The 142,853-nt window shown below is 41.2% G+C and overlaps 11 protein-coding genes across 16 annotated transcripts in view; 7 read left to right on the plus strand and 4 right to left on the minus strand.

Annotated features, from left to right (window-relative positions):
* gcl (germ cell-less) overlaps positions 1-2,871 on the plus strand; it is a 6,561-nt gene extending 3,690 nt beyond the window's left edge. Inside the window, exons 7-11 of the mRNA XM_080279527.1 lie at positions 512-602; positions 870-1,068; positions 1,316-1,525; positions 2,258-2,348; positions 2,546-2,871. Of these exons, the coding sequence (XP_080135653.1) occupies positions 512-602; positions 870-1,068; positions 1,316-1,525; positions 2,258-2,348; positions 2,546-2,776 (822 nt within the window). The 3' untranslated portion in view covers positions 2,777-2,871. The remainder of the gene's footprint in view (positions 1-511; positions 603-869; positions 1,069-1,315; positions 1,526-2,257; positions 2,349-2,545) is intronic.
* A 4,588-nt stretch (positions 2,872-7,459) lies between these two features.
* LOC145409082 (uncharacterized) lies at positions 7,460-15,140 on the minus strand. Its single transcript, XM_080279629.1, has 6 exons — positions 14,331-15,140; positions 13,005-13,085; positions 11,793-12,713; positions 11,377-11,530; positions 8,983-9,081; positions 7,460-8,250 (listed from the first exon to the last, which is right to left on the minus strand). The coding sequence occupies exons 1-6, from the start codon at positions 15,138-15,140 to the stop codon at positions 7,460-7,462; spliced, it is 2,856 nt and encodes a 951-aa protein (XP_080135755.1).
* A 5,256-nt stretch (positions 15,141-20,396) lies between these two features.
* Positions 20,397-29,436, plus strand: LOC145408929 (uncharacterized). The gene is made up of 9 exons (XM_080279509.1): positions 20,397-20,501; positions 22,500-22,589; positions 23,180-23,250; positions 24,883-25,144; positions 25,438-25,595; positions 25,857-26,087; positions 26,525-26,719; positions 27,248-27,432; positions 27,990-29,436. The coding sequence occupies exons 1-9, from the start codon at positions 20,435-20,437 to the stop codon at positions 28,075-28,077; spliced, it is 1,347 nt and encodes a 448-aa protein (XP_080135635.1). The 5' UTR covers positions 20,397-20,434; the 3' UTR covers positions 28,078-29,436.
* An 11,471-nt stretch (positions 29,437-40,907) lies between these two features.
* On the plus strand, positions 40,908-50,941 carry mRpL43 (mitochondrial ribosomal protein L43). Of its 2 annotated transcripts, none has more exons than XM_080279575.1 (4): positions 40,908-41,084; positions 41,951-42,057; positions 47,064-47,266; positions 49,686-50,941. In XM_080279575.1, exons 1-4 carry the CDS (start codon positions 40,942-40,944, stop codon positions 49,788-49,790), a joined length of 558 nt encoding a protein of 185 aa, XP_080135701.1. In that variant the 5' UTR covers positions 40,908-40,941; the 3' UTR covers positions 49,791-50,941. The 2 variants fall into 2 exon arrangements, with proteins under 2 accessions (XP_080135701.1, XP_080135702.1); XM_080279576.1 differs by having other exon boundaries at positions 50,396-50,941.
* Positions 50,942-52,050: 1,109 nt separating this feature from the next.
* pix (ATP-binding cassette sub-family E member 1 pix) lies at positions 52,051-57,486 on the plus strand. Its single transcript, XM_080279582.1, has 2 exons — positions 52,051-52,092; positions 53,517-57,486. The coding sequence occupies exon 2, from the start codon at positions 53,536-53,538 to the stop codon at positions 55,387-55,389; it is 1,854 nt and encodes a 617-aa protein (XP_080135708.1). The 5' UTR covers positions 52,051-52,092; positions 53,517-53,535; the 3' UTR covers positions 55,390-57,486.
* A 455-nt stretch (positions 57,487-57,941) lies between these two features.
* Positions 57,942-62,390, minus strand: mRpL13 (mitochondrial ribosomal protein L13). Its single transcript, XM_080279514.1, has 5 exons — positions 62,268-62,390; positions 61,364-61,487; positions 61,025-61,179; positions 59,369-59,458; positions 57,942-58,676 (listed from the first exon to the last, which is right to left on the minus strand). Exons 1-5 carry the CDS (start codon positions 62,289-62,291, stop codon positions 58,533-58,535), a joined length of 537 nt encoding a protein of 178 aa, XP_080135640.1. The 5' UTR covers positions 62,292-62,390; the 3' UTR covers positions 57,942-58,532.
* Positions 62,391-62,843: 453 nt separating this feature from the next.
* LOC145408951 (uncharacterized) lies at positions 62,844-84,584 on the plus strand. 2 transcript variants are annotated; one of them, XM_080279531.1, is made up of 15 exons: positions 62,844-62,913; positions 65,481-65,719; positions 66,335-66,471; positions 67,030-67,271; positions 68,033-68,236; positions 68,472-68,587; positions 68,820-68,948; positions 69,719-69,837; positions 70,958-71,075; positions 74,306-74,389; positions 78,668-78,840; positions 79,356-79,555; positions 81,179-81,217; positions 81,401-81,522; positions 84,415-84,584. In XM_080279531.1, the coding sequence occupies exons 2-15, from the start codon at positions 65,492-65,494 to the stop codon at positions 84,490-84,492; spliced, it is 1,989 nt and encodes a 662-aa protein (XP_080135657.1). In that variant the 5' UTR covers positions 62,844-62,913; positions 65,481-65,491; the 3' UTR covers positions 84,493-84,584. The 2 variants fall into 2 exon arrangements, with proteins under 2 accessions (XP_080135657.1, XP_080135658.1); XM_080279532.1 differs by having other exon boundaries at positions 81,404-81,522.
* Positions 84,585-91,720: 7,136 nt separating this feature from the next.
* Positions 91,721-95,161, minus strand: LOC145408944 (rRNA-processing protein UTP23 homolog). 2 transcript variants are annotated; one of them, XM_080279525.1, is made up of 6 exons: positions 95,083-95,161; positions 94,061-94,198; positions 93,497-93,602; positions 92,711-92,837; positions 92,428-92,574; positions 91,721-91,983 (listed from the first exon to the last, which is right to left on the minus strand). In XM_080279525.1, exons 2-6 carry the CDS (start codon positions 94,178-94,180, stop codon positions 91,740-91,742), a joined length of 744 nt encoding a protein of 247 aa, XP_080135651.1. In that variant the 5' UTR covers positions 94,181-94,198; positions 95,083-95,161; the 3' UTR covers positions 91,721-91,739. The 2 variants fall into 2 exon arrangements, with proteins under 2 accessions (XP_080135651.1, XP_080135650.1); XM_080279524.1 differs by having other exon boundaries at positions 95,011-95,152.
* A 653-nt stretch (positions 95,162-95,814) lies between these two features.
* Tbp (TATA binding protein) lies at positions 95,815-106,401 on the plus strand. The gene is made up of 7 exons (XM_080279510.1): positions 95,815-95,832; positions 97,477-97,793; positions 102,326-102,468; positions 103,073-103,316; positions 104,164-104,267; positions 105,051-105,145; positions 106,289-106,401. Exons 2-7 carry the CDS (start codon positions 97,557-97,559, stop codon positions 106,363-106,365), a joined length of 900 nt encoding a protein of 299 aa, XP_080135636.1. The 5' UTR covers positions 95,815-95,832; positions 97,477-97,556; the 3' UTR covers positions 106,366-106,401.
* Positions 106,402-114,873: 8,472 nt separating this feature from the next.
* LOC145409015 (endoplasmic reticulum lectin 1-like) lies at positions 114,874-123,494 on the minus strand. 3 transcript variants are annotated; one of them, XM_080279584.1, is made up of 12 exons: positions 123,296-123,494; positions 122,476-122,565; positions 122,267-122,347; positions 121,663-121,798; positions 121,026-121,293; positions 120,203-120,323; positions 119,099-119,317; positions 118,472-118,606; positions 117,779-117,909; positions 117,085-117,232; positions 116,362-116,542; positions 114,874-116,314 (listed from the first exon to the last, which is right to left on the minus strand). In XM_080279584.1, the coding sequence occupies exons 1-12, from the start codon at positions 123,431-123,433 to the stop codon at positions 116,289-116,291; spliced, it is 1,674 nt and encodes a 557-aa protein (XP_080135710.1). In that variant the 5' UTR covers positions 123,434-123,494; the 3' UTR covers positions 114,874-116,288. The 3 variants fall into 3 exon arrangements, with proteins under 3 accessions (XP_080135710.1, XP_080135709.1, XP_080135711.1); XM_080279583.1 differs by having other exon boundaries at positions 119,099-119,332; XM_080279585.1 differs by having other exon boundaries at positions 114,874-116,542; positions 119,099-119,332.
* A 229-nt stretch (positions 123,495-123,723) lies between these two features.
* The window catches only part of LOC145409084 (uncharacterized), a 79,038-nt gene continuing 59,908 nt past the window's right edge, over positions 123,724-142,853 (plus strand). The window contains exon 1 of the mRNA XM_080279630.1: positions 123,724-123,753. Coding sequence (XP_080135756.1) covers positions 123,724-123,753 — 30 coding nt within the window. The remainder of the gene's footprint in view (positions 123,754-142,853) is intronic.

Here is a 142,853-nt window from a genome sequence, read left to right on the forward strand (position 1 = left end):
CCCTGAGTGGCATTATGTGAGCAACAGACCTCAGCCTCCCCATGGATATAAATCTGCACCGGCTCAATCTGAATGGAGCGCCTTAATTACCCACTAAACCACCAGGCGCCATAATTTCGTTATATGGTTACCATCCAGCATGACAAATGGTTTCTAGTTGTACAGGAAACCATTTGGCTTGTCACTCAGTGTAGAGTCACCCATAGACGGAAGAAAGAGGAAAGAAAGACAGAAGTGGAAGGAATGAAGGAAAGAAAGATTGAAGAGGAAGGAATGGAGGAAGAGAGGAAAGGGCAGGGACCTGAGAACAACACTACATCGAGTGAGTGGATGGTGAGATCCCCCACCCACCACCTAACATAATAATAATACATAAAAATAAAAACACATGACCATAAATTGTTTCCTGGTAAGCATAATGTAATAATTATAATAAACCCCATGAGACCATAAATTATCTAATTATAATAATAATAAAAGTATCCCGCCATAATTTGTATTCTCATGGCAGGCCTGGGTGTTCCTGCGTCTAAATCCATCGTGGGAGGGATCACACGAGTCCGCATTCCTTGAAGCCCACAAGTTCTTTAGGAGTCGCACAGGTCAGACTTGGAAACCACTTTGACCCTTATTATTCCTTGAGGCTTATAGGTTTGTGGACTTACACAGGTTAAACAATAATTCCCTGAGGCTCATAAGTTCGTGGGAACTTGCACAGGTGAAACTATAATACCTTAGGTTCATATGTTCTTGAGAAGTCACCCGAGTGAGACTGTAATTTCTTGACCAGTCGCCCAGATGATACTATAATTCCGTGAGGCTTGTAGGTTCTTGAGTTGCACCTAACATAAAATAACTTTTACCATCAGAGAGTGGATGGTTCTTAGAAGAGGAGGGACGAGAATTCAGCACAGTGTTCTCGTCTCTACGTATCATCTACCTGATCTACCACCACCTTGATGTGGAGATGCTGTACTCAGACCGCATCCTGCCCCCATCCTGGCTCACCCCTGCCAGTATGCACCAGTGGTACAACATGCTGAGAGTTGACCAGGACAAGGATAGGGGGTTAGTATCTCTCTCTCTCTCTCTCCTCCCCAGTATGTTCTCCTCCTGTAGTCCAGCATCCTCTGTTTGGGGAATAGTGGGAGAACTGAGGTCCATTTGTTTAACCAGGCTGTGGAGTCACCCTGTGATATCAGTGCCACCACATGAAGGCATCCATTTCCAGCCCCAGCCCCAGCCTCCATTATTAAAACTCCAAAACAGACAGACATACAAAATAGATCACTCACACTCAGACATTACTCCCCAGACCCGTGGACATCTCTGAGGAGGAGTTTGACCGGTCGTGTACACGTTGTGGTCGGGTTTTGGCCAACGCGGGACAACACATATGGCGGTGGACTGGGTACAACTTTGGCCTGGACCTGGTGATGACACATGATGGTTCACTTCTCAGTCTCAAGCGAAATCACCGATCCGACAGCATCTCACAACCACCACGAAGGAATATTATGTATAGGTGAGTGTATTCTTAGATTTTGTTACAATGATGATAATGACAGTGATGATGATGGAAGGTGGTTAAGGAACATTACGTATAAATCAGTATTCATATTTATAAAATATATAAGAATATCCTACCTGTCCAAGTTATAAGGGAAATGGGGTTATGATAATGATGATGATGATGATGATTATGGAACATTATGTGTAGGTGTTGTTATTCAGACATCTTCTGTTTTTGAATCCATTGGCGTGGCCTTGGGGCTGGGACTTGAATCTGTGCCAAAGGGAACAGAGCATTGCAGTTCCCAGCCTGCAAATTCCACCCAATAGAGAGGGGGCTCAGACCTGTGAGTAGTGTCCCAGAAGGCTGCCTTGTCATTGAGTGCACAATGACAAGTCAGTTAAAGGAAGATGACAACCGGGTGCATAGGGTTAGAGGTGTGAAAGGTGATGGTAGGGTTCCAAGAGTCAGACCGAAAAAGACCTGGGACAAGGTCACAGAGTGTGACTTCAGGGATAAGGGACTGTATAGGGAGGTTGCTAGAGGTCAGGCAGCATGAAGAGCTGCCATTAGGTGACCAAGGCCAACGTATGCAAGCATGGTGGAGTCTATAAACAATATCAAACGAATGAGATAAAGGTGACGATAATAGTAATGACAATGAAGATGATGATGGATTTTAATATGCTATGGTACTGTAATACTAAAAAGTACAAATGGTGATAGTTATGCTGGTGTTTGCAGAGTGACAGTGGCATCGCTGGATGAGCAGAAACAAGTTGTGTACACCAAGACAACTGGAATACAGACTGTCTCACTTGTTAAGAATGATGAGGTGAGTTGCTGTCTGTTTTTTCTATTGTCTTTTATTTTCTTCTCTTTCTGTTCTTGTTCTTCTCTTCTGATGTCTCCTCTGTTTTCTTTTTTATATTATATTATTATTACTGACTTCTGTAAATGACTACATATTCTTTCAACAAAAAAAAAAAATGCATGCTGTCAATCCCACCCTAACTGGTCCTTCGCCCACAGACACGAGTGATGCTGTTGGACCAGGGGATAAAGTACCCTCTTCTACTCAGTGCAAACTTCCTCATCACCACCAACCAGACACTGCAGCCCCAAGGAGGACCTGGAGGAGGAGAAGGATCGGGAGGAGGAGGGGGAAGAAATGGACCCCCTTCCCCCTCTCCATCACCCTCACACCATCTTGCACCATCCCACAATCTATCATTGTCACAATGTTCACCCAACTACCTCTGACTCTCCTGTAACTACCTTCAACAAGCATTTTAAACCACTGCATTTATTTACTGTTGTAGTGTCAAATGATGCTAGGGAACTGAAAGCAGTTTGAGCTAGCTAGAAGAATATTGTAAGAGGTGCATGACAAGGGTTTGGCACCCCTTATTGTCCCCGGTGATGCAATAGTCACCAGACTGGCTTAGCTGATAGGCGGTATGAAGCATGTAAGTGTGTGTGTGTGTGTGTGTGTGTGTGTGCGTGACTCTTGGGTAGAGTCAGAATTCTGGGAACTTGAATGGTGAGTGTATGAGTGTGGCCAATCTGATTAAGCAGATGTTTGGGTCAATTTTTCCTTCTGTTGCAATCTTTCTTGCTCTCTGAATCCTACCTCACCCCATCCTGAGGTGGGAAAAAGAGTTGTGGAGGAGGATGTATGTGGTAGGTGTTGCACGTGTTAAGTTTGTCCAAATTTTTGTTATATTTTCACTTAGATATATGGATCCTACACGCTGCTTTGCAGTACAGGGAAGTTTGGTTAGAGTAATGATATCTTTGCAGCAGCAGCATTAGTGTCATCACCAGTATAATCTACTTCCCAGCTATTTCAAAGCTGGTGAAAGAATTCAAGGCAAGGAGGAGGAGAGTTGATGAGCTAAAGAGCCATTGACTCACACCCATTTTAGAAGAGGTGTATGTTGTGAACCCTACAGTACTTGAGATAATTAAGTCCCGTGTACAGTACAAAGTCAAGAACTGAGTGGGGTTAAGGAATGCATGGAGTCAGGTCAGCAGTCCTGACCTCTGCAAAATTGACTGTGGAAGGAGTCAGTAATGGGAAAAACAATAGTAGGAGAAGCTGTCAACAGAGTGGCCAGTGAAATGAGCCATGTTTAACTCTCACTCATGTCCCATATCATCCATCACCCAATTATTTCTTGCCCCAGTAGGAGTGTAAGGGCCTGAGGCTGGGTTACACAGTCCAGGAACTGAAGGTGAGGATAACCAGTGGCATTATGTGAGGAAATTAATCCTAACCACCCAGAGGACTTAGTTCCACAAGGGTCACATCTGGCTGAAGCTTCTTAACCCCCTGCAGTACACCTCTGGGTGTCTATTTGTTAGTTATATGGTCAACATCCAGTGTGTTTGTCTGTGCATCTGCATTTAAGCTATTCATTATCTGATGTTTCCTTAACCCACATAAAATCAAGTGGCTTCAGTCAGATTAATGTGACTCAATCACTCCACTGAATGGGTTAACAAATATTTGCCTCAGTGTTCAGTTACTAATGTACAGTAAATATAAGTAACATTTTTAAAAAACCTGTGATCATCAAAATTAGATGCCAGGATAATATTCTTAGTAATTTATAATAATTTGAGTAAGTGACATAGGTAGTATTTTATCATCACATATATTGAAGTTGCCAAAGCCTTTGATTAAGCCCACAACAACAAAAACCTTTATAAAATATTATTTGAGCTATCTAAAGTACTTTATTAAGCTCAGGATACTTTTCAACCAGAGGGGTTATATGTAGCCTTTAATTAATTTATTACTAGAGAATTTTCTTAAGTTTGATGTCCTCTGATAGTTGCCTTGTTAAAAAGACAAAGCCATGCTAGTGAAACAGTTGGCTCCTTCATTCTGATGACATGGTAATCTACAGGTAAATCTTGCTGTCTCCAGGACAGAGTTGCTGGAATAGAATACATGAGTTGAGAGAGTTAACAAAAAGGAAAAAATATTTGACAAGTGAAAATACCAGTAAATGGATAATAAGACAAACTGTGTTACCATTAATATCATGTCCCTGATTAAAAAGACAGGTATTAAAATGACTCCTTCTGTACACATAACAAAACTTAAACATTTACTGTAGCAACATATTATCGTCTCATAATAGATGTTTGTAATCACTAACAGAGTCTAATACATATATTCCATCCTGAACTGGGTTGCTAGGCCAGTGAAATACTAGACTGATAAGAATATTCAGAACATCATCATCAGCATTATCCCAACTCTAATTCCTGACTAAGAGATGGGGTCAGATAGGATCCATGAATGAAGAGAGGACACAGATATACTGTACATTTGTCAAAGAACATTGTTGCTAGAATGGGCCATACAATTATTTACATTACTTTCAAGTAAGGATTCCTGACTCCGACTCACAAGGCAAAGACCCATTTAACAGGGAATGCTGTTGATCCATTTTCCCATTGTTATATTCTTTCCCATTCTGTACTTTCTGGACCCTACCTCACCTGATGTGCAGGTGGGAAGAGGCAGGATGATGATATACACCAGTATATAAAAGACCTATATACTGATGCGATACCATATGCATGGCCATCACTCCAAATGGGATAATCAAACCTCTGGACCACCAGGCTGAGTACATTATCTAATGTCATACTACAACATTCCTTCATAGCACCAGCTACCTTCCTTATTTGTCTCTCTACTGTCAACTTCTTTTGCACATTTTCCTCTCTTTTCTATCACTGTGCCCAGGTATTTGAACCCTTGCACCAATTCCAGTCTCTCTCCATTCACTGTAACATCGCACTGGGAATCAACTTCTCTCTCGATTACAATCACTTTACTTTTTTCTACATTTACGCTCAAGGCATAATGCACACAGACATCAACAAAACTCTGCACTAGTCTACCAAGTTTTTGTCCGGCATTTGTAAGTAGTACTGCATCATCAGCATCAGCATAGAACATTTTTGAGATATTCCATCGATCACCATTCATAACCAATGCCATACCCTTCTCCATTACTCGTGTTTTTTCTTCTCTCATCACCCCATCCATGTTTATATTGAACAACCATGGGAACATCACACAATCTTGTTGCACACCCACACTGATAAGTGAACCATTCACTTAGATGCCCATTTACCCTTACACATGCCTCACTACCATCATAAAAACTCGATGGCACCTATAGTAGGACTCGCGTACGTTTGCGGCTGTGGTGTGGCCCGCACCTGTGTACAGTGTTGCCACGTTTTCTATACCGTTATCTCTCTCTCTCTCTCCTGGCGGGAAATGTGAGCCACCCTGAGTACTTTTGATTCTTTTATAAGTTATTTATAATTGTCCTTTCATTTGTTAATTTGGTTTTGTTATATTTAGTGATGCCGACAATGCATTCAATGCATGCCCCTCTCCTGCCTCTCTCTCTCTCTCTCTGAACTTCTAAGCTCCTTCATTTCTTTCAAGAAAATGCACCGTGCATAAGTTATATCATCTCTTTCCATTAGGAATCTCCGTCCATCAACATTTGAATAACGAAAACCGATTTTCTTCAGAACTCTTCTTAATGTCTCACGGCTGCCAGGATACGAAAGACTGATCTTAATTTCTGCATAAATTTTTTAAAAGTGTTGGGATTTCCTTCCTCTCATAAAAACTCAGAACTGTTCTTCATAGCACGCCTTCATTAAAGTTATCAAAGAAATCGGTCATTGGTGCTACACGTTACCTTTTCTTGGGGGACTTAAACTTGGGACATTGAATCTCCTCATTCTCTCTTGCATCTTTAGAGATTTTTTCAACTGATCTCGCTAATCTTTGTTGCTGCAGCTGTACGAGAGACGACCTTTGATAGGCCATGAAGAACTACTCCCTTCTCCCTCTCCTCCTGAAAATACTGCCTTACATTGAAGACAATTTCTTTAGCCTGGCTGTGTAGAGGCGAGGAATGGGCTGATTGAGCTGCCATGCTGTCTGTGCAGAGGACATAAAGGAAGTGACACGAGGTCACCACCAGGAAGCTATGCTGTCAAGGCCACCGACTGGGTGTGGAAGTGTTGCCGCTCGCGAGTGAATATTTTTTTTTTTTTTTTTTTTTTACTTCGGTATTGGCATATGCCTACTATTTTGTCCTACATATTAGCTTATGATTATAAATGTGATTATTCCTCGCCCTTAAAATTATGGTAGAAGCCAGTAAATGTGAGCATTTTTCCCTAGCAACACCTGTACAAGCTATGGTTGGGTCTACGGAGGTACGTACTTTACCTTAGGCCAGACTGGGTGTGTAAGTGTTGCCACTCACAAGAATTACATGAATTATTTCTTTTACTTTGGATATTGGCATATTTCTTCTTTTTTCAGGCTCATTATCTTATATCCATAACTGTGATATTATTACCCACCCTAAAACTACGCTAAAAACCATTAAAAGTGACTACAATTTCTTTTAGCAACACTGTACAATATGTATGCCATGTTTCTGTGTTACTGTATAAATATTTTATGCATAATAAGATTACTGTTGATTCATCCATCAAAATACACAAGTGTAAGTTTTATTCATCTGAATTTATCGAATTTGTGATGCCTTGTACATAAATAGCTTCCATTTCACATCGCAAGTTGGGGAAACGTGGCACCATTGTACACAGGTGCGGGCCACACCACGGCCGCAAACGTACACGAGTCCTACTATAGCAGCTTACCATCCACACCGTACATTCACAAAACCTTCCACAATCCTTCTCTGTCTACTTTGTCATATGCTTTTTCAAGACCCATGAATGCCATAAACACCTTATAGTCCTTCTCACACGCCTTCTCCACACATAAAAAAAAATAAACCACTACAGACATCCAGAAGCACCAGCCAAACAGCATCTTCCATTCAGACTCAGCTTCAGACTTTTCCTCAGACTTATTCTAATTTATCTTTTATTCTTTTTCTTAGATTTTCCTTTCTTAGACTCTACCTCAGACTCTGATTCTGACTCTGATTTTTTCTTTTTCCTAGACTTTGTTCTTTCAGTTTCCTCAGAATCACTCCCAGATCTTGAGGTGGATTCAGACTTTTTCTCCAGTTCTGATTCAGACTCAGACCCAGATTCAAAATTTTCCTCAGATTCTGAATCTGACTTAGCCTTTTTCTTTCTCCTAAGCTTTACTTTTTTAGATGCTACTGCTGATGCTGATTTTTTCTTTTTCCTAGACTTTATTCTTTCATTCACTTCAGAATCACTCCCAGATCTTGAGGTGGATTCAGATTTTTTCTCCGATTCTGATCCAGTCGTAAACCCAGATTCAGAATTTTCCTCAGACTCTGATTTTTTCTTTTTCCTAGACTTTGTTTTTTCATCCGACTCTGATTCGCTCCCAGATCTTGAGGTGGATTTTGATTTCTCCCCCGATATTGATTCTGGCTCGTATTCACTCTCTGATTCAGTCTTTTTCTCCGATTCTGATTCAGACTCGGAGCCAGACAGCACCTTGACCTCAGCCTTAGTCTTCTTTTTTCTCTGTGGGGCTGATTCATCCTCAGAGTCCGACCCCAACACTCGCTTAGACGGTGCCTCATCCTCACTTTCCGATCCCTCCGACTTCTCTTCCTCAGGCTCTGAATCGGCCCTGATCCGAGACCTACGGGTAGCAGGACGCTGTGCAGCTTTGGGTGGGGTCTGGGTGGCATACAGGCTGACTACATTTCTTCTTCGTCCACGTCCTGCGGGAGAGACAGTGGAATAATTTGAGGAAAACCAAGAATTGTGAGAGAAAAATGAATGATCAGAAAATAAGATGACTGCAGATAGGGTGGAGAGAGTAATAATAAAAAAAATAAATAAATAAAAAAAAAATAAAAAAAATGAGAGGGAGAGAGTATTCATAATAAAAATGACCATGAGATGGAGAGTGTCAACAGCAATGAGAACAACAACAATAGTAATAGTAATAATGAAATCCTGTATTACTCTGAGTGAGTGTAAGGGATCTGAGGCTAAGATACTGCAGTTCAGTATAAAGTATCTAAGGGAAGCTGACCAACCTACTTGCCAAGGTGGCATTATACGATCAAAAACCATCCTGACACATCTCATGCATCAAAACTGCACAAGGCTGTCACTTTGGCTTGGGTGTTCTAACTGCTACACAACATTTCTCTTACAGTTGTCTTACTACAAGTAGCATTTCAATGGCACACATCCTGGACTTAATGAGAGGACAGTGACAGAGACAAAATGGCAGATACATCAATAAACAAAATGACAGACACAAATAAAATGGCAGGCAGACACACAAAATGGCAGGTACAGATAGAGGAACAAAATGACAGACAGACAGACAAAATGAAAGACTGAGACACAGTAAGACACAGACTCAGACAAACCAACAGACAAACATACTCAGACAAATGGACAGATAGAGAGACAAAATGACAGATAAACAGACACAGTACCTGATTCTGAGATGATGTTATCCAAATCAAGAGATGCCAGTTCCTTTTTCCTCTCCATCTTCTTCTTTATCTTCTTACATTTCTGAATTGTTGGGTTCCCTGTGGTGGAAATGTCTTAATTTAATAGCGCTTAAATGCAGGTTAGAGTAGAGGGTGAGTTAAAAGTGCAGCAAAATAGGGGTAAAGGAGGCATCAGTGGAGGGGAAAGGGGGGCATCATTGGATATCCTAGAAGTAAAAATGGCTTATGGTCAGTTTGTTTTTATCCACTTCCACAAACTGTATACCATGTTGTGGTTGCATGAACTTTGATGAGCTGTACTTACAAGGCAGAAGTGATTCTTCTTGGTTACTAGTCAAATCAATCCTCCACTCTGACTAGACCAACTTTAGTGAGTGCTATACTGTATTTATCCTCCCTAGTTCAAATATTCTATCCTTTGCTGAATAAAATCATATAAAAATGACAAGAGTAAGAAAGAGCCATCACAGTGTACAAGTCAAGCTCATGACAGAACATTATATTCTTCCCCTGTGTTTCCACACTATACTGTACTATACTCTCTTCACTGTAACCCTTCCAATCCAAGGGTGTAATTTTTTGTTTATTTTTAATAGCTTTAAATGATGCTAGAGAGGCATGCCTTCGTGTGGTGGAACAATATAACCAGGCAGTGGAACTGCAAGTATCCCTCAAGTCCCTCCCTTCTTCTCCACTGAAAGGAGGATGGTAAACAACAGAAAGAGTAACTTTTGCATACAGTCCACTGGGTTCACACTTAGATGAGTCAATGGTAATAGTCATAGTAGTAGTAGTTGTTCCCTAGGCAGTCTGACTGAACAGCCTCAAGTTCCTAAGGAAGGCCACGGCTGAGGCCGGGCTTTCCCACAGAGCTCTCAAGGGGTGTATGCTGTGTTGTTGGCACAGGTGATTATGTGCAATGCAGTCTAAATGCAGCCTACAACCATGTTGTGATAGGGCTTGGGGGATGTAAGATGAAACTAATTGCAATACCAGACATTCAGTGACTTTGAAGGGGGTGCAGAGGAGTGTGATGGGATGATGTGAGGAAGGCTACATGGGGCTGCGTTGGGTATGGGGACAGTGATGATAGTACTGTACCATGCTTCCAGATGTTAGGTATTATGTTGTGTGAGTAGATGTAGTTTGATATGTTGGTGAGTGCTTGTATGCCTTGTGGTCTAAGGTGTTTAATGTGTATGTTGCTTATGTTGTCTGGTCCACAGGCAGATGAGTGCTTAAGGTTGCTAATGTTGTGCTTTGTCTTGCTGTAATTGGGTGCAAAGTCTGGGTCTGTGGGGAACTGTCTCTTGCATCGGATGACATGTCAGTCGTTGCGATGGGGGTTTAGATGGCTGACGTGTGAAAAGTGATTGATGAGAGTGTTTGCTTGATGTTTGTTTGAGGGTATGGTGTCTGTTGTTGTGATGGCAGCATGTGATCGTGTAGTGCTACTGCTGAAGAGTGTGATGCTGTTTAGTGTTTTGTAGTGTTTGCTGGTGTTTGTTTTGTGATCAAGTGTTTGGAGATAATTATTCCAGTTTAGTGTTTGCTGTTGATATATTACTGTTTATTTGAATGTTGAGTTCTTGTATTTGTTGTATGGTGTCTTGTGTATGGGGTGTTGGGGAATGTCGTTGTGTGTCAGATTTGACTGATGAGGACTTGAATTTCTGGTGTGAAGTTGGGGTTGTGTCTCTTTCTGTTCCCTCTAGGGATGTGTCTTATGTCTGCATTTTGAATAATTAATTGTACTGAAAGTGTGCACAGCGGTGTTAATGTTTGTGATGGATGTACTGTTTAATGTTTCAAAGTGTTGTTCTGTTTCAGTTGTGATGACCTCCCAGTTGGCTCTCTTATATGTACTGTATGGAGAGGTATATGAGAGAGGGGGGTGTGAGTTGGGAGCAGGGGAGTGAAATGGCGGGGGACAGGGCGACTTGGAGGCGATTTGTTTGTGGCCACCCCAAACGGGATTGAGGCGTCTGGCAATAGATAGATAGTGTCTGTGGCGAGCTGGGGTGATTCCAGTTTTGGCAGTGGGAGATGGTCAAAGCCAAGCAGTTTTGACCACTCTCCAGGATGTTGTGGGGGCGAGATTTGAGGAGCAAAAGGTAATGTCTGGGGATGATGGGGGGGAGGGGGGGGGAGAAGGCTTGGTGTGGGATGTGGGTATGTTGATGGAGATTGTTGAGGATAAAAAGATTGTCTGTTTGGGATTGTAGTACCAGCCCTCTGTCTGTGTCAGTGTCTGGGCTGCTGACATACTACCAGTACTACTATTTCTACTACCACCAGTTCAAAAAGTTTGTCATAATGCAAAACACAATGGCCACTGCAACAAGGGCGTTCCAACCATTACACCACAAATACCTTTCATTCCATGTTCCTGCATAAGGTCAAGCAGTTTTTGCTTCCTGGCTTTCATGGTCTTGCATCCCTTCAGCAGTACATCATAGCTACGAACAGTTATGCCACACAGATAGATGTATTTGCGTAGCCGTGCTAACTGGGCCTCATTCTGGCTCTGTATGCATAGGGATAGTTATCAGCATTATCATCATTTTATCAGTCATTATAAATATCATTATTAGTGTATTATCATTATGAAAATCATTATCATCATTATTCTCACCCTCACCTTAGATATAAACCTTTATCAGCCACATGCATCCGCTGCACGAGACCCACCTGCACCCACCAGACCCACCTGCACCCACCAGACCCACCTGCACCCACCAGGCATTCATCTGGTTACATGGCTACAAGCATACACAATATATGCTTACCATTTTCTTTTTCCCTTGGCCTTTCTTTGGAACCTCAGACTTCTTCTTTTCTTCTTTTCTTTTCTGTCCTTTCTTCTCTTCCTTCAGTACTGTCTCATCTACTGAGGAAATACTTGACACTTCAGAATCGGAGTCTTCTTCCTTCTTTGCTTTTGCCATTGTCTTCTTTTCATCAGACTCAGACTCAGAGATGGAGCTGTCTGTGTCTTCCTTTTTCTTTGCTGGAGCTTTCTTGTTTGTTTTTGTGGCCATTTTCTTCCCCTTAGCTCTAATGGAGCTGGAATTAAGGCTATTTTTCTTTTGTTTCTGCGTCGCTGCAGTTTTCTTCAGTTTCCCCTTCGCCCCGGCTTTCCCCACTGGCCCGGAAGTCTCAGTGCCTGATTCATCTTCTGACAGCATCTCCCCCTTCCCTGTGCCAGCTTCATCTGAACTGTCACTCTCAGGCGCTTTTTTCTTTGGCTGCGATTTAGCTGGAGATTTCTTCTTGGTAGCTAAAGGCTCTGTATCACTATCCTCTGAATCGTCACTCTCAGGCGCCTTCTTCTGTGTGGATTTTCTCTGAGGTCGTGAGGGCGTTTGTTTCTTAGTGGATGGTGGTTTGGCATCACTATCACTATCATCATCATCTTCACCCTCATCTTTAACTTTCTTTTTCTGAGGTTTAGCTAGGGTTCTTCTCTTAGACAATGGCTTAGCATCACTATCATCATCATCTTCACTGTCATCTTCAACCTTCTTCTTCTTCTGAGATTGAGTTGGTGTTTTTTTCTTAGCAGATAGTGGTTTAGCATCACTATCATCATCACTGTCATCTTCATCTTTCATTTTCTTCTGAGATTTAGCTGGTGTTCTCTTAGCAGACAAAGGCTTAGCATCACTATTATCATCATCACTGTCATCTTCAAACTTCTTCTTCTGAGACTGAGTTGGTGTTCTTTTTGCATTGCTACTATCATCATCATCATCATCATCACTATCATCATCTTCACTGCTGTCTTCATCTTTTTTCTTCTGAGTTTTAGCTGGTGTCTTCTTCTTAGCCAGTAAAGGTCTAGCATCATTATCATGAACATCATCTTCAACCTTCTTCTTCTTCCGAGATCGAGTTGGTGTTTTTTTATTAACAGGCAGTGGTTTAGCATCACTATCATCATCATCATCACTGTCATCTTCATCTTTCATTTTCTTCTTCATTTTCTTTTGAGATTTAACTGTTCTTTCCTTAGCAGACAATAGTTTGGTATCACTGTCATCATCATCATCCTCACTGTCATCTTCATCTTTCTTTTTCTTCTGTGATCGAGGTGATGTTCGTTTCTTAGCAGATAAAGGCTTAGCATCACTATCATCATCATCATCATCCTCACTGTCATCTTCATCTTTCTTTTTCTTCTGTGATCGAGGTGATGTTCGTTTCTTAGCAGATAAAGGCTTAGCATCACTATCATCATCATCATCATCTTCACTGTCATTTTCATCTTTCTTTTTCTTTTGTGATCGAGGTGATGTTCGTTTCTTAGCAGATAAAGGCTTAGCATCACTATCATCATCATCATCATCATCTTCACTGTCATCTTCATCTTTCTTTTTCTTTTGTGATCGAGGTGATGTTCGTTTCTTAGCAGATAAAGGCTTAGCATCACTATCATCATCATCATCATCTTCACTGTCATCTTCATCTTTCTTTTTCTTTTGTGATCGAGGTGATGTTCGTTTCTTAGCAGATAAAGGCTTAGCATCACTATCATCATCATCATCATCATCTTCACTGTCATCTTCATCTTTCTTTTTCTTTTGTGATCGAGGTGATGTTCGTTTCTTAGCAGATAAAGGCTTAGCATCACTATCATCATCTTCACTGTCATCTTCATCTTTCTTTTTCTTCTGTGATCGAGGTGATGTTCGTTTCTTAGCAGACAAAGGCTTAGCATCACTATCATCATCATCAACATCTTCACTGTCATCTCCCACCTTCTTCTGAGGTCGAGCCTGTGTTTTTTTCTTACCGGATACAGGTTTAGCATCACTACTGTCATAATCATCATCATCATCATCATCATCATCATCATCACTACGGTTTTCCACCTTCTTTTTATCTGGAGCTTGTCTAGCCATTCTCTTCTTCCTGGACAGTGGTTTGGCATCACTATCATCATCATCACTGTCATTATCATTTTTAACATTCCTTTTCTTCTTTCTCTTCTTTGTAAATGGGGGCTCATCATCATCATCATCATCCTTTTTTCTACCAATGCCTTTCTTCAGTGTGACTTTTTCCCCCTCGGAAAGTTCCCAGTCTGAGTCACTCTCTTTGCCTTTTCCTTTCTTCTTCTGTGTGGACTTCTTAGGTACATCATCATCATCATCATCGCTTTCTTCATATTTTCCTTTTCTCTTCCTTGGTGTGATGAACTCCCCTATTATTTCCAAATCATCATCATCACCACTATTTGTTGATGCCCCCTTTTTCATGGACCCTCTTGGTGGGTTTTTTGCTTTCTTCACTTTATCATCATCATCATCATCATCACTTTCTACATCACTGCCTTTCTCAGTCTTCTTGTGCAACTCCTTCATCAAATTTCGCTTAGCTCTGATTGGCTTGTCAATCTCTGAGTCACTCCCATCACTATTCTTTGACTTCCCACTGGGTTTTGTGGTTTCTTTTGAATTCCTTGGCTTCTTTGTACTCACCGGCTCATTGTCCGAGTCGCTGTCATCCTTACGGCCACGTTTCTTTTTGGATTCTTTTACTCTAACATCTGACTCAGCAGAATCCTCTTCATCACCTTCCTTGTCAGAACTGTTCACTTCAACACCACCATTGCCTTCACTTTGTTTGCTCTTTTTATATGACAGCAATGCTGTATCAGAATCACTAGCAGAACCCAATCTTTGCCTCTTCCTAACTGAGTTTTGTGTTTTTTCAGGGCTGTGTTTGTCAGGGCTTTGTTTGTCAGGGCTATGTTTGTCCATGTCTGACCCAACATCCATGTCAACAGGTGTTTTCCTGGGGCTTCTCCGTGATCTATTTACCTTAGAATCACACATTCTTTCCCCCACATCCTCATTCCTATCCAAGCCCCTGTCCTCAGACTCTGCGTTGCTGTCACTCTCTTTTTCTGAATCCTCATTCAAGATCTTCCTCAGTGTGGATTCAATTTCTTCCATGGACAGGGAGGTTGGTTTCACCTTCGGGTTACCACTTTTCCCTGTTTCCTTTCCTCCCTCTGTACTGTCTGAGTGTCTATCCGTTCCTGTCTCTTCCAACCCCACGCTCTCTGTTTCTCCCTCTGCAGTGCTTATTCCATTCTCTGTGTCTCTGTCTGAAATTACTCGTACTGGCATCTCTGTCCTAGAAGATTTAATACTGTTTTCTCCCGTCCCTTTTTGTTCCTTGTGATTGTTTTCTCCCTTCACTCCATGTATCTCCTGAACATTTTCTCCCCTCTCTCTAAGTTTCTCCCAGTTGTTTTCTCCTTTCCCCTTAATTTCTTCCTGATTCTTTCCTCCTTTCACTCCAGCTTCCTCTCCATTGTCTTCTCTCTTTTTACACTCCTTCCCAACTCTACTTTCGTCATCAAAGCCTTGTTCTCCCTCAAGCAGCTGATTCTCCTTACATTCCAAATTACTAAGATCAGTTTGGGGGAGCTTCCTTGGGGATTTCTTCTTAACACTCTTGTTGACTTGTATCTGTGGGGAGAGAAAGATATTAACTACACTCTTCATTTTAGCCTGGCCATTACTTTCCACCTGTCCATGTTATCTGCTATACACTGCTCTTCATCTTGGCCAAAATATGTTAACAAGTTATGGTGCTGGTTCAAATGAATGCTATAGATTGGAAGGGATAAAATGCCTTAGTATCTTTATTCTGCCATAGGGCAATGGGAAATAAGCTGCAAAAGGAATTAATACTTGGCTATGATGGTACTGAAAAAGGAGTGCTATAGAAAGACTGTACAGTCATAGTATTTTCTTCTGGCTCAGAGCTACAGGAAATACTGGTAAGCTGCAAATGGACAAAAGTATCTACCAAGTTAAGGTAAATGAATTATACATAAACACACACACCACACAGTCTTTAAAAAATAATCTGATGATAGCAAAGAAAAAAAATCATACTGAAAAGGTTAATGAAGACTGTTTCCTACACGAAACCATGAAAAGGAATGCCTTCACATGGTGGCACTAATATAACTGAGTGGTTCCACTGCCAAGTTATACAAACACCCCTCAACTCCATCTCCATCTCCAGGAAGGGGGATGGTGGGCTGCAGAAGGGCAACTCCAGCCTGCAGTCCACCAGGTTCATGTCCCAATAACTCTGGGGTCACAACAACAACAACGTCTCACCTGTAAAAGGGCACTGCGACCACTAAGAAACAACCTTGATGATTTGGGTATTTTAGGGGACGACTGAGCAGTGTTGTTCATCACTCGCACCTCACATGGGCATCACCTGCCAAGGGATACCGCTGCTTTACCATGGAAGTCTTCTCTATGACCTTTCCATCACATAGGCTTTGTTTTGAACTTGGTAAATAAGGAGTGCTGAAAAGGGGCACCTTCCAGTGGTGGCACTGATATAAGAAAGAGGCAGAGCTGCCTTGTTATACAATAATACAAAGGCCTCTAAACTCCTTTTGTTTACATCAAATTAAGCTATGTTACTTAAATGTCGATGTCATAGTGGATGGAGCTGAGAGATCAATAATCTTCCCCATCTCCTGATTTTCTAAGTGCAGTAAACTCTTGATACACAGAACCCTCTTTTAACAAATTTCAGTTTTGACGACCACGTTGACTTGGCCGAACATTATACTCATTTAATGAATTTTCGTTCAGTAAAAGAATGGACGTGCGGGAAACCTGACCAGTGTGGTGTCCCTACACACACACACACACACACACACACACACACAAGCTCCTCTGCATCCCGCTGAACATCACATCAGTCTCTGGGTGACCGGCATCGTGCAAGAAGTCATAAACAGAGCATTTACTGAGCAAAAAAGGCATTTAGACCTGGCTGTATGCTACTGTGTATAACTGTACAGCCAAATGACGCACTATATTTAAATTCTTTGTTCGGTAAAAGTCACGATGCCAGGGAAATTAATGAACAGCATGGTGTTCGGCTTCAACATCAAGGTCTTGTACCAATTAATTTGTTATATCGAGGTTGTACTGTACTTTAGAAATATTTTTGACGAAAGCCATAGAGAAGTTGTCTCCCAATTTGGTCTTTATAAAAAAAAAAAAAAAATCACTTTTTGCAACTTTATGGGCAGTCTTAATAGAGCATATCTTGTGTCAGTGGTGTGTTCAAGTAGCAATTATACACAAGATTGGACTAAACCAATAAATAAATGATGTAAAAGGAATTTTTCATTCATTCATTCACTGCCAGACGCCATGTATCCCAAACGGGGTGGCCAACGGCTTAGAGTTAATTGTTTTACAGGGAGGGGCACTAATCCTCCACCAACCCCACTTGACATGTAGGAATGCCAACAGCATCTGGTGTTCCCAGGCGGTCACCCATCCAAGTACTAACCAGACCCAACGTTGCTTAACTTCGCTGATCGGATAGGAATAAATGCAGTAAAAGGAAGATGACTCAAGACTGCTCAATTTAAGTCAGGATATGCATAAGAAAATATAATTACTATAAGAGGCATCCATGCAAGTCTGTTCACGGATGGGTCCAGGATATACAGGACCATCAAGACCCGGGAGGACGTGGAGGCACTGCAGAGATATGGACCGGGTGTCAGAAATGGAGCAGGAAGTGGCTACTAACAATTCTATTCTATCGATCTATTGCCAGACACCATAATCCCGTAAAGGGTGGCCATTTGACACTGAGCTAGTTGTTTTACAGGGAGGGGCACCAACCCTCCACCAACCCACTTGTTGACATGTAGGGAGCACGTATGGTTTGGTTATATGGTAACCACCCAATGTTGTAAATGGTTTCTTGGCTTGGAAACCATTTGGCTTGTCACTCAATGTAAAGCCACCTGTAAAGGAAAGAAAAGGAATAAAAAGTGACAGGAAAGATAGGAGAAATAGGAAGAGAGGAGGGCAGGCACAAAAAAAGAATGATAAAAGCTAAGGAAGTTGGCAGCACTACATCAAGTGAGTGGATGATGGTCACCACCACCTACCACATACTAACAATTAATGTGGACAAATACAAAACTATGCACTTCGGCTGTGGGAACCCCAGGACCAACTACAGGCTTGGCACAGGAGAGCTGGAAAAGTCACAGGTGGAGAAGGACTTGGATGTCTTTATTTCAGTGGACCTGAAGTCTTCTATGCACGCAGCAAAGGTGGCAGTCAAGGCTAACAGCAGGTTAGGGATAATTAAAAGGAACTTCTCATACAATGACCGAGAGATCCTGCTGCCCCTGCATACTGCTCTGGTGAGGCCGATATTGGATTATGCATCCCAGTGCTGGTCACCTTACCTAATAAAGGACATAAAGTTGCTGAAGCAACTCTGGCACAAAGCCACTAAGCTAGTGCCAGAGTAGGCAGATCTACCATACGAAGAGAGGTGAAAAGCCCCTTGGCCTGCAGACACTGGAAGACAGAAGGAAAAGAGGGGACATGATCGAGGTGTACAAAATTGTCCACGGCTACGAAGACATCCCCTGGGTATAACTTTAGAAGTAACCAACGTTACCAATTTTCATTATATTACGTCCCTGAACTATTCTAACTAAGACTTACCCTTTAAGCCTAGTTTCAGTTGGGGGAGCAAAATTTTGTAGGGATAGTCATATAGTGACTTAGGTTAGGCTGTCGCTCAGTAACGGATGAATGTTGCGCCATATTGGCTGGTGCAGGCGTGTGCATTCGGTCTATGTCAGGCCCTAGATCAGGCCTAGGTTAGGTTAGGTTAGGTTAGTTTGGGTTAGTTTAATGCAAAATAGTGCATTTTTAATTAATCTTGATCTTGATTTTGGGGGATAAACCCACTTTTGGGAATCTTACTCAAAATTCCAAAAGGGGGATTTTCCCCCCAAAATGAGGGTCAAAACTAATTAAAGCACAGTATTTTGCATTGGAAACCATAAAAAAAATAATAAAAGAAAACGTTGGTTACTTCTAAAAATTTACCATCCCCTGCACCAGGTTCTTCAAATTTAGTGGCACCGGCCTGAGGGGGCACAATTTCAAACTGGCTGTGCCGGACCACTGGAAAACCACACTCAAGGGAAATTGGTTTTCAATACGTACGCTACACGAGTGGAACCAATTACCTGAAGATGTAGTAACAGCACCATCTAGAGTCTATCTATCTATCTATTGCCAGACGCCTCAATCCCTTTTGAGGTGGCCACAAACAAATTGCCTCCACTTTGACCTGTCCCCCGCCATTTCACTGCCCTGCTCCCAACTCACACCCCCCTCTCTCATATACCTCTCCACCCCATCCCTCCATCTAGAGCTGTCTTTAAATCTAGGTACAACAAACATAAAAGGTCATGAGCAAAGGAAGGCCGGCACAATATACTAGAGATGGGGACCCAACAAGGAAATATTCTTATTTCCCACTAACTAATACTAGGTAAGCAGGATATGACAAGGATAATGGCTCTCCCTTGCCCCCCAAACCCTCCAGCCGAAACTGTCACAAATGTGAAAAGGAATACCATGTAGTACAGACAAACTGACATGTGCATTTTACAGAAAGCTGTAACACACTGCTCTTATTATTTCAAACTACCCAAAATATAATTATGGTTACATGGTCATTCAGTAAATCTCTCAGACCAGAACCAATTGGCTTACATTAATCCTAGGCCTGCAGCACTCACTCCAAGTGTATACAAACAGCATTCTCAACCGTCATCATATTCTGGGCACCAATATCTGAAAATACTTGAAACTGAAGTGTTGAGATGATACGTTACCTACGGTTGAATTGCAAACTCTTTTTCCCGCGCAGAAAGGCACAGCACTATAGCCATGAAGAAGGGAGGGGGAGGGTTGGGTGTACACCGGAACCCCCCATAGGGTCGATTTGTTTGTAACTAGTAGGCCGCCATCGTGCACCTCCGATATTATATGTTTACTGTTAAGTATTCTATATACGCCATAGCTAACATTCTTTTTTACCATAATCTGCCAGGATACACCGTAAGTTGTATATTTAAAGGATAATAAATGATTAAGATATCAGTATTCCCCCCCCCAACTCCCCCTATCGCTATCAAATCCTCTCACCTTCGTTAACCACTAATCCGCCATCTTGTACCTCGGCGACTTCGATATTCCTAAAATCTTCATCATTGTTTCATTAAATGGAAAGGATTGATGGAGAAAAGGTCCCAGGAATATTCTAACGTTTTTGTTTTACACTGTATGCACAAATTCGTCCTGACTGTTTGTTGAAGTATGTCATTATCTGTGTGGCAAGATAACATTATCTAAAGATGACATTTGTAATCTTATACGACTGATACTCTAACTTAACCCAACCCAAGGCAGCTCCACTCGTCCATCATGCTGAATAAAATGTTTAGCATTTTTCTAGCAATTACCCGGATTTTTAGAGCAAGTATAGCTACATTCGCTAACCTCGGCATCATATGGATATGTTTACATGAAGCCGTGAGAGCGACATGGTCCCGGGCACCAGGTTACCACTATTAATATTCCAGCAGGCAAAATTACATCTCCACAGGCAACGTAAGAGCCACAGACTCTCCTCAGCAGTATTTTGAATAGAAAGAATTTACACGGCTAGGGAAGTGGGAGTCAGTAGTTTTCAGTCCAATTTTCCAGCGAACTTCAAGGGGGAAGTGCCATAGGGGTTTGTAGTGGTGTGCGGTACCGCTATATGTAATCGTGATTACTGATTACTTTAGGGAAAGTAATTGATTTCCTTTTCGATTACTGGAGTCTGGGGTTATGTGTTTGTTATTCTGGCAAACCAAATGATGTTATAAAGCAGAGGGAGTCTCCTGGTTAAAACCATTCTCAACTTTTTGTGAGTGCAGGGCTTGCCTTAGGAGCTGTGGGACCCTATTGGCAACATTTTTGGTGGGGTCCCCAGGTTCACATATCATAGAGATAAGTCTGTTATGGACTTTATATCCCTAAGTTAGAGTGGAAAGCAATCAAAATGTATGCTTAAAAAGTGCATGTGAGTTAATGGACCAAATAGATCTAAGTGCCATTTTAATATAAAATTGCATACATGTAAGTAAACAAACAAAATGTGTAATCACCTTTGAATAGGCAGGGCCGAATTGGGAGCTGTTGGTCCAGTTGGCTTAAAGCTGGCCCTGAGTGAGTGGTTACAATAATTTCTGACAGCCAGTTTACTGTGGAACAGTATTTTATTCCAGCTAATGCCAGACAGTTTTCTTTCCTTAGGAACTGTAGTCTGTTCACTACCCTTTGTTGAGTGCCTGCCCATTCCCCTCTCTCGGCCCTCTGCTCTGTGACCATTAGCCCATAAAGACCCTGCCCCTATTGTATTGCCTGCCCTGCCTCCCGTCTCTTGATACTAAATCTCTGTGTGAAATAAAGCTAACTCATTACTTGCATACATTATTATATACTGTATGGTACATTAAGTACACACACACACACTAGCCAGCAGCTGATATCATATAGGTTTATCCATATCTACCAAAAGAGGAATTGTTCTCTCATTCATATCTAATGCCAACCGTCGAGGGATATTGAACAGTAATATACTCAGTATCTGACAAATAATACTTTGAAGAACACAAGAAAAATGCATTTTGAAATGGTATACCTGAGAAAGGATGTGATGTGTACATTTCCAAGTTCGTGGCTCACCAACTTGCATAGTGTGCCTGCACTCAGTGGCATGGCTCACAAATTACTGTAAAGAAAACTGGTAACTTTTGTAGTAATCATTTCAACTAATCAGTTATTGAAACAAAAAATTGATTACTGCATTTTTTTTAGTTAGTACCATAATCAAATTAGCTAATCAATCACACTCATCACCAGCAGTTAGTAATTTCAGCCATTTATTCATTCATTCATTCATTGCCAGACGCCATGTATCCTAAACGGGGTGGTCAAGGGTCTTAGAGTTAATTGTTTTACAGGGAGGGGCACTAATCCTCCATCAACCCCACTTCACACGTAGGGATGCCAACAGCATCTGGTGTTCCCAGGCGGTCACCCATCCAAGTACTAACCAGACCCAACGTTGCTTAATATATATATATATATATATATATATATATATATATATATATATATATATATATATATATATCTATTGCCAGACACCTCAATCCCATTTGGGGTGGCCACAAACAAATCGCCTCCAAGTCGCCCTGTCCCCCGCCATTTCACTGCCCTGCTCCCAACTCACACCCCCTTCTCTCATATACCTCTCCACCCCATCCCTCCCTAGTTTTTGTTGTCAGTTTGTTAAGCTAGATGAGAGAGGGTGTGAGCTAGAGAGGGGACAATGTGAGGGTGGTGGACAGCGTGTCATGAAGGTGGTTTATTTGTGGCTGACCCTCCCTGGATTAAGGTGTCTGGCCTTGGATACATAGACCATTCTGCATCCCACATTAACAGTGTAGTTGGCAGTGATACAGAAATGACCATGGTTCCTTCTTCCTTGTGTAAAAAAAAAAAAAAAAAAAAAAAAAAAATCCCATACTCACAAATACAGTACTGTTTATATTTCAGAATGTCGGCACTACCTTTCAGCAGCTTATCGGTGCGAGGAGATGTGGAAGAAACGTTTGGACCATCCACTGTTGAAAGATTTGAAACCTGGTAAGTACAGTAACATATACTGCATCACATCTGTCCATCATTCTCCTTCTGGGGGTTAGGGAGTTGAGGGATGGTTGTATAACCAGGTAGTTGATCTACCTAACAGTGTTAATGCCACTGAATGAAGCATCTCTCTGCTGCTTTGAAAGTTACCATCATCATCAGAACAGCCATTCGTTCAAAATTAAACCATATGCTGTCACTGATGACAAAGGAAAATCTTTCCAGTTCTGTAACTAACCTGAGATTTAATAAATTTTTTGCTAATAAGCAAGAGACTCATTCCAGTCTCATAACTAACCTAAGACATAGCAAATTTCATGCTGGTAACCGAGGAGACTCATTCCAGCCTCAGAACCAACCTAAAACATATCAAATTTCTTGGTAGTAACCAAGGAGACTCATTCCAGGCACATAATTAACCTAAGACATTAAATTTCTCACTAGTAACCAAGGAGACTCATTCCAGCCTCATAACTAACCCAAGACATATCAGATTTCTTGCAACTACAACTTGGTATTCAAGTTGTGTGAGTTCCATCCAGTGAAATCCAATCATCCATTCTAATAAAACTTTTTTGTGTTGGCAGGTGACTACTTCTATGATATGGACCAGAAATATAAACGCGAAGGAAAAGTCACCGCCATTGATGTTGATCTGGTAAGTAAGCAGCAGTAACACAGTAGTGATGATGATGACAGTAGTAGTAGTAGTAGTAGTACCATAGCAATAATAATAATAATAATATCATCATCATCATCATCATCTAATCCTGTGTTGCCCCATAAGGAGCGTAGGAGCCCGGGGCTAAGCAAGTTGGTCCTGACATTTAAGATGAGAGTGACCAGCCTCACTCATCCCTGAGTGGCACTGTGTGAGCAATAAACCCCAACCAATCCCTGTATAAAAACCTGCACCGGCTCCATCCGATTGCAGCGCCGTAATTACCCATTAAGCCACCAGGCTCCATTATTTGGTTATATGGTTACCACCCAGCATTATAAATGGTTTCCTGGTGTACAGGAAACCATTTGGCTTGTCACTTATTGTAGAGTCACTTGTAGACAGAAGTAAGAGGAAAGACTAAAGAAAGACAGAAGAGGAAGGAAGGATGGAAGAGAGAAAAGGGCAGTCACCCGAGAGCAGCAGTACATGAAGTGAGAATACAGTAATAATATAAAAATACTGTATATCGATATTCTGCGTGTCATAGGATATTAACATCTCGTTCTTTGTGGTATACCCAGCATATCCAGCAGAGCACTGTACATGTCTATATTGTCATGTATATTCTTGATGCAAAGTATGTTGATATTAAAACAATACGGATAGCATACAAGAAAATGTTTTAAATTGTAATATGCAAGATAAATCACTCAGGAAGAATTAGGAAATCTAAAGCCACTTGAAACACTGCAGCTTATTGACTTGTATTCTTGCCAGTTAAGGAAACTTCCAAACAGCTCTTCCATAGTGATCTGTGTTTGGATATGTCTGGTTAATATCCCCTGTACATTGTTTATGCAGAGTATGGCTATATTGGAAGAATTAATAGAACACAGAAGAGGTCTGGTTAGTACTTGGATGGGTGGCCGCCTGGGAACACCAGATGCTGTTGGCATCCCTACGTGTCAAGTGGGGTTGGTGGAGGATTAGTGCCCCTCCCTGTAAAACGATTAACTCTAAGCCCTTGACCACCCCTTTTGGGATACATGGCGTCTGGCAATGGATGGAGAAAAGGACAGTAAGGTGTAATTAGCAAAATAAATCACTGAGGTGATAGGGAGCTTCCTTAACCAACAAGAATATTGATCTACATCTCCTTCCCGTAGTGCAGGAGAGGGATGCCATTTTGTGGTGACACAGATATAACCGTTCATCCCCACTACGTGTTAACATATACAAACATCCCTGAACTCCTCCCTATCCCCTGAAAGGAGAATATTGGACTGCAGGAGAAGGGCGACTTAAGCCTGCAGTCCACCAGGCTAACAGTGCAGATGAGCCGTTGACCACAATAAACCAACAAATTCTTTCTATTTTATTAACAGGACAACAGATGCCCTGTCAAATGGTAAATACTCGTAGCAAAGAAGAGAGTGTTTTAAGGTGCAATATGCAGAATGAATTACTAGTGAAAAGGTGTTAGGAAATCAATGCCAGTCAAGTACAGTAATAATTAGCATACAAGAGAATTTTTTTTTTAGGTGCAATATGCAGACTGAATCACAAAGAAGAATGTGTTAGGTAATGTATATAACCACTGTGGGCAAACCCTGTATTTCTTTCCAGTTTGTCAACAGCATAACAGACTCACAATCAAGCAGCACACCCGGGGAAATTGAGGAAATAGTTCACCGCTTACGTCGCTCCCGGGAGAGTATCCGCACCCTGCCCTCCACACACCATGCCACACTTCGCCATCTCCTCCAGGCAGGAAGAACAGATACTATTTTAAAATTCCTCTCTGATCCGATGAACTACGGCATCTTCCCCGACCACTACACCGCCAACATTCTCATGAATGCCTACCTGGAGCAGAAAAATTTCACAGGTTGGTTATATATTTTATTATTCTGTCTGTTTGACTGTTGCCAGATTCCTTCATCCTGGAAGGGGTGACAAGAAATAAATGTTGTCCATGTCACCTTGGGCTGTCCTCTCCAGTCCACACCCCATCCTCTCATCTCATCCTCAGTCTCTCCCTTGCCGTTTGTACCTCCAAGTTGTTCATATAAACTCTCCTAGTCAGTCTCTCATTCTGATAATATTAAGACTAAAATAGCAAAGATTTATGTAATTTTAGAGGTGTAATGGAGATGTAGTGTGCCAGCATCTTTGCCACAGCTGGTGCTCGAGTGGCATCATGCCTGATGCTGCAGGAGGACTTTGGGCCGCCCCTCACCCAGGCCCTGGCACTGGCATCAGCATACTCCTACGCAACATCTGATAATAATCCACCATGGGAGGACTACACGGAGAAACCAGAGGAACCTGTAGAGGAGGTATTTAGTTGCTGTGTAGTGGATACGGTTGTTGGGTCAGTGTTTTATTCCACATACAGATGATGGATATAATGATTAATGAGACGAAAAACTAAGTCAAAATCCAAATGAGATAACTACATAACCCTTTGACCACCACTTTCACCTGACAGAGGTTGGATTAATGATGAGGAGCAGGAGCATGAGGAGAAAAGGGAGAAGGGAGAGGAAAAGAAGGTTGCTGATGCTAATGATGGCAAGTAATAAAGCCAAATATTCCAGGTCAAAATCCGAGTGAAATACCTACGCAACCCGTACTTCGATGACCACTTCGACCTGACGGAGCCTCAGCACTTGGTGGGCAAAACCCTTGCCTGGTTGTCTCCACTGGTGGGTGGGTCAGTGGGGGGCAGCTGTGAGGTGCTGGGATGGGCTATGTATGGGAAGTGGAAGGAGCTGGAAGATGCAATACAAAGGGTTAAGGAAGCAAGTCACCCTGTTGCAAAATCTGTGGTAAGTTTGTGGATAGAGAAAGATTAGGATGATGATGGTAATGATAACAGTGTTGATGATGTTGATGATGATGATGATTATTATGGTGAAGCAGTTCTCATTTAAGGTTAGAGATAGGTTTCAAAATGGTATGTATCTTAACCTCACCACATGTTTATGTCTGTGGGATAGAGTCAGGATGCTGAGGCTGGAATGGAGAGAATTTCAGACTGTGGTCCATGTATGTGGCCATGTTCTCGATAAGTTCTCCCTCTGTCAGTTTTTTTTTTCAGGCTTTCTGGACCTAACAAAGAAGGGTCAGGATTATGTTGACAACAGTAGCACTGATAATGATGATGGTAAGATAAGTAATTAGAGCGATCAGATAAATAGATATAGTAATACTGTCTAATTAGAACAATCGGATAAACAGATACAGTAATATGCTCTCTCAACAGGTACAAAGAGTAAACCAGATCATCGAAAGCTGCAAGGAGGAGGAAGGGGGAGAGTCTCATGAGGGTTTACTGTCGGCCATCGTGGAACTGGAGAATGCATCAGGGAAGGTGGTGGAGATGGACTTGGCTGGTGAAATAGAGGCAATAGTAAGGCGGACTGTCACTCACACACAGGAGCAGGAAATACAGGCACAGGTACTGTTGTGGTGTTGATGTTGATGATCCACATGTAATCAGGCTGTCATGAGATATTTTGTTTGCATATATATGTAGCAATGGACTCGCAGTGTTTATAGATACAAACATAAAAAATGGACTGTCAGAACAGCTATGGTATTCCTTTGGTGTCACTAAAAGCCTTCATCAGAATAGAAGGGTGTATGGAGACATTTCCCAACTCCATCACCATGAAAGGTTTCCTTTTAGACAATAAATCACATGTAGGTAACAAGAATTAGGGAGGGGAGAAAGTGATGGTACCAAAAGAGCTAATAGGAAGCATGGCATGGTTTTGATTATATCCATCCATCATCCAGTCCCACTTTGCCTCATATAAATAGGAGCATAGGTCCTATGCCCCTGTGTAGCATTTACATGATAAACAAGCCTCTGGCCATCTATAGAACTTGAATCATAGTGAGTAGGTTCAAGCATGTTCCGAGCCAAGTGCACCACCACGTCTGTGATAATGCAGGTTAAAATGGATGCGCTTTGCTGTTTCAGGTGGACATGTTCAAATCATGGGAGAAGCGGAGGGAAGAGGAGTTTGAGAACCAGCTGGCGGAATATCGAAAGCAGAAGCTGATGGTAGAGATTGAGGAGAAGAAGAGGGACTTGACAAAGAAGGAACAAGTGATATTCTTCTTTGAAAACCAAGAGAAACTAGAAATGTTAGCTCCAAAGAACTGGTCAGTATAGTTTATTTGTATGTTTATCTGTATTGTGTAACTGTCTGTATGTATATCAATGTCTGTCTGTCTTTATCCATTTGTATATCCATGTATCTGTCATTATTTGTGTGTATGTAACCAGATGCTGTAATCTTGGAGGTGGCGGCCTTGAACAAATAACCTCCATTTTATCTTGTCCTCAGCCAGGAGGCTGCCCCTCTACTGTCACACCCTATCCTCATTCATATACTTCTCATCCTGTCTTTGTGAAGTTATGGCGGCATGAAATTCAGTTAACTTTAATTATAAAGTAGGAATGAGTTTCCATGGATTCCACTGTACTTTATCCTCCAGTAGGACTACACCTAGCAATTAGTAGAGGTGAAATGAAGGTGGTGGGAGGGCAACAACATGGCAGGGGACAGGGTGACATGGAAGCGATTTGTTTGTGGCCACTCCTTACGGGATTAAGACGTCTTTCTATAGATGGACAGATAGAAATGAGGTTAGGGATCTTTGTCAGATGAAAACCAAAGATCATAGATGTGTAAATGAAAACTCATTGTCCTTTGCAGGATCTTCAAGAAGAAGACAACATTTAAATTCCCAAAGAAGAAGGCAAAGAAGGTGGATGAAGGATATATTCCCCCCACCGTCAGATAGACACTGCCTTGCTGATGTTCAACATGCATCTGACTACTTGTTGAACCCTTCTGATGTGGTCTGTGCTTTTAGATATTTTATATTGTTCAAGTCAACCTATTTCAGCTGTGGATATACCTAAGAATCTGTTTAAATTAATGTCACATGATTTATTTATTTTTTTTATTAATGTGTTTATTTATTTATTTATTTTTGATGAGAAATCCTAGCATTCAAAGGGTCAAATCTTAAATCACAAAGGGGAGAGCAAGCTTTTTTTTTTTTTTTTTTTTTTTTTTTTTTTTTTTGAAACATATGATGAAGATGAAACATATCTGACCTCTATGCATCATTCCCAGCAGCACTGTGTAATGTGGGTTGTGGGCTTATCAAACCTAATTACTATCTATAAAAATTTGGGAGCTTTCCTTGGACTGCAATTTAGTTTACAGTCTAGTTTGTGGAGTTTCTTTAGTAGTTTGAGAGCAGTACAGTATATATAAAAAGGGTTTGGACACTTTGCAACTCTTTATTAGTTACTTATTTTGCTTATTTCACCTGGGTAACCTCTTTCTACTGTTTGTTATTGATGCAAGCCTTGTCAGTATTAAACATAGAATAAAAATATAACAAAAGAAAAAAATACAACATGGCAAAAAAAAATTGGTACTGTAGTCAGAAGATATAAAGGGTAATGTTAGGTGTCATCATTATCACCATCCCTATCTCTTCCCAGCCTAGGATGGGCTGAGGTAGGGCAGGTGTAATATGCCAGATAAGTAACTGAAGGAGAGGTGCATCCAAGGCCTGTCTCTTCATCAGTTAAGGAAGCTCCCTAACATATCTTCATAAGTGATTTATTATGCTTATTACACTTTGCTGTCCGCTTGTGTTACTTAAATCATTCTAATATCATCACACGCTCCATAAATAAAATACAAAATTATATTAGCCAGCCATATCTGAAAATAAATTGGTAAGGAAAAGGCATTAGGGAGCTTCCTTAACTGCCAAGAATACCAGCCCAAGCCTCCCAGTTTATTGTAAAATATGACCCAGAATTTTTTTTTACAAGGCAAATGAATTCTTTTGCTGTGTATGGAAAATTAAATACATAACTCTAATGGTATTTTTTAATGGAGAAATTGTTCATACAGGCAGATATTACCAGCATACAGAATAAGATCTAAAGTTTGTACAAAAATATGTTAAAGTTGTATATGACTCTGAAAATATATCACTCCCTGCCAGGTGTATTTTTATGGTATGCAGTCAGTAAATTCATTTATTACAAGTGAGCAAGCAATTATAGCAAAGTGATGTTTATTCTATGTTCAGAGAAATGAGCACCCCAACACGACATGGCTCGACCGCGATGGTTTTCAGAGGCTAATAACTTTTCTACTGTGTGAGATAGAGGAGATTCTTCAGCAGGTAGTAGGTATATTCAATAAATTTTGTTCTTAGTTATACATTTACTCATGAGACCAAAGAAACTCCCTGGAATACCAGTTTTCCAAGGGAATGTACCCAGGGCTTCAACTGACATGCTCCACAATGAAATCAAAGTAAAGCACTATGAAAGTGACACATATGAGGTATGAGTTATTTTTCGCTTTCATGTACTTACTGCTCATGTGCGCGTGTGTGTATGTTTGTACATGTGTGTGAGAGAAAATGTGACTGTGTATATTTAGCTCAATTATTCTTCTGTTGTTGTTCAACTACCTCACCAGAAATATTGAAAGTTTACACCAAGATGAAATTATGGTGACAGGCATATGTACAAATGCTTGCTCGCTTGTCACGTGCTCACAAAGCGCATTTTATTGGTCCAAATACAGTATACTGTACTGCACCAATTCCTTGATATATATTATATTGTACCATTTATAAAGGCTCCAGCCTGCTTGCATGCATTGACCCTGGTCACCTAATGGTGGCTCTGCATGCTGCTTAATCTCTGGCAGTCTCTCTATTCCCTTTATTTATTATTATTTTTGCTATTAGGTTCACAGTATATTACAGAAAAATTGCTTATGAAGGTTTCATTACTTATTTATCCCACTGATATTACCAGTTCCCATAATATACAGTACTTAGTGATGGTGGAGAGGGGCACCTTCAAGTGGTGGCATTAATATGACTGGGCGGCTTCACTCCCTGGTAATATAAACATATCGTCACCCTCGTAAACAAACTGCTTGTCATTTCTTGGTGATTTCTGTTTATTTGCCTAAATCAATTCTTCACCATGTGGCACACCTATTGGTATAGTTGCCTTTGTCATGTCTAGGGTATGAGTGGTTAAAAATTTATAAAGTTATAAAAGGACAAACATTGAATTAATATGAAAATTAAGAAAACATTTTTTTTTTTTTTAAATTCCCGAAAAGTAGAAAATATGACTGGCAGTATGTTTATGAAGGTGACGATATGTCAACTCCCTGTTCCCCAAAAGGACGATAGTGGAATGCAAGAGGAGGGCAACTTCATGCTGCAGTCCACAGGATTTACATTCAGATGTGCATATACTGTATATACATAGCACTGGCATGGAAAAGTGTGTTCCAGTATTTTACAAGTTTCTATCATTATCATCATCATGACTGTTTTTCCCACTCAAGAATGAGGTGAGGTAGGATCCAGAAAACAAGGAAAGAGAACGTACAAACATGGAAGAGCCATCAGCAGGAAGCCCAGTGAAACAGTCCATGAGTGAATGAGTGTCATGACATTTTTCATGGGAGATGCCACTGAGTGTTTCAAGTTCTTCCACTTTCATACTTTATCTTCCCTGGATTCTACCTCATCCCATCTTTCGGCAAGAAAAATTATTAAGATGATGATGGAAAAAGATGTGAAATATTAAATCCATCCTCCTATAATGGGGAATGACGATATCAGGCTATTGTGACAACCTCTTTATCACTCTGAACACCATGATTTCTTGTGGTAGTACTGAGTGGAGCTGCCCAGTTATACAAACATCCTTCAAGTCCATCCTGTCCCCTGGTGAACTATAAAACAACAAACATAACCCTACAACTGATACTGTAAACAAGGGGAGCCTGGCAAATAAGCTTTATATGTAGCATTGGCAATTTACCAGCAACTAACAACTTATCTGCAGTTTACTGTGGACGTAACACATTCAATCATGTCTCTCTCACTGTATTTTGATGACTTTTTTTTTTTTTTTTTTTTTTTTTTTTTTTTTATAATACTGTATACTTTTAGACAAGGTCGAATACAGCCTTTATAAACAGCTTACTATATGAGAAGCCTTTTCTATATGGGGTTAAATCATCTGATAATACCAATAATTAAATAAAAAATAAACCACCTGCATTCAAAGGCTTAATACTGAAAAACTACTGTATACATAACAATAAACGTGATAACATTACTTATTGCATATGAGATTAAACAGGCAATAACAGCATTCAGTCCTATATTACCACTTCATAAATATAGGGATCTAATGCTAAAATAACACAGTCTAGAATATTTATGAGTATGTGATCAGCCAAGGCCCCTGGTGGCGTATAAAAAATAATAAATAAATAAATAATAATCGTATCACCATCGTCCTGACCTCCAGTAATAATAATAGTAATAAATAATAAAAATAACAAAAATACTATCAATGACTTCTTTTTCTCTTGTGAAATCAACTGACAAGAATACTCAGTTTGGGAGGATTTTGAAAATGGAAGGGTCAGACACAGTACAGTCTTCAGTAACTCTTCATCCATCCATCCATCATCCAATTCTGTGTTGTCCTATGAGGAGCGTAGAAGCCTGGGGCTAGGCAAGTTGGTCTTGACTTTTCAGATGAGACTGACCAACCTCACTCATCCCTTAGTGGCATTATGTGAGCAATAAACCCCAACCACCCCTTAGATATAAACCTTCACAGGCTTAATCCGACTGGAGCGCCTCAATTACCCACTAAACCACCAAGCGCCATAATTTGGTTATATGGTTACCACCGAGCGTAGTAAATGGTTTCCTGGTGTACAGGAAACAAGTTGGCATGTCAATCAGTGTAGAGTTACCCATAGGCAGAAAGAAGAGAAAAAAATGAAGGAAAGAAAGACAGAAGAGGGAGTGTAAAGTCACCCATAGGCAGAAGGAAGAGGAATTAATGAAAGAAAGACAGAAGAGGAAGGAGGGAAAATGAGGAAAGGGCAGACACCCAAAGCAGCACTACATCAAGTGAGTGGATGGTTAGAGTCCCAACCTACCACCATCAGAGTTGAATAAAAACACATCACTGTTCACAAACACAACTCCACGAGACATCTGCATACAGCACACCCGCATTTTACAACTGGGATACTCAGGGATGAGTGATGCTGGTCACTCTTATCTTTAATGACAGAACCAACTTGCCTAGCCCAGGCTCCTATGCTCCTCATGAGGCAACACTGGATTAGATGGCAGATGGATGGATACATTTTTGGAAATCAATTGCATATTTTTTTTGCTGTAGTGGCTATAAGCAAAAACAACCGTGAAATGAAAAAAAAAGGGGCTAAATTCTTACTGACTAATAAGCACTTGTATAACGGGTGTATTTATAATATAGGAACACAGCACTGGCCTTTGAACACTTATTTTACTCAAATAATTATCATACATAAATGAAATTTAATATTTATAATATAGGAACATAGCACTGGCCTTTGAACACTTACTTTACTCAAATAATTATCATAAGTAAAGGAAGTTTAATATTTATAATATAGGAACACAGCACTAGGCTTTGAACACTTATTTTACTTGAATAATTATCATAAGTTAATGATCATAAGTTAATGAAGTTTAATTTGACATTGACTTATAATCAAATGAAGCACTTTCTCAATATTAGCCATAATTAAATCAGGCACATAAGTTGACAATAACTAATTAAATAAAATTACTCTATTTCAGTAATGATCATATTCAAATGAACCAATTATCTTGGCAACAACAGCAATCAAATAAAATACTTAATTTTTCAAGTCATCACACTGAAACAAAGAACTAATTTGGGAATAATTATCATCAAATTAAGCACCTATATATGAAAGACATGCCTATTGGATGAAGTTAATAATGATGATTTAAATTATGCAATGGATATGTGGATATTTCACAGTTATCAGAATCACATCCATGTTCAATACTTAATGATAATTCTGCTTTATAAGAGTAAATATAAGGCACAGTGAAGCCTCTTATAATACAGTACTACACTACACTCTGTGCTGTCACTAATTAAATAACAATGTGATATAGCTATACTTAAGATACACATTATTATTTCTTTAGTACACCACTGGCATAAAGGAGAACATGCACTGTGACCTCCAACCCTATTCTAGGAGGTGTACGAGACTTCCTACCACCATGCCTTAGTAATAACCAAGCATACTGCACCCTGATACAATCTTTGGTTACTTATATTGTTTTAATAGTGACACAGTTTGCTTCACCACTCTAGATAATGATAAGAAGGTATAATATGCTTTTCATAAAAGACCAGATTATTATTACGATAAGACCTCACTATAGTGGACTAATTGGGGCTCAAACCATTCTGAAAAAAGCGAAATCCAATAAAAGCGACTTCCAGACTTCCCCCTGCTAATCCGACTTTGTCTGATATATCAGACCTTAGTCCGGATTGCACCAATGGTTTTTAAACTGTTTACACCACCACTGCAGTACTGTATTGTATTATACCTTCACTACAATGATCAAATGGTATAATATATATGATAATACTGTACTGTACACTGATAGACATGTCTTTTATCAACCTTATTGTGGTGAACATAGCTGAAGTGGTCAGGTAGTCCGGACTGCTTCTGGCTTTATGGGACTTTTTCCGATATAAAGGAATTTAGTCCGTTAGCTCCTCGATTTCGATAAAAGCGAATTCCAGTCTATTGAAGTCGGTTATATCGAAGTCTTACTGTACTGTTATTATTATTATTATTATTATTATTAGAGAACTGGGGAAACTTGGGCTGTCAGGACATTGCTACTACTCACCCTGCCCTAGGGTGGGAAAGGAGATCTGGGTGATGATGATGGTTATTATTATTAAAGATGGTACAAAGCCTTTTATGGCACCTTGAATATGGCCTATAGGTATGTTATCCACAGTCTAATCACAGGTACATTATACCAGTAACAAAATACAAAGTGTTGTACAACACAGCAGGTACTAGTTGTCTTAATTTCACAGGATCATGTAGTGTTCAGAGGGAAGAATTATAAACCAGACCCACATTTTTATGAAGAACCGGTATACGATGAATCACTGATACGATACCGACACAGAAGCTTACAGTCATGTGTTTGTTGTGAGATGGCCTCTAAACTCAGTCATTACTGGATGTGTTAGTGTCAGTGATGGGACAGTAGAGTGGTGCTGGAACTAAAGCAGCAGATTAAGTGAAGGGACTACCAACTTGGGTGAGTTGGAAACTAAATTTTAGACTTGTTTTGGGGCAGTAAGCAGCAAATGATGGACAGTGAAGTGAAATAACAACCAGTTCAGGTGAATTGGAAGCTTGTTTTTGGACTTTGCTGGTTAGGTGACTCTTGGCTAAAAATATATCCCCATTCAACCCAAGTTATAACTGATGATGTAAAATGAATTCTTACACAATGGATTTCTTCAAGTGTATCCTAATTGTAAATCAAGGTCATGCTGTATAGTAACCACATACAAACTAAACTACTATATCATCACAAAAACACAATATCAGTTTAACGTGTCATTTTAAGACTGAGATCCATTTTTGAAGACCAATCGTGTAATGAATTTAGCACTGAAATGACTATATAAACTATATATATATATATATATATATTTTCTTCATACTACAGTATATATACAGGTCGTCACTGCTGTAACAATGAGATGTGTCTGGGAAAACCCAATGTTGAGCCGGGGTATTGTTAAATGGGGACATTATAACAGAAAGTGTAGGGATTTGTTTGGGAGGCCTGGGATTCACCCCCCCCCCCCACAACCAAGTCCTAAACTCACCCAAATGAGTCCAGAACCAGATTTCTAGCTCACCTAAACCCTCTTATAACTTTAAAAAATGCTAAACTATGCCTAAAAGCAGTTTATAACTCACCTAAACCCAAAAATAATATCTGAAAATCATCAAAAATGTCTGGAAAAAATAAGAGTAAACAGTACCCCAAAATGACACTGTTCATCCCACCTATTACTAAAACAGTTTATAAATCAGCCTAAACAAAAAATTTAAGTCTGAAATATCATCAAAATTGGGAAAAAAAAAAAAAAAAACATAACAAGGGACTGGCCATCACTAGACAGGGAAGGGTGTTAATTTTTTACATTGCTAATGTGGAGTATCGCATCAAGGGGAATCATATACTAGGGTATACCCGTATATATTATACATTATATATAATATAAAACAAGAAGTCATGCATACGGGGGGAAAACACGATCATATAATGAGAAATCACATACGGCATGTATGCGGGAAAATCATACACAGTACAGTAATAAGACATCAAATATCACAATGACTGCATAAGTGAAAAAAATAAAAAGTAATATGAAAAAAGTCCTAAATTCTTACTGATCACATAAACGAATTATGATAAACCAAGCAACTGTACAACAAGGGTGTACTGTATATTATGTGGGTGTATTTCCTCCCTCTGAACATCAGTTTTGTGGCCCAACCCCACACAGTATTACACTGTGTTAGGTGTGGGGGTGTGAGGATTGGTTACCTTAATTTTCAAAACTAGCATTATATAATCATAAGGCATTCAGGCATTTTAAACAACAGATATAAAACACCAGAAAATAACAGCCAGTCTCATCTTACTTCATCATTGTATATTATCAGCGTAATACTACATGACTTGCAGACGAGATACTTTAGATGACATAGGGTATATTAGTGTTATTTTAGTTAATGCTTTTATCATACAGAAATTACAACTGAGTGACCCCGTATGGGATTAAGGGATCTGGCAATTGATAAATAGATAGATAGACAACAGAATCATCAAAATTATATAAGAGAAATAATGATCAAATAATACAACATTATCAGAAATATACATGGAAAATATGATGGAACAACAGATTCCTACATTAAATACAGTAAATGAAAAGAACAACAGGAAAAAGCACATGTTAACAAAAATTTAGTGAAAAACACTTGGTAAAATCAGTGAACATAATGGTGACTGTTTAAACTAAAACCTGTATTTTGATTAATCTATCTTTCTACAGACAGATGCTTTATTCCCAGAGAGAGAGTGGGTACAAACTGCTTCCATGTTACCCTATCCTCCATGATCAAGCTGCCCTCTCTCTTAACTCACACAACTCTCTTTTAGTTATATATACCCCTCCACTTGCCTATCACCTCCATGTCACCCTGCCCTTTGCCAACAAGCTGCAATCCCCCAACTCACACCACCCTCATCCATATAGCCATCTCTCTGACTCACATCATCCCTCCTTGGCCTCCCCCTCCTACTTTGAAGACTAAAAACTCCAGTGCTGCTTTCGTGGCCTATTAGACTTTGGTGGAATGCACTTGATTATTTAACCCTTGAATCCACTGTTGGTCTTTTGGTTTATCCTTGATGTTTCCAGACAATTTTATTCAGCTTGGGAGAGGCTTGTACTGAAAGGATATACTGTAAAGTATTAAGACTATATCAGGTGAGGCAAAAGGATGCCTTTCAGCAGTGGCATTGATATAACTGGGTTATGCAAATGTCCCTCAAGTACTTCCCTATCCCCCCAAAAAAGGATAGAGGATTGTAGAAGGGCAACTTCAGGCTGCCATCCACTGGATTCAAGTTGAAGATAATCCTGGGTCGCAACAACTTTACTAGTAATGCAGCGCTATATCTGACCCATCCAGTTCAAAAGTCAGTCCTAAGCTGAATAAAATTGCTATACTCTATGTACTGGGTACTCTATTTTGGCTCAAATTTTTGTCCTTTTGCAACTAATTTCAGGTTGTTCATTGGTAGACTAAGACAATACTACCACAGTTTTGTATCCTTTTCAGAGCACTCTTTCATGACCAGCATCATAATTGTTCATCCATTACTGCAACTCAGCATTCAAGATGGAGAGATGGCATTTATTTGGCAAAGTAAGCATAATAAAAGTACAGGTGATGGCAAGAATAAAACAGACGCACCCAGAATTTGAGTTAAATATTGGTTGCATACTCATCAGGGACAGACTCCAGTCCAGCTGTGACAACCGGTTTGAATCTGTCTTCAGTGCTGATCGTTGGTGTAAGAGCTGCAAGTTCTTCATGTGTCAGGCTGGGCATTTTGTTGTGATAGTTACTCAGTGGTTTATCCTGCTCCTTCAGGGACAGGCCTGACATTCTGGCATCTAAACTGTCAAAGCGATTATCCTGACTAACTTGTCTGGCTTGCCCCATCCCGGGTTCTGTGCGTGGAGGGTGCGAGCCACGCTGATTACAACTGCAGTACATGTAAGGCTGAGAGAGTAAATACTTCCATGCACCAACAGTTGCGTATGCTAATGTGTACCCCCACAGGTCTATGCAAGCCTGTGGGATGTTATATTTCCAAGCTTCCATGGCAGGGTTGGTCATGGGCTGTCCAAATGAACATCCCCACCCATTTATGCCTTGCTGTCCAGTATGCATGCTTCTCTGTATAGCTGGGCCTGGCTGTGTGATGTTATTGGGCCACATGTTCCTAAGTGGCTGAGGCTGCCATGTGCTGTAGGGAGTCTGGGGAGACACAAGTTTAGTGTAGGAGTAATACAGGTCTGGTGCAGGTGGAGGGATGAATGGTGGTATGCCGACACCACGAGGGGGACACTGCTGGCCATAACCTTGGTTGTAAAATGTCTCCCCGTTGAAGACTGTTGACTGTGGAGGGACTGGACGCACTGGTAGCTTGAACAGCACCATCACAGAACCCGACACAGGGCAACTGGGGGTGTTGGGGATGCTGCCAATTCCCAGTCCTTTGGCTTGGGGGCTTGAATTACAATTGAGACGTGACTGTTTGACTCTATACACAACTTGCATCTTGGTCAGGCCAAAGAGACCCATTTGGTTGATGGAGGATGTGGCCGTGTATCTGACGCATGTGAGGCCCGAAGCAGCATCCCTGGGTTGAATCCCTGTGCCCCTGAAATACGATGAGGGAACTGAGAAGCCAAAAAGCCCACTGACTACTACATATGAGCTGGTGTTCTCATTGTAGTCAATTACGAGCCCAAAGAACTGTGCCTGGAAGCTGGGGAGATAGGCGTTGCACTCCACCATCCACTCACTGTCACAGCCATTCGTGATTGTGACAGCGTAATCAAAGTTCTGATAAGTGGGGTGGACCCTGGTGGCCGTAAAACCTGAGGCAGCATGGAGGAAGTGTTCAGCCACCTCCCTGGCCATCTCCTGGACGCATATATTGTTGCAAAAGATGTTTGCACGCATGGCAATCAGCGGTTTGCCTCTCTTCTTGTGCTGGAACCAGTGCACTGACACAGGACTGGCACTGCAGCTCAAAGCTCCCATGTACCGATACTCACCCATATCTTCCACTGGTGTCAAAACCTGCACAACATGACAGAAAATAATGATAATAAGCTATTCTGGCAGGGTAGTGTAGATGGGTAAGGTGGTGTGGGTGTGCTGGTTGAGGAGAAATGAGTGGAATGTCATGAATGTAATGAGGGTAATGGAGCCAGGTTTGAATCCCTGCTGAGGCAAGGAACTATTACCATAAAGAATTTGAATTTCACAAAGCAGACTTTGCTGATCTACCAGAAGACCTGACAATGTCATAAAAATACCCCCACTAATACCAATACCAATACACCAGTCTTGTATGAGACACCCTGAGCATGTACTGTATTCAGTATGGATGGTGGGTGTTAGTGCAGTAGGTGGTGGCATGTGATGTATGGTATACCAAACCACTCTCAACTCAAATATAGTATCAAGAAATGGTTACATTAAATTTGATGAGCCTTAATTATAGGGCAGGCATGAGTCTCCTTGATTACTAGTCAAATTTAACCTTGAACCTTACTGCACATGGCCACCAGCTATTAAGTTATGAATCTTTGTCAAATGAAAACCACCAGGTCTTGTTTGATTTCATGCCTATACAAGCCAATTATATTCACCTCAGGCAGCACCACCAGCTCTGGAGGATACATCTAACCCCTGCAGAGTAAAAACTCTCCCATAAGTTAAATCAGGTGAATAAAATAAGGCACGTATCACTGGATTCTGTATAACAGCTGATGAATAATCAAGCCTACCAGTGTTTTCAGTATGTATCAGCATCAAAATCAATCAAAACACACACAAAAAAAAAAACATCAGAAAAACCTGGAATCATTGACAAAATAAAGACCTGTGCTTACAGAGTCCCTGCATTCAAGGGATTAAAAGTGCTAGACTGTTATGAACTTAAAAAACAACAACAACTACATCAAATACTACCATAATTAATAATATGAAACTCAGGAAAAGAATGACAAAAATGTGGCAGCAACCACAACTCAAAATCACTGAGAACTCTGCAGGTCATATTATAAATATCCAAAAACTCAAAGTAAAAACTATGTCTTCTAGAATAGGACATAACTAAAAATAAGACAATGGAAACAAAGCAATAACTGTTACCTGGCACCTGTGGTGAAAAAAATAAAAGAAATATACCTATTGAAGCAGGTAAATTTAGTTACCAGTAGTAGCTACTCACAGTATGAAGGATGCAAGTACAATTACAAATGTTCATTCTCTCCATATTTCTTTTCTCTCGCAGCAGAGGTCAAATGCAAATAACTGTAATGATACATGTGTATGCGGAAATCCATACTCGTCTCCCACAAAAAAATTGCGATAAGGTAGATAAACCCATTCCAGTGAAGGAAGTACGTAATGATTCCCCTTAAATAGTCCAAAATAACGCAAATTGCTTCCTGATCCATAATACTAGTCTTAAAATGTAATAAATGTAAAAAACCCTCACTTACTGAGTAATAAACAGGAATCCTCGATAAATCCACGTGTCTGGTGCTTGTAAACATTGGCGCCTTCTGCGGCCTCCACCGAGATGTGACTAGTTAATGATTTTTTTCTCTATTTTTTTAGGGGAAAGTATGCAAATTCTCCCTTCTTTAGTTAAAGATGACCCCTTGTACCATAGTATTAAGTCAAATTTGAGGAAAATGTAAAAAAAAATTGCCTACGGAGCGATAAATAAAAGGTATAAGCTGTAGATGGCAACATGGGATCTGGTGACTTGCCAGTTAATGTTTTTTCTCAATTTTTGCGATGAAGAATGCTTGATATTCATGTTGATTGCCCACACTAGGGTCATTGAGGCAAGAAATAATTTTCGCAAAGCTCCAATTTACCTTTGAGCAACAATAGGGACAAGAGAGATACACGCGTTGGCCCAAGGAAGCTGAACTGAATGTGCTAAATGGACTAAGGGACGAATGAATATCTTCAGCCAAATAATTACTGGGTAATAAAAAGAATAGATATATTAAATGAATTTCAAGTACTTCCCTTACAGAAACATTTCAATCAATCAGCCAATAATAGTTGCAAAGATAGCATTTCGTTGGCTAGATATTTTAACCTCTGCTTTGCAATAATGTTCAACTTTGCAGCGTTTTAGGGACACTCTAATAAAATGAATTACTGAGTGTTTCAGTGATATCTTAAATATTATAACATTTTCCTGGTGATTTTCTGGATGTTGTTTAGCAAGTTTAGCTATTTTTCGGTTTTTGAATATGGCAACTGTGTCTGAACAGCTGAGTAAGGAATCCTTGGCTTCCCTTTCCTTCAAATTATGTCCAACGTCACATGGAACTTATTTTGGGGTTCGTCTTTCGTGAAGGCACCGCTGCAGAATGGGATTGGCCGCTACGTTCAGCAGTTACAGAGAATAACCTTCAAGTTCTGTAAAACTCATGGAGGCAGCCATGGAATGAGGTACAAATGGATCAACTTTTAGTATTACTTGCAGGGTTATTTAATGATTTTATGGAACCTTTCTCCACTGATACTTTGAAAATTTAGTTTACTTGTAATTATATGAACAACTGTGATAAACAGTTACCGTATTTTTTGGCAAGTACTGGGGATTCTACGGTATATAGCCTCGAAACGTTGCCAGTAGTTTACTTAACAGCCATCAGCTGGCGGTGCTTATTGAAATTTAGTAATGGTGAAGCATTGGCACATTGTACAGTAGTGTAGTGTTTAGCGTGCCCTAGTCAGAGTCAGGTTGGGTTAGACTAGTGAGGAGAGGTTAGGTAAGATCGTTTTAATGTAGAGACAAAGTTTAGGCCATTTTAACATAACTACAGTAGCAGATGGATTTAGGAGCTGAATAATTCCGTCCTCATTTCGAAATTAAATACTAAATTATTTGCAATGAAAAAGTCATGAACCTCCCCCTCCCCCCAGTTGGATGAGGTAACGTGAAAAATGTAAATTAAAAAAAAATAAGAAAAGAGCCCCCCAAAGTAAATATTGTACTGGTGTTGGTGATGGATAGGGATGCCTTCATGTGGTGGCACATATACAGTACCGGTACTGGTATAACTGGCTGACTCAACTGCGTTCAAATACAAATATCCCTCAACCCCATCCTTATCCACACCAAGAGGATGGTGGACTGCAGGAGGAGGGCAGTTTAAGTCTGAAGTCCATCAGGTTCATGTTTGAGATGAACCTGAGGATATAACTAATTAACTAACTGACCAGCTAAGCTGCCGGTAACTCACTCACTCACTCGCTCGCTCTCACGAACTAGCAACCTAACTATCACACTAACTGTCTTTGTTTTATTTCAGGGAGTTCATTGAGAAGGATCTGGTGGATTTTGCCCGAGAGAACCCTGGCGTCGTTGTTTACGTCAAGCCCCGACGACACCGGTCACCGTGCCTTAAGGCTGAGTATTGTACGCAGGACTCTAGGCTGCATCACTAAATTTATCATCATTGTGCTGTATCTCTGGTTCAACTCCTATCCTCCCCTACTTTCTCATTCTCTCTTCTCCCTCCCTTTGCCGTTACTCTTGCTCCCGTCTGTTCCTCTTTTCCTCTCCCTGTCCGCTCCCCAACCCTCATTCACTTTTTCCTTCCTTCTTCACCCTCCCTTCCTTCTTCCCACTCATTTGTCTTCCTCTCTTTCACTCTGCTTCCCCACTGTCATCCCTCCGCCACTCTCACTCCTCTTTCACCACTGTATTCCATCATTCTTACAGTCGTCTCTTTTCTTTCTTTTAAAGAATTTTGAATCATAAGGCTTTTTATGTTAAGAATGTTTAGTCTATAATACTTTCATTATTTTAAAATTGGAAAGATTTCAGGAATTTTGTAGAGGTGTTATTCATTTCACTTCCTAAAAAATATATTCTCTCAGCCAGGTACCGTGAACCGGGGTGAATTCGGACACGGGGTGGCTTCGGACGAAATTTGCATAAAAAGATTAAATGCTACGCAGCTGCTAAACGAAGAAAGATATCGCATATCTTTAAACTGGATAATGTTCCATAGGTTTTGTAAAATGTTATGTATAATTATCTTTTTAAAATATTATTTTCCACTGGTGAATATATTGTAATAAAGGCAATGCTATTTTTTGGTGAAAAAATGAAAACGGGAAAACTTGGTCTGGTGTGAACGAATCATAACAAACCGCACGCTTATACACATTTAGAGGTTTACTTTAACGTCTAACTTGAAGATTGGAACAGAGAAAGGGTTAAAATCTGCAATTTAAATGTATGTAAACATGACATGAGTGAATGTGTACGCATTTTTGGGATTTAAAGGGGTGACTTCGGACAATGGATATTTAAAGGGCTGAGGTCAGACAGCATATCTAATTTGCTTTTTTATATGTAATAAAACATATTTTGTACAATGTACATAGTCTGCATGCTTATCTTTGTTTTTGCATTTATATAACAGATGATGTGTGAGATGAACTAAGCCACAATGCCTCGAAATTACAAGAGAGTGAGTGTATCTACCAGTGATGGTAGAAGACACTATACGGTGGAACGCCGTGGCAGCCTTTTAGAGTGTGCTAGTGCAGACGTACGTGATGGAAAGTTAAGTGTCAGACAGGCTGCTAAGAAATATGATGTTTCTAAAAGTACTTTACATGACTATATGACAAAGAAACATGTAAAAAAACCAGGTGGACAAACTGTCTTTACTCCAGAAGAAGAACTACATATTGTGAACCGAGTCATTACACTGGGAGAATGGGGTCTGCCTATTGACACTTTTGAACTGCGAATGTTAATAAAGTGCTACTTAGACGAACGTGGGATTACTGTGGAACCGCTTCAAGAACAATCTTCCTGGAACTGATTGGAGTTCGTGTTTTCTGTTGCGCCACAAAAACAAACTGGCTCAGAGGGTATCTCAGAATATTAAAGTTGCACGTGCTAAAGTCGGTCCAATTGAAATCAATCAATATTTTGATAATCTTGAAAAAACACTGAAAGATGTGCCTCCTAGTAACATCATTAACTATGATGAAACCAATCTCTCTGATGACCCAGGAAACAAGAAAATCTTAGTTCGCCGAGGTACCAGATATCCAGAGAGGGTAATGAACCACACAAAATCCAACATCTCCATCATGTTCTCTTGTTCCGGATCTGGAAAGATGCTTCCACCATATGTGGTGTACAAGGCAGTAAACTTGTACAACACTTGGACAGAAGGTGGCCCTTCAAATGTGCGATACAACAGGACAGAGAGCGGGTGGTTCGACAGTAATACGTTTGAGGACTGGTTCTTTAAAGTTGGATTACCTCATGCAAAACGTCAGGACGGCAAAGTAGTGTTCATAGGGGATAATTTAGCTAGCCACCTTTCTCTGTCTGTTGTGGAAGCTTGTGAGGAGCACAACATTGATTTTGTTTTATTGCCGCCAATTCTACACATCTCACCCAACCCTTAGATGTTGCTGTCTTCCGTGCAGTGAAAACTCATTGGCGTAAAATTCTAAGTGAATTCAAAACATCAAGTATTGGAAGAAGAAGTGTATCCCTTCCAAAATCAGAGTTCCCAAAGCTTCTAGGACAACTGCTCAATAGAATAAGTGATAATATTATGAAGAATATCATGAATGGCTTTCGCAAGTGTGGGATAACGCCACTTAACCGACAGGAGGTACTAGCTCGTCTACCACAACACACTGATTCCAGTACTGATACCGGTACCACTGTTACTTCAGAGATTAACACTGATACCGGTACCAGTACCAATGCCTCATCTCAAGCATCTACCTCGGGTTATGCAACAACCCCACATGTACCTGCAAGAAATTCAAGTGCCAGTATTACCACCGGTAGTGATTTTGCATCACATTTTGATGAGTCATTGGTCAGTGTTCTATCGGAAATGCGATATGGAAAGAAGCAATCATGCCAGAGGAAGAGGAAACTAAAAGTGCCTGCAGGCAAGAGTGTAACAGCTAAACGACTAAGGAAAATGAGAGAAGAGGGAACTGTAAGCACAGATTCTGAGTCATCCAGTACTGGTACCGGTACTGCTGCAATACTTAGTGAAGTAGAGCTCCCTATCATAGATATGGATGGTGAGGACCTGCAAATACAGCCAGTGAATCAAGCAGAAGAAGATTCTCCTGAAGCAGCAGGGGCAAGTAATGATGGGACACTTGAGACACAAGAATTAGAGGCAAGTACCAGCACTGATGGGACAGCTATGACGCAAGCAACAGTAACAAGTACTGGTACCAGAACTACAACTGAGACAGCAGAGACAGATGTAGGGCCAACACGTAATCCTAAGCTACATGACTGGGTGATTGTACAACTTTCAGATAAGACAGGAAAGAGGAGGAAGTATTTTGTTGCTACTGTCATTGATGTACAAACATTGAAAGTTAGGTTCTTAAAACATGTAAGAGGTACAGATAATGTGTTTGTAACTTCTAATGTTCCAGGTGATGAAATGTGTGCCATAGACGAGTCAGACATAGTAATGTACTTACAGGAGCCAATCCTGGACAAACGAGAACGTATGATTTTTGATCTAGATGTTACCTCATGGCCACAGTAAGTCATTGTGTGATCTCTTAGAATTCCAGTTGTTCACTTTGTTGTAATATTTCTAGTTATTGTGCCTTATTCTTGTCATATTTCTAGTCTGTTCTTGAAAAAGGAGAAGATATGATTTTCAATCTTTATGTTAATTCATGGCCCCAGTAAGTCACTGTGATCTCATAGAATGGCATTCGTTCTGTACCGGTATTTATGTCACATTTCTAGTATGAGAAGAGATATTATTTAGTTTAATTGGTTTTGTGCAATGTGAGAACACATATTATTTAAGTTACCATATGGTACCGGTATGATATCCTTATAGTTTGTCCCCACTCCCTCCTCTTGTTCCTCATCTACTCCCCCCTTCCATTCCTAACTCCTCCTGTTTCTCCTTCCCAAGCTCCTTCTCTCATTCCTTCCGAAGCTCCTTCACTCTTTAGCTCTTTCCTTCCCTATCTTCTGTTCCTCCATTCCAAGTTCCCTTTAATTAGGCATTTAAATAGCCGGCACGCTTTAAACCGTCCGGTCAGTCAGTCACAATCGTGCCTTTAAACCTGCGCATAGCGTGGGAATGTACCGTATTTATGTCACATTTCTAGTCTGAGAAGAGATATTATTTAGTTTAATTGATTTTGTGCAATGTGAGAACACACATTATTTAAGTTACCATATCGTACGGTACCGGTATGATATCCTTATAGTTCGTCTCCACTCCCTCCTCTTATTCCTCATCTACTCCCCCCTTCCATTCCTGACTCCTCCTGTTTCTCCTTCCCAAGCTCCTTCACTCTTTAGCTCTTTCCTTCCCTATCTTATGTTCCTCCATTCCAAGTTCCCTTTAATTAGGCATTTAAATAGCCGGCACGCTTTAAACCGTCTGGTCAGTCAGTCACAATCGTGCCTTTAACCTGCGCATAGCGTGGGAATGTACTCCCTATAATGTATATGTATAATCAACTAAACTGGGGTTGTAAGTCAATGGAAAATTTATTTTTTCATCTATTTTTGCTATATATCACTACTATTTACTTGTAATTGTTCTGTATTTTTTTGTATTTTTTTCAGCAATTTTTTTAAAAGTCGCGCAGTGTCCGAAGACTCCCCAGAACTGTCCAAACATTCATCTGAGCTACTAGGGGCCCATTTCAGTGCATTTCTAATGAGTGTCCGGGGTCACCCCAAGGCAGTCCGAAGTCTCCCCAGTCCGGGGTGACCTCGGACACCTATAAAATATTTTACTACGTCTAGATGGAGATTCTGAGATTATCTAGCTCGTAGATGCTTACAGGTTATTGGCTCACGTACGTATGTAATACTTAACATCAGTATTTTGGCCAAAATAAATTGTGTCAGGATGAAAAAACCTTCAAAATCGTACGAAGTCACCCCGGTTCACGGTAACTGATGTGTGATATTTTCATATACAGTATTTTAAAATAAACTTTATTGATAATGAAAAGTGAACGTGGTTGTGAAACCAAGGATTAGTTGTGGGAGAAGTAAGTAAATAGCCAGGCGTACTGTATTGAAGTGTGGTATAAAAGACTCAGTGTGAAAACCAGGGGTTGTGGTGGTGGTGGTGGTGGTGCCCAGGGTCATCTGGATGCAAAAATGTTGCCTTTTTCCTGCACTCCACCCTTCTCATTTTATGGGAAGGGGAGGGAGAGGAGGGATGATTGTATAGCCTGGCAGCATCCTTAGATTGACCCATATAATCTGTTGATCTGTCTGTCAAGATACTGTATATGTATCAACCATTTTTATCTCGGCCTATCCATCTATCAGTCAGTGTAGCTATCTGTTTTTTTTTTTTTTTTTTTAATCCCTATCTATATCTATATGTATCTGCCTGTCCATCAGTTTAAATGCATTTGCAGTGAATGGAGGCAGTGATTACATATCGACCCACAAGATGTCGCAGGACGACATAAGGCGCTGGGTGGAGTACCTCAGGGGTCGGTCTGGGTACCCAACAGAGCGGCTGCGTAAATACCAACACACAGACCATCCATCCATACAGGGGGTGTGGACCCCGTGGTTACATAGAGATCCAGCCCTAAACCTTGTAGACTATCCAAATGTGAGTATTGGAGTGGGTGGTATTTAGGTTAATGGTATGGTACCTTTAACATATACATCTTTCTGTTTGCCGTTTTATCTGTCTTTCTGTGTTTTTATATCTGTGTCTGTATTTAACTGTGCCAGCATAGTGGTAAAAGGCTGTGATTGTACACCTGTACAAAAATAAGGGTGAATGTAGTGAGTGCAGGAATTATCATGGCATAAGTTTATTGAGTGTTCTAGGGAAGGTATATGGAAGAATTATTATGGAGAAAGTAAGAGAGATATCAGAAGTCCTAGTGAGTGATGAACAGGGTGGCATTTGGAGTGACAGAGGATGCATGGGTCAAATATTTGCAGTGAAACAGATAGTGGAGGAGGCTTGTGAGAAGGACTATAAGGTGTTTATAGCATTTATGGATCTAGAAAAAGCATATGACAAAGTAGATAGAGAAGGATTGTGAAATCTTTTGCGCATGTGTGGTGTAGATGGTAAGCTGCTAGGTGCCATCAAGAGTTTTTATGATGGTAGTGTGCCATGTGTAATGGTAAATGGGCAATTCGTTCATGATTAATGTGGGTGTGCGACAAGGTTGTGTGATGTCCCCATGGTTGTTCAATATATATATATATATATATATATATATATATATATATATATGGATGGAGTGATGAGAGAAGTAAAACACGAGTAATGGAGAGGGTGATGGCATTGGTGATGAATGATGATGGATGGATGGAGTATCTCAAATTTGTTTTATGCTGATGATGCAGTACTATTTGCAAATACGGTACTAGACAAGAACTTGGTTGTGCCATGAGAGTAAATGTAGAAAAGAGTAAAGTGATGGTAATCGAGAGAGGTGACTCCCAGTGTGATGTTACAGCGAGTGGAGAGAGACTAATTGGTGAGAGAGAGTTCAAAATATCTGGGCACAGTGATAGAAAAGAGAGGAAAATTTGCAAAAGAAGTGGAAAGGAGAATGGCACAAGGAAGGAAAGTAGCTGGTGCTATGAAGGCCTTGATAAGAAACAGAGGCTTGAGTGTTGTAGCTGAGCAAGGCTTACATGAAGGATTGTTAGTGCCTTCTTTAACATATAGATGTGAGACTATGGTGTGGCATGGAAATGAAAAGTCAAGAGTGACTGAGTGGAGATGGGACTGCTAAGGAATGTATGTGGAGTACAGAGAGTGGATAGGATATGAAATACTGTAATGTGATTTGTGAAAGATGCAGAGTGAAGAAGTCTGTGGACACCAGAATCAAAGAGAGTGCACTGAGATGGTATGGTCCTGTGGAGAAAATGGATAACAATAGAGTTGTGAAAAAGGTATGTCTGAGCCAATTTGAAGGAGGGAGGAGGTGAGGTAGGCCAAGGAGAAGGTGGAGGGATATGGTGGATGAGTGTGTGAGGAAGAGTAGTTAGGAAGTCGGTGAGGCTAGGGGACTGACTGACAAGAAATCGAGCTGGCTGGATGAACATTATGAGAAGAAGTGCATGATCAGGGATTTGGCACCCCTTTTTAATGTGACAGTGTCCGGATTGACTCTATCGGATACGTTTATGTGAAGCTGCAGAATGTGGTGAAAGTTTTTTAGCATATCAGATAGAGCCAGGATTCCAGGGGTTTGAATGATGAGTGAATGGAAGTGTGGCCTATTGGATTGGGCAAACTTAAGCTGTCTGGATGTTGCTACTCCTCACCCCGCCCTAGGGTGGAAAAGGAGGTCCAGATGATGATGATGTCTGTATTTATTTACATATCAATCCATATGTCTATCTGTGTCTTCATATATTTTTTTACTGGTACTGGTATACTTATTTCATCAGACCTTGATCTCAGAAGAGGTGGCCACAAATGAAGTGCCACCATGTCACCCTATCCCGTTCTATCTGGCTGCTCTTTCTTCAGCTCACACTGCCCTTTTGCACATTCTTCTTCACCCTTTCCTTCTATCTCATCCTTGGTCTCCCCCTCCGCCTCCCCCCCCACAACCTTACTCACGTACACTCCTAGGCAGCCTCTCATTCTTCATCCATACATTTATATATACAGTACACGCACAGTCTGCATGCATATGAAGTGCCAGATACATTGAGGTGCCTTCCATATCCTTGTATAGTATCCAAATGCAAGTGTTACATGTGAAGGTGGGGATGTTGTGGGTGTTATGCTGTTGATCGAGTTATATAGGCTATTATAAGCCATTCTCTCACTCAGGATTTCATGGCCTTGAATGATGAGTGTATGAGAGTGTGGCCAATTTAATTTGACTGATTTTTTATAACTCTCTGTCAGGTTGTTTCTTGCTCTCGGAACCCTACCTTACCCCGTCTGTTGGTGGGAAAAGAGGATGATTATGATGAGAATACTCTTGAATGTTGGGTAGTGGTGATGATAACAGTGATGATGCTGGTGACTTTTTCTTTCTCAGGAGGAACTCTCATGTGCACACAAGACTGAAAAGACGGCAACAGACGAGCTGGTTGAACTGTATGAGAAGCAGAGGTTGGCGAGCGAGGGCAAGGACTCATTGTGATGTGCACTGCCTCACTTGTCTGTCATAAGCTGAACAAAATAACTGAAATAGCTAAAAGACAATGAAAAAGGTGTCCTTAGTCTCAGTGGGTAAAAAGTGAGGTCCTGAAGGACTAGGCAAACCCTTTAATGGTCATTATTTATTTTACAGACTTTTTCCTTTTTTAACATTTTTCTCTTTCACCAGCTTGTATTTGTCGTGTGTGGGTCAGTTTGATGTTGAAGGTTGTTGGAAACGTGTTTTTTTTAAATATTAAACTAGCCTCATCTAACCAAACCAAAAGGGGTAATAGTATATTCAAATGGCATTACTGTACGTCACCATGTGTAACAACAAAGGGCACCTATCTCATACCAAAAACACCTCACCCCCATCATTATGTATCTAATGCAGGGACAGATGTGGTTAGTTTAATTTCTAAAATCACATTTCTAACAAACTGCAGCATCAAATCATCCTATACAGGATAGAAACAAGTCCATAAAGTAAATATTGTCCCCGATATTTTCATTATTGTATTAGCTGTTGTTGTTGTAGTTGTAGCCACAGGAACATCATGCTATGAACCCAGTGGACTGTAGATTGAAGTTGTCTTTCTTTTGCAGTTTGCCATCCTCCATTCAGGGGAAAGGAAGGTAGATGAGGAATGTTTGCATAACCACTGTCAGGGAGAACCACCACATGGTTAAATCAGTACCACCACATGGAGACATCCCTTTGGAGCATCCTGTTATCTGTGAAACACAAAATGTTTTGTATTGCTGCCTTATTGTCCATACTTTCTGATGTTTTGTTGGCTGGGCGAATTTTATTCCCAAGGGTGTTCCACAAATGGTCATCAGAGTTTAGGATCTTGTCAACATCCCTCTCTGTTTTAGAAAGCCATATGTTCCATTTGTGGGTATTGTACGGTAATAGCAAAAGTAATAACAATTGATGTGTTCTTTAAAAATCACACAACTACAAAAAGGACAGCATTTGTTCTCTAAAGCAGAACTCTAACAGCAAGTTCCACGTTATCCCGTTGAAGAGGTGGTCAAGTCCTGCAGTGACCTATTATATTTTGATCGATAGAGAGAGAGGATATGTTATACTTGTGACTTCTGTATATAGTGTAATAGAACTGTCAGTCGTTTCTGTTCACTTGTTTAGGTACTGTATTAAAGTATTTGAAAATTTGTGCTTTGTTTGTATTAGGCCCATTTTCTACATACACTTTTGGAAAAGTGGGCTCCCAGTCCTCAAAAAATTTCTCGGTCCTCAGTCCTTTTGTATATCAGTGAAATATTGTTTGCAATAAAAAAATGAAATCAGAGGCGTCAGAAATCTTTAATTTCATTAATGAAAATAATAATCAATGCAATACATAAAAGATATAAGTAAAATCCAGAAAATAAAAACATAAAAACATTCATTCATTCTTTCATCATCTAATCCTGTGTTGCTCCGTGAGGAGGATGGGAGCCCGGGCCAAGGCAAGTTGGTCCTGACGTTTAAGATGAGAGTGACCGGCCTCACTCATCCCTGAGTGATGTTATGTGAGCAATAAACCCCAACCATTCCTTGGATATAAACCTACACAGGCCGAATCCAATTGGAGTGCCCTAATTAACCCTCCAGTAGACTTGGCCATCAGTTGAGCTGAATGGGGTTAGTGATCTTTATTAGGCCAGAACAAATGTTAATCCCCCCCCACCTTTTCAATAGACAGCTGCACACCTCCATTGCCCTGTCATAGTTAAGGTACTCAGTTGAGATATTAAAAGAATGACCAGTCATTTTTCCTTGAGTGGCATTATGTGGGCATTAAGTACCAAAGTCCCCTCAGATTTAGACCCTTTTTAGGGCTACATGTAGCTGGAATATTTTAATGTGCTACATTATCAGGCATAGGGAAAGGAAGTACCATAATAAAGTCGTGGCACAGGGACAGAGAAGATTGGTGGATTACTTACACGTCATAATGAAATTATATGTGCATTGCATATTGACATCATTAAGTTAATTTTTTTAAAACTGTAACTCATTATATGTATGAATGATGGAAATTAGCATGATCATAAATTCGAATTTCCCGCTCATTTTTTGGCACTTCGAAAATAAAGCAGACGGCAGTTCAGCTTTTTACGCTCTCCAGCCATCTTGAAGTAAATTAATTATGTAAATAGACAGCGTTACAGCGATAAGAAAAAAACAGAATAAAAATTTAGCGTAAAAGTTTTATCGGGGTTCTTTTCATACTTTCCTTTCCCTCGCCGACCAGTGACGAAACCCAGCAGGGCTCTTCAGTATACATATTTAGGTAATTATGACGTTATTTTGTATGGGAAATATGGCTGCTATACTTACGTCTTGACTGGTAAGCCGTATATTATACCCCGAACTTAATTTTAAGGGTGTGGATTCTGGGTAATGGAGGGAATGAGGTCTAATGAGAATTTTGACAGCTGGCCAGGCCCTGCGGGAGGCACACGTGTAAATCCTAATATTACATTCACCCGGCTCACCTGCACAGCTCATGCACATACTCATTAATTAGTTCTATCCCTGAGGCACGTGTATATCGTGCCGCGTGGATTATAGGTTAAAAGTTAGTGGATAAATGAAACCCTCCTGCATTTTGCCCAATGTTCATTCATTTCATTCATTGCCAGACACCATGTATCCCAGACGGGGTGGCCAATGGCTTAGAGTTAATTGTTTTACAGGGAGGGGCAATTTTGGTGTTTAATTTGGCTTTCTTGATTCATTGTGGTATGTCATTAGCTCCCTCCATTGGGTTTGTTTATTTTGTTCTCCCCCATATTTTTTTTTTTTCTTTTTTCAGTTTCAATACTTTTCCAGCGTGGAGAGGGGATAGGTCAGGGTGTAGGTATCATGTTCCCCTACTAGACAGAAACTAGGAGAGCTGTCTTTGTTGTTAAAGAAATGTGGCCCCAAACCAGTCCCCTCTGTTTATTGCCAGGTGCCTTATCCTACGAGTGGCCTCTGTCACTCGGCTGCCCACACTCCAGTTCACTCCCATCTCCTCTCTCCCACTATCCCATCCCACAGTCTATAATAATTAATGTCGGAGTTAAAACATTTCCACAACTTTTAAAATCAGTTATACTGATAACTCAGAAAAACTGAAAAACAAATTTATTTTTATTTATTGAGAGGGAGTTCCCCTAGATTTTAAAGTCTATGATTTCCCCTTGGATTATTCTCTGGCCAAGTGCCATCAGATTGGAGGTTAAATATAACTAGTAACCAAGGAGACTCATTCCTGCTTCATAACAAAGGCTTCTTGAACTTCATGCCATCACAACATATTGTGTGTTGCCCAGTTCCATCAAGTGAAAACAAACTAACTATAGGAGGATGGCATTTATATTTGCTCTTGTTACCCCATATTATCTTGTATAGCCACAGCTAATGATGGGTGTGTGTTAGTGAAAACTGAAAAGCTTAATGTGAATGATGTGGTTAGTGATTTGATGATGGTGCAGGAGAGGGACGCCTTAATGTAGTGTTGTTGATATAGCCAGGCGGTTCAGTTGCCTGGTTATACAAACATTTCTTGACAACTGTATTTCCCAATCTCCCAAAGTCGGATGGTGGCCTCCCTGAGAAGGGCCGTCAAAGCCTGCAGTCTACTGGCATCACATTTCAGATGATGCAGAGGCCACAGCAACAACAGTTTGATGTTAAATTACAGTAGTTACAGTTTGTTGTCATTTCCAGAGACTGCCGGGCCGTCAGGATGCCGCCACGCAAGAAGCAAGATGAGACCGAGAAGCAGACGCGTATCGCCATTGTCAACCTGGAGAAGTGCAAGCCCAAGAGGTGCCGACAGGAGTGCAAGAAGTCGTGCCCGGTGGTGCGCATGGGCAAGCTGTGCATCGAGGTGACTCCCAACGACAAGATGGCGGCCATTAGCGAGGAGCTGTGCATCGGTTGCGGTATCTGCGTCAAGAAGTGTCCCTTCGAGGCCATCATGATCATCAACCTGCCCAGCAACCTTGAAAAGGAGACCGTGCACAGGTACAACAAGAACTCGTTCAAGCTGCACCGACTACCTGTGCCGCGGCGGGGTGAGGTCCTGGGTCTCGTTGGCACCAATGGCATCGGCAAATCCACGGCTCTCAAGATCTTGGCCGGCAAACTCAAGCCCAATTTGGGTCAATTTGCCGACCCCCCGGACTGGACGGACATCTTGACCTACTTCCGTGGCAACGAACTCCAGAATTATTTCACGCGAATCCTGGAGGACGACTTGAAGGCCATCATTAAGCCCCAGTATGTTGACCAAATCCCCAAGGCTGTGAAGGGTGCTGTTAAGGACTTACTAAATAAAAAGAACGACTTGAATAACCTGGAGGAGATGCTGTCGATTCTAGACCTGAAGAATGTATTGGACCGCAACATCGAGGATTTGTCCGGTGGGGAGTTGCAGAGGTTTGCAATTGCCATGGTGTGCATCCAGACAGCCAACATTTACATGTATGATGAGCCGTCCTCCTACCTGGATGTCAAACAGAGATTGAATGCCTCCCGTGCCATTCGGTCAATGGTCAAAGCTGATAACTATGTGGTGGTTGTAGAGCATGACTTGGCTGTCCTGGATTACCTGTCAGACTTCATCTGCTGCCTGTATGGGCAACCCGGTGCTTATGGCGTTGTCACTGTTCCATTCTCCGTACGAGAGGGTATTAATGTTTTCCTGGATGGTTTTGTGCCCACGGAAAACTTGAGGTTTAGAGAAGAGTCCTTAACATTCAAGGTATCGGATCAGCTGAGTGAGGAGGAGATCAAGAGAATGTGTCGTTTCAAGTACCCGAGGATGACCAAGAAGATGGGTGAGTTCCACCTGACTGTGGAGGCTGGTAACTTCACAGACTCAGAGATCATGGTGTTGCTGGGGGAGAATGGGACTGGGAAAACCACATTCATCAGGATGCTGGCTGGCCGGCTGGACCCCGACGAAGGAAAGTCGGAACTGCCAGAGCTGCACATCTCATACAAACCCCAGAAGATCAGCCCCAAGAGCCAGTCGACAGTGCGGCAACTCCTGCATGAGAAGATCCGCGATGCGTACGTCCACCCTCAGTTTGTGACGGACGTGATGAAGCCCATGAAGATTGAGGAACTGTTTGACCAGGAAGTTCAACATCTGTCTGGAGGAGAATTGCAGCGAGTTGCCCTCACTCTGTGTCTTGGTATCCCTGCTGAAGTGTACCTCATCGATGAACCATCAGCTTACCTGGACTCTGAACAGCGTCTGGCTGCAGCCAAGGTTATCAAGCGCTTCATCATGCACGCCAAGAAGACTGCGTTTGTGGTGGAGCATGACTTCATCATGGCCACCTACCTGGCTGACCGCGTCATTGTGTTTGAGGGCTCTCCCTCCGTCAAGACCTTGGCCAATGCCCCCCAGACATTGGTGTCGGGGATGAACAAATTCCTGGAGATGCTGGGCATCACCTTCCGCCGCGACCCCAACAACTTCCGACCACGCATCAACAAGGACCAGAGCCAGAAGGACAACGAGCAGAAGACCTCTGGTAATTACTTCTTCCTTGACACGGAAGGCAAAGGCGAAGGCAAACAGAACTGAGAGTGGCTGTAGTTGTGTTGGTGGATATTCATGTAATGCAGCTCCGGCCCCCGGCCATCAAATTTGAGCCATGCAGTGCTGATGAGGTGTTGCAGTGTGGAGAAACTTGGCATATCACAAGTCATTTTGGAGTGTGTTGGGTTGGAATGGTGGGTCTTAGTGCTGCTGCTGCTGCTCTGCCTGTTGTATTGACTGTATCAACCTATTCATAAGTTCATTCTCTGTTGACCTAAAATTTCATCAGTCTTTTATACCACTGACCATCTGTTGGCTTTAAAACCATTCGCCAGTTCAATCTTTTATTTCCCTAAAGTTTACTCGGTTTTTGTACCACTGATCAACTCTTCCCATAAAAAGAAAAATTATTGAAGTATCCAGTACTTTATACAGTAAGGTAAATGGTGCAAGTTTATTGTTAAGTCATGTAATACCCAGTACAGTAATTATAATGTTTTTCCTTCTGTGGGAAAAGAGGTCTAAGTGATGATTTATTAGAGCATGGTTTTATGCCCCACTACAGGATCCTAACCACCTTAAGTATTTTAGGGAAATAAGGTTCAAACAATGATTATTAATTGTCTTCATTTTCCAAATTAAATCCAATTTGCTTTCTGGATGATGTAAAGGCAGGCAGGGTGGCAGTTAGTGACCACCACCCACCCTCCTTGTCCCGACCCTCTCTAGACCACATAGTAAGAAGACAGCACAACTTCTGTCACTATTGTGGTGTTTGTTTCACCCACCAATCCGTTGTATCATAAGCGTGATTTGTATGACCAAATCAAAGCACAATGATATTCTAGTGATACTTATGGTGAATGGGCTTACAAAACAGCTGTTGATATCACTACATAGTTATTCCTTACCATTCCTCCCCCCTCTTTTATTTATACAGATGATCAGTAAATATCTATACTGGGTATGTATTGCTTCACTGATTATTTTTGGCCCCCCAAGTAGAGGAATCTATAGAAAGGAAGTGAGGACTTTTTGTCAAAGGATAGTTCTAAATATTATCCTTGAATGTGATAAGGTGCAAATTTGTTGTGTGCATTAGTGAATGCCTTGGAAAGAACTGGTGCTTCTGACAGACAAAGACCAATTGTTATCATTATTATTGTTGTAATACATCTGAGTGTTTTATACATACATACAGTAATAACATTCATCGTACCATGTTCGGAGTCATGAAATTATTTCACAATTTACCTGTGCGAAAGCAGTTAACGCCTGAAAAACTCCAACTCGGCAACATAGCATTAATGTTGTCTGTCATGTGTTCATCTGTGATGCCTTTTTTTTTTTTTTTTTTTTTTTTTTTTTTTTTTAAATAAACAAATGAAACTTTGGCATAATATACTGTACTTTATAGTTGGTGAACAGGTGAGACAGACCCCACAGTGGTTTAGGTTATGTTGTGTGTTTACTATATGGTCTCTACCTCATGTCTCATGAACCACGGCTTTACCCCTGTTACCCCTCCACCTGCCGCCCCCCCCCCCCTTCCACACACACACACACAGTACATAGTTAGGTTCATCATACTCAATTTTGTGGTCCTTGCCAGTCCAGTTACCCAGTATATCCATACTGGATGTCACTGTTTAACCCATTCATTGTGGTGGTATCATTATTATTCTTACTGCTGCCAGATTATTTTTTCCAGCTTAGGTTACACTTTGAACTGGATGAATTAGGGTTTTTCAGTCTGTCTGTAGCTAGATGCCATAATCCCGTAAGGGGTGACCATATGTCTTTTGAGCCAATTGTTTTACAGGGAGGGGCACTAACCTTGTTAAACCCCTTCACTACGAGACACATTTCCCAGACGAAAATCATATGCTGGTAGCAATAATAAACTAAAAAGGATGTCATCTGGATTCAGAGGTTAAAAATACTGGATTGCAGTAGCCCAACCTGGGACCCGTACACTTTGGAGGGGGTAGTATGGGACTGGCATTTACTGAGGTGGTGGCAAATTGTGCAGGAGGGAGCCAAGAGAGTTGCATCATTTCAGTGTTCATATTTCATTGTATAATGTTCATTATTAGTGGTCCAAACTGTTATATTTATACAGATCAATATTAAAAAGGCAGAACTGGGTTGGAGTATTTATTTACCGTTAATCCTAAGGTATGTGGCTCGGTTGGTATGCAAGAGTTATGTGGTTTTCTTGTTCATGTATGAAATTCTTCACCTCCAGAACTTTTCTTCTGTCTGTACTTGCTGGTGCCTATGACCTACAGTCTTTTCAGTGAAGTGTGTCTTGGCATCATACTGTACATGCATCTTGTTTTTGGCTGATAATTTAAAAGTCCCTCAACTCCATCCTTATCCCCTGAAAGGATGATGGTGTGCTACAGAGGGGCAGCATTATCCTACAATCCAGCAGTTTCACACTGAGAACCTGGGACCATGACAATGACAAAAATATAACTATGGAAGTATCAACATTCCGGAGGGGATTTTTAAAAAATAAATAAATCACTAACGATGATGGTTTAAGTAAAACAATGATCTAGTTAAAAGTTTATTTACAACAACAACTGGTATATGTATTATTATTTAAGATTAACACTTTTGCTGCTATACTCTATTAGCTGATGAGTCTTGCAGCTGGTCCAAAGTGTTCTACCATAGACTTGATCATCTTTACTTGTCTTCTTGGTACAAATGTGCATCACCTCTTAGTCACTCTCTTGGCATCTCATCATTCTCTTCTGGGTTGTCTAGGTATGTTGTTTTAATGCATTTTACTTTAATTATTTTTTGGCATTTCAAGTCTCTTGACAGCACTACTATTTTTTTTTCTTTACACCACAGTATTAGTCTTGTCTAGTGCATATTCAAAGCTACACTGGCATATCCAGTACCTGCTGTAAGGAGTGGGGGACTGAATGAGATGACAAACAAAAGAGGAATGGTGTAATTGGGGATGTTTTACCTCTGCACAGCTAAGGCCCTACAGCTACTCTGATAACCTTCCACTTGACTCTTGGTCACTCTCTTCTGTTTTTTCTAGTCAATTCAGACCCTTACAGTCTCTTACAAAGTGTACTTTACTCTGGTTCAACAATTCCTTATTTTTTCTAACCTATTTATTTTACTCTGGTTTACTGTATATGTGCCTCAAATTTTTGTGGCTATTTAATGACGTGCTCCTGTGGCCAGTCGAATACCTTTGGAAACTTTGCCACCTCCTCCTCAGTGTAGTGGTCGAGGCGGCGCGGCACCAGCCTCAGTTGACGCATCTGGCCTGACACATTCTCAAGGATGCTATCTGGCACCTGTGGATAAAGGCACTGGGTTAGGCTAAGTTCTGATGGTTTATGGGTTAAGTAAGGGTCAGGACAACAAAACCATCACTCTTGCGGCATGTGCAAAAAGGGATGTAATAATTGTCATGTACATCTTCATGCATATTAATTCCACCCCTCCATTCTTTATGCCTCCTCTGTTTCCATAACTTGCTTTCTTACACACACAGTTGTCAAAATAATGTCACCCTTGCAACTTCTGAGTGAAAAGGTGTGTGCAAAAACTATCGTGAGGATATTCCTAAATACATATTCCATCCATCCATCTTTAGCCTATTCCCATGCCTCCTCAACTTCCATATTTTGCTTTTTCACACATACAATTGTCAGTCATCATATTCATCCCTCTTTTAGGCCATCCATACATTCTACCACTCTCAAGCTCATTCGCATATACCCCTTTCATCATCTTATTTGTTACTGGAGAGAGGCCTTCTCATGATGGCACTGATATAACCATGCAGCTCCAACAACTGATTATACAAACATCCCTAACTCCTTCCCTATTCACCAAAAGGAGGACAGTGGATTGCAGGAGGAGGACAACTTCAGCCTGAAATCCACCGCATTCATATCTAGATGAGCCTGGGGTTGCAAATACCACCCAGTACCTTTACTACTATAAACCCACCCTGTTCAAACCCATTTTCTAAGTAACCAACCTTATCATCGGGAAATATGTGGAGTCGCGCCATCCTCCCTCGTCTCAGCAGATCTGAATTCAGTTTACTGTATACAGCTTTTCTGACAATCTGTTGGGAATAACATACATTAACTCTCAGCGATATGGATGTACCGGTACCGTACCATGACAAAGATCACAGTGATGATGACAATACAGTACAGTTAACCCCTTCTGTCCAGGACAATCTGTTTTGTAATACCACATGGTAGTTTTATTCATGGATTTTATTCAACTCTGGTACTGAAAGAGTTTATTATGGCCTTACCTAACCCTCCAGCTCAGAAAGTCTTCCCTGAGCTGAGTAAAATCATCTGGTCACAAGAAGTACCATAAATATTAAATGTCACTGAACTGAAAGGGTCAATAATGTGTATGGTGACTAACAACAGTGATATACTGTACAAAACAGCAATACAGATTTTTTTTTTTTTTTTTTTGTCCAACTCCAGGCAAAGGCTTCAAGGCCTATCCCCAGGGCATATCTCCAAGGTCCAGTAATCCTCCTCCACCTCCACATGTCGTCCATTCAGTGCTAACACCCACAGTCCATACCTAATACATGCTAGAGTTGTCTCATACAGGACTGGTGTATTGGTATTAGCAGGGGTATTTTTATGACATGTCGGCGGGTCTTCTGGTAGATCAGTAAAGTCTACCTTTTATGAAATTCAAATCCATAAACTGTTCCCTGTCCCGGCGGGGATTTGAACTGGGTTGCATTAGAACTGCAGGCCACCTCTCTACCGTTTGAGCCACTGCCTCTCCTGAATGGTCTATTTATTGCATAAACCAGTTTCAAGTGTTGCACAGATGGCTCAGTTGGGCTTACCAGAATCTACATCATCTTTTACACTGCATAACCTCATCAAGCTGAACATTACCTGTTTCTTTTTTTATATCCACTGATTGTCTATCTACATTCAGAAGCCTTAGTCCCATAAGGGGTGGCCACAAACAAATTGCCTCCGTGTCACCCTGTCCCCTGCCATTTCACTGCCCTGCTCCCAGCTCACATCCCCCTCTCTCATACTGTATACTTCATCCCATCCCTCCATCTCATCCTTGGCCTCCTTCTCCCTCTCCCCTTTCCCCCTTCCACTTCACTCACATACACTCTCCTTGTCAGTCTCTTGCTCTCCATCCTCTCCACATGGCCAAACCACCTCAATGTGTTTCTCCTAATGCTTCCTATCACATCCACACCACAACGCTCCTTCACTTCCTCATTTGTCAGCCTGTCTCTCCATGCGACCACATGCTCCTCTCAAATAACTCATTTCCACCGCTCTATTGATTTGTGTCCACTGATTGCATAGCTGATTATGGTCGGTTTTCTATCTTAGGGAACTCGGCCACTCGTACAGGTTTAAGAAATTTACATGAAGTTTTATGAGCTTTACTTACAGGGTGGGGTTGAATCTTGATTAGTTACCAGCTAACTGATCCTTTAACTTCACTTCGCCATCAACTGAGCTGAGGGGGATTAGGGACCCCCGGCAGGTTAATGAGCTATAGTAATTTCATGAAGCAGCCAAAATGTCAACAATCTTTACACCAACAGCCTGAACTGTCTCTGCAGCACATGACAGGAGAGCAGCACTGAACACCCTGTATAATCCCACACCCATCTTACCATAGTTGGGTCCTTCTGGTGTAACTGCCATGCCAGGGTCCAGGACGCACCCTTAGCATAGCCTGTGTGGTGGAAATAAACCCGCCTCTCCCACTCCATCCCAGGTAACGCTATCTCCTTTGAGTTGACCACAACCACGTGATCACCACAGTCATCTGGAAATAAAAGTAAATGGGAGTGTCTCTCTATTTACCATTCTCTTACCCGGCCCTTATCCATCTCACTCTATTGATCTGCCTGCATCCGTCTATCAGCTTATCAGAATCCAACTTTCTATTAGTGTCATGCCTGAGGCCTGTACCGAAGTGGAAAGCAAGAGAGAGAGAGAGAGTAACTTACTGAGGGGGTGGTATATAGGTTTGTGAGATCCTGAGAGGTAGATTTTGATCCTGTCTGCTGAGTCGAATGGATTCTGCCACTTTGCATCATACAGGTACCACATCCGCCCAAACGTTGCCCATTGCTGTGGAGAAATTGTCCATTATCATCATCATCAACCAATAACCAGCCACAATGATCATAACCATCATCTAATACTGTATTCCAAATTGTTCATCACCATCATCTTATACTGTACCGTATTCCAAATTATTCATCACCACCATCATCATCAATAACCAGTTACAATCATCATCATCACCATATAATACAGTATTCCACTCTAATAACAAAGCAGTTTCCCTTCCCTCCTTTGGTTTCATTTTCAATTAATTTATAGAGGCTCAAACATGCATGCACCCAACCTGGTCACCTAATAGCAGCTGTCCATGCTGCTTGATCTCTAGTAGCCTCTCTCTTCAGTTGCTTATCCCTGATATCACACTCAATGACCTCATCCCAGGCATTTTTGTTTACCTCCTGTATCCCTACCCTCAACACTCAAACCTCACCTTACACACCCACCTGTCAGTTTTGAGGATTTCTGATAATGCTAATACAATGACACAAATTGTGTCCAACCATAAGAAAAAAAAAAAAAAAAAAAAAAATCATGCACAGGGGCCCTGGGCTAGGCTACTGTCCTGATATTTAAAGCATAGGTGACCAGTCTTACTTTCCTCCAAGCGGTATTACGTGAGAAATAAACCCCAACCTTCCCTCGGCCCCCACCCGGCTGGAGACCATTATTCAGGTTCCTGATTTCCGAAGTTTCCTGGATGTGATGGAGTAATGTAAAGGTGGGGGTGACTTACAGTAGCAGTACTTCAGCTTTCGTCAGTCTGAATCAAGTATTGAAGCTTACCTGAACTCTTTTCACTGACGACATTTTGGTCGCCACCTCCCCTCCCCGTCTGGCGAATATTCAGGCTTATCTAGTTCTATATTCCTTCTTGTAAACTTTATAATGAGATACTCCACATTTCCCACCTCGTATGTTTACATATTAGTATAAGGGAGGCGAGGCTGGGGAGGAGGAGGATTATGAGCACTATAAATGTGAAAAAAAGGAATTTGATTCGACAGTAATTGGTTGAAGAGGATTAAGCTTATAGTTTACCTGTTCGGTTGAAGTAATATAACGGGCAGTGGTACATTAACGTAGTAAATGAGGAAAAAATGAAGCAAATTAATCCAATGACTGAATGCTGGAATTAACAAGAAATTCCCTCATAATAGCTACACCTGAACCAACATGGAATCACTCTATTTTTCAAATAACCAGTTTCATTGTAAATAGTCACTCCAATTTCAAGTGGAAAAAATCTAACTATTAAATTCATAACACTACGTTCTGACTGAAATTATTCCTTACTCAACCGAATATTCAAAGATACGGATTATCTTTCAGACTGGGACAGCTGAGGAGGGTGTTTGGTGGAGGTGGAGAAAAGTTAATTGACGTGGAAAACCTTTTTGCTTTGTTTAATTTGTCGTTTTAGCGTGATTAGGTGAGTAAGCGATCGCCTAATATCGGAGGGGTTATTTTAAGCATGCCACTAGTGTTTTATTATTAGTGTTTTAAACCATACAGTAGAAACTTGGCTTTTTCTCTGTTTACAAACTCGCTGGGCACCACCATTTATTGTAATCACACCATATTTTCTTGAATAAGTCTCACATCTGCAGTTTTATTGTAATCAAAGAAGTATAGGCCTTGGATTACTTAGTTTTATTATTTTTAAGAAGGTATTTAAAAATACATTACGTGGAAAAGGAAAGCTGCTTGCCTCATCAAAATACTATCTATCTGTCTATCTATTGCCAGACGCCTCAATCCCGTTTGGGGTGGCCTCAAACAAATCGCCTCCAAGTCGCCCTGTCCCCTGCCATTTCACTGCCCTGCTCCCAACTCACACCCTCCTCTCTCATATACCTCTTCACCCCATCCCTCCATCTCATCCTCGGCCTCCCCCTCCCTCTTCCCCCCTCCACCTTACTCATCAAAATACAATGATATATATTTGTTACATGAAATCGTATCGTATTGTATATAAAAGCACTTATGCTTGCATGTGTCAGCCTTGGTTGCCTCATGGCGACTCGCCACACAGCCCGTTCATAGAAATAAGGTTATTGAAATCCAGTACATAAATTTGCTTTTTTTTTTTTTTTTTTTTTTTTTAGTGGGGGGACTTCCCTATGACTGTCCCCATTCCAAATGCATTGTTTATTTGATGAGGGATTGAATTCTCCAGCTCTTCAAGTCTAAGATCACATTTACATTGTTAGTGTGGCATAGGTTTGTTTTGATTTGATAAGTTTTTGTTTTTGAGATGGCTTTTCTGTTTTTGGACAAACTGTATGGGAGCTACCAATAATAACTTATGAAAATTTTTATGGCAGGGATTATCTTGTAATTTTAAATTCATTAATGACACCCAGGTTCTGTAGAAATATTTATACTACTAAAGCTTGTATAATTGATTCATGACACCCAAATTATGGGAAAATAACGTTGTTTAAATGCATGAAGTTAGGTTTGGTGGTGTCAAATGTGACGTCCTGCAGAAAGGAGTGAGTCAGTTCGGACCTAAAACTCATTCAGGTTAGTTAGGTTAAGTTTGGTTGAGTTAGATTAGGTTGCACATGGTTGTGTTTGGTGAGGTTAGGTCATATTAGGTTAGGTTAGGAGGAGCAAATGCCAAGTGATGGATTGACTTTGGATCCAAAATACAGTATTGCCATCTCTCCATCTTGAATGTACTGTGTTGTAGCAAGATTATCGTGGAATTTGGTCCTACTCATGAAAAAGTACCAAATAAAGAATGTAGAGTCCTAGTAGCATCTTTTCTTGGGCTGTGTGAAAAAACTGCAAAAAGACCAAAATCTGGATCACATTAAGGTGAAATAGGTATACCCTCCTCCACTCCTTCTCTGTCTATCTGTCTATCTATCTATCTGTACTGGTAAACACCTGAATCCCATAAAGGGTGGCCAGAAACAAATTACCTCCATGTCACTCTGTCCACTGTCATTATGACACACTCCCCCCATCTTACATCCTCCCCTGTCGTATACCTCTCTTCTCCATCGCTCCGTGTCATCCTCGGTCTCTCCCTCCCTGATGTGGGTACATGCATGTTTGGATGTTAAGATGTGTAATTGTAGGTGCATGTTGTGCCTAGCATCTCATATTAATTATATGTTATTCCCTGTGAATTTTGGTGATACAGTATAAATGAAGTACCATACGGTAGCTACATGGTAATCGTACTTAATTCCTAATACTGTATCTTCATTGTTCATGGGAACTAGTATTTCAAAAGAATGTGGATTCTCTCTCTCTCTGTCTCTCTCTCTCTCTTTCCAGTAGGCAATGGTGTATTAATCATTAAAATTCAGTATTTACAAGTTAATTATAGCTAAGGGAAATAACCAGAGTAATACAGTAGCTGTTTTTGGTACCGTACTTGGTTATGTCACTGCCACCACTTGAGTGTGTCCCTCTCCTACACCTCTCCATAGTTCTTAAATGGTCCATTAAACCTGCAGGAGGTGTAGCAACAATGATAGACTCCATTGATTATGCAGATTACAGAGCCATGTTATCAGGCTTTCCCCCTTTCAACTCACATCCTCTCATTCTCTGTTCCTCTCCTCCCATGGGCCTAAATTCTCTGTAGGTCTAAAAAGAACAGTATTAATTTCAGTATGTGTAGTGGCAATGATGTACATTACTTAGAACTAGCATCATGCAATGGTTACAGTGCCCTGTCCAGTGACAGGAGAATTTGCACACTTCACATGTTTTGTCTCCCAGTCCACCTCACTCAGGTGCATTCTTCTAGTCAGTCTCATTCTCTTTACCTTACCTTACAGCTGTGCCTGTCATGTGACATCAATTGCTGTGAAGCACCACCATTTTCTGTACTGTCATTTAATTAATTTTTTGTTGCTGATTTTTTTATTCAGATCTCTCAGACAGTCCAGAAACTTGCTTCTCTGTCTTCTTCTTGCCTCCTACCTTTAGTCTTTCCAAGCCTAGATCTAAAACAGTCATTGTACCTTTCAGAAGGTGTAGCGGCCATGATGTACTCAGACCCCGCAGCAGTTGTGGATTATGGCGCCTCAAGCAGTGACAGAAGAAGACATGGGCGGCGGCGAGGGAGGCGGCGGGGCAGAGGCCAGGGCAGGGAGGGGGCCGAGGCGGTGGAAGTCTTGTCCAATGCTGTGGCCAACATAAACATCAACGACGACATTCCAGAGGAGCTTATTGACCCTTGCAAGGTCTTTGTGGGAAACCTTCGACCAAGTGTAAGTACTGAAGTGTATGTCAATGAAGTGAAGGGGGGGGGAGAGAGGGGGAAGCTGAGGATGAGATGGAGGGATGGAGTAGGGAGGTATATGAGAGAGGGAGGGTGTGAGTTGGAGGGAGGGCAGCAAAATGGCAGGGGACAGGGTGACATGGAGGCAGTTTGCTTATGGCCACCCTTATGGGATTAAGGCGTCTGGCTATGGATAAGTATGTAGATGTGCAAAAACTTCCACTTCCCAGTATATTTTTCATGGAATAGAGGAAGGTTGAGATACATCCTCACACAATCAATGTATATTTGAAGACAGAGTTTGTAGACAAGTATTGCAGCAAATTACTGTATAGGTTACCAGTACAGTACAAGGTTCTGGTACTTCATTGCAGTTACTTTTCATCATACTGTAGGCTGTTCTTTTTACATGGTTTTATCATAGTTTTTGTTGTGGTTATACAGCACAGTGCTTTCTAAAATATTCCATTTCCCACGCATCCTTTCGACCTAACTATTTCAGACATGAGAGTTTGTACTATAGCAGTAGTAGTAGTAGTAAAAGTGGTACCAGTAATGTAGTGATGATGATGATGATTGTTTGTTTATTTCACGTTTTTTGCAGGTGAGTGAGAGAGCGCTACATGATGCAATGTCATACTATGCCAAAGTGGAGCGTGCCATCATCATCAAAGACAAACACACACACCGCAGCCGTGGCTACGGATTTGTCACTGTTGCCAAGGCAGAGGATGTAGACAAGTAAGCAGCAGTAGTAGTTATGTGTTCAGTATAGTAGTAGTAGTAGTAGAAGTAGTCATAATTGTAGTACAGTAGTAGGAGGAGGTGGTGGTGTTGTTGCAATCTTAGGCTCATCTGAATGTGAACCTGGTGGATAACAGGCTGAAGTTGAATTTGGCTCTCTCTTGTATTTTGTTTTTCTGTTGGAAGGAACAGTTTTGCGGGCTCGTTGCCTCTGGTTCCTTCTTCCTCACATTAAAAAAAAAAAAAAAAATATGTAAGTAGGAGGCTTGATGAGATGTTTAGTACAGTACGGTATGCTCTCATTATATCCCATTCACTTTGCTCCTGAGGTTGACATGAGTAAGAAAAGATCTGATAGTTTCTCCCTCTGTCAGTTTTTTCTTAGTCTCTTCTGGACCCTGCCTCACCCAATCCTTTGGTGAGGAAAGGGTCTTGGTGATGATGATATTATGATGATTTGATGATAATGGTGATGGTTGATGATGATGATGACGGTTGATGATAATGATGACAGTGATTGTGATGAGGACGTACTCTTATTATACACTCTTTCAGACTACTGAACCTACGCCACAGTGACAAATATCTGTGTGGGCAGGAGCTGGTGATCAAACGTGCTCGGAAGCGCATATGCCTCCCGGGCCACCACGACTATGTCCGGCGCCCATTGCCCGAGAGAGACTTTGACCTGTCCCTGCCTGACCCCACAGCGCCATCCATGCACATGCTGGTGGATGACGTCATGTACAAGATACTCGAGTTTCTGCCCATCAAGGATATGGTTCGGTCAGAGCGAGGTGAGGAGGATTGGTTGGGTTCTGTGTGTGTGTGGCTGTCTGTCTTTCTCTAGGCCTCCATACCATAGTGGAGAAACCTATTTTATTTCATCAGTTCTTTCTTTGTTTCAGTCACACAGTTCTGTTTGCTGCCATTCCTTTATTTTTTCACTAGGTTGCTTCAGAGTTGGCACATTAGGCTAATTCCTTAGGCGAATACCCCCTTTTGTTATTTTCTTGTTTTATTTCTGTTTATTAGCAAGTTTTACAGGGTCAGAGGTAAAAAAAAAAGAGGGGGGGGTGGTCCTGTGCTCCTGTGTAATTATTCATCATGGTATGGTACTTTGCATAGAAGTAATCCTGCATTCCCTTGGTAGTGTTGTCATTCTTTAAATCTACTTTATTTTTCTGCTTCATTTTGCAGTTTGTTGATGTTGATGTTGGCCCACAGTACTTTTTTTAACATCCTCCCTCCCCCCCACTTTTTTTATTTTTTTATAATAAGGGCTAAGGCATTGTCCTTTGGAAGAGGACTTTGGTTTGGAGCGTGTAGCACTTTAGGACCGGATGCCGTTCCTGATGTCTGCCATGACCCTTGGGTGGATTTGCACCTCCAGCCCTCCGGCCAGAACAGAGCACTCTAAGCCACTGAGCCACGGCTGCTGCCAGTGTGTTTGCCATAGATTATCAACTGGAGATAGTTCCTGGTGACCTTGAAATAAGTGTCCCCATCTCACTGTCTGTCTATGTAATCATCTGTCTATTGCATTTTGTGTTTTCAGTGTGTCGTCGCTGGCAGATGCTGGTACATGGTATGTTTACCAAAGTGTACAAACTGGAGATAGCGCCTGGTAACCTTGGCATCAGCGCACCCATCACACGTTCCATTATATCAAAGCTTCTCATTCTGTCTGGACCCACACTGCGAGAACTCAAGCTCCTCAGCATAGACCACGCCACAAGGGGAAACATTATGAAGATTGTCGGTGAGTTGTTATTATGTTACTGTAATATAAGTATATAAGTTACTTTAAAAATATTAAGAGTGTAATCACCAAGAAGTAATATCCAAATTCAAATCAGGTGATCAGGTGTTGATGATGATGCTGAAGGAGAATGATGAGTGTGACATAAATGGTAGCAGTAGTGTTGATGGTGATAGTCATAAATTGTGAATGTTTTGTAGATATGTAATGCCCATTCTTCTCCCTCCACCCCCAGGCCAGCTGTGCCCAGTTCTGGAGTGCCTAGATGTGTCACTAGCATACGGGATCAACTTCACCAACATCAGTGAACTGGCTACCAAGTGCAGGAACCTTAAGGCATTTGTGGCTATGGTGGGTGATAAGAGAGTACATGCATGGATATGTGCTTTAAAAGAGATAGGATTGGAGAGAGAGAGAGAGAATGCTACCAGTGATGACAGTGACAGTATAGTGGGGATAATAATGAAAATGATGATGGTGATGATTAAGGAAGGGAAGAAGAAGAACAGGAAAAGAGAGAGAGAGAGAGAGGTGCCTGCTATTGATGATGTTGATGATAATGGTACTGATTATGGTATTTCAGAACTGCTCAGACTTCAACGAGAGGGCGCTGAAGCAGTTATTAGTGAGCTACCCTGAGTTGGAGCGACTACACATCTCCGGCTGCTCTATCACTGGACGCAGCTTCACCCTCCTGCCCAATACTCTTAAGGTGTGTTTGTAGTAAGTTAGAACATAAGAAGATAACTGCAGTAGGCCTGCTGGCCCAAGCTAGGCAGCGCCTAGAAGAGTAACTGAACTACTAGAATGAGATAAGGATAGCAAAGATGAAGGCTCTCCCCTGCCTTCCAAACCCTCCAGCCAAAGCTGGCAGGAAAAATTCAGAAAAAGCACCACGCATTTTAGAATATCTGACATGGACATTTTATAGGAAAGTGTGAAAGGAGAAAAAGAGGCTGTCATAGTGTAACCTGCAAAGGAAAAAGAATGAATTGGAAATGGTTATGAGATTTTTTTTTATTTTTATTATTTATTTTTTTTTTTTACCCACCCCTTTTTTGTCATATGCTTATCTAGCCTATGCCTGAAACTCTCATTGGAAGGGGCAGCAGTTGCATCACTAGGTGGCTTGTTCGTCTTCTACTCTATTGCCAAACCAGTTTCTACCTGCTTCCCTATTAAAACCAAATTTATCTAGTTTGAAACCATTACTGTATGAGAATGGTGAGTATACTGCAGCCCACTGGATACATGTTCAGACGAACTTGGGATTTCAACTACTGCTGCTGTATAGATGTTGATTTTCTCTCTCCCACTATATGGTAATGTTCCCTCTGCCACAATACTGTATAGTAATTTTCTCTCTTTTCACACTAGAGTAATTTTCTCTCTGTCACACTGGAGTAATTTTCTTTATACCTTAAGTTAGATGTTAATTTTCTTTCTCCCTCTTGGTGTTAATTCTTTTCCCCCCACTGGCAGGAACTAAACATATCGTTCTGCCTAAATCTCAACGACAGGGCCTCCAACAGCAAAGGAGCGTTGTATCATATTGGTGAGAGGTGTCCAAACCTGGAGTCACTGGAGATGGAGAAGTGCAGGTGAGAGTAATGAAGAAGAGATGAAAGAGACTGAAGAGAAAATGGAAAAAATGCAAAATAGGGAGAGAGAGAGAGAGAGACTTACTGACATCCTCCTTTTGTGCAACTCTTATTTTAATCTCTTACAACCCTGATCATAAAGAAATCATTAGGACACACACACACACACACACACACACACACACACACACACACACACACACACACACACACACACACACACACACACACACACACACACACACACACACACACACACACACACACACACACACACACACACACACACACACACACACACACACACACACACACACACACACACACACACACACACACACACACACACACACACACACACACACACACACACACACACACACACACACACACACACACACACACACACACACACACACACACACACACACACACACACACACACACACACACACACACACACACACACACACACACACACACACACACACACACACACACACACACACACACACACACACACACACACACACACACACACACACACACACACACACACACACACACACACACACACACACACACACACACACACACACACACACACACACACACACACACACACACACACACACACACACACACACACACACACTCTAGTGTTGATACTGAAACCCTCACACCTCAGTAGGCTGTCCTGTGACTCCAGTGTATGTGCAGATAAAGTGTTAACCTTGGCTGCCAGGCATCTGAAGCTGTCATACAAAATCCATATCTCTTTATAAAAATATAATGGGTTTATATGCAGGATTTTTTTTATCTTTTTTTATTTTTATTTATTTATTTTATTTTTATGGAGCCAGGATTCTGGGGTCTTAATTATTGGGTGAATGGGAGTGTGGCACATTCATGTGGGCAAATTTTGGTAACAATCTTATTCTGTCAAGTTCTTTTTCTGACTCGACCCTGCCTCACCTCATCTCAAGGTTAGGAAGAAGGTCTGGATGATAATGTGATTATATATATACAGTATATATATATATATATATATATATATATATATATTTGATCAGCATAAGTGTTGTAATGTGCTAATATAAAAATGTGTTGTTTTTCCCAGGGTGAACAAAGAGGTGCTGGAACATATTGGAACCAAGTGCCCCAACTTGACAAAGCTGTCTGTATTCATGGTGGAGCCAGAAGCATCTGAAGCACTCAGGACTTTCAAAAACTTAAAGGTGTGTGTTGTAGTGCACGTACCCTAACCTGGGTGCTGGAGGGGGATGCCTTCATGTGGTGGCACTGATGTAAACAAGTGACTCCACTGCCCTGTTATACAAATGCCCCTTAACTCCCTCCCTGTCACTAAGAAGGAGGATAAATTGCAGAAGGGCAGCCTTGACATGCAATCCATTGGGTTTGTGTTCACATGAGCCTGGGGACACAACAACAACAACAACCCTTTGGCTACCATGGGTTCCTCTGAGGAAAAAAAAAAAATTGTTGTTGGCTGTGGTAAGATAAGAGGTTGTTGATTCTGAGCCAGGCTGTTTGTGTGAACATTTGTAACACTTGCTGAGATGGGCTTCCCTATGCCCATTAGGTGACCAAGGCTGACATGCGAGCATGTTGGGGCCATTATAAACAATATGATACAGTGTTTATTAACTATTGACCATGCTAGCAGAGTTTGTAGTTCATGGTGGGGGGAGGGAGGGGGACATCCACCATCTGCTCAGAGTAGTGCTGCCACTAGGTGACACTGCATTGAGCGACCAGCCATATCGTATACTGAAGTCCAAGAAACCTGATGGGTGGTAACCATAGCACCAAGTGACATTTGGTGGTCTAGTAGGTTAAGACACACTAACTGGATGTTGTGTGTGTTGGTTTACATGTGAGGGTTGGTGTGGGTTTATTACCAACATAATGGCACACACACACAAGTATGGCTGGTCATCCTCACTTTAAATGTTGGCACTGAGTAGCCCAGCCTTAGGCCCCTACACTGCTGAGGGAGCAGAAAGGGATTGGACGATAGAGGAATAGGTGAATCTTCTAATTTCATCTGTGCTCATCTGCTCAGTATATCTAAGCATAACTGTATATCTATCCATTATTGATGAGGTGTATGCAGAGATGCTTAAGTGCAGTGGGGAGAGTGGAATGAAGTGCTTGTTGGAGATATGTAAGAAGGCATGGATGAGTGAAACTGTGCCTGCAGAATGGAAAAAGGCTGTGATTGTACCCCTGTACAAAAATAAAGGTGAGCGAAGTGAGTGCAAGAATTATCGTGGCGTAAGTTTATTGACCGTGGTAGGGAAGGTATATGGAAGAATTATTATAGAGAAAGTAAGAGAGATATCAGAAGTCCTAATGAGTGATGAACAGGGTGGTTTTAGGAGTGGCAGAGGATGTGTGGATCAAGTATTTGCAGTGAGACAGATAGCAGAGAAGGCTTGTGAGAAGGACCATAATGTGGATCTGGAAAAAGCATATGACAAAGTAGACAGAGAAGGATTGTGGAAAGTTTTGCGCATGTGTGGTGTAGTTGGTAAGCTGCTAGGTGCTGTCAAGAGTTTTTATGATGGTAGTGAAGCATGTGTAAGGGTTAATGAGCATCTAAGTGAATGGTTCACAATTGGTGTGGGCGTGCGACAAGGTTGTGTGATGTCCCCATGGTTGTTCAATGTATATGGATGGGATGATGAGAGAAGTGAAAACACGAGTAATGGAGAGAGGGATGGCGTTGGTAATGAATGGTGATGGGTGGAATATCAAATTTGTTGTATGCTGATGATGCAGTACTGCTTGCAAGTACTGGACAGGAACTTGGTAGGTTAGTGCAGAGTTTTGTTGATGTCTGTGAGCGTCGTGCCTTGAGAGTAAATGTAGAGAAGAGTAAAGTGATGGTTATTGAGAGAGAAGGCGACTCCCAGTGTGATGTCACAGTGAATGGAGAGAGACTGGAATTGGTGAGAGAGTTCAAATACTTGGGTACAGTGATAGAAAAAGAAGAAAATGTGCAAAAGAAGTTGAAAGTAGAGTGACACAAGGAAGAAAAGTAGCTGGTGCAATGAAGGTCTTGATGAGAAACAGAGGCTTGAGTGTTGCAGCTGCACGAGGCTTACATGAGGGAGTGTTAGTGCCAACTCTGACGTACGGGTGTGAGACTATGGTGTGGCACGAAAATGAAAAGTCAAGAGTAAGAGCAGTGGAGATGGAACTGTTGAGGAATGTATGTGGAGTACAGATACGAGATACTGTGATTTGTGAAAGGTGTGGAGTGAGGAAGTCTGTGTACACCAGAATCGAAGAGAGTGTCCTGAGATGGTATGGTCATGTGGAAAGAATAGAGAACAATAGAGTGGTGAAAAAGGTTTACCTGAGCAAATTTAAAGGAGGCAGGAGATGAGTTAGGCCAAGGAGAAGGTGGAGAAATATGGTGGATGAGTGTTTGAGGAAGAGAGGTTTGGAAGTCGATGAGGCTAGGGAACTGACAAGAGATCGAGCTGGCTGGATGAATGTTGTGAGGAGAAGTGTTTGATCAGGGATTTTGGCACCACTTGTGAGCATGACAGCGTCCAGATTAACTCAACCGGATACATTTGTGTGAAGCTGCAGAATGTGGTGAATGTTTTTTTGGCGTATCTGGTAGAGCCAGGATTCCGGGGGCTTGAATGATGAGTGAATGGAAGTGTGGCCTATTTGGATTGGGCAAATTTGTGCTGTCTGGACATTGCTACTCCTCACCCTGCCCTTGGGCGGGAAAGGAGGTCCGGATGATGATGACGATATATATATATAGGTAGGTGGGGGCACTCACCATCCACTCACTGAATGTAGTGCTGCTCTCAGGTGTATACCCTTTCCTCTCCTCCATCCTTCTTTCCTTCCATCTTCTTCTATCTTTCCTTCATTATTTCTTCGTCCTTCTGCCTACGGTTGACTTTACACTCCCTCTTCTGTCTTTCATTCCTTCATTCTTTTCTCTTCCTTCTGCCTGTGGGTGACTCTACACTGAGTGACAAGCCAAATGTTTCCTGTACACCAGGAAACTATTTACTATGCTGGGTGGTAACCATATAACCAAATTTTTGCGCCTGGTGCTTTAGTGGGTAATTATTGTGCTCCAATCGGATTGAGCCGGTGAAGGTTTATATCCAAGGGGTGGTTGGGGTTTATTGCTCACGTAATGCCACTCAGGGATGAGTGAGGCTGGTCACTCTCATCTTAAATGTCAGGACCAACTGCCTAGCCCCTGGCTCCTACGCTCCTCATGGGGCAACGTAGGATTGGATGATGGATGAATGGATATATATACTGTATATATATATATATAGGCTATATATCATCATCATCATCATCATCATCATCATCATCATCATCTGGACCTCCTTTTCCACCCTAGGGCAGGGTGAGGAGTAGCAGTATTTATATATTTATTTATATACATTTATTTTTTCAGGATCTGACAGTGGATTCTGTGTTATTAGATCTTGATATGCTGGTGGAGAGCATGCCCTCACTTCAGAGACTCTCTGTTGACTCGGTGAGTGGAGAGAGAGAGAGAGAGAGAGAGAGAGAGAGAGTGTCCCTTTATTTAGTAATTCCAGTGATTTCTTTGTAAGGATTAGCGCATACTACAGTATCATCTTGCATGTCAAAATTTGGTTGGGTATATTTTTATTGCCTTAATACTTGGGTCTGGTTAGTACTTGGATGGGTGACCGCCTGGGAACACCAGATGCTGTTGGCATAACGTTCTCCCTACTTGTCGAGTGGGGTTGGTGGAGGATTAGTGCCCCTCCCTGTAAAACAATTAACTCTAAGCCCTTGGCCACCCCGTTTGGGATACATGGCGTCTGGCAATGATGATGATGAATGAATACTTATAATTATAGCCATCTCAGTATAACTGTTTGAAGAGTAAGAATACAAGGTGGACCATATAAATTAAAATGCACTACTGCCACTCTGCTGGGCAGTTATTTGTTTGTTGTGGGGCCGGCTTAGTCAGTGTTATCAGTAACTGCTGTGCATCAGGTATTCATTCCCTACTCCAGTTGCCAGAAGCGCATTCACACTAACCAGTGGGCTGTCTCTGCAACACTGCCATGTGAGATGCCAGTGTAATGCCATTTTATGAGCCACGCTGTATGTGAATAATAATAATGAGAGTAAAAGATTGAATGCACAGTCAACACAAAAAATATCGCACGCCTGGGTATGATGGATGTCAATATGAGCAAGCTCTGCAAATATACATGAATGTCTTAAGCTAATGCCTTAAAAAACACAGCACCCAGAATGTAAAGTTTTATGCAATTTTGAGTCCTAATAATTACCAGACATGGGGTAATCGTAATCTGTAATCGTAATCGATTGTAATCGATTACAGATTTGTATAATCATAATTGATTACCGTACTTAGGCATTTTTTTCAAAGTAATCACAATCGTGATCGATTACTCTCATATTGTAATCGTAATCATGGTTACTTTTACAATTACAAGGCCCCAGATAAGTCATTCTTCCACAAATACTCGTCAGGAATAAAATACTGTAGTTCAGTGTCAAACAGTCAAATATACACCATAAAAGTCCATACTTAATATGAAAACAAGAGTGAATTGTAGGTTATCACTTAGAAGCTTCCATATAATATCCTACCTAAGCTAGAATAATATCACCTGGGAAGATCTCAGTTGGTAGAAAAGTTAATAGAATGAAAGGGTCAAAGGACAAAGTGAAGAAAAGTCTCGGTGCTAGAATTATTGAAGCACTTTTGTATTTGCAAACTGGCAACAAAATAAAGGAACAACTTACTGAACATAGCACTGTACAGTATATTTTTATCCAGAGTAACAGTTGCCATAGGTTCTGCAGAGCTTAACCCATGTTCTTCCTTACGCAGGCAATTATTATTAAAATGATTTGCATATAAAATATATATCCCTAGAAAATATCAGTTTTATATTACTGGATGATGTTTGTGCTTTTAAAAACTAACCAGCTATTTACTTGATCAATGTTAAGTATACAGTAAAAGGAATGTGCTTATAATAATGTAGTGCATAACAGTACATGTAATCATGATTGTAATCACGATTACTTCTTATGTAATCGTAATCGATTACTCTTACATTTACTATAATCATAATTGTAATTATAATCTGAATTTTGCAAAGTAATCGTAATCATAATCGATTACAATACCCCTACAATCGCCCCATGCCTGATAATTACCAAGGATGATATTTGCATTTATAATCAGAGGCTGTTCTATACATCACAGTGCTTCATCCCTGTTTCAGAGTGATGCGCACAGTAAGAGGACCAGTACTTTTTTGGTTGACTGTGCAGTGGATCAAAAAGTATTGCACAGGAGGGGTTGTGTGGTGCTGTATCTGAACTTACTAACATGACTTGCAGTCTCAAGATTACAGATGGGTCCTGTTGCACAAGTGGGATGTGTTGATGGAGGTCTGCATGGGCAGTGGATACTTGTAACGTATCTGATTGAAAGGGGGGGGGGGGAATGTGAAAACTCTTATAATGGAGTAATTAACGTATGAGAGAAATAGGGTCAGGTTAACTGACCCTGCTCACATCACCAAATTTAGATCTGGGTTGCCCATTCTCGTATCATTGGTTTCTCATATAGCAAATGGTTGTATAAGAGGACCCACTGGTACCTGATATAATATGGATGTACATATAGTAACCAGATGTCACAAACAGGTGACGTATGGCATTCCTATCAAAGCAGGTTTACTGACATTGGGTATAATCCATATCCAGCATTTATCAGTACTATTAGCACACCAGACCCTTGTTTTATGATGAACCAGTATGCACGGAATTGCTTATGCCATGACTAAAATGTTTGAATCATATTTTCAATATACAGTTGCATTCTTGCTTACACAAGCAGTACGATCTTGTACGAAGCCAAACTGATCAGTGCATGATTGCTATTTTTGTTGATATGTTCCAAGGTGACCCTTTTGAACTTGGTTACTATTGACTGTGTTACTGTTAGTGATGGAATAGTAGTGTGGTACTGGACCTCAGACAGCAAGTGGAGTGCAGTGAAGTGAAATAAGTATCAGCTTAGCCAAGTTGGAGTGTAATTTTTAGACTTATGTTTGGTGATAAGCAAGAAGTGGAGTGCAGTGAAGTGAAATAACTACCACTGTAGGTGAGTTGCAAACTTGTTTTTTAATGTTGTTCTTTAGGTGACTTGGCCAAAAGCATATCCCATTGAGCTCAAGTTATAAATGACTTGATATATGATATATTGATATGTGATGGATTGCTTCAAATGCCTCCTGACTGTTAACAAGTACGTGCTGTACTTATCATCCCAGGTGTCAGATTGTTGTATGCTAACTGTGCACCAATAGTTGTTACTCATCGGTACAGTGTACATGTAGTGGGTCACCAGAAACCCTGTTTCAAAATGTGTTAGAGCCATAAGAACACTGACATCCAAGTTTATTAGTCATTATCAGTGTAGTGAAGGCCATTAGTGTAGTGGTGCCAGGGTAGCAGAATGGTTGGACCCTCTCACTCCTATGATGTTGACTTGTATTCATGTTGGTTGAGGAAGCTCCCTAACACCTCTTCCTTGTAGATTTATTTTTGGATATGGCTGACTAATAAAGTTTTGTACATTATATATGCAGAATATGGTGATTGTAGAATGATTTAAGTAACACAAAAGAGGATGACAAGGTGTAATAAGCAAAATAAATAGCTTAGGAAAAGATGTTAGGGAGGTGTATGGCATGTAGGAGGACCACAGGGCATTGGGAGCAGGCTGTGGAGCCCATGCGCAGAGTCGGACACTTAAAAACAAATAATAATAAAGAGTGCTGGCCACTGTATTTTGATTACAGTAAATTCTCCATTATCTGTCGTTACAATATCCAGCCCAACGCAGTATCCAGCACAGCCATCCTGGCTCTATTTAAGGAATATCTGACTAAATTATGCAACATTTGGCGCTGAAACAGGATGTAAGCAGCAGTCCAATGCAAAATCCAGCATTGAGGCATCTCGCCTGGCTCATAAGTGGTAACCTACCGGCACCAGGGGAAATCCCAAAACGTGGGAGCCAGTGAGTACGCCCACTGTGCGTCAGCCAATCAGAATCTCATGGCTGTGGCACGTCTGGCGTGCCAAGAATACCACCGTTCTCTCATTCTTGCCCGTGGATGTCATAGAAGCAAGATGTGCCTGTGGGCTCGTTCTCTTCTGGCCATGCGATTGCAAAACTCTGGTGCATTTACTAACTCTGTGGCATCCCATGTTTGAGCTATTTTACTGTATTGTATTGCAAAGCTTTCCCCCCTCCACCTCTATCACATACACTCCTAGTCAGTCACTCACTCTCCATCCTTACCACATGGCCAAACCATCTCAATATATTTCTCCTAATGCTTTTTATAATTCTGAAAAATTCTACTTATCAATCTTTGTGGTTAATCTTCCCTCTGCCTATTGTCTTTATTTATGCAGGTCAGTGCTGGTGCTTCTGTCTGGTTAATCTTGCTCTCATGATATCGTATTTACAGTGTTTATTTATATCTGGTGGCTGCTTTTATTTGTGTGCTTAATATTGGTCGCTGGATTACAAGTCTTGTCTGCATTTAATTCTGGTGAATGGCAGTACTCCAATCTGGTTAATTTTGTTCTCTGGATATTGAATTTATTTGTAACTGGTGCATGCTAGTTCTAATTCGCATTGTTTTATTCTTTCCCTCTGGACCCTGCCTTACCCCATGCTAAGGGGCAACAGGGCTGGATGATGATTATATTTCAGAGACTGTCATCGGGCGGGCAGTCAGACTTCTCCCCCATGAAGGAGCTTAGATACGTCAAGCTGTGCCACATCGACATGAGTCCGCAGTCCTTATTTAGCTTAGCCAAGTGCCCAAAGCTGGAGGAGGTGTATCTGCAGAGTTGTGGAGACGTGCCACAGGAGGTGCTGCTAGAGTAAGTATGTGGGTGTGAGGGGAAGGGAAGGGAGAGAGGAGAGGAGAGGAAGGGAAGGAGGTGAGGAGAGGAAGGGAGGGGAGAGGAGAGGAAAGGGAAGAGAGGAGGGTAAGGGAATGATATGAGGAGAGGAAGGAAAGGAGATGAGGAGAGGAAGGAAAGGAGAGGTGTAGAGAGTAATGGGGAGAGAGTAAGGAAAGAAGAATGGCTAGGAAAGGGAAGAGAGGAGAGTAAAGAATGGAAAGGAGAGGGCAGGAAAGGAAAAAGAGCAGAGGAGAGGGGAGGAAAGGGAAAAGAGAAGAGTAAGGAAAGAAGAGTGGAGAGGAAAGTAAGGAAAGAAGGAGAATGGAGAATGGGTGTGTGTCGTCCTGTCTCAGTATAGATAGATATAGATGAGGGTTCACCGGCCCCAGAAAAATATATTGCCCCCGTGTCCAGCCTTTCTATCTGTTTGTCTATATCTATCCACCTGTCTATCTGTTTATCTATCTAATCTCTACTCTGCCCCATTTCAGTATCCTACGAGGGTGCACCGGCCTCAAAAGAATATACTGCCCTAACATCAACCTGAATCTGGACGTTGTTAAATCTGTGGACAAGATCATGAAGAGCAGATCAGGCAAGGTGGTGATAGAGGTTAGCATGGACTACCTTTTACCCAAGGAACTATTGGAGGTGCAGTATGACACCAGCAAGATTGAATTTGACCCCATTAGTGAGTATTTTGACTCTCTCTCTCTCTCTCTCTCTCTCTCTGTGGTACAGTGGTAAAGTGTGCGTTTTCGTACACTGAAGAACGAGGGTTCGCACCCCGCCAGGGTAATAAACTTTGGGAGCGTTCTTCTGGCCATGTACTGCATTGGCGGACATAAGGGGTGCTGTGGTTGAACCAGTTGCATACCGGTACTATAAAGTATGCTTGCACCCAGTCGGCTTGTGCGTGCCGATTACACTTGGTTCACAGACTACACACATCCAAAGCCAACTACACACATCCAAAGCCACTCCAACACTACAATTACACTTACAAGCACTTCACACCCTACATACAATCTCTACCAGACAGCCTAAGCCACTTGGTAGAGATACATTGGCTGTATCGTCCCCACTTCAGTCGGGATAGGCCGGTCCTGCAGTGGATACTCAAAACGGCTGATGAGATGAGATGAGATGTATATATACAGTATATATATATATATATATATATAGCATGATGATGAGATATATATATATATATATATATATATATATATATATATATATATATATATATATATATATATACAGTATATATATATATATATATATATATATAGCATGATGATGAGATATATATATATATAGGCTACTTCATTACAGTTTTAGGTGGGGAAGCATTTCAGGATGATCAGGAGGATGGTGATGAAAATGGTGATGGTGTTGATGGTGGTGTTGGTGATGATGAAGTGGTTTAACATATTGAGATGCAGCATTATATGGTAGGTTAGCAAAACTGAATAAATAATAATAATAACTAATAATTTTTTTTTTTTTTTTGGGCAACTCCAGTAGAACTTTGTGAACATCCTGTACATCTGTCTGTTTATCTACATGTATCCCTCTGTATGTGCCTGTGTCTGTCTGTCTTTTTATCTATTTGTAGCCAGATGCCCTTTTTTTTTTTTTTTTTTTTTTTTTTTTTTTTTTGACTCTGGGCATAGGCTTCACAGCCTGCTCCCAAGGCCCAGTAGTCTTCCACATATCATACACCTCTACATGGCACCACTTTGGTGTTAACACCCACCGTCCATATTGAATACATGTTAGGGCTGTCTCATACAGGACTGGTGTATTGATATTAGCAGGGGTATTTTTATGACATGTCGGCAGGTCTTCTGGTAGATCAGTAAAGTCTGCTCTACATGAAATTCAAATCCTTAAACTGTTCCCTGCCCCAGCGGGGATTTGAACCCGAGTCCGGTAGGACTGCAGGCCACCTCTCTACCGATTGAGCCACCGCTTTATCCTGGAAGGGGTAGCAGCCATAAACAAATCACCTCCACATCACCCTATCCTCCACCATCAGGCTTCCCTTTCTCCAACTCACATCCCCTCCCCCACACAACTTCTCCTTTCCCTCCCTTCATCACATCCTCAATTCCCCCTCCCCTCTCCACCATACTCACATACACTTTCCTAGTCAGTCTCTCTTCCTACATTCCCTAAACATCAGCAAATAAGAACATAAAAAAGGTATATTACAAGGTAGATATAGTATATATAATTTAGACTTTTCTGTATATATAATTTAAACTTTTATATATATATATAAATATATAATTTATTTATTTTTTTCCAGGTGGGTATCCATTTCTGTATGATCCGGATGATTTTGATGGTGAGTAGGAACAAAAGGAAAATAGTTTCTCATGGGCTGTAGTTGGGATGATGATGATGATTAACAACAATAATCTTCCCTCTTTAGCCAAAATGATGATTCTGGTAGACATGAATTTTGCTGATAAGATGAACTACAACAATGATCATTTCTTGTTAAGCCAATCCCAACCACTCGTTCCAGCAGATGATGATGATTCCCTGTATTCTGGAGGCAGCCTGGAAGATTACTGGATGAATAATGGCTTTGATGGGTTTGACAGTGATCACAGCCTACCAGACGCTATTTTATATGGGGACCATTTGGTGAGTCATTGTGGGTTTTGTTTAGCCAGGATTCCATAGGCATGAATGGTAAGCGGATAACTCATATTCTTGTTGGTTAAAGTAGTTCCCTAACACCTCATTTCAGCAGCTTTGAAGATCATGAATAAACAAAATTTCCAACTGACATGCTATTCTTCTGTGCTATGTTGCCGGTTATATTTTACAGATGGTTAACACTTATTACTCTGTTATACTCCTCATTCATTTATTAATTACTATAGTATTCTTTATAAATTGTTTCCTACCACTTATTAATCTTCATTTATGTACAATATGATGAAAATATTTGCTTCACCACCACTCAAAAGTTCAGCCAATCATGTTCCACCTGACACAGGCTCTGGCTTCCGAGTGATTAATTCATAACAGTATGTGGACTTACTACAAGCAATTGCCAGATGTCTCCATATACTCCAGTGTTTTTCTCACACTTTCTACTTGCCCAGCTGTACCTCTATTGATGTGTCCAGACCATCTCAGTGTCCTCACTTTTACTTTCTCGCTGATATTTTCCACTCTTACCCTGAGAGTATTCTGTCAGGTTTTACTCCACATGTTCATTGGATTGTGCTCCTGTCATTTTGTTCCAGTCTTACGATATCCGCCTCCTTCATACTGCATGTTTCACTGCCATACAACATAACACTGCTAACACAGGTGCCAAACACCTTCCTGCTTGTAGACAATGAGAACACTGGAGATGTAAGGATGGGTAACATGTCTCTGAACTTTTTCCAACAGCTTTACACCCTTGCAGTGCCACTGTACTTGGCATCACCCCTGCACTGATGATATCACCAGGGTAACAAAATTTGTTCAGTCTCCGTTGGCATTATCTCCAGTCACCAAGGGTCTACTGATCCACCACCAGAAGTACACTATAGTCTCACCAATCTAAAATCAAGGTTTGGGTGGGGTCTGACGCTGGGTGCAGCCATGCCATACTTCCTAAACGAGCGATGAGTAGATTCTGTTATATATGTAATAGGCATCACAGATAGGTACACACATACTAATACAATATAAACGTAAGTATTCTAGCATATGAAAGGAAGGTAAACTTGTAATGCATATGGCTCTTGTACATCAATAAAGAAATGTGGCATACATATTTTACAGTGGTGCTGAAAAAAATGTAGTTACTTTTAACGACTTTCACGGTAGTTCTAAGTTGGGTAAGTAATGTAACAATTACGTTTATAATATAATTTGAAGGAATCAGTAGAACATACGCTATTTTCTTAATAGAAATAAATAAGTTAAAACACTTACGAGCAGCAACATCCAGGCCCATACTAGGAATCATAAATTATATGAGAAAGAGAGAGAATGCGATTTTTAAGTTCATTATTTTGGTTATATTTATAACTTAAATTAGTTTGTCTTTACACACACACACATACACAAACACACACACACACACAGAAGTGGGTGAAGTCATGTCAGGCCAGGTGGCGAGATGTGAGCGGCGAGCTCTAACGGTGTCAGGTCAGCCTCTAGGCAATCAGAGTATAGGAAACAAGGCAACGCTGTACACCGGGAAATCCCCGGCTGGACTCCACCCAAACCTTGGTTTTAGATTGGTGAGACTATACCAAATGCAAGCTGCCGTGCATTTCACTACTGTGCATATCTTTTGTACCCAGTGTTTGTATCCAGTTTAGAAAATGTTACCATAGCTGTTTACTCTGACCAGACACAAACTATTGCCTTTCCATATTTGATGCTCAGAGATGGCTAGTAAATAGCTATGAAATTGAATGTATGTAGTCTTGTTCTGTCATTAAATAACAGGTAAGTGGCTAAAAGGGATACAAATCTCTGTCAGCTATAAACAGTCTGACCATACGTGCACCCTTCCTATATGCAGCACATGGCCGGCTACTCAAATCCATAACCAGTCCAATGCTGCATTCAGAGATTATATACTGTCTTCCAGATAGTTCCTTGGAGATATTTTAACTCCATACCCTCTCCTCTTTTGTAAATTTTCAACCAGTTCACCCGTACTCTGTCATTAATGCAACACTGGGCCAGCCTTGCTTAACATTTCTACCATTCCTGGGCTAGGAGTGTTTCCAGCAAAATACTTGTGCATATCTGGCTTGTTCACCAAATTGTTGTGCCACGTATTTGAGCTATGAAAAATCGCTAAAAAAGTGACTCGCCACCACGTCATCAGCTCAGAATCAGTTGGCCAACAAATGACGCGTCGATGTGACGGCGGACCAGAATAGTGTTAACTTGAGATGATCAGCTGTTGAGATCCCATGGCAACCCTCTTAGGGCTCAAGATAATGTTTGCAGTATGTATGTTTTCAGAATCCTGGTGACCTTTCCATGCATGCCACTACATTTATGGTGGGAAGTGGCACATAATACCAGCTGAATACAGTATAAAGTTTGTGAAGTCTTCCGTGTTCCTCAGCTCACTTAATCCTCACAACGATAGCAGTATAGTTTGTTAATGGTGATTGTTGATGGACCCCCTGGCAGTTGGGTGGGTAGTATGTGCATCTTCCAGCTCTCCTGCCCTAGTTTACTCCTGCCAAGGGACATTTCAGGAGGGTGCAGTAGTGTGTCCTTTCTTGTGTTCTCACATGTTTATATCCTGATGACATAGAGACTCTTAACGACAACTCAGCAACACACTTCCCCGTACACTTCTCACCCTACGCTCCAAAAGCCTTCCCCACTTGTGCACATGTACGAAGCATTGGGTGGAGGTGAGTTACTTCTCCAGGGGTACTAATTCTTATCCCTATGGATCAGCTGCCCTTCAGGACCTGCAGAACATGGCTTGAACATGTACAGTAAAAGCTGCATTCAATATCTATATACAGTACGTGACGGTGACCATTTATCTTGCAGGACTTTCTTCGTGACCCATTCCTGATGTATGGGATTGGCTACTATGGCTCGGAGGAAGACTCGGACTTCAGCAATTGAGGAGGATGGTGGGTTTTGGGAACACCCATGCCATGGAGGAAAGAGTGGGAAGGAATAGAAAGGAAGGAGAGAGAGGGAGACTTACAAGAGGAAGAGAGAGAGAAAAAAAGAAGTGGAAGAAGCAAGAGAAGCAACAGAAGAGAAGACTGAGGAGGGAGAGCGGGAAAGAGAGAAAGGGAGTGCAAAGGGAAGAAAGGGTGAGTGGGTAAAGTTGAAGAAGAAAGTGGGGGGAGGGAATAGAGGGACAGAGGAGGAAGGGAGAAGGGGAGAATTGCAGGGGAACAAGAGGGGAGGAAAGAAATGGAAGAAACAAGTGGAGGAACAGAAGACATGGGAGAAGGAGTAATGAAAGGAGGAAATGGAGAGAAGGAACTGAGAAAGGGAGAATTGGAAGCTGTAGAGAGAGAGAAGTGGAAAGGGAATGCACAGAATTGGTGGAAGGAAATGTAGAGAGTTGTAATGAGACAAAGTGAGACAGTAATTGATAAGCAGAAAGAAAATGCAGACAACTGAGAGGACAGTAGGGCTGCCTTAGATACCCAAGCATATTATATCTATTAATTCCGCATATGACATGCCACATTAAGCCAGCCAGTTGTGTGTATGACAATATTAAACCTACCAGGTGTTCATACAAGTGCCAGTGCTTCCGTAAGATGTCGGACCGTATATATTCTTGGGCTATGAGTCTTCCCAGCTCCTCATCCTTACCAGTATTTATCTGCTTGTAGCATGTTAATTTTCTCCCTTATGTTATGAAGCCACTGATCTCGGAGATTTGTTTTTTATTGAATTCTTGCTATTACCTTATGATTTAATTCAGCCTGGGAGAGATTGTGTGAACTGGAGGGGTTAGATGCAGGCTTCGTAAACCCTCCAGAGTGAAAGACACTTCCTAAGTCGAATAAAGTTGTCTGATAACAGCAAGAGTAAAGTAAAGAGGTTAATGTAAAAAAGGCTAAATGATTACACAAGAAGTATTCCCATTTAAGTTCAGAATTAATACTTTGAAAATTGGCAGTGCATGATTAATATTGTGTTTTGAAGTAAAAAAAAAAGCTTAGTGTATTATTTACCTTTGAGTCATTAATCAAATGTTTCAGAGTTTCACAAGTCATTCATATCAGAATTAAGATTTAAGTTGCAGATTGGCAGTGCACAATATGTTAGAATGTTTTGAAATCAGATTTTTTTTTTTTCTTTTAATTATTTTTTTTCTAGTCATTAACCTGATGCATATTTCACCAAGAGTTTTCATGCACTTCAGAATTGACTTTGTGTTGAAGTTGGGTGTGACTGATGAATTTTGAATGTAATAAGTCAGAAATGATTTTTTTCATATACCTGAACAGTATACAGTACCAATTAGTCATTAGCCACAAGGATGGTCCACCTCAAGATTTTCATTTAAAGTAAGGAAGATGTGCTGTGAACCCTCATATACCACTGGGAATATGAACCAGAGACTCATCACCAGAAATAAGTGTTATTCGTCAGTTGGCAACAAAGATGAAAAAAATATATCATCATATTACAGAAAGATGTAATCATTTCAGAAGTTTGGTTGTGAAGTGAGGAACAGGAACCGATCTGGTGATTTTTTTTTCCTTTGCTGTTGTTTTTTATTTTGTAAAACTAAATATATATATATTCTTGTTTATTATGATGTAATGCTCTAAATACTTTATATATTTTTTGTGGCTGGGTGAGAGGAAGTGCACAAACAAAGGGAAAATCATTTGTGTTTCCTCCGCAGCTTCTCCCGACAATTATAATGTGTCTGCATTTTCTGAACAGTTCTGAAGGCCATTTGTTTATGAATTAAGAAAACAATTGGTTACTAGGAAAGATTATTCTTCTGCAATTGTCCCACAATATTGTCTTTTTTTTCTTTTTTTTCTTTTTTTCATATATTAAAGGTTATTAAGGAAAATTTTGTCATGAATTAAAGAACAAAAATAATATATTAATTTTGGGAAGTTGTGTTTTATATGAATTAAAAAACAAAAATAATATGTTTATTTTGGAATTTTATGTTTTATTGAACAGAAGAGTGAGAATATTAATAATTTGCTAATTTTGGCAAATTATGAATTGAAGAGCACAAATAATAATGTTCAATTTGGAAAATGGTTTTATGAATTCAAGAGCAAAAATAATGGTAATATATTTATTTTGGAAAATTCTGTTTTACTAATTGAAAAGCAAAAATAGTACTTTGTTTACTTTGGAAAATTGTTGAGTTGAAGAGCAAAAATAATAACTGTTTTGATTTTGGAAAATTGTTTTATGAATTAAGGAACAAAAATAATAAAGTGTTTTATTGTGTTTTTTCCATGGTATACACTGGCACAGATCTTATAACCATCCATCCATCCATCATCCAATCCTGTGTTGCCCCATGAGGAGCACAGGAGCCCAGGGCTTGTCAAGTTGTTCATGACATTTAAGATGCGAGTGACCAGCCTTACTCATCCCTGGGTGGCGTTACATGAGCAGTAAACCCCTACCATCGCTTGGATATAAACCTACACAGGCTCGATCCAATTGGAGTACCTTAATTACCCACTAAACCACCAGGCATCGTAATCTAGTTATATAATTACTACCAAGCATCATAAATGGTTTCCTGGTGTACAGGAAACCATTTGGCTAGTCACTCAGTGTAGTCACCCATGGGCAGAAGGAAGAGGAAAGAGTGAAGGAAGGAAAGACAAGAGGAAGAAAGGAAGAGAGGAAAGGGCAGACCCAAAGCAGCACTACATTGAATAAGTGGATGGTGAGCACCCCCACCTACCACCAAGATCTTATAACACATCTTGAATTTCTTTCCACAGTTTTGAACAAGTTTTGTGAAGTAATTAGCTGGCTTTGGCATGTGGTTTTACTTTTGTGACTGACTTCAAAATGAGGATTCATCAAGAGGAGACAAGGATGTCATTTAATTTGATTTCTTTTGTGGTTTTTGGCATTTGGTTAAGGCTCCAGTCTGTGGAAAACATCAGTTTTACCATGGCCAGTCTCATTGTGCGGATTTCTGAAGAGGAGGCATTGAGTAGTTTGTTTTGATTTGTAGTTTGTTTAATTGTTTAGGCATTTTAAGATGGCATTCATATTCCTCTGCTTCTTTGTTAGGACAGTTTCAAAGGACAATGAAAGACTCTGTGAACATATCTGGCCCTCCCTTCACAACATTCCATTTATAAACAAGGGACAATAGAGGACCTAGTTAAGTTTTCAGCTGTGATTGACTTGGTGGGTAAGTGGATAGAACAGCCCAGCTGTGTGATGGCATAGTCTTGAGGTTTCTGGAAGTGTAAAATTACTTAATGTTATCCAGGGAAGTTAGCTGGTCATCTACCCTGAAATGTACTGGGCTCTCAAAGCTATTTGATGATGCACTTCCATCAAAGGATTTAGGCTGATTAACTACCCTTAAATGTGCTGGACGATGGTAGCCAAGCCTCAGGTCCTTGGGAGAGGGTAATAGTGGATTGGCTGTTACTGCTGCTGAGTAAAGTTGTCTGAGGGCAGCCACGATAACGTGCACAAATTGTCACCCAGCATCTTGGGATTAAATAAAGGACTTTAATTGTTTTGGCCATTTTATGTATTGCTCCAATCTCTTCACTGCCTGTTACACATACAACTGGGTCATGTTATATGAGTGGAGTATGTTAATAAAGGACTTCTCAGGTAACGTACTTTTATAATGGATAAAAGATTTAAAAAATTGCGAAACTTGTATAACTGAGCACAACGTATAGGAAAAATAGCTTTAGGTTAACTGGCCCTGCTCACATCACCGAATTTGGGTCTAAATTGGCCATTCTCGTATCATTGGTTCATCATGTAGCAGTTGCTCGTATAACGGGACCCGCCTGCACTGTTTCATTGAACCTGTTGAAGTCAGGTCACATCCTTTTAAATTTTTTCTTGTTCCCACCACTGTTATTCGGCTTAGACTGCACCCACACCAAATGCTTACTGGTGGATCCATAGAAATTCTCGCCCACATTCACTGAGGCTACAGTGAGACCAAACCCTCAGCAGCCACACCCACCTGCACCAGCAAGCCTTTGGTGTGGGTGCAGTCTTGGCAGTGACCATATGTTGAAGAGATAAAGGCTATAGCTAACCCCCAAATGAGAAATTTAATCCTAAGGTGAATAAAATTATCAGGAGGCAACAAGAAAATTACCAGAAAGCTGTCCAGTACTGAATGAGTCAATTTTATTTATTTATTTTTTTTTTCACTTTGTTCTTCCTACTGGCAGACTGTTAGAACACCCACTTTGAGGCAACAGCCTTCTGTAGGTTCCATCGCCGAGAGGTGAGTGGCGGCTCCTCAGTCACGTAATGCCAGTGTGGGATGGAGGCTGGTCGTCTGCCTTTAAATCTGCTGGACTGGAGTAACCTTACCTTGCACTCCCACACCTTAGACGAGGTAATGAAGGGTAGGCTTTTTTGTGAGATGGAGAGGTATATGAGTGAGGGTAGTATGAGTTTGAGAGTGGACTGCTTGATGGTAGAGGATAGATTGACATGACTGTGATTTATTTGTGACCACCCTTTCTGGAATTGGGGCAACTGGCTATAGACGGATAGTACAGCATATTTTAAAATCATAGTCACAGGATCTCACATTTTAAAATATATAATATGCAATTGTCTGTTGCCACTTTCTTTGTCTCATTGTTTATTTTTTATGTCATGCATTATAGTATTTGTTTTTTCCCAGGTCTACTGTTAAGGTACTTGAAGGAGTAAAATGAAATTATTATTATTTTTTTTCTTTAGAGAGAGAAAGGGTGTGTGAAAATGTCTGTAGGGTTTCCTATTTTTGCTTTCTTCTCTGAGTCGTCCCCATTGAGATGAAACTACAGTGCCTTGGATCCCCCCACCTCTTGAGAACAGGATTGGGGATATGGCTGGAGGTGATGATGATGATGATGATGATGATGACAGTGACTTGGGGTGAAACAAAGAATTACAGTGGCAAGATAAGATTGTGTAATGGTCTGTCACTGAAACCAATGATGAGTGTATACTGTATGAATTATTATATTTATAATTTTTTTGTGAATACTGCTGATGCGCTGTCTGTATATAATGCACTGAAGTGTGTTGTCAGTAAAAGAAGTGTCGTTACTCATAGGATACATTCAGCTTCTGATATTTCACCAAAAGTGGTATAAAGGGAAGTGATGAGAGAAGATTTTAAAAATGAGAAAGAAAAACATAAAGGGAAATTATGAGGGAAGGTTTAAAAACAGTGAGAGATGTAAAGCAAAATGATGAGAGAGAAGGCTTAAAAATTGAGACAGACAGACAGATAGAGAAGACTGCAGGTAAAATATATATGTAATAAAATCATGCTGTGGTTCATAATGTAATAACAACACTTCTTTAACTGGCTAATTACAATAACCGGCTTGTTAATCATGTACTGGATGTGGAGGGGAGGCAATATACAGCCAAGAGCAAAATTTTACTGACAGTTCTCTGCCAGCTGTGTCTTGCCTTCCATATTTTTCATTCCTCCCCAAATGAGAGAGTGTATCCTTCCTTCATATACTGTTTTGTTGTATGCTTCATATTGCTGTCACATAGAAATAATTTATGTATCACCTTCCATATTTCTCATTGCTCCCCCCAAAATGGAGAGTATTTTCCATCACATACTCTCTTGTTGTGTGCTTAATATTACTAGCACATATAAATACAGGTAGTTCATATGACAACTTGCATATTTCTCCTTCCCAAAACAACAGAGAGTATCCATCCTTCTCACACACACTTGTTCCGTGCTTCATATTGTCATCGTTTAAAAACCATTCAAATAACACCATCCATTGCCACAGGATGAAGAAAAATGTCAGGGTAAATTTTGTTCCTGGTTGTCCATTATCCCCAATATTATCAACACAGTGCTAACGTTACCATTAAAGTACAGCATATGCTCTTAATTTTTTCCACATTTAGTTTTGTAATATGTGTAATAAAGGGTAATGCATATGTCTTGGCTAAATTACTAAATCATAAGGTGCTGGAGAGAGGTACCTTCATGTGGTGACATAGATATAACCAGTTGGCATTATGGTCTGTATTTACCCTTTCCATATATATTTTTTCATGCTTGCTACCTCCAGATAATCCTGTTATTAACCCTTTCATTGCCATGACTTTGTTTTAAGTGTGTTGTTGCTGCCTGCAGACAGTTATATTCACTGTAGAAAAGATCTCATATTAGGTTAAAAATGATGATGATGACTTATGGTGATGGTAGTAATGATAAGGGTTACTGATGGTGATGAGTGATAGTATGATGAAAGCTGCACATTATAACAGTAGTTTTTACCTTAACTTTGGCCAGATTTTTGTCCTTTTACAGCTTATATCATGCAGCTCAGTGGCAGAAAGACAATGCTATGGCCTTGCATCCATTTCAGAGCTCATCTTCACTACTAGCAGCATATTCTAGTGACAGAGTGTCGTTACAAATCAATACTAAAGATGGACAAATGTTAATTTTAAGCCAAGTTAGAGTAAAAAGAGTATAGGGGCTGTATTGAGTTGCAAGGGAGGTGTGATGCCACTTTTTTATCAGCTTATTATCCATATTACATCTTAAGATTTTTTCTCCCCGTCTACCTATTGTCAGATGCCTTAATCCCGTAAGGAATGGCCTCAAACAAGTCGCCTCCATGTCACCCTGTCCCCTGCCATTTCACAACCCTCCCCTGAGCTCACCCCCCTCCCTTTCATGTACCTCTCCACTCCATCTCTCCCTCATCCTCGGCCACTCCCTCCCCCTCCCCCCCTCCACCTTTCACATACACTCTCCTAGTTAGTATCTCACTTTCCATCCTCTCCGCATGGCCTTAATATTATCTCATTTGTGTGTTTCTAGCATTAACATAATTTGGCTCTATATCATTTACGTCTAAAGCTAGGTGCCTTTATCCTGGAAGGGGTGGCCATAACAAATTCCCTCTAGGTCACTCCCTCCTCCACTATCAGTCTGCCCTTCCTCCAGCTCGCATTGCCTTCATTCATATACCTTTCCACCTTGTCCTTGGTCTCCCTCTTCCCCTCATTCATATATGCTACAGTACTGTCTCCTTGTCAGTCTGTCATTCTCCATCCTCGCCACATGTTAAACGGCATAATAAAATATAAAAGGCCTCTGGCAATGGATTAGGCTAAAGAAAGATGTTTGGTGAGTTATTATTATTATTTTTATATTATTCAGCTGTTGATGATACATGTTGAGTTGCCTTTTTTTTCCTATGCCTCTTCCTCTTCCTCTTCCCATCCTCTATCGCCGGCTGTGGGGGATGCTTCTTCTTCTTCATGCTCTTCTTACACGAGAGGGAGTGCGGATTCTTGGCACGTTTCTTCTTCATCCTTGGTGGCTCAGCTGGGGTCTGGTCCAGATATTTGCGCTTGAGAGATGTCAGCATAGAGGCTTCGTGCTCTGACATGGTCCTGTGAGAGAAGTGCAAAGTGAGATGTAGTGGAATACGGTACTGGAAATCTAGCCATCTATCTGTCCATTTATATATCTTTCCATCCACCAACTGTATCTGTCTGCTAAGGTATTTGTGCTTGAGGGATGCCAACATGGAGGCCTCATGTTCTTATACAGTTCTCTGTGTGAAGAGGTGCAAGGTGAGATGCAGGAGAATTAGCAGAAATCTGGCTATCCATCTGTCCAATTATTAGCTTACAACTTTCCTGCTGAACATTGAGTATCCTCTCTCTCTCCTCTTTATTATACTGTATATTCTCCCTCTTCTCTTTATTACCTCTCCTCATTACCACATATTCTCTCTCTCTCCTCCTCTATACTACAAAGTCTCCCTCTCCTCCTCTTTACTACATCTTCTCCCTCTCTGACCCTTAACTACATATTCTCTCTCTCTCTCTCACCTGGTACTGGAGCCAGCTGCCGCAATACTGTTCTCCCCAGGCTTCTCCAGTGTGGGGGCGCTGGAGTGAAGGTACAACAGAGGGGTTCCGATCACTTTCTCGTGGATGTGTTGGCGCAGATCACTGTCCTGACTGGCCACGATATACCTGTGGGAGGGAACCTGGTATTTCAGAGGCCTGGAAGATGCGGTCATTTTTACTTTCAGCCCATGTTTTTAGCGGTAATTTTTTCCTACTTTTTTTCTGGTACTGTTTTAACCAAGAAGACAGTTGTGTTACTCACTTAGCATCATTGCTGGTTTTGATAAGTGACTTAACGCAGTGTGATGCTGGCACCGGATTGCCTTCATGCCCACACTTGTGTACCGGGAACTGTTTCACCACCAACCACACACCATATAATGCCGGACCTGAATGATAAGGTACTAGTTGTAAAATAGGTCTCTGTAGTTATTCACATGTACTGTAATATTTGTATCTCTGTGTAGTTATCCATCTAGTCCTTCTTGTGTATTTATTTGCCTCATTTTATCAAGAACCATACAGTACAGGACATAAACACTCCTCTTCCACTCTGCTAGGTGATTCTCGTGTGCTGCAGGGGACGCCTCAGTCAACATTATCAGCATCATTCATTCACTTTCAACTCCCACTGCCTTACCCATATGCACACCAGCAGACTGAGCTGAACCTTGCTAGACTTACTAATTTTACTGAACCTTGCTGGACTTACCAATTTTACTGAACCTTGCTGGACTTACCAATTTTACTGAACCTTGCTGGACTTACCAATTTTACTGAACCTTGCTGGACTTACCAATTTTACTGAACCTTGCTGGACTTACTAATTTTACTGAACCTTGCTGGACTTACCAATTTTACTGAACCTTGCTGGACTTACTAATTTTACTGAACCTTGCTGGACTTACCAATTTTACTGAACCTTGCTGGACTTACCAATTTTACTGAACCTTGATGGACTTAGTAATTTTACTGAACCTTGCATTACTAACTAATTTTACTGAACCTTACTAGACTTATTACTTATACTGAACCTTGCAGTACTTACTGATTTTACTGAGCTTCTCCACCTCCATAATGATGCACTGGGTGGTTACGATCTTGGTCTGGCCCTGCAGGTATTTGGGGATCTGTTCCTTTATCAACACCTTACCCTGGGAAGAGAGAGAGAAAAAAAAGATTTGTACTTTGTGATTTTTTTTTCTACTTATCAACTTTTTTTTTTTTTTTTCTATCACACACGCATACACACACAAACACGGCTCTCGCCCAGCATCTGCTCAGATGGGGGTCTGCAACTTGCTCGGGATGCAAAAAGTTTCACTGACGAAGTGAGTGGGTACTGTCCTCCTCGAGCAAGATGGGTGTGCGAGCGTGTGAAGGTCATGGCTTTGCCCTTAGATCGGACTATATGAGCTTTAAGCTCTCTTCCGGGAGGCTAAAATGCTGATGATCACAACCATCAAGTGATACTGACCGACCCAGTGAAATACACACACACACACACACACATTCCCCAAGTTCTATATTTTCAACCTAAAAGCTGCCACTTTATTATTACCGTACAGTATTATTATTATTAATTATTACACACATCTAACCCTTTACTGACCTCCAAGGCAGCATTACAGAAGGTGGCATCAAGTAACACAGTGTAGGGAGGCTTGAAGTCGAAGTTGTTTTGGTAGAAGCTCAGGATTCGGTGAGCCTTCTTGTACCTTCGGATCTTCATGGTGATGCTGCCTTAAGTCTGAAACATCAATAACTGCATCAGTTATAGTTTTCATTAGACAGGAATTAAGCTTAATATTTACTTTACAGGCTCCTTTATTTATTTATTTATTTATTTTTTACTTGCTTTTGTCGGTATAACTTTAGAAGTAACCAACGTTACCAATTTTCATTATATTACGTCCCTGAACTATTCTAACTAAGACTTACCCTTTAAGCCTAGTTTCAGTTGGGGGAGCAAATTTTGTAGGGATAGTCATATAGTGACTTAGGTTAGGCTGTCGCTCAGTAACGGATGAATGTTGTGCCATATTGGCTGGTGCAGGCGTGTGCATTCGGTCTATGTCAGGCTCTAGATCAGGCCTAGGTTAGGTTAGGTTAGGTTAGTTTGGGTTAGTTTAATGCAAAATAGTGTATTTTTAATTAATCTTGATCTTGATTTTGGGGGATAAACCCACTTTTGGAAATCTTACTCAAAATTCCAAAAGGGGGATTTTCCCCCCAAAATGAGGGTCAAAACTAATTAAAGCACAGTATTTTGCATTGGAAACCATAAAAAAAATAATAAAAGAAAACGTTGGTTACTTCTAAAAATTTACCCTTTTGTCCTATGTGGATAAAGCTGATGTTGAAGGTTGTCAGAAAAAAGGCTGATGGGGAAAAATGAGACCAAGAAGAAAGGGGAAGATTAAAATAAGTTGCAGAAGCCTACAAGCAAATTTCCTTGAAAACTGAGAATAAAAATTTAATATGTAGAGGGATATGTGGATACACAGGAAAAGTATTAGTGACAATGACAAGTTAAAATAATACAAGTTAGCCTATACTGACCTCAAAATGAGGAGCCACAAATTGCTGAAGTTCTTTCCCTAACTATACCACAGTACTGAATACTACTCTTACATAAAGTGCTACCTGGCCGAAATTAATTTCTGCGCAACACGAGAACGCTGAGAAGGGCGTTCGAATTGGATATCATTCGACTTTTTTAGTAAACTGCCGAGCACAGGATCTTCGTGACTGAAGAGGCACTGGGCCGCCAGCGTTGATCAGTTCATACAAAAACTCGCTACAATGTAACTAAATGCAAAAACCATGAGGAAATCGCTAGTAAGATGCTCAGATATAAAGAATATTGCAAAAACTGCGTGCACATTTCCACGATATTACTAGATATTCTGCTACTAGATGCTTAAATTAGTTGCTAAAAGCTACTAGATCTAGCGAAAGAAATTCCCCAACTTAGCGGTTCTGAAGTCAGTGTTTTGGTTCGTGTGGAGAATTCGCTTTTCTCGATCGACAACATTATGAGTTTTATAAATCAATTTAATTAGTTTTCATGATATACTATATAGTTGTTTTACCATGTACATTGCATAATTTAAAATGGGGCAGCGGGGGGCATTTTAAAGCTACCTTCATTGATTATTATTATATCCTGATATTATTGAAAATATTGAATGGATAGACGTAAATTATAGAAGAGACTATTATACATTAAAGACTAGAATAGCTATTTGTTCCCAATTTATCTAAAAACATCTCCCGGCAGTTATGATTTCCGAAGTTCCGACTCGAATTCGGAGGTGCACGATTGTTTGTTGGTAGGAGATATTGAATGACTTCTCTGTATTTTCCACCTTTTCTGGTGAGGTAAGACCACATTAAGAGTTTCAAAGGCTTTTGGGATGAGTTAGAGTAGATGGGAGGGTGAATATAGGTTGAGACAACGGTATAACTAATAGAGCTACCAATGGTCCTTTACACCAACAGTTACATACCGTACATCTGGCCGTGCATATTCTACTATCCTGTATTTTAGCGTGGATTTCTGTGTATTGGCCTTATTTACCTCAGTTTGAGAGTTATTTTGTTGGTACCGTTCTGTGTATTTTAGTAGTTTTCTCTATTGGCACCATTTTTCCTCCATGTTTGGGTTATTTTTTGGATGCTGGTGCTGTGTTTTGTATTTTATCATATAGGCCAATATATATACCGTATATATATATATAACCTTTATTTCCTTTATGTTGTGGATGGTGATGCTGTCTTCCGTATTTTTGTGGCGTAGTCAGTGTCTCGGCATTATTTTCCTGTCATGCAGTTTAACAATCCTTAAGGAGACAGGACCACCATAGTTAGCAGTTTTCTTCTTTTTTTCTGTACCTCACTATCTTCGTGGCTTCACTGAGTATTATCTGGTCATATTTTCCAGTTTTGATGGTTTTTATTTCTTTTAAAAGTAGTGAAAAGCACTTAAAAAAAAAAGTGTTTGTTACAGTCCCTCATGGCACCTAAGACAGATGAATGCCATCTTGTGTTGCGCGAAAACAGACAGATGCCATTTTAGAACACCATTTTTTAACGAAATTACCCTTATCACCTATTTATCAAAACCTGACTCATATTTTCGAAACTTAACCAACCGTGTGTCCCGTCCTGACCTAACCTAACCAGTTTTATGCTAACCTATACAAACATCGTAACCTTACTCGGCCTAGCACTTACACAGTCATACTTTCCTTGTTTATTGATGGATCATCTTCATACTCTAAAACACACTTCATTACACCTTTACACAGTTACTGAATCAATTCATTTATTTTTTTCTCAGTGAGGTGGTCTTATATCTTTAGGATTACCAGTATTATTTTGTATTTTCATCATTTTCTGTAACCCACATTGATACTCTTCTCTTAATTCATTTGTATTTTTCAGACTAAATTAAGACTTTGTTTCTTACTTGTAATTTTGCATGAAAAGTCTTGAAAAATCCTTGTCATAATGAGTACTTCACTAGCTACAATATTTTGTTTGTTAAACAGAATATTCCCTGTCGTAATTGTTGAAGTGATGGATTTAATAGTTACAGAAATGTTTACTTTGTAATGTTGGTTTTGCTGATTAGAGAACCACCTAAGTATTGGTAAAAATGTAAAAGAGTTCTTGGCCCAGTAATGTAATTGTTTTGCTGTTTTTTTTTTTTTTTGTGATGTAGCCTTGTGATAGATTTTCATGACAGAAGATTGATGGTTTTCACAAGTTTTAGTCCTGGTAGTTGATATATAATTAAATCACCTAACGATGAAACGTTGACATAGTACCAGTAGCTGCCAGTACGGTACCCACTTCTAATTATTAGTACCCACTATAACAAGGACTTTAGTCTATCTATAGCCAGATGCCGTAATTCTATAAGAGGTGGCCAATTTACTGTTTATAATTACTGTATTCATTTGATTATTTATTAACTGGAATTTATTTATATTGTTTGTATTAATGTATTTTTTCTTTAAGGTTGTGAAGTCAAGTGGAGTTGCCGGGAAGTCCGGACTTGTTGTTTTGGCGTTGAGAACCGTTTCCTTCCCACCACCAAGATGGACCACATGTTACCGTCCCCGGGGTTCAGCATCCCCAGCATCGGTACCCCGCTGGCCCATTCTGGGGAGGAGGAGATGATTTTACCGTCAGCACAACAGCAACAGCAGCAGCAGTCAGCACAGCAGCCTCAGCAGCAGCAGCAACAACAACAACAGCAGCAGCAGCAGGGCCAACAACAACAGCAATACACAGCTGGTCTGCCCCCACACAGCCTTATGCAGCCACACACACCGGTTAGTTTATTGTGTGCGGTATTTATGACAGCGGGAGGCTTGAATGATAGGTGGTGGACTGGCTCGGTGACTCATTGCATTGGCCATACTCTTTATTACTTCTGCTGTAGCTGAGTTTTTTTTCTTTTGCTTCACTCTCAAGACTCAACCACCTCCCACCTGTGGATGGAAATAGGAAGCGGGATAATGATGATGATGAGGAGGACTGTTGTAGATATTATTATCATTATTTATTATTATTATTATTATTATTATAAGAAACAGAGGCTTGAGTATTAGTACATGAAGGAGTATTAGTACAAAATACTCCTTCATGGCCCGTGTTTGATTTAGTACAAAATTTAACATACCCGGTATGGATGTGAGACTATGGTGTGGCATGAAAATGAAAAGTTAAGAGTGAGGGCAGTGGAGATGGAACTGCTGAGAAATATATGTGGAGTACAGAGAGAGGATAGGATACAAAATAAAGTGATTCATGAAAAATGCGGAGTGAAGAAGTACAGTACTTGGACACCAGAATCGAAGAGAGTGTACTGAGATGGTATGGTCATGTGTGGTATAAAGGTATATCTGAGCAATTTTGAAGGAGGGAGGAGGCGAGGTAGGCCAAGGAGAAGGTGGAGGGATATGGTGGATGAGTATATAAGGAAGAGAGATATGGAAGTCAGTGAGGCTAGGGGACCGACAACAGATCGATCTGGCTGGATGAATGTTGTGAGAAGTGCGTGATCAGGGATTTGGCACCCCTTTTGAACGTGACTGTGCAGATTGACTTTATCGGATACGTTTATGTGAAGCTACAGAATGTGATGAAAGTTTTTGGCGTATCAGATAGAGCCAGGATTCTGGGGGCTTGAATGATGAGTGAATGGAAGCATGGCCCATTGGATTGGGCAAACTTAGGCCATTTGGATGTTGCTGCTCCTCACCCTGCCCTAAGGTGGGAAGGGAGGTCTGGATGAGGATGATGATGATTATTATTAGTAGTAGTTTTAAGGTATATACTGGCCGCACTATGGGGTGGTGCTACTACTCTGTGGCCAGGTTGTGTTAGGAAGAATACTGCCACCGTATTCCCTGCGTGTCGTAAAAGGCGACTAAAAGGGGCGGGGTGAGGGGACTAGGGACCCCCTCCTCTGTTTTTTAGTTCCTAAAAAGAGACAGGCCAGAGAAAGGGATGGGGGATGGAGTTATCCCCGTACCCTGAAGATTGGGTCTATGAATGTGCGTGGATGTAGTACAGTTGAGGCTAAAAGGGAGGAGATTGGGAGAATGTTTGTGAGAAGAAAGTTGGATGTGTTAGCTTTGAGTGAAACCAAGATGAAAGGGAAGGGGGAATCTATGTTTGGAAGTGTGAATGGAAGATTGTCAGGTGTTGATAGAGGAAGGGCAAGAGAAGGTGTGGCCTTGTTAGTGAGTCCGGAAGTACAGCAGTGTGTGATTGAATGGAAGGAGGTGTCATCGAGACTGATGTGGGTGAAAGCGAAATTTGAACGTGAGTTGTGGGTGTTTGTGAGTGCATATGGGCCTGGTAGTGAAAGAGATGAACAAGAGAGGGAGTCTTTCTGGAATGATGTTGATGAGTGTCTGCAGAGTTTTGGAGCGAATGTGAATGTGGTAATGATGGGAGATCTGAATGCTAGAGTGGGAAATGTAGCAGTTGAAGGTGTAGTTGGTATGCATGGTGTGCCTGGAAGAAATGAAAATGGGGAACGAATGATAGCGATGTGTGTTGAGCGAGAGATGGTGATTGGGAATACACTGTTTGAGAAGAAAGATATTTATAAGTATACATGGGTGAGACAGGAGGGTGGAAGGGTTGTTGATAGAGCCTTGATGGACTATGTGGTTGTGTCTAGGAATGTAATAGGAAGATTGTTGGATGTGAGAGTTCTGAGAGGGGAGGGTGGAGGTATGTCTGACCACTACCTGGTGGAGGGAAAGTTAAGAGTAGGTAAGAGATGGGTGAGAGCTAGGAGGGTTAGGTGTGGCAGGGAGGTTTTGAAAGTGAGTGAGTTGGATAAAAGAGAGAAAAAGATAGAGTATCAGGAGAAATTGGAAGATGAGTGGAACGCAGTGAAAGATCGGGAAAATGGCAGCGTGGAGGAGGAATGGCAGTTGTTTAAGAGTGCTGTGGTGGGGCATGCAGAAGAGGTGTGTGGTGTGAGACGTGTGGGTGGTGGTGTAAGAAAAGGAAGTGAATGGTGGTGCGAGGAAGTAAGTATGGCTGTGGCTGAGAAGAGACGTGCATATGAAGTGTGGCTGCAGAGGAAGGATGAGATGTCATATGAAAGGTATAAGGAAAAGAGGAATAGAGCGAGAAGGGCTGTGCGTGATGCTAAAGTGGCAGCAGATGAGAGGTGGGGTAGGCGGCTGACAGAGAATTTTCAACAGAATAAGAAAATGTTTTGGAAGGAGGTGAAAAGGGTGCGAAAGGGAGAGTCTGGGAAGGAAGAACGAGTAAAAGCAGAGGATGGAAGGATGTTAATTGAGATGGATGCAGTAAGGAAGAGATGGGCAGAGTATTTTGAAAGATTGTTAAATGTAGAGGAGGAAAGGGTGGCTGAGATTGTGGCAGATAGAAGGGTGCAAGGAATAAATGTGTTGGGAGAGTTAAATGATTCTTTGATCATGAAGGAGGAAGTGGAGAAGGCAGTAAAGGAGATGAAAACAGGGAAAGCTGCAGGTATGGATGGGTGTGCTGTGGAATGCCTGAAGGGTGGTGGAGTGACTATTGTTGACTGGTTAGTAAGATTGTTGAATGTGTGCTTTGAGAAAGGTATGGTGCCATTTGACTGGGCAAGTGCTTGTGTGGTCCCGTTGTATAAAGGCAAGGGTGATAAGTATGAATGTACTAGCTTTAGGGGTATAAGTCTGTTGAGTGTTGTAGGTAAAGTGTATGGTAGAGTGTTAATTATGAGAGTTAGAGAGAGTACAGAGGGAGTGATTAGTGATGAGCAGTGTGGCTTTAGGAGAGGGAGGGGATGCGTTGATCAGGTGTTTGCTGTGAGACAAGTGTGTGAAAAGTATTTAGCGAAAGGCAAGGATGTGTTTTGGGCATTTATGGATTTAGAGAAAGCTTATGATAGAATTGATAGGGAGGCTTTGTGGACTGTTTTAAGATTGTATGGACTTGATGGTAGGTTACTAAAAGGGGTGAAAAGTTTTTATGTAAATAGTAGAGCGTGTGTAAGAGTGGGAAATGCTGTGAGTGATTGGTTTCCCGTGAGAGTGGGGCTGCGACAGGGATGTGTGATGTCGCCTTGGTTGTTTAACATTTATATGGATGGTGTTGTAAGGGAGGTGAATGGAAGAGTTTTAGGTGGTCTGAGTCTGGTAAATGTTGATGGAGGAGAGTGGAATCTGAAGCAGCTGCTGTTTGCAGATGATACTGCACTGGTGACTGATTCAGAGGAGAGATTGAGACAGTTGGTAGAGGAGTTTGGAAGGGTGTGTGAAAGGAGGAAATTGAAAGTAAATGAGAATAAGAGTAAAGTGATGAAGTGTACGAGGTTGATAGATGGTAGGGGGATGAATATAGTTTTGAATGGTGAGTTGCTTGAGGAGGTAGATTGTTTTAAATATCTAGGGTCACATGTTGCTGTGGATGGAAGAATAGATGCAGAAGTGAAGTTTAGAATAAATGAAGTAGGAAAGGTGCTGGGAGGAATGAAAAAAGTGTTTAAATGTCGTTCGCTTAGAATGGATGTAAAGAGAAGGCTGTATGAGGGTGTTGTGGTACCGACTGCATTATATGGGGCTGAAACATGGAATATGTGTGTAGCAGAGATGAAAAGTTTGAATGTAATGGAGATGAGATGTCTGAGGAGTATGTGTGGAGTGACGCGTATGGATCGAGTGCGGAATGATGAAGTGCGTAGGAGAACTGGAGTTGTTCGGGAGATGGCTGGTAGAGTTGAGCAGAGGGTGTTGCAATGGTTTGGGCATATGGAGAGAATGGATAATGAGCGATTGGTGAAAAAGATAACTAGATCTGATGTGAGAGGTGTAAGGCTGAGAGGAAGACCACGAATAGGATGGATGGACAGTGTGAAGAGAGCGCTGGATGCAAGAGGGATGTCTGTTGAGCAAGGAAGAGTGGCTGTGCGTGACAGAAATAAATGGAGAGAAATTGTGAATGAATAAGTGATGACGCAGCCCTGAGGGGATATTCTCCCGCATTTGGTCTGATCAGCTAGTCAGGTCAGGTGCGGGTAAGGGGATGGATCTGTTATGATGTGGCAGGGGTAAACCAGTTCTGCTGTCGGACCCTGCTGCGGATGTCACTGATTGCATTGCGCAGTTGACCCTTGTGCGGTGTGATGTGGTGAGGATCTGTCCGTTCTCCCCTTTGGAGCAAAGATGCGAATGAATGTGTTTGAATGGATGAGTAAATGGAGAGTGAGTCGTCCTGTCTCGGCTACCTCCCTTTCCTTTGGGGGAAGCAGCCTAGGTATATACAGTAGATAGATAGATAGATTAGTATTAGTATTAATATTTGTTTATTTATTTATATATTTTTCCATCAGGGTGTGATGTCACCTGCAGTTGGTGGGATGTCAGCTGGGTCAGGTATGTTTGGTCCAGCCACGGGTCCGTCCACACCAGCGGCTGGTCCCATGACACCCATGACACCACACTCCAACGACCCAGGCATCGTTCCACAGCTGCAGTGAGTCAATACCACCTTCAGTCTATCTGTGTATCTACGTATATCTCTGTCTATGTCTGTCTGAGTATCTGTGTATCTCTTTATAGCTAGATGCCTTAATCCTGTAAGGGGTGGCCACAAACAAATTACTTCCATGTCGCCCTGTCCCCCGCCATTTCACTGCCCTCCTCCCAACTTACACCACATCCAAAATTATCTTTCAGACAGCCAGTCAATTTACCTTTATGTTCGTCTGCATATCTTTGTCCATCTCACCATCAGTCCATGAGTCCATACATTCTCACACTCTAAAAACTCTCTGTCCGCACAGAAACATCATGTCCACGGTCCATCTATCTATCTTTCTATCTGTCTTTCTGTCTGTCTATCTGTCCATACATTCTCACACCCCCAAAACTCTCTGTCCGCACAGAAACATCATGTTAACAGTCCATCTATCTGTCATTCTATCTATCTGTCTGTTTGTCTGTGCATACATTCTCATGCCCCCAAAACTCTCTGTCCACACAGAAACATCATGTCAACAGTCCATCTATCTGTCTTTCTATCTATCTGTCTGTCTGTGCATACATTCTCATGCCCCCAAAACTCTCTGTCCGCACAGAAACATCGTGTCCACAGTTAACCTGAACTGCAAACTGGAGCTGAAGAAGATAGCCCTGCACGCCCGCAACGCCGAGTACAACCCCAAACGATTTGCTGCCGTCATCATGCGCATCCGAGAACCCCGAACCACAGCGCTGATCTTCTCCTCAGGCAAGATGGTGTGCACGGGGGCCAAGAGTGAGGAGGACTCCAGACTGGCGGCCAGAAAATATGCCCGCATTGTGCAGAAGTTGGGGTTTCCAGTGAGTGGTGGAGCATTTCTTTGATTTTGTCTTTGCTACACTCTATTCTTTTTTGCTGCCCTCCCCCTCCCCCCCTCCCTCTCCCTCTCCTCTCCTCTCCTCTCCCTTTCCCTCTCCCTCTCCTCTCCTCTCCCCCCCCCCCATTTTTCTGGGTTGGTCAGAAGTTGAGTTTTCCGGTCATTTTTTTAATTTTTTTTTATTTTTTTAATTCCTTGGTCCCTGTATCACTCAGTCTCTCCTTCCCTGCCCCTGTCCCTCTTCCTCTCCATCCCTTATCCTTTCCCTCTTCTCTCCTCTTCTGTCCGCCTCCCCTTTTCTGTAGTTGGGTCTGTTGCCCTTTTTGAATGTTGGGCTTACGTTTGCATGCTTCCATTTGTGTGGCACGTTACTGCTCTTTAGTGATCAGTTAAAAAGCTCAGATATTTCATTCTGTAAGCTTTGATATTTCATTCTGTAGTTCCTTTAATACTCATGGAGATATTTTGTCTGGTCCTGGTGTTTTATTCTCTTTTAATTTGCTGATTGCAGGTGCACTAGTACTTCACGATCACTAACTGTAACATCATTGCTTATGTTGCCCTCATCCATAGCAACCAAAGAAAGTGCAGGAATCATATATACTGTATTTTCCGTTGTAAATACTGACACGAAGGTAGTAGATACTGTAGATAGTTAGTTACATACCCGTAATTCCTGCTGTTTATTGGTCATTTACTTATCTAAATCTGTCTGTCATATCAGTTTGTCCATCTATCTATCTGTGTATACCTGTACATGTATAGATAGATAAATTGATTGATAGATATACCTACACAGTTGATTATAGCATGCCATTTTTCCTGCCCAGGCCAAGTTTATGGAGTTCAAGATCCAGAACATGGTTGGCAGTTGTGATGTGAAGTTCCCCATTAGACTGGAAGGCCTCGTACTCACACACAGTCAGTTCAGCAGGTTAGTGGCCCGTGTTTGATTTACTAGGTGGAGAGGGAGGGGGAGACCGAGGATGAGATGCAAGGATGGAGTGGAGAGGTAGCTAGAATATGAAAGAGAGGAGTGTAAGCTGTGGGGGGGGGGGAGGCTAATTAGGAGAGTGTATGTGAGTGAGGTGGAGAGGGGAGAGGGAGAGGGAGACCAAAAATGAGATGGAGGGATGCAGTAAAGAGGTAAATGAGAGAGGGGCGAGTAAGTTGGGGTGAGGGCTGCAAAATGGCAAGGGACTGGGCGACATGGAGGCGATTTGTTTGTGACCATCCCTTACAGGATTAAGGCATCTGGCTGTAGATAGATAGATAACACTGATTTTTGTATCTACTTGTATATTATCCAGTAGTTTTTTGCTGTGTCAGTAGCATAGTTGGGACTAGGTTACTCATTCGTAAGCTTTAAGCCAAGGATGACCAGCCTCACACATCCCTGAGTGGCATTATGTTAGCAATAAACCCCAGTCACTTCTTGGATGCAAACCTATGAGGACTGCATTAGTTGGGGCACCTTAACCCACCAGACCACCAGGCAGCACTGGGTTGTGTGCTTAAGAGCTAATGTTGTCAATGGTGTCCTGGCTGAAAAGAAACAGGTGGGCTTGTCACTCAGTGTAATGATAATTATGATAATAATATTAATGATAACAATTCTCGTAATAAAAATAATAACAGTAACATAATAAAAACAGTGATGATAATAATAATAATGATAATGATAGTAATAATTGTACTTTCTCTCCTGCACCCACAGTTACGAACCTGAGTTGTTTCCGGGCCTGATCTACCGAATGGTGAAGCCTCGTATTGTACTGCTAATATTTGTGTCAGGAAAGGTGGTTTTGACAGGTGGGTGCTGGGAGAGAGAGAGAGAGAGAGTTGGACTTTGGCGATGATGGTTGTGATGGTGATGAGAGAGAGAGACTGGGTTTTAATAATGAGAGAGAGGGGGTGGGGGGAGTTGGGCGTTGATGATGATGATGATGATTATATTTGAGAGAGATTGGGTTTTGATAATGAGAAAGAGAAATGGGCTTTGATGATGATATAGAGAGAGAGAGAGGTTGGGTTTTGATAATGAGAGAGAGAGAAATGGACTTTGATGATGGTAGAGAGATTGGGTTTTGATAATGATGATGACTGGTGATGAAAGCATTGAAAATAATAAAATGGTTGTGGTGGTAGTGATGATGATGCAGTAGTGATAATAATAACATTAATAATTGTTAAGAAATACCGGTATATATATATATATATATATTGCTGGTTCTTTGAAAGCAGTGATAAGAAACAGGGAAGTGAGCATGGAAGTGAAAAAGTTACTACATGACAGTATTGTGATACCAACTCTAACGTACGGAAGTGAAGCTTGGACGTTGTTGGAAGGACACAAGTCAAGAGTGAGAGCAGTGGAAATGAGTTATTTAAGAGGAATGAGGATATAAAGGAGCGCTGTGGTGTTGATGTGGATGTGATAGGAAGCGTTATGAGGAACACACTGAGGTGGTTTGGCCATGTGGAGAGGATGGAGGGTGAAAGACTGATGAAGAGAGTGTATGTGAGTGAGGTGGAGGGGGAAAGAGGGAGGGGGAGGCCGAGGATGAGATGGAGAGATGGGGTGGAGAGGTATATGAGAGAGGGGGGTGTGAGTTGGGAGCAGGGGAGTGAAATGGCAGGGGACAGGGCGACTTGGAGGCGATTTGTTTGTGGCCACCCCAAACGGGATTGAGGCGTCTGGCAATAGATATATATATATATATATATATATATATATTTTTTTTCTTAAACCCTACCTCACCCTACCTTTGGATGGGATAGGAGGTCTGGATGATGGTGATGATGATGATGATGATAATAGTGATAATGATGATGATGGTGATGATAAGAACATCAGTAACAAAATAAGATGGTGATGGTAACAGTAACAGTAATAATATGATGATGATGACAGTAATAACAGTAATAAGAATAAAACTTTTTTCTCTCTTGCAGGTGCGAAAGTGAGAAATCAAATCTACGAAGCCTTTGACAATATATATCCCATACTGAAAAGTTTTAAAAAGCAGTGAGACTAATTTTAAAATGCACATTAATGTAAGTTATGCCGGCATATATATATATATATATATATATATATACAGTGTATATATATATATGTTATATATATATATATATATATATATATATATATATATATAATATACAGTGTATATATATATGTATATATATATATTTAATATATATATATATATATATATATATATATATATATAATATACAGTGTATATATATATGTAATATATATATATATATATATATATATATTAAGCAGAAGTACCTGGTCTGTCCAAAAAGAAACTGAACTTTTTAAACAGGACACCAAGTAGCCAGTGTGGGGTGATGGTGGCGATGGGGTGCTGTGTGGCTGCCACTTTGATCTGTAGTCCAACACTGGGCATATCACACCACGTCACTTAGTCATCAGGGTGCACATGCTTGAGTGTATGTTTAGTGTATTTGGTGAATTTTCTTCTATCTCTTCTGTTGTCTGAAATTGGTGACCTTACAAGATGGATTTCAGCTTTGGGAGCAAAAAAAAGTTTGCTGGGGCCAGGTCCAGAGAGTAGGGCGGCCGGATGGTGCTAGTTATCTCATGCTTTGCCCAAAAGTCTGGGATAAGGAGCGACGTGTGAGCAGATGTATTGTCATGGTACAGCATCCAGGTTTTGTTTGTCTATGCCTCGGGCCTCTTCCTTTGTACCACCTCCCTCAAACATTTCAGGACATCCAAGTAAAACTCTGGCCACGTGGAACAAACTCATAGTGAACGACGCCTTGCAAGTCTTTGTACAGCTTGCAACAAATCACCAGTTAACCAGACACGCTTACCCAAGCATGCATACCTCAGTGTCTAAGTGATGTGGTGGATGTTGGGCTAAAGCTCCAAGTTGCCTCTACATAGCACTCTTGTTGCGATCACGATATGCTGCTAGTTAAGTGTGCTGTTTAAAAAATTTTGGTTTCCTTTTTCGGACAAACCTCATATTGTATTTTATCAGTTTTTGTACAAAGGTATTTTATAGATAAGGGAGAGAGAGAGAGAGAGTGAGTGAGTGAGTTCACAGTGATGCAGATTTTCTGTATGGCAAATACCTGTATTATATAGATAGATAGACAGAAAGCATTAGAGAGGGGGGGAGAAAATAGGAAGAAAAGTGAGAGAGAGAGAGAGAGTGAAAGAGTTATATGGAAGTGAAGGTAAGAGAGAGAGATATGGAAATGAATGTGATGAAAGAGAGGCGAATGGAAATGAATGCAATGAGAGCAAGAGAGGGAGAGGGAGAGAGAGAGTATGGAGGTAAAATGGAAGAGAGAGACCAAGACAGGTTTACTGAAACTGATGGGAGAACGAGTAGAACCAGCTTTTACCGGGTGATGATTATTTTAACTATTATTATTCATTATTATTTGTTATTATTATTGGTGGTGTATGCTGACGTGGGAATATATGAATGAAGCAATTTTTCTTTAATCCTTTTTTTTTTTTATTATTATTATTTTATTTTTATTTTTATTATGTATAGTACCGGTACAGTAAAAGATACAGTACCACATTGTTGTTCCTTTTGTTTATTATTATTATTTTGATAATTGTCAGTATCAGAAAATAGTATCATTATTAATATTCTTGCATATGTACAGTATACCGTATATATCTTTTTTTGGGGTCTGGTTAGTACTTGGATGGGTGACCGCCTGGGAACACCAGATGCTGTTGGCATCCCTACGTGTCAAGTGGGGTTGGTGGAGGATTAGTGCCCCTCCCTGTAAAACAATTAACTCTGAGCCCTTGACCACCCCGTTTGGGATACGTGGCGTCTGGCAATGGATGGATGGATGGATCTTTTTTTAAGTACAGAGAAGAAGCAGATTGTTCCCTCTAAGGAAAAAACAAGACAATAGAGAGCTAAATTCAGTATCCGTTCATTTCGATATGCCTGGACTCTCTGTGTTCAAAGGACTGGAGGTCATAGGCAGTAGGAAATAGGCTACAGACTGTATTGATGGAAGAAAAAGGTGAATGATAAATTGTAATAGGGAAAGTAAGTTACCGAGGAAGGGATCTAGGAAGCTTACTAACTAACAAGAATACTGTCTATAGCATGTTTAGTCCATACATTCATTTATTTTTTCACTATATTTTTGGTTAATGCATTCTCTGTACAACGTAATGATCCTTAAGTGACGGTGTAATTCTTAATTCCTTCAGTACAAATTGTTATGGTTCTCATAATGTAAATAAAGAAGCCATCACCATACTGAGGTGATTAAGGGAAGGTTTGCAATAGGCAGACCGAAAATTACCTGGGATGGGATCTTAGGGGCGATTCCACAGTAGTTTTCGTTTGTTTGCTTCCTCCCCAACCACACTTAATAACTACATTTTTTCCAAAAAGTTCAGTATCCACTTTCACTACCCCTGTGAAATGGTTAGATAATTAAGATTGCTACATAGTTTAGTCACCAAAATCATCATATAATTCATTCATAAGTCATTTACACAGTTCAGTTTCTTTCGTTTGGGTGCTTGCAAACCACTGCAAACAACTGTGGAATCGGCCCATAGAGTGTGACCTTAGGGATAGGGGACTGAATAGGGAGGCTGCCAGAGATCGTGCAGCGTGGAGAGCTGTCATTAGGTGACCTAGGCCGACGCGTGCAAGTATGTTGGAGCCTTTATAAACGATACTAATGGGGAGTTGTGAAGAAGCCCTTAGTCTTTTACAGTCGTTTATGGGCCTCCTGTTGTTACTGCTGAGCAACCCTGGTCCGTCAAGTTAAGCGTACCCATCAACCACAGGCAAACAGCCACCTCTGCAGGGCCATCCTGTGCTGTGAACTCCCTTGCAGTAGACACCGCATGACCACAGCAAGTCATAGCATAGAGATGGAACACCTGGTCATGTTCGATGTGATCAGCGTATGTCCCACATGACAAAGTGTAGTCAGCAGTACAGAAAGGTTACTGTAGACATGAGCATTGTCCATCAAGTACTTCAGAAATTATCATCAAAAACTGGGGGCTTGTCCACACCACTGTACTCTCAGCTCTTGTTAATATGACTCTTAACCCCTCAGTGGCCATGGGTTCAGAAATTTGCAGACTCCCCTGGCCAGCCCTGGGACCATTTTTTCAAAGTTCTAAAATTGATTTTTTTTTTTTATACGGATGTGAAGAGAATTGTCTGGTGCACCTGGCAATATGTTTTTAGTGCCCTAAACTCATCCTGTGATTTGCTGTGATTCACAGAAAATGTAATAAAATTCACAAACACGTAGACATATGGGTGAAAACATCCAAGAGAAAGTGACTCCGTGAGTGCTTGGGATGGTAGAGCAGGGTCGGGTAAACATACCAGTGATCTTCATTCCCCTCCCATAATTGTTTACAATTTTCTGTAGCTTGTGCTAATTCGACGTTACCGGCATGACTACAGTAAAGTGTTGCTCAGTGCCAGCGGTCGTTGAGGGGTTAAGCCATACAGTACAAGGGTTTCTTTTTAAGCTGAATTAAGCTGTTTGGAAATAAAAAATTAAAATGTAGTTGTACTGAAGGGGTTAAGTTATTTAAATGATGGATGGATGGATAAACAGACATGAAAAATACCTTAAGTTGATGGGACAGTGGTTTGACTGAAGTAGCATAAGTCTGTATACAATATATTGCGATATTTTGTGTTATTTTTTTCATTCCTTTGCCTACGTGTTGGGGGAGTGAGAGAGAGAGCGACACAGAGAGAGATGTATAGGGCAGTGGCATAATTGAAATAGTATTGTCAGTATACAGTATTGTGATATTCTGTGGTGTGATATTCCTGTTTCTTTCCTTGTGTTTAGTGGGAGAGAGAGAGAGGGAAAAAAAATTAACGGGACAGTAGATTGATTGAAGTTGCTTGTCTCACTATGCAATGTACTGCAGTGAGGTATTAAGTACTTCAATGCAGTACTGTGTATTCTAACTCGGGAAAGGCCTCTCATACTGAAGGGGTTAATTTATGCTTTATTTAACCCCTACAGTTTGAGAAGTGTGTTCTCTGCTGAATACAAATGTCCAAGTAGCTAGAATAAAAAGTGATGTTCCCAGGCTCAGTGAGTTTAGGATTCCAACAGGGATGAGAGTGTACAGCCAAGAGGTGGAGGTCTTGAATCCAGAGGAAACCATCGTGACTGATTCAGATAGGTTACTGCTGCTACTGCTATTATTACTACTGCTGCAGCTGCTACTAGTACTGCTGCTGGGTGTTGAGAAGACAGTCAGGCTTAGAGAAAACAGTAACTACATGAAGACAAACTGACACCCATGTTATTATGCTTTTTGTTATGGAGGCAAAGCAGGTTAGTGAGAGAATGAGTTTATGCTTGGTTTTAACACATGACTTCATTGTGTATGGAATGAGTAAAATTTTGTTGTTCTTTATTGTTGTGGCTGCCGGCTTATCTGGCTGTGAGCAAGGTGGACTGCTGGCTGAAGTTGCCCTTGTGCATTCCACTACCCTTATATAGGGGAATAGGGAGGGAGCGGAGAAATATTTGTGTAACTGGGCAGTGGAACCACCCAGATATACTGATGCCACCACATGAAGGCATCTGTATCAAAAATTAAGTTGAAAAAAGCTTTGGCCAGAGCTCCTCTCAAGTGTTTAGGTGGTAAAGTTTTTTCGGAGGCTTCTCAAGCTTTCTATTAAGATTATCTCGGATGATGCTGATACAAACAACAAAATTTTAGGAAGTGTTGAGTAGACATTTGTAAGTTAATCCTTAGTCTTCATAAAGGTAATAGATGATAGTAAGTTAGTAGTAATGAATAGTATGTTATAGTATTCCATAGAGAAGTAGCAAGGATTTGTATATGATTAGTAGAATTGGATGTGTTGCTTTTTTTTATCTTTTTTATAAGGTTAGCATCCCTCAATGCAACCATCCATTCATCCTTCTGTCTGCACATCCATCCATCCATCCTTCCAGTTAATCATCCATCCATCCAATTAATCATCCATTGATCCATCCAATTAATCATCCATCCATCCATCCAGTTCATCATCCATCCATCCATCCAATTAATCATCTGTCTATCCATCCATTCATCCATCCATATAACCATCCATCCATCCATTTTTTCATTCTGCAATCCGGTTTTTGTCCTTTCTCCAGACACAAGGACTGGAGTTAGGAAGGTTACAAACATCATTTCTTTACTGGTTTATTTCCGATTCTGCTCCCTTTTAACATTTTCTTGTGTGCTACTCGTGCAGTCTGCGTTGATGTAAAATAAGATGTAGGAAGCGAAAGAGAGGATGTCGTTGGGTAGTTTTGAAAATAAATCACTAAGGAAGAGGTGTTTGGGAACCTCCTTATGTGACAAGAATGTGGGTCTAGAGCTCTCACCGACAAAAATGTATAAATCTTGCTTCAGACTGTACTAAATTTCAGTTTTTTTGCTTCTATCATCATCATCATCATCATCATCACCGTATAACCATCTCACACTGACCATCATCATCATCCCTTACTTATCATCATCATAATAACCATCCCTCACTCACCATCACCATCATCATCATCGTCATTAAAGCCAAGGAAATGATAAACCCAAACCACAACAAACTTTGAGGTAACAATAAAACCCACACTGTACATCGTAGCCATTTTTATTTTCACCCTCTGTCCATATAAATACCATACATACCTATTTTAAAGTTTACAGTATCACAAACAATAATCTCTAAAGTAATGGTAGGTCACTGGCAACCCCTTCAGTACGATGATGTCTTGTATGTTACTCTTGCAACTGCTGTGTGATTTTTGGTTGGACTTTTCTGTTACATACTACATTATGCCCTTTATATCTATGTGTCTGTCTATCTGTCTGTCTCTCTATAGCCAGACACTTCAGTCCCATAAGGGGTGGCCACAAACAAATCGTCTCCATGTAGCCCGGCCCCCAGCCATTTCGCTGCCCTCCCCCAACTTACACCCCTGTCTGTCATATACTCTCCACTCCATTCCTCCATCTCATCCTTGTCTCTCCCTCCCTCCACTTCACTCACGTACACTCTTTCTCTCCATCGTCTCCACATTTGATCTTTTAATTTTTAATGCTGGAGAATGAGAATGAACACAAACTTTACCTTCACTTTATTCATTGCAGTATTTACTAAGAGATTTGTGGTGATGAGGTGGAGGGTTGTTTATGCTTTTTGACTCAACTAAGTCAATTCATTAAAAAGTTGTAATGAGGTAAAAATTTAGCTCAGGTTATCCTCTGTTCACTAAAATATAGCAATACTGAGGTCAGCAGTGTGTGTGTGTGTGTGTGTGTGTGTGTGTGTGTGTGTGTGTGTGTGTGTGTGTGTGTGTGTGTGTGTGTGCATGCGTGTCTGTGTGCGTTTGCGCATACATACATGTGCGTATATCCCCCTTACTCAGTAGCCAAAAATGCACTCATCAGCCAACACTACATCATTTAATTGTAATACTTTTCTTCCCTTTAGTCCAAGAGATCCTTGCCAGGCTGAATCAACTCATCAAGGATAGAAAGATTATACAAAACATCATCCTACTTGTTGTTGTGGCCCCAAGGGAATGAACTGAAGAGGCTTCGTCAAGGATGTTAGGAAAGTCTCAGTGCGGTAGAAGGTGTAAGGTGTGGTAGTGTGTGGGATGGTGTGATGTGCTGTGGTACAGTATAGTGTGATGTAGTGACTGGTGCAGTGGTGTGGTGTGGTGTAGTGTAGTGTGATGGTGTGTAGTGTGGTTGTGGTTGGAGCAGTGGTGTATGGTGTGGTAGGGTGTGATGTGGTGTGGTGGTGTGGTATTGTGAGATGTGATGGTGTGGTGTGTGGTACAACTGTCTTGTAGTACACAGTAACACGTCTAACACCCTGTCTGTCACAACTGACCCTCTGTATCGTCTAATGCAGTGCTATTCAACCTGGGTGGACGGTCCACCTTAGGGTGGACGAAATTCAGTATGGGGTGGACAGCTTTCTTTGGGTGGACAGAGGGTGGACCAGACCACTACCGTATATGGACAGAATAAAAAAGAAGAAATAAATAATATAATAAAAGTGGAGAATTTACTTATGTGTAGTCAAAGATAGCCCGTATGTTGATTTTTCTGTGGCTCACGAGCACTTAATCCAGCTTTATCTCGAAATGCATACACTGTACAATGAAATTTATACAAAATTTAACTTCTCTGTCTTTCCCCTTCAGATTTATCACAAAGTGTGAACATTAAATATATATTTGTATATTGCTTTTACTTGCCTACGTATTTGTATATTCAAGAGTATAAAAAATTAAATATGTAAGGTTACGATCATGGGATTATACAGTTAACCGATTGGGGTGGACAGCTTTTACCAATTCAATACTAGGGGTGGACGACGCCAAAAAAGGTTGAAGAGCACTGGTCTAATGTATAAACTGATTCATGTTGTGGCCACAGGATCACATATACCATCTAACTACATGGGAAGCTCAGGGTGTATTCTGGACGTTTAAATATACACTTCTATGGACGCGGAAGTATACACATACCTCTCTTCTTAGTTCATAATATATACAGTACAGCAAGCATACACACTCACACATCTGCATACCCACATTCTTAGCAGCACTTAACAAATCATACATACATTATTGCTTTATTAGGGAATAGTAATTTTCACTCTCACACTACCCCTTGTGAGGTGTATGGCCAGGACATCATCAGCAGCAGCATCATACCATTATCATCATCATCATCATCAGCATCAGCACCATCATTCATCATCAGCTTGTCTCCAGTGCCTTGCTTCCTGGGAACCCACAAACAAGGGATAGGCATGACAGGAACACCTCCAGGCTACTTTCTTCTCACACATCTCTCTCACTGTCAAACACTCCTCTTCCTCTTCCATATGTAATGCACTGCTCCACACCCTTCTTCCATACCACACAAGGCCTGCCTCTTGAAACACTATACTGAATAAGTCTGTCTAGTTGAAGTAAAAAATAAAACAGACATCACAGTGAAGGGGTTACATCTACATACACTAATATCCAAATATATAATGTAGTTAATTCTTTTTATTTTTCCCAACTGTATATATATATACCTGTACAATAAATCTAATGGTCCCTCAGAACAATATTTCCCTCGTGGCTGTATGCATAACATTTTTAGCCAGCAAACATTTCAGCTCTTGTCAGTAACAGACAATTTTATTCAGCCTGCAAAAACACATCTATAGCCAGATGCCTTAATCCTGGAAACGGTGGCCTCATAGAAATTATCACCTAATCACCCTGTCCTATGCCATCAGGCTGCCCATTCTCCAACTTTCACTCCCCCTCTCTCGTATGCCAGAGTAGTAAAGGGGTTAAAAAAAGCTGAATCTAAATCCTCAGATACGGATAGTCTCTACTTGAATGAATAGAACTGTATGGTGATAGCAAGAAGATAAAAACAGACATTTCATTCTTGCAGTACTACTTTTACTCTTAGAAAAGATGTTCATCACTCTTCAGCTTATTTCCCATAGCTTAGTGGTGGAAAAAGACAGTGCTGTGGCTCTATATCCTCTTTATGGCACCTCTTTGTAAATAGCACCATACCCCAATGTTAATTTATTACTACATCTCAGCATTAAAGAAAGATAGATGGGAATTTTATGTCCAGTTAGATTAAGAACTATTATTTCCAGGTGCTTTTATTTAGGTTATGAGAGTCTAGAGGAAGGATGGGACATGAATGTTTGTGTTGTGATGAGGAGTAGATTGAGATGGTTTATGTACCAGTATGTGGAGAGGACAGAGGATGGCAACTGGGTGCGGAGGACGAGAGGTGTGAACGTTGAGGGTGGGGTTGTGAAAGGCAGACTGAAAATGACTAGGGATGAGGTCAGAGTGGAACCTCAGGAACAAGGGTCTGAACAGAGAGGCTGCAAGAGATCGAGCAGCATGGAGAACCACCATTAGGTGACCTTAGGCCAATGCATGCAATGAAACAAAACTGTGGAGGTAGATACAGCCTTTGATAACCTCTTCACTACATGTTTCCCATTAGGTGAATAAAACAGTTTATAACTGAATGAGCAAAATATAGATATAAGTCAACATCCAGCCACTGAATGTAACAATAAATGCAATTCAAACTTTGTGCCGCCACCTTTGATGCACAACGTACACAGACATACACATACATGAATACACATATATAGTCCTCATTAGAAGCCACAGTAGTAACTGGGAAATCAGCTTAATATGTAGCAGCGGAAGTTTAATTTTAATAGACCATTTTTCTTTAATTCTGGAGTTAATTGCAAAAAAATAATTAAAAAAAAAAATTACTTGTGATGAAGACTTGTTACACACCTTTAATCTCTTCACACACACAATTTCATTCACAAAAATACAAACATACTACATACTCAAACTTCCACACAGCAAAAATATAGAAACAAAAGTAATTATACCCAAAATATGCACACAAACGCACACACGAACAAATGTACGCACACACGCACACAGAATACAAGAAGTATAAACATAAAAACAGTACAAAAGATAATGGTATACACACAAAAATACACATACACAATGGTACAAGATATACACAAAAAACTGCACATACACATACCTGCCCACGCACACATACTCTTCAGTACAAAAGATATACTGTACACACAAAAGTAGACATACATGTGCACATACACTGATTTGGGTACAAAAGATAGGTTTACTATCATCTTCCGCCATTAAGTGGAAGGCACAGTGGTAGTTTAGGTTTACACTTTTCATCTTAGTCCTCTTAATTCTCCTCCTCTTCCTCTTTCATTTCCTATTTCTCTTCCTCCTTTTCTTTTTTCCCAGCCTCTTTCTTTTCTTCCTCACAAAAGGTCTTCTTCCTTGTCTTCATAACCAGTAATCTTCCCTCTCCTCTTCCTCAGATACCTTCCTCCTCCTCTTCCTCTTCTTCAGATACCTTCCTCCTCCTCCTCTTCCTCTTCTTTAGATACCTTCCTCCTCCTCCTCTTCATCCTCTACCTCCTCCTCCACCTCTTCCTCTACCTCTTCCTCCACCTCCTCAATGATGTGTGTTTCTCCTTTCCCTTCCACCAGCAGTGTCTCTGTTTCCACCACCGCTCCTTTCTCTTTGCCCGGCTTTTGTTTCTCCTCCTCCAGCCCTCGTAGGAACATCTGAAACACGGGTCACAGTTAACCGTGTGTATTAGTGCCCCTGTGGTGACGTGGTTACAATGTGTATTAGTGTCAAAGTGGTGATAAGTTAACGTCATTTGGATCCAGCCAACAAGGCTATCAAGAATGCAGTCCATCTCTCTATCCATCTGTTTGTGTAAAGTTAGATGCCTTAATTCTTGAGGTGTTGGTCAGAGACAAATCATTTCCATGTCACAAAGCTTCATCATCATCAATGTCCTGCTCTCTCCTGGAAACTCCTTACACACTTCTCTCACCCTCTCAAACACTCCTCTTCCTCTTCCTTTTTCATCAGTATAATGCCCTACTCTTCTTCCATACCATAATGTCTTCCTTTATCAACACTACCCTCAATCTCATATTCACAAACTCTGGCAAACTATCCACTTGCATTCTTTGTATTTGTCCATGCCATCTCACTGTATTTCTTTTTATCCTCTCGGTAATTCCACTTCTCACTCCTGTATCTCCACAGTAAAAACATTCCATCTATAGAAATCACACTCCAAAAGTGAAATTACCTGTTCAAGCACTTCTGGGCTGGCTCCCGTATTATAAAGCCCGTATTCATCAATGTCAGGTCCGAGCCAACACACAATCTGGGTCTCAATGCCCAGGATATATTCACACACTTTGGGCTCCAGCAGGTACAGGGTGACTGCACTTGGGCTGTGGGACAATGACAGATTAGATTCATTGACAGACAGAGACAGAGTATCACATGGACAGACAGACAGAAAGAGGGCACATGGATAGCTGTAAATGAACCACACTTTCACTTGTCCAACTCCTTACACTTCAGCTGCATTGCTAAAATAGTCTGGCAGTGACAAGAATAAATTAGCAATCTCTTGTTTTCCACTGGTGTAAGGGATCAGATACCCCCTTGAATAGCAAAGATCCACAAATAATGAAAATCCATATAAATGAGCCACCACAACCTTAATTTAACTATCTGACTGCCTAAAAACCATAGGACGTGCCCCTAAGCATCACCAGTTATTAGGATATTCATGTTAGAAGTGTATTTTCATATGCCAAAAATACATCTTAAACCAGTGTACTGTATTCTGTGACAGTCTGCTCATCTGTGAATAACTGAAACCGGCAAACATGAACCCAGAGAGGGGGAAAAAAAAGAAAAAAAAAAAAAAAAGTGATTACTATACAATGGGCATCACCTAATTCACGTGGTCAACTGTTCAACACTCTCACCTGTCCGACTCTTTACACTTGAGCCGCACTTCAACCTGTCTGGGTTTGCCCGTAACGTCACAAATGGTTCCCCCAGTGTAGAAGTGGGTCATGGAGTAGGTTAATGAGCGCTGCGGCTTTTTGTGCGGATTCTGAAAGGTGAAAAGGGCCTTGTTTAGCTTAGACCTAATCTTGGAATTTGTAATTTTTGTAATATAAATGCCCATATCATCATCATCATCATCATCATCATCATCCCTTCCACTTAAGGACAGAGTGAGATAGGTTCCAGAGAGCAAGGATAAACATGAGGGACAGAGCTAATCAACAGCATGTCCAGTGATTTGGGCTGCACACTTATTAACTCACAATTCAGTCCTGCTGTCACTCTCACAACCAGAATACTAAGTTGTGGTTGCATGAAATATAACTAGCCCTAGTTTTGTGCTAAGAATGAGTCTCCTTGGTTGCTGTCAAAATGACCCTCCATTCTGACTTCACCTGGCCATCAACTGCACTGAAAAGGGTTGGAGATCTTTGTTAGGTTAGAACAATGTGCCATACCTGACTACATCACAGCATCATACTAAACACCACACTACTTAACTACATCATCTAACACCACACCACACCACCTCATCCCATGCCACCATACACCACACCACGCCACATCCCATTCCAAGACACACCACACACCACCACAGCACAGCTTACCTGTTCCAGCCATGCTTTGTGGTGTTTGAGGGAGAACTTGCCCAGAAGTATGGTTGTGCGATGACCGTCTCGATCCTCATGGTATTGTTCCACTTTGCGTGCGTAACAGAACTCAAACTTCCACCATCCTGCACCCTTCAATGGAGTGTGGTATATCATCATCATCATCACCATTAATCAAAGTCACTGTTCTTCATCATCATTATCGTCATTAATCAGTCACTTTATTCATCATCAATCATAATCACTGTATTCATCATCATCATCATTATCCACTGTCACAGCCATTATCATCATCATCATCATCTCCATTAGCTACTGTAGTGATACTGCAATCATCATCATCATAACTATACCCACCACCTTCACAATTACGATTAGATTAGATTAACAAATACCGGTACTATAGTCCTTTTACCATAATTTGGCCAAGATTTTGTTCCTGTTCCAGCTCATTTCATGAAGTGCAATGGCAGAATAACGCAATATTACAGCTGTACATCCTCTCCATAGCACTTCCTGTCCAGCATCATAATTTAGTGTTACCCCCTTGTCACAACTCAGTATTAAAGTTGTAGAGATGGCAATTACAGGCCACGTTAGAGTATAAAGGCCATGGGTACTTACACCGTGCAGACAATAATCGCCATTAAGGAAGTCCTCCACAAGTTTATGGTCCACTCCCGGCCGTTTTTGGAACAGGACACGGTTTTGGAACGTAGGCGACCAGGTGGAGGAGGAGTCTGAGTCTTCTTCTTCTTCATCGTCATCATCACCATTATCACCACCTTCCTCACCCTCCACTATCTTTAGCTTCACTGACCCTCTTGAGGTGTCTCCACTCAGCTGGGAATAGGAGGACTACCATCATCATTATCATCACTGCTAAGATTAATTATACCGTACTGTCTCCCAAATCTGAGCATTCAAATTAAAAAAACCTCCACTCACTCAGTGTAGTGCTGCTCTCGGGGACTGCCCTTTCCTCTCTTCCTTCCTTCCTCTTCGGTCTTTCTTTCCTCTTCCTTCTATCCATGGGTGACTCTACACTCAGTGAAAAGCCAAATGGTTTCCTGTATGCCAGGACACCATTTACTACATTGAGTAGTAACCACATAACCAAATTATGGCACCTGGTGGTTCAGTGGGTAAATAAGGCACTCCAGTTGGATTGAGCCTGACCAGGTTCACATCCAAGGGGTGGTTGGGGTTTCTTGCTCACGTAATGCCACTCAGAGATGAGAGAGGCTGGTCACTCTCATCTTACATGTCAGGACTGACTTGCCTAGCCCCAGGCTCCTGCACTCCTTATGGGGCAATATAGGATTAGATGATGAATCAACGAATGAATGATTTTATTATTATTTTTTTAATGCAGGAGGAGGGTGGTGATATCATTTGTTCTTACACACTCAATGCATATATCAGTATGAAGACAGTGTATCTGTGGACAGGTATTACAACAGATGATGTACTGCTAAGTACAATGTACTTCATTGCAATTACTGTTCATGGTACAGCATACCCTTGTTTTTGAAAATCGATCGTATATAAAATGTAGAGTCACTGTGATTGTATGAGCAAGCAAAATAATTGTATAACAAGAAATCAGGCATCACAGACTGTACTGTATATGGGGAAAAAATCGTAAGGCAAAAATGCTCCTAAATTCCTATTTATCATGTGAGTTAATGATCTTATTAAATACCAAGGGTTAAGTCAAGAACTCACAATAGCGCCGTGTGTCCGCAGTTTAAGACTCTCTGCCTCAATTTGTAGTAGTGACCTGGGCCGCTTAGGGCTGCCCTCCATGGGTATACAGTGTAGGCTGGTTTGTGGCACATCACGTGGTCTGTTGGAAGAACAGCATTGCTAAGTGTATGTTATCATCACCATCACAGCCATCTTCATCACCACCACAGCCATCTTCATCACCATCACAGTCACCACCACAGCCATCTTCATCACCATCACAGTCACCACCACAGCCATCTTCATCGTTATCAGATACAGTCATATGCCACCATGGTTTCTCTTAGGCAGCCTCCATTTTCCAGTAGGCTGAGGTACAGCTGATGCTTCCAGGTACAGGATAGTGTAATGTGGGACTCAAAAGCAAAGTCCAATGTAGTGAACTCTTTTGCTACAAAATGGTACACGTTTACAGTTGCTTCCCTACTTCTACCTATCAGTCTGTCTATTGCCAGATGCCTTAATCCCGTAAACTTTGTAAGTTGAAATTCACTAACACTTCAGGCTTAATACAGGGTGTTTGTAAAGAGCACTTCACTAGAATGTCACCAGTTGGTATCGTATGTGTCACAGGATGGTTCAGTCTGCTGGTATGGGTGTGAGTGTGGCAGTGGAACTACACCTGGCCCATGAACTGAGGTGAAAGAGGTTAGGGATCTGTGAATGAAGGACACTTGATATCTGGTGTATGGATTATTTTTTTATACAGTTTGTTTTTTCTTCCTCTGTTCATCTGCATAAAAAATAAAAAATAATAAAATGTTCAGGAGTCAATGCAGTACAAAGGTATATTGTTTCTTACCTGTATGCAGGGTGGTGGCAGAGCAGGGGGGACAGGACAACAATCTCATATTCACAGGTATAAATCTCCTTGATGGTGTAAATATCGTGCCGGCCTTCATCATAACACACGTATAAGACATGCGAAATACGAGGCCTTCCGGTCAGATCGCAGATGGTGCCCCGTGTGTAGTTCACCTTGAAGTACGGCATGTCCTGGCCCTCCACCTTGGTTGTTGGCACATTGGAAGCACTTAGCGAAGATCCTTCCATCTCCTTCATTGCATTTTCTGGAATATTTATGCTCCATAAACTTCCTTACTCCATTACTGCTTCATTACCGTCAGTAACAATTTCTATGACCTTACAAGGTACATAGCCTACATTATGTGAAGTGAGAGCATCTGGTGAAAACCCTCCCAGCATGTACCATGCTAATGAAGATAGACATACAACACTAAGGAAGACACAATGAAGTACACATACCACAACAGATATCCTAAGGCAGCCATACAGGTACAATGGCAGACATAATATGGTAGATATGCCAAGGTAGACAACTAATATGGGCACACAGAGGTAAGCACACTAAGTCATAGTAATGTAGCTACACTAAGAGAGGTACATTGAGGCAAATACAGAACACTAAGGTAACCTACTAAGCGCAGTGAGGTCATCTGGCAAGAACTCCCCCAGCACGTACTCATGTAGGCGCAAACTCTTGCCGTGGCGTTCCTCCCGGTACTGTTTGATGTGTGCGCCGTGGCACAGCTCGTAGGTCCAGTATGACTCAAGCTGGGGCATGAGTGAAGGCACAATGGTTGTTAGTGTTATGCCAGTCTGTGATCATCATCACCACCACCATCACCATCAGCAGTGGTATAATTATCACCCTAACCCTGTCTTTTCTATCTATAGCCAGATTCCCTAATCCTGGAAGGGATGGATTTGAACTATTCGTCTCTATGTTATCCTGTCCTTTGCCATCCAGCTGCCTTCCCACCAACTCACACTATCCTTATGAAGGAAATTTGTTGATAGCCAGCCCTTTCAGGACTGAGACATCTGGCCTTAGATAGAATGTGATAGATAATTAATTACAGTAGCTACCATACTCTAGGCTTATTTTGTTTATCAAGAAGAAAGTCTGGTAGGCTCACAGTGTCTGATTAAGGAAGAAAAGCTCCAATGTGATTTGTACTGTACCCGTAATATTACTGTAGTTTATACAGATAATTGTATTTAGTAAACTCTCTCACTCACCCTTAAGTTACACGTATGCTTCTGTAGCAGGGGTTTTAGAAGAGTGAAGGGTCCAGGGCCACTGTATGTGTCTGCCTCCTCCTGAAAATAAAAAATTGAATAAAGTAAATATAATAAATGATACAAAATCCACGTACTTTAATAAAATGAGCTGGAGGACATAAATTGGATATGAAAATTGAAACTAATCAAACTCTGTGCAAACTTACATTCTTGTCTCCAAAGCTAATAGGAATAAGGCACTGGTAATGCTCGTTGGAGGCACTCGTCATGACCAGCTTCTCGTAGTCTGGTGACCCCTGTGGGAATTGGTTTATTAGACAGGGTTAGGAGAAAGAAGATTGGGGAAAATTTGCAGTTTAGAACAATTATGATTATTTCATTTTTTCTATAATCTAGCCTAACAATAATATATCTGTCTCTTTATTGCCAGACACCGTAATTCCATAAGGGGTGGCCACTTGACTTTGAGTTATTTCTTTTACAGGGAGGGGCACTAACCCTCCACCAACCCACTTGCTGACATGTAGGGAGTACGTATGGTTTGGTTATATGGTTACCACCCAGCGTTGTAAATGGTTTCTTGGCTTGCAGGAAACCATTTGGGTTGTCAATGTAAAGCCACCTGTGAAGAAAAGGAGGGCAATAAGAAGTGGCAGGAAAGATAGGAGAAATAGGAAGAGAGGAGGACAGACACAGAAAAAGAATGATAAGGGTGAAGGAAGAAGTAGGCAGAACTACATCAAGTGAGTGGATGATGATTGCCACCACCTACCACAAGCCTAACTAATTTAACTTTGCTTACATAACTACCTAGTTTAATCTAACTTGCTTTAATGAAGGGTGTGTCTTCCCAAAACTGCGAAAATATTCCTTACTACAGCTTCCAAAAACCTTATCAACAGCCATATATAGTCACTGGGATATGAGTCGAAAACTTTATCAATAATTAAAAAAATGTCATGAATAATTCGTTTTTCAAAATCATAAGTTTCATAATCTTTCAAAACAACTAGTCAAACGCCCTACCAAGAGGCTGCTGTCACTACCCGCCCAGTTGATTCGGAACAAAATGGAGTCATCTAGGCCCTTGATCTGGTTTGCGGCTTTAATTCCGGCCACCAGTAGGCACGAGAGGTGGAGCAGTGTGGCTGCCCAGCGGGCCATCTTGGTCAAACTGGGTTGGGGCAGAAGTTTATCTCAGGAACACAGGTCCATGTTTACGTCTCCCTGGTTTCCCACGCAAATAGCGAGTATCACTTTCTGTCAGTATTTTTCCTTCCGTTACTCGTTACAGCGATGTAATGAAACGATAAACTTTGATTAAAAAAACACACTTTCTTCAGTAATTTTGTGTTTAAGTGAAAAATCTCAAGAAATGATGGGTAATAAGATAATTTGTACAACCGTCCCCAGTTGTAGTACTGTGCACCTGCGCTATCTCAGCGAATGACACGATGGTCGAACGTCACGGGTGGGCGGTTCAGGTAAGGCCCGGCAGATTTGATTACTTTTGTGCTGTGAGTCATGTTGTAGAGCCATGAGGAGGCGTACTTGTTGTTGCTGTAGTAGTCCACTCGGTAGTATCATTTGGTAGGTGATAAATGCCTGGTTATGGTTACATGTGCGGCGATGTGCCTGATGTTTATGTGTGTTTACTATTTACACGAACTGAATCACAATTCGCTCTCCCCCCCCCCCCCCCGCTAGGGCACACACGGGCCCAGTTATCTTTCCCTGTGATCATGACTTATTTCCTCTCAAGATTAAATCGCCACATGCTTGTCATGCCCCCAGTCCTTCCAAGTTTCATCCATATTGAAATGATGACAGTTGATTTTTTTTCTGTGTAAAAGTCTGACCTTGACCTTTTACCTGATATTCTCAAATGTAGAAGATATCGTCATGGGCCGCCCCTCAGTTCACCCAAGTTTGGTTAAAATACGATAAAAAAAATGTTAGCTCTTCTGTCCATTGCCTCCTGCCTATGACCTCCAGACTTCTAAACGCAGTGTCCAGGCCTTTCGAAATGAACGGATCTTGAATGTGGCTATTGTTTTTATTTTTTTTGGCCTTTGGTTCCTTCTTCCTAGCATAAAAAAAAAAATGCAGAACTCCCTTGAGAGTGGTTCCGATCATGCATGCGTTCAAGAAGCAGTTTTTGTAGGTACAGACGGTTATATGTAGCTTAGGAGAGATTTACAGCTGGAGAAGTTAGGTGTAGGTTCACGAGCGCGGGTGCAAAAATCAAGAGAGAGGGAGAGAGAGGGGGGGGGAGGGAGGAAGATGGTTTAGCGGGAGGAGGAGATGGAGAGAGAAGGTACGAAAGGGGAAGTGCAAGATTGACTGGGAGAGTACGGGAAGTAGGTAGGCCTCTCTCTCTCTCTCTCTCTCTCTCTCTCTCTCTCTCTCTCCATTTTTCACGCTTAAATAAAACGTCATACTCTGATATTCTCTATTTCCCTCTTTCATTCGTTTTTACTCATTTTTTTTCAAATTTCCTTCTATTTTCTAATAATTTTCCTCCTTTTCCTTCATTTTCCTAATTATTCTCGTATAAGTTTACCTCTCTGTATATTCTCTATTTCCTCCTCCATTTCTTTTTTCCTCAGGGTTTGTAATCTCTCTCTGTTTTATATTTTTCTTCTATTTTAAGTTCCCTCCATTTTTCTTCCATGTTTCTGGTGATGCCCGGAACGTAAAAACATTTCCTTCCTTCTCCATTTCCTTTCTCCATTCTTCTTCCCTCCATTTTTAAATTTTTCATCCGTCCGTTTACAAGTTCTCTCCATTTTTCTTAACGTTCCCGGTGATGGCCTTAAAGTTAAAATTTACCCTTTTCCTGTTCAGTTCCCTCCCCCCTCCATTCTTCCCACCTCCATTTGTTTTGTTTTGTTTTCATTTTCCCTCTTGTTACGTTTAGGAAAAAAAAAAATCTCGTTCATTTCCTCCCTCTTACCTCCATTTTTTAAAAAATGTCCCTGTTTCCCATCCTTCAGGTGATGCCATTAAAGTAAAAGTTTATCCTTCCTCTTGTTAATTTCCTTTCTCCATTCTTCTTCCCTCTAATTTTTAAAAATTTTCCTCCATTTTCTTTCCCTTTTCCCTCTTGTTCATTTCCTGTCTCCATTCATCTTACTCTAAATTTTTTACATAATTTTTCTTACACGTTTCTCGCGATGCTCGTAAAGTAAAAAAAAAAAAATTATCCTCTTGTTCATTTCCTTTCTCCATCCCTCTTGCCTCCATTTGTTTTTTTCAGTTTCTCCATTTTTCTCGCCAGGGCAGCCGAGTGGAAGCGGGAAATGGAATGCAACCGCGTGACAGTCTGCCTTGTGCAAGCGTGGGAGGAGGACGTACACTAACCTCACTCTGGGGATCTCCACCCAACCTCCTGGCCTTAGCACCACATTTGAGGTAGGTATGGGTAGAGCCCTGATTTTCCTTTATTCTGATTGTCTATAAACTTGATTATGATTCTGTGTGATACCTGTCTTGTAGGGATTACGTGGATTTTGCGTCATGTATTCAAACTTTGCTACTTTCATGTTTGAATTATTAACGGAAATCAGATAATCCCAGTTCCCAAGTACCCCTTCACCTGGCTGGCCTAATCCTGATTGTCTAGACACCTGATTAACTTTATTCTGATTGTCTGTGTTGCCTGTCAGATAGGGATTAAGCTTGTTATGTATAATGTATCCGAACTTTGCCATTTTCCTGTTTAATCATGCACGGTAATAAGACTATCCCTTCCTCTGATTGCTCAAAATATCTGATTAACCTGACTGTGATTGTCTAGACACCAGATTAACCGGACTGTGATCGTACGTGATGCCTGTTAGGTAGGGATTAATTATATTTTGTATCGTTTCCTCAAATTCTACTACTTTTTGAATAATTACTTAGGTAAATCAGATCATCCGTTTTCTAATTATTCAAAATACCTGATTATCTTGATTCTGATTGCCAAGAAGACCTGTCAGATTTTTTTTTTAGCTATTTAAAGATGGGTATTTTTAATTACGGAATTCATTTTATATTTTGTTTAAAAAAATTCATTAAGAGAAATACTTTGAGATGGTTTGGCCATGTGGAGAGGATGGAGAGTGAGAGACTGACGAGGAGAGTGTGAGTGAGGTACGGAATTCATTTTATCCGATGTGTTAGAGAAGTGTGTTAAGAAATACTTTGAGATGGTTTGGCCAAGTGGACAGGATGGAAAGTGAGAGACTGACTAGAAGAGTGTGAGGTAGAGGAGGAGGGAGGACAAAGGAGTTGGAGGGGTGATGTGGAGATTATTATTTTGAGAGATGGGGGGTGAGTTAGAGGAAAGGCAACCAAATGGCAGAGGACAGGTCAACGTGGAGGCGATTTGTTTGCGGCCACCTCTTATGTGATTAAGGCGTCTGGGAAAAGATAGATGCCGGTAGATGAACAGATGAAGATTAAATGTTTGTTGATCTGATAATTGACTTAGGTTCTGATAGTGACTGTTTTGTGTGTGTGTGTGTGTGTGTGTGTGTGTGTGTGCGTGGTCCTGTGGTCGAGAAGATGCTTTTTTATTATTATTATTATTTACGTAAATTGTTAGAAGTACCGTATTTATATTGAGATGATTTGGCCCTGGGGAGAGAGTGAAGAAAGAGAGACTGACTGGGAGAGTTGATGTGAGTTCCGGGGATAGAGAGGGAGTTGACGGATGTTTGATTACCGTGCCGTGGAGAGACCTATTGATACCGGTGCCACCACGTGAAGGCGTCCCTCCCTTATAGTGATCCAAAGAGCTGATTACTATATACAGATTTTGAGGCGTCTGGCAATAGATAGATAGATAGATAGATCGCGTGGGGGTGGAGGGGATGTGGATTGGAGAGAGGGTGGAGGACATTGTGTGTGTGACGCGGGGTGGTTTGTTTGTGGTCACCCCTTATGGGATTGAGGCGTCTGGCAGGCGATAGATACATAGATAGACAGGGAGATAGATAATTACACGAAGCCTGATGGAATGGTGGATGGATAGATAAATAGATAGATTTATAGGTTGCATGGCTAACGTGTCAGTAAAGCGTCAGGCAGTAGATAGATACCTAGACGGAGATAGATGAGTAGACATACATTGATAGATGGATAGATAGATATAGATAGGCTGACAAATAGATAGATGGATTGCATGGCTAGCCAGAGACTGATAGATTGGTGGATAGATAGATACACTGGGTGTCTAGCGTGTCAGGTACAGATTGACAGATTAGTGGATAGATAGATAGATACACTGCATGGCTAGAGTGTCAGGTACAGATTGATAGATTGGTGGATAGATAGATAGATAGATACACTGCGTGGCTAGCGTGTCAGGTACAGATTGATAGATTGGTGGATAGATAGATAGATAGACTGCGTGGCTAGCGTGTCAGGTACAGATAGATTGGTGGATAGATAGATAGATAGATAGACTGCGTGGCTAGCGTGTCAGGTACAGATTACATGCATGGTGTAATGACTCGTGGATTCAAAGTTTGCCACGCTAGTAATTAAACCCACAAATCTGACCATCCACTCACCTGATTGTTCACAAACACGATTATCCAGATCCACAGAGTTAAGATAATGTAAGGCATCAGTTAATAGTTGTGTTTTCATGCGACGGAACTAGACAACCGCCACAGATTAATCTGCGTCTAACCATCCACTCATCTGATTTGTTCACAGACGCGATTATCTTGAGTGTCGTGGATTAGCTATGTGGTAGTATTCTAAACTGTATATTAAACTTCTGTACATTTATCTTTGTACCAGGTATTTATTTTCTTATTTATTTATTATACAGCATTGACAAAAATGTTGCTACTTCTCTGACAGCTGAGGCAGTGAAATGCACTTGAAATATTGTTTGTGTTAGCATTTTGAAGCACACGGTAAAAGAATAAGGAAGGGCACGCTCATGTGGAGGGGATAAGAAATAGGGAAGGCAGGATTGTCAGCGAATTTTTGCGCATTACTGTATAAATATTTCTCAATATATGATTATCGTGAAGCTGATTTTATCCTTGTTAAATAAAAAGGAAATAAAAACAGGAAGTGACAAACGGGAACTACCCCGCACTTGCTCTGTCTCTGTCCACAAATCTATCTATAGCCAGACACCTTACTCCTGTAAGAGGTGGCCACAAACAAATCGCCTCCATAACGCCCAGTCCCCTACCATTTTGGCTGCTCTCCCCAACTTACGCCCCCTTTTTCTCATGTGCCTCTCTGCTCCATCCCATCATCTCATCCTCGATTTCTTCCTCCCTTTCGCCCCCTCTACCTCACATACACTCTCCTAGTTAGTCTATTCCCCAGCTTACACCCTCTTTCTCATACCTCTACTGCATCCCACCATCGCATCCTCGGTCTCCCCATCCCTCTCCCTCGTCTCACTCATACACTTCTCGTTAATCTCTCCCCCAGCTTACACCGCCCTCTTACATAACTCCACTCCATCCCTCCATCTCATCCTTGGTCTCCCCATCCCTCTCCCCCCTCCATAGCACTCATACTGTACACTTCATGTTAGTCTCTCCCTCAACTTACACCCCCCTTTTCTCAAATATCTCCCCACTTTATCCCTCCATCTCATCCTCGGTCTCCCCCTGCATCCCACTCACACTCTCCTTGTCAGATTCATACAGTATGCATAATCGCTACAATTCTTTTATACATATATTTTTAAATCTGCTTCTCCTGTTAGTCTGCCTCATTATCCTGTTCATACGTAATTATTCAGACGCTTAATGACCCAGACTCTAATTGTTTTGGAAGCTTATTAGGCAGAAGTTAATTAGTCGGAATTTTAACTCTGTCACAGAAAGAATGGATGTGAATAGTGTGTGAAAAGGTGGTGCCCCCCCCCCTCATTCCCGTGTGTGTGTGTGTGTGTGTGTGTGTGTGTGTGTGTGTGTGTGTGTGTGAGGGGGAGAGAGAAATAGAGGGATAGGGTGGAAAAGGTGGTGCCCCCTCCCTGCCCCCATGTGTGTGTGTGTGTGTGTGCGTATGTGTGTGTGTGTGTGTGTGTGTGTGTGTGTGTGTGTGTGTGTGTGTGTGTGTGCGTATGTGTGTGTGTGAGATGGAGGGATGGGGTGGAGAGATAGGCTATATGAGTGATGGGGGTGTGAGTTGGAGAGAAGGCAGCCTTAAAGCGGGGGGCAGGGTGACATGGAGGCGATTTGTTTGTGCCCCCTCCTCCGAGATTAGCCCAAGACGAATATAGATAGATTGTCAGATGAACAGACAGATAGATAAACAGAAATAAACAGGTAGAATTAGGGTTTATATGTTGCCAGTCCCTCAACAGATCATTACATGCATATAGTGAAGTGATGTATTGTTGTACGGTTAATTAGCGAGGTCAGTCAAAATACATGAATAGATAGATAAGTAGATAGAGAGATAGACAGAGGGAGACAGACATGATAGATAGATAGACAGGGAGACATAGTTGATAAATAGATGTTCACGTGTAAAGATAAACAGATGAACATACAGATAGATAGATCAGTATACAGTCTTTGTACCTGTTCCCTGTATTTCCACCAATTCCCAGAGCATTAAACGCATGCGGTGGGTCGGGTGTATTGTTTTACACGTAATTAGCCAGGTCATAGTTAGCAAGTTTTGATTATGTAAATAGTTTGGTTATTAGTGAAGTTAGGGGGTGCCTCTGCTGACCCCCTGACCCTCGCCCTCACACCCTACTTTAAGTATAACAATATAGCATAACGTGACAATGAAACAGGAAATACAGTTTGGTTATTAATGATGTATAGGGAGGGCTGCTAACTCCTCCTTACCCTTACTGTCACAGTCTACCTTAAACATAACAGGATAACACAGCATAACATGACTCCTTACCATCGCACTGTACCTTGAACATAACATAGCATAACAGTGTATAACGTAACATAAGCCAAACTCCTCCATACCCTCACACTCAGTGTACCTTTGCGTAGGATTTACAATACATTATCTGTCTATCTATCTATCTATCTTTCTATCTATATGTGTGTGTGTGTGTGTGTGTGTGTGTGTGTGTGTGTGATTGTAAACATAACGCCTCCCATACATATACAATGCCACAGTGTAAGTCCAATTCCTTATCCTTAATATTATTTGGATAGTAATCATGTGAAGGTGTACGGTATATATTGTAGTGGACTACTGGGCCTTGGGAACAGACTGTGAAACCTATGCCCAAAGTCGGACACACACACACACACACAAAATCAACCTCATCATCGTCATCATCATCCAGAAACCAGCAGATACGGTAGAGCACACGAGTATAAAGGTACGAAAATGTTTAAAAATGTGTGAGAATGTGAGATAGCGCATTGGATATAGCCTTTGTGGTGACTGACAGACGTTGATGAAGCACGCTGACACTGACGCAACCCTGAAACACACACACACACACACACACACACACACACACACACACACACACACACCAAAACTTCCAATCTCACATTCCCATGTTTCTCATTCTTTGCCTAGATAGAAAACATCCTCTGCTCTCTCTCTCTCTCTCTCTCTCTCTCTTTCTCTTTCTCTTTCTCTCTCTCTCTCTCTCTCTCTCTCTCTCTCTCTCTCTCTCTCTAACAAATGAGAAAGCGAATGTTTTGTTGTTCGTGACAGGAGTGATGTACCGTTATGTCCTTAGCAACAGGAACTAACCTGCTATTCAGCAAAAGGGGTTTCTGTATTGATTTAGAGGTGGGGTGGCTTGGGTTGTGAGCTAAGTTAGGATTGGGTTGGGTTAGGTGAGCTGACGTTAGGTTTGGGTTCCATTAGGTAGGTTTAGATTGGGTTGGGTTGGGTTAGGTTAAGTTAGGTTTGGGTTCGGCTAGGTAAGTTGAGATTGGATTGGGTTGAGTTGGGTTGGGTTAGGTTAAGCTAGGTTTGGGTTCGATTAGGTAAGTTTAGATTGGATTGGGTTTAGATTGGGTTGGGTTAGGTTAAGTTAGGTTTGGGTTCGATTAGGTAAGTTTAGATTGGGTTGGGTTGAGTAAGGATGGGTTGGGTTCAGTTAAGTAAGTTTAGGTAGGGTTAGGCTAGGCAAGGTATGTCTGCTTGGGTTAGTTCAGCTTAGGTTATGTTAGATTAGGATAATTTTGGTTGGGTTAGGTGTAGATGGGTTGATATATAATAGTTTTGGATAGGGGGTCGAATAGTGACTGATAGTTGGGCTGGGTTGGGTTGGATTAGGTTAGATTATTTTAAGATGGGTTTGGTTTGTCTGGTCAGGTTGGGTTGGGTTAGGCTTGGTATTATTGGATTAGGTAGGGTTATATGGTGGTTTGGGGTTATTTCAGACAGGTTGGATTCAGCTGGATTGGAATGGATAGAATTAGATTAAGTTAGTTAACATTAAGTCAGGTTGGGTTAGGTTTGATTTAGGGTACGGTTGATCAGGTTATGGTAGAATGTGATCAGCTGAGTTTGAGGTTTGTTGAGCTAGACTGGGTTAGGTTATGTCACGCTAGGTAAGTTAGGGTGTTGCTAAGTTGTGTGTGTGTGTGTGTGTGTGTGTGTGTGTGTAAGTTAGATAGAGATAAATGAAGGGTAAGGGAGATAGGAGGAAGGATATTGTGTGTGTTTGTTTGTTTGTTTGTACATCTGAATATGCACCCCACCCCAGCAAATGCCTAACATCCAGCAGTATGGTGCTAAACAGCTTTTGTGGTAATATGATATTAGTGGAGTCATACATTTACCTACAAAATGCCCCTCCACTTAATTGCACCTGTTATCACCTGTTTTATTCACCTTTTACGACAGATTACTCGTATTATTTATGCTAAGTTGTAGTATGATGGCTGGATGTTTCGTTACCCCTCTTCCTCTGCAGTTTATTCCTTTTTTCATAACTATCGTGAATGTTACTGATGCAGTCTGTGTCGATATTTAAACGATATACTTAACACACACGATGATGTCAAGGAGTAGGATGCAAAATAAATCGCTAAGGAAAAGGTTCTTAGACATCTGCGTAACCTGCCCCTCCACTTAGTTGTGACTGTTACTGCTTGTTGTATTAGCTGTTACACATTATGATATTACGTTTAAAAGAGATTACTGTGCAGGGAATTGGCGGTAAATATAAAGGGATAGTGCCACTGGTTTAAAAACAAAAAATGTATAATCCGATTCTCTCTCTCTCTCTCTCTCTCGCGTTCGGGTATAAACCTATTTTTGCTCCAACCAGACGATTTTTTTTCTCAGTATAGGAAGGTTGCTTAGTAGTGAAGAGATTAATGTGAAATCGTCTAGAGATATTAAATACACACACACGCACGCACGCACACACACACACACACACACACACACACAACCACACACACACACACACACACACACACACACACACACACACACACACACACACACATTAGGCGAGGTTTGGTTATGTTACATTGCGTCACTGTTGTTTGGTTAGGTGAAGTTAGGTGTAGGTAATTTTTGTTATGTTAAATGAGGTTACATTAGGTTACGTAGGTTAAATGAAGTTAGATTAGTTTGCGTTAGGTTAGGTTAGGTTAGAGCAGCGTAGATTAAGGTAGGCACGGGTAAATTATTATCAAAATTCCTCCATACAGTTAAAACATTAGCCCAAATAGACCCAAACTCACCCCCACATAAAGGTGAAGGCTACCTCGAATAACCTAGTCCTTTGTAAAGCCGTATGCAGCTCACACACTGGATGCTTTTGTGGTGGTGGTGGTAGTAATAGTGGTAGTGGTGGCAGTACTAGAGTTTGTGGTGGTGGTGGTGGTGGCAGTAGTAGTGGTTGTGTTGGTGGTGGTGGTGGTGGTGGTACTATTATTTACTACCACCACTATAGCTACTATCACCACCACCACCACCACTACTACTACTACTACTACTACTACTACTACTACTACTACTGTTGTTATTAGTGACTAGTAGTAGTAATGGGAGTAATAACACTTGCATATAAAGCTGAATGTTGTCTTGAAAACCCCAGGTCCTTCACATACCATATCAGTATACTAAACTCGTCGCCTTTTATGCCCGGTGAATGTGCCTTTGGGTGTGAAAGGGTGTGGTGGTTGTGGTGGTAGTTGTGGTAGAGAGAGTGGTGGTGGTGTTTTTTGTGGTGGTAGAGAGTGACTGTGGTTGGTGTGGTGTTTGTTGTGGTGGTAGAGAGTGACTGTGGTTGGTGTGGTGGTGTTTGTTGTGGTTGTTGAGGAGGGATGGTGGTGGTTGTAGTAGGGTGCTGGTTTTTGTGGTTGTTTAAGATTGTGGTTGCTTGCTGTGGTGGTAGTGGTGGTAAAGGGTGATAGTAATTGTGGTGGTGATTGGTGGGGAGGGAGGATGGTTGTGGTGTTAGTAAATATGGTATGAAGAGTGTAGTGATGGTGGTAGTTGTGGTAGGATGAAATAGTGGTAGGAGCAGCAGCAGTCTTCGTAGTAGTAGTTGTAGTAGATGTGTTGGTGATTGTTTGTAGTAGTACCGTAGTCATGATAGTGATGTAAGAAGTGGTAATAGATAGTGCCAGTGGTGCAAGGGTGTGGTGAATGGTGCAAGAGGATGTAATGTTAGTAAGAGGTGCTAATCGATGAAACACACACACACACACACACACACACACACACACACACACACACACAATTTTTTTTTTATCCTTTGCTGTCTCTGTCTTTATATTTTTGTTGTTTTTCTCCAAAATATCTGTCCTAAAATCTCTTACTGTATTTTGTTTATTTGTCTGTCTTACCTTAAATCTGTGTGACTGCATATATCTGTTTTTTGTGATGGTGGTGATGGTAGTGGTGGTTGTTGTCTGTGGTGATGGTGGTGGTGATTGTGGTTGCAGTAGGTAGTAGTAGTTTTAGAAGTAGTATTAGTTGTAGTATCAGCAGTAGTAATAGTGGTGTCGGTGATACGTCAATATTATTATTATTATTATTATTATTATTATTATCAGTGGTAGCAGGAGTATTGGTATGTGGTGCAAGGGTAAGGTCACTGGTGGTAGGGGATGAAATTTTACTGAGCCGTCTATCCATTTATCAATATCTGTCCATCTACGCTGCCCATCTGTTCGTATGTCTGTGTCACTCATTGTATGTATAGCTGTCTAAATACGTCAGTTCTTATTTATATGCATGTATATATCTGTGTTATCTCCAATCTCTCTCTCTCTCTCTCTCTCTCTCTCTCTCTCTCTCTCTCTCTCTCAAATCGATCTCCAACTCGACCTTTCCCGTCAACACGTGTTATTCGGTTCAGAGGGTTTGTTTACATCACGGGCTGGGATGACGAAGAGCAACAGACGGCCACTTAAGTTTACCTAATATTTCACAGCTACTTCTCATTTCCTTCTGCTGGCCAGTATTCCTAAACCGAGGGAGGCTTGGCATGTTTCTCTGCCCATAGATACAAGAGTTCGCCCAATATTTCATGTTTCTGTGCCCATAGATACAAAACTTCGCCAAATATTTCATGATTCTTTGCCCTTAGATGGAAAAGTTCGCTTAATATTTCACATTTATTTCAATCTCTTCTGTTAGCTAATATTTTTAAGCTGAAAAAAGCTTTGTTTCTCTACCCATAGATGCAAAAGTTAGCCTAATATTTCACATCTCTTTCTAACTTACTTCAGCTGCCTAACACTCCTGATCTCTGTTTATGTAGTACTTCATTGTGTGTGTGTGTGTGTGTGTGTGTGTGTGTGTGTGTGAGGGAGAGGTCACAACAGTCACACTTTTCTGTCACAAAGTTTTGAGAGAGGGAATGGGGGGGGGATATGTGTGTTTGTTTTTAAACTTGTGGATGCATGTGTGCTGCTTGGAAGTATGTATGCTGTGTGTTTGAATGTGTATTGATCGGAGGTGTGTGTGTGTGTGTGTGTGTGTGTGTGTCAGCTGGCCTCACCACATATCACCTGTCCATTGCCCCCTTCCCTCCCCCGTTCAATACTAGCCTCCCCCCTTCTCTCTCTCTCTCTCTAATACGAAAAGTTCAAGTCCCAAGTGAACATTCTGAACACCTGGTGAGAGAGAAGGGAAGGGGGGGGGGTTGAAAGAGTGAGTGACACAGACATATTACATTTGAAAGAACTTATGTAAGAGCTAAATATCACCAGTCTAAACCCATCACCTGAAGTAACGAGTTTGTTCATCACGAGAGAGGGAGGGAGGGAGAGAGAGAGGAAGGGAGGGAGAGAGAGAGACTTATTCCATTTGAGCGAAGGTACCTAAGAGTGAAATCATCAGTCCAAAATTAAATCATATAAATGTGGAATTCCCTCGTCCCGCTGCTTCTCCTTCCACGTGGCTGAATTTTCGCCAGAGTTGCACCTCCACCTCTCACCTTTATACATTATTCTTTTTTTTAGTTGACAGTTTTCTTCAGATTATACTAAAGAAATCTGCGTATCTGTTTATCTTTTCTGTCTGTGTGTCCATTTATCTGTCTATCTGCCTGCTTATTTATGTCAGTCAATTTATCTGTCTATCTATCTGTCTGTCTATACGGTATCTGTCTGTCATTATCTTATTTTCTCTGTCTATTGCTCCTCTCCTCTCCTCCCTTCTTCCCTTCCTTTCCCCTCCCCTCACCTCCCCGTCCTTCCCATCTCCCCTCCCCACTCCTTCCCTCCCCTGATTTATATATCTGTACTTACGGGCCATAAGTGCGTGTATACAAGACCCAATTTCGCCCTAATAGACAGAACCACAGTATATCTAATTACCGTAACAACACAGTTTAAGTGATTGATTTTAATTGGTTGGATTTACTCGTGATTTATTTAGGGATTTATTTATTTACCACAGTCAAGTTTGTGTTGTGGTGGTAGTGGTATGTGGGAGCGTGATGTGTAGGGTATGGTGTGGTACGGTGGTGTGGTGTGAATGTGGTAGCGTACTTAGATGGTATGGTGTGACAGTATGTGATGTGTAGTGTAATGTATGGTGTGGTGTGATGTGTGGTAGCGTACTTAGATGGTATGGTGTGACAGTATGTGATAGTGTGGTGTGATGTGTAGTGTAGTGTATGGTGAGGTATGGTGTGGTGTGAAATGTAGTAGCGAACTTAGCTGATGCGGTGTGATGTGGTGTGTGTTTATAAGTGGTGGTGTACTGTGGTGATGTGGTGTGATGTAATATAGTGTGGTGTGTGATAGTATGCAGTGAAAAAAAAAAACTCCAGGTCCCTACTCAGTGACGAACTCTCTCTCTCTCTCTCTCTCTCTCTCTCTCTCTCTCTCTCTGACCCAGGTAGGCTAATTACTTTTCCTCTCATTCGCTCACTACCACAACTACAACCATTACCAGACTCCAACTACCGCCATCACTACCACAATTGCCACCACCTCCACGCTTTACTACCCGCATTTCGACCACTTATTTGAGAACTACCAACATTATCACAACTACCACCATTCCTCTCCTAACTACTATTACTGTACATAGTGCCATAGATACGATTATTACTACCACAACTACTAACATTACTACGGATAGTAATATTTCTACAGCTACCAACATTACCAAAGATACCAACATTTCCACCACAACTACCAACATTCCTACCATAGCTGCCAGTATTACCAAGCTTCCAACATTTCCACCACAGCTACCAACATTCCTACTACAACTACCAACATTTCAACAACTACCAACATTCTTACCACTACCAACATTCTTACCACAACTACCAACATTCTTACCACAACTACCAACATTCCTACCACAATTACCAACTTTTCTACCATCTCTAGCAACATTCCACCCCAACTACCACATCCCAACTACAAATCCTACCACAGCTACCACCATTCCTACCACAACTACCAACATTCCTACCACAACTACCACCATTTCGAGGAGGCCACTCTATTAAGGTCATGGCCACAGATATTCTTTATTGATCTCTATTGTAATGTGTCACGTCTGCTGCCCCCCCCCCCTCTCTCTCTCTCTCTCTCTCTCTCTCTCTCTCTCTCTCTCTCACACACACACACACACACACACACACACACACACACACACACACACACACACACAGTAACGACCTCTGCCCCACTCTCTCTCACCCCTACTCAGTAACGACCCCTTTTCTCACGCTCTCAAACAGATAACCTCACTCCTCTCCTCTCTCTCCCTCTCCTCCTCTTCTCTCTCCCTCCCTCTCTCTCCCTCTCCTCCTCTTCTCTCTCCCTCCCTCTCCCTCTCTCCCTCACGCTCCTCTCCTGTCTTCCTCCCTCCCTCTCTCTTTCCCTCTCACCCCCCCCCTCTCTCTCTCTCTCTCTCTCTCTCTCTTTGTCTTTCTCTCTCTCCCCCATTCTCCATCCCTCTCCCCTTCTTCCTCCCTTCCTCGGCCTTCCTCTCCGTCTCCTCTCCTCTCGGCCTTCCTCTCCGTCTCCTCTCCTTTCCCACTCCCTCTCCTCGTGTCTGTTTCTCTCTTCCAAGCACTCCCTCTCCCTTTCCTCCCACCCCACCCCATCTCTCTCTCCCTCTCCTCTCTCTTCTTCCTCTTACTCTCCCTCTCGTCTTTCCCTTCCTCTACCCTCACTACCTCTTCGTCTCAGAAATATACTGTCTCGCCTTCCCCTCTTTCTGATTCTCTCCTCCTCCCTCCCTCCCTCTTCTCCCCTCTCTTCATCTCACTTCCTCTCTCCTTGTCTTTCCTCCCCTCCCCTCATCTCCCTTCCACTCTCCTCTCCTTATCTTTCCTTCCCTCCCCTCATCTCTCCTCCTCCTCCCCTTCCCTCATTTGTCATCTCTTTTGACCCCCCTTCTCCCCTCTTTCTGATTCTCTCCTGCCTCCCTTCCTCTTTTCATCTCCCCTCCGCTCTCCTCTCCTTATCTCTCCTCCCCTCTCCTCATCTCTCCTCCTCCTCCTCCTCCCTTCCGCTCATTTTTCATCTCTTTTGACCCCTCCTCCCTCCCTCTTCTCCCCTCTCTTCATCTCCCCTCCGCTCTCCTCTCCTTATCTCTTCTTCCCTCCCCTCATTTTTCACCTCTTCTGGCCTCTCCCCTCCCCTCATCTCTACGCCTGCCCTTCCCTCCTCTCATCTCATCCGGACAATAACGAGTGCGTACTGTTTTCCACCATTCCTGTGAAATTTCCTACACGAATATTAGCCTTGCATTGTACCGCTTCTCACTGATTTCTTGTACGTCTTATTGGTGTGCTATCCTTGTCGCGTACTGACATAAATATAGCTCCACTAGCTACAAGTGTATTAAGGCCGGATTGCATCGTTTAGTCTGTGTGGTCTGTGTAGCCTATCCACGTAGAGCACACACACACACACACACACACACACACACACACACACTTTCTCTCTCTCTCTCTCTGCCATTCATTTCCTACTCTGAATATTCTATTCTCTCTCTCTCTCTCTCTCTCTCATTATTTTCGTACCCTGTATATTCGTGCTTTTGTCACTTATAAATTAATTAAAAATGATTGGCTCAAAAGCAGTGTTGTTTACAGTCGCAGGGGAGAGAGAGAGAGAGAGAGAGAGGTATTGTTAGGTACCGTAGTATCCGGTATCTTTATGTTTATATCTATCCATCTATATCTATCTAAATATTTATAGTGTATGTCTACCCTGTGTACGTATGTATGTATTTTTATGTATGCCTGTCTGTATGTAAGTTATGTAGGCCACCTTCAATCTCACTGCCTCATTTTTTTTTCTTTTTTTGTGGGTTGTGTCGGAATGTATTTTAAGTTGTGTGTGTGTGTGTGTGTGTGTGTGTGTGTGTGTGTGTAGGATGTTTATCAGTATGCATGTATGTTTGGATGATTTCAATAAATATGTCTATTCATTCATGTTTGTACTGTATGTACGGTGCAGTACATGTGTACTTATGTAGGCTATGTAATTTTCAAGAAATAGATTTTTGAGTATGTAATTCTCTCTCTCTCTCTCTCTCTCTCTCTCTCTCCAAATAACCAGTCATAAGCCACTATACGGTATCTTAACTTTTCATTTTTCAATATTAAGACCTAAACTCAGAAGACGTTTCGTTTTTTTTTTTTTTTTTTTTTTTTTTTTTTTTTTTTTTAATTGGAAAATCTTGAATGGTTTCCCCCGTACCTGGGAGCTTGTTAGGGTGAGAGAGAGAGAGAGAGTTGGGGGAGGGAAAAGATAATTAAGAGAAAGCGGCGGAGGGGAAATGAAGAGGAAACAATGAAAGTGGGATGGAGAGGGGAGAAAAGTCGGAAGTGAGGAAGTAAAACACACACACACACACACACACACACACACACACACACACACACACACACACACACACACACACACACACACACACACACACACACACACACACACATACACACACACACACACACACACACACACACACAGAAAGAGAGAGAGAGAAAGTTGGGGTTCAGATGGACGTCAGCTTAAGGAGGAAAAAAAATCGATCCATTTCATACTAGGGAAAAAAACACTTATAAGATAGTAGGAAACAGACTTAGTTCACGCCAGGAGATAGTATTCCTTGTTCATACTGGGAAAAGTCATGTATGTATATAAGAGAAAAGTAGATCTTGTTCATACTAGATACTGTACTTTGTTCATACTGGGAAACTGTAGACCTTTTTTTCTTACTAGGAAGTGAGAATTCCTCATACTAAGGAAATAGGTCTTGTTAATACTAGGAAGAACAATTTTCACACTGAGATACCACGATCACCACCACCACCACCGCAGTCATCACCATCATCACTACCCCAATCACCACCACCACAATCACCACCACCACCACAACAACAACAACTACTACTACTACTACTACTACTACTACTACTACTACTACTACTACTACTACTACTACTACTACTACTACTACTACTACTACTGCTACTCCAACCAAGTATCAGTTCCACTTTTCCATTTTATTAAGTTTCATCATCTCTCTCTCTCTCTCTCTCTCTCTCTCTCTCTCTCTCTCCTATATAGGCTCAAACAGTTCTTAATATCAAACTTTTTCCTCTAACTTCTCCTCTCAACTTTTTTCTTCCTGTTGTTGATGTTGTTGTTGTTGGGATATTGTGTGTGTGTGTGTGTGTGTGTGTGTGTGTGTGTGTGTGTGCGTGCTTGAACGCTGGTGCACGTGTGTGTGTGTACTTAAATATTGCATGTGTGTGTGTGTGTGTGTGTGTGTGTGTGTGTGTGTACGAACACAGTTGTGTGTGTATGTGCACGTGCTTGAACACTATAACATGTGTGTGATTATGTAAATATTGCATGCGTGTGTGTGTGTGTGTGTGTGTGTGTGTGTGTGTGTGTGTGTGTGTGTGTGTGTGTGGTAACAACCTTGGGGAACAAACCGGTGGTATTATTGATTTGACACAGTGTTTTAGTGCTCTCTCTCTCTCTCTCTCTCTCTCATATTTTTTCCTTTCCTGTCCCCTCCTATCTTTTGTGTGTCTCCCCTCCCCTCCTAAATTTTACTGTACTGTGCTCTTTATCTATTTGTGTCTATCTATCTGTTTGTGTACGGTGTCTGCCTATCTACCCATCTCTTTCTAGCTGTCTATCTATTTACATATCCACTTACCTCTGTTTTATTTAAATTTTTTTTATTACATGAGGAATGAATGAATGAGCTGAGGAGAAAGAGACAAAAGGCAGAATGAGGGAGGTAAAATTTTGAATACCATTTATAAATATAAAGAGTGGAAAGAAGTAGGAGGAAGATGAAAATTGGATGATGGAAGGTAGGAGAGACGGAAAGGATGTAAGAAAGGAAGGAAATAAATGATGGAAGAAGGAGAGAGAGGAAGGATGGAAGGAGAGAAAGAAAGGAAGAAGTTAAGGATGGAAGGAAGAAGATAAATAAATGATGGAAGGAAGGAGAAAATGGAAGTATGGAAGAAAGGAAGAAAAGGATTGATGGAAGGAAGTAAAATATAGAAAGGATGGAAGGAAGAAAGCATGGAAGGAAGGAAAAACAAAAGAATGGATTGAGGAAGGAAGGAAGAGGAGGAGGAGGAGGAAGAGAGGAATTACAAGACATCTGATCTTTCTCCTCCTCTTCCTCCTCTCTCTTGTTTCCTTGTTTCTTGCTCTGGTTCAGTGGCTTCTTTTGTCTTCGTTGCTTCATTGATTTTGTTCATTGTTCTGTCGCATTTTTTTTTTTTTTCTTCATGTGCCTTTAGCCTGTCAGTCGCTTCTCGTTTTTCCTTTCATCCCTCCACCTATTATAATTATTGTCCTTTACGGTCTTTCCTTTACTGTGTGTGTGTGTGTGTGTGTGTGTGTGTGTGTGTGTGTGTGTGTGTGTGTGTGTGTGTGTGTGTGTGGGTTAATTCCGTTGCAGTTCACAAACTAGTATAAAACCTGATTTTATATATATATATATATATATATATATATATATATGAGAGAGAGAGAGAGAGAGAGAGAGAGATTGAGGGGGGGAGGGAGGGAGGAATGGTAGGGGAAAAAGAGGAAAAGTGAAGGTAATTGCGTTACAGAGAGAGAGAGAGAGATAGAGAGACGTAGCTCATGGAGGCCCCTTTCACTTAACGACGTGATTCAGCCACTAACGATCCAATTGGCCTGTGGGGCAGTTAGCGGCACAGTGGCATACTATTACCATTGCCGCTCTGTATGCTGCCGGAGAGAGAGAGAGAGAGAGAGAGAGAGAGAGAGAGTAAACACTGGGAGAAAATGAGGAAAGAGGGGAAGGGAGGGAAGGCAGAGGGAAAGCAAGGCTGTGCGTGTGTGAGAGAGAGAATTGGCACATACTGTATAGACCTTGGTGTCAGTCCTAGGTGGTCCAGCCTTATTAGAGAGACTTATACTAATTAGAAAAGTTGGAGAGAGAGAGAGAGAGAGAGAGAGAGGGAGGGAGAGAGATGAGGGATAGAGAGAGAGAGAGAGAGCCGGGAAGATATGATCAGAAATATCAACGGTAGATATAAGCCTGTAAGTAGACAAATTCTTGTAAATAGATAGATAGATAGAGGATGAGTGAACAAGGGAGAAAATGAGAAAAGGTGGATTAGAGAGAAGGTAGGGAGAAAACAAGGAGAGAGAGAGGGAGAGAGAGAAGAGGGGGGAGGGGGGTGCGGTATAAGACTTTAGGTGAGGATGATCAAAGGTTTGTCTTGGGGCCTTTGTTATGTCTCTCTCTCTCTCTCTCTCTCTCTCTCTCTCTCTCTCTCTCTCTCTCTCTCATTTTTTTCTCCGTAGTAAATCAGCTTTGAGGTAATGTTTAATAGGTCGGGTCCTCTTACATACGTTAGGTTCATTAAGATTGGATGGAATTAGGTTAGGTCAGGTTAGAATATTAGATGAGGTTATGTTAGTTTAGGTTAGATAGGATTAGGCGATGTTAGGTTGCATTAGATAGGGTGGATAACAGTAGGTGAAGATTAGGCTTGGTTAGTAGTGCAGGTCAGATCAGGTTAGGGTAGATAAGAGTTAGATACCTTAGACAGGATCAAAGTTAGATACCGTTAGATTAGGTTAGGTTGGATTAGATTGGAGAGTTAAGTCTTAGGTTAGAAAAAGATTGACGAATAGGTGAAATTCGGTTCTGTTAA

This window comes from Coenobita brevimanus, chromosome 79, assembly GCF_032717465.1.
Source record: "Coenobita brevimanus isolate Jiangsu-jjx chromosome 79, ASM3271746v2, whole genome shotgun sequence".
Lineage (NCBI taxonomy): Eukaryota > Metazoa > Arthropoda > Malacostraca > Decapoda > Coenobitidae > Coenobita > Coenobita brevimanus.

Bases quoted from the DNA above. Each gene is read 5' to 3' on its own strand.
- LOC145409082 (XM_080279629.1), bottom strand. From the start codon at position 15,140: ATGCCAGTACGAGTAATTTCAGACAGAGACACAGAGAATGGAATAAGC. The intron at 12,714-13,004 runs GTTAAATCTCAA...ACACCAACTCAG, and splicing joins TGTCTGCTAAGGAAAGAACA to TCTCAGAAGAAGAAGTTTGA. The intron at 9,082-11,376 runs GTATTTGTGGTG...TTTCCACCACAG, and splicing joins GCAGGAACATGGAATGAAAG to GGAACCCAACAATTCAGAAA.
- LOC145408929 (XM_080279509.1), top strand. From the start codon at position 20,435: ATGGTCCCGGGCACCAGGTTACCACTATTAATATTCCAGCAGGCAAAA. The intron at 23,251-24,882 runs GTAAGTAAGCAG...ATTTCTTTCCAG, and splicing joins CCGCCATTGATGTTGATCTG to TTTGTCAACAGCATAACAGA. The intron at 26,088-26,524 runs GTAAGTTTGTGG...CTCTCTCAACAG, and splicing joins ACCCTGTTGCAAAATCTGTG to GTACAAAGAGTAAACCAGAT.
- mRpL43 (XM_080279575.1), top strand. From the start codon at position 40,942: ATGTCCAACGTCACATGGAACTTATTTTGGGGTTCGTCTTTCGTGAAG. The intron at 42,058-47,063 runs GTACGCAGGACT...ATGCATTTGCAG, and splicing joins GTGCCTTAAGGCTGAGTATT to TGAATGGAGGCAGTGATTAC. The intron at 47,267-49,685 runs GTGAGTATTGGA...TTTCTTTCTCAG, and splicing joins ACCTTGTAGACTATCCAAAT to GAGGAACTCTCATGTGCACA.
- pix (XM_080279582.1), top strand. From the start codon at position 53,536: ATGCCGCCACGCAAGAAGCAAGATGAGACCGAGAAGCAGACGCGTATC.
- mRpL13 (XM_080279514.1), bottom strand. From the start codon at position 62,291: ATGTCGTCAGTGAAAAGAGTTCAG. The intron at 61,488-62,267 runs GTAAGCTTCAAT...ATTTCTCCACAG, and splicing joins CGTCAGTGAAAAGAGTTCAG to CAATGGGCAACGTTTGGGCG. The intron at 59,459-61,024 runs GTAAGATGGGTG...TATTCCCAACAG, and splicing joins ACCAGAAGGACCCAACTATG to ATTGTCAGAAAAGCTGTATA.
- LOC145408951 (XM_080279531.1), top strand. From the start codon at position 65,492: ATGATGTACTCAGACCCCGCAGCAGTTGTGGATTATGGCGCCTCAAGC. The intron at 68,588-68,819 runs GTGGGTGATAAG...ATGGTATTTCAG, and splicing joins TTAAGGCATTTGTGGCTATG to AACTGCTCAGACTTCAACGA. The intron at 74,390-78,667 runs GTGAGTGGAGAG...ATTATATTTCAG, and splicing joins AGAGACTCTCTGTTGACTCG to AGACTGTCATCGGGCGGGCA.
- LOC145408944 (XM_080279525.1), bottom strand. From the start codon at position 94,180: ATGAAGATCCGAAGGTACAAGAAGGCTCACCGAATCCTGAGCTTCTAC. The intron at 93,603-94,060 runs GTCAGTAAAGGG...CTCTCTTCCCAG, and splicing joins TCTGTAATGCTGCCTTGGAG to GGTAAGGTGTTGATAAAGGA. The intron at 91,984-92,427 runs GTGAGAGAGAGA...CTTCTCTCACAG, and splicing joins GCAGCTGGCTCCAGTACCAG to GACCATGTCAGAGCACGAAG.
- Tbp (XM_080279510.1), top strand. From the start codon at position 97,557: ATGGACCACATGTTACCGTCCCCGGGGTTCAGCATCCCCAGCATCGGT. The intron at 102,469-103,072 runs GTGAGTCAATAC...CTGTCCGCACAG, and splicing joins GGCATCGTTCCACAGCTGCA to AAACATCGTGTCCACAGTTA. The intron at 105,146-106,288 runs GTGGGTGCTGGG...TCTCTCTTGCAG, and splicing joins AGGAAAGGTGGTTTTGACAG to GTGCGAAAGTGAGAAATCAA.
- LOC145409015 (XM_080279583.1), bottom strand. From the start codon at position 123,433: ATGGCCCGCTGGGCAGCCACACTGCTCCACCTCTCGTGCCTACTGGTG. The intron at 121,294-121,662 runs GTAGGTTACCTT...TAAATATTCCAG, and splicing joins AGATGACCTCACTGCGCTTA to AAAATGCAATGAAGGAGATG. The intron at 119,333-120,202 runs GTGAGTTCTTGA...TGATGATGGTAG, and splicing joins TGCGGACACACGGCGCTATT to TCCTCCTATTCCCAGCTGAG.